Source organism: Labrus mixtus, chromosome 12 (assembly GCF_963584025.1).
Source record: "Labrus mixtus chromosome 12, fLabMix1.1, whole genome shotgun sequence".
Lineage (NCBI taxonomy): Eukaryota > Metazoa > Chordata > Actinopteri > Labriformes > Labridae > Labrus > Labrus mixtus.
In genome coordinates this window covers 24,459,286-24,603,464 of record NC_083623.1, presented here as the reverse complement: position 1 = coordinate 24,603,464, position 144,179 = coordinate 24,459,286, and the positions used below count along the sequence as shown (strand labels likewise).

Genomic DNA, 144,179 nt, shown 5'->3' with positions numbered 1-144,179 from the left:
GTTTTCCAACTTTATTCTGCCCAGTTGTACGCCTTATAGGACTCTTCAGACGCAATTTATAATCACCCAGGTTATTCTCCAAAACCCTATCACAGCACTATAAGTTCATTAGCAGCAGAGCAGAACTGGACTTCAGTGAGGGGAATTCTCCACCGGTCCAAACCCCACCTTAGCATGCCCTGATTTGGTTTTTTGCAAGCCAGACAGGGACTCTGGGACTGGGGATTCATAGCTGTGGGACCTTAAAGGCAGAACTACAGTATCCTAACTCAGCTAACCCCGCTGTTTCTCCAATTTGTCCACATGACCTCCAGATTCAATATCCTTATTTGCCTATTTAGTTCCAGACATGCACCCCACACCAAAGACGTTACAGCAAAGCAGTGATTTATTTAGCCAATTAAACTTGGAGATAATTAGGTGGAGACAATGAGGGAGCCGGGCGGGGAATTTGTCCAGTATGCAGAGGTTAATGATAATCCTCTTTGAGATAAGTGCCATGTGACCAATGGGAGTTCAGACTGGAGAGCCTGATCCAGCAGACATCACTGAGGCCTCTCAAGAGCATAAATTAGGAGCAGGCGAGCCCCCCTCTGATTGACTGTAAATCCCCAGTGTCACGCTCACTACTGTAATGTCTTCTCCTCACTAAAAGACACTCCTCCACTTAATTGATCAGGTTTATTTCATCCAGTCAAGATGATATTTATCTCCTAACACAAAACGATGAATAATGGAAGATGAAAACAACAATTACTTCTCTGTGTTAATTGAGTCAAGTGAAGCATTAGTGTTGTACAGTCAGCGAACAAACATCACTGGCTGGCTTTTGCTGATTTAAGCAATATTCAAACTATAATAGCAGTGCTGATAATGAAATCATCATCGCCTAATCAGACAGATGAAGTGCTATTTTCCCTGATTTACTAATTTGGTTGACATTTTAAATTGTAACACTTAAAGAGAGACGCATGAGCTGCTCTCCCTTTAATTTTGGGTTATCAAAAATCTGTTAAATGATTGCTAAAATGTAAATAAGCATCAGGGATAATCATTTTCAGAGTTTAGGTCAATGTTTAAAGTACTTCAAAATGTTCAAAATTAAAAGCTAGTTATTGTGTTTAAAGGGAAGGTTAGTTTTTCTCTTCTTTTTTTTCAGTTAGGTTGTATGAAGTATTATTGTCAATAACAATTCAGGGGATTTTTTGAAAACTCATCATAAGCCTTATTCACAATAAGTGTCTGAGCTGATTGACAGGTGGGAGCGGTGTAACGGTTTGTCAAGAGGCTTAAAACCCGCCTCAACTCCAGCTCTCAGCCTGTCTCCAGGTCCCCTGAGAAGTCCCCTGCAGTAACAGATGGGTTACTTCACTCAGACATTTGAATGTATTTATTTTAATAGGGACAATGCAATTTAACATAATTTCAATACAAAGCATGAAACTGATGTGCTGCATAAAGAGTATATAGCTATTGCTAATTTCCAACATCGTTCATTAATAAATACAGCCTATGGTTGTTCTATGTTTAGAGACAGAGGAAGAAGTTGTTCCAAAAATTATCACCTGAAGAAGACCTCTGGTTGAAACATTGTGATGAATTAAAACTTTTTGTGGCATTTGAGCCAGTGTGCGGGCCTCCCTTCTTCCTCAGTCTGCTGATTTTGCACTGCCCTGCACCTACGTGATGTGCGTATGACTACCTCCTTTTTGCTAAGAGACAGACATTAAGTGTGTGAGACGTACAGCAGAAGTCGTCCTCCTGCTCTTGAAGTCTATTAGGTGTATAGTTAATGACAAGACAACCAAGGGTTAAACTTGAAATCAACATCACAGTAAACGGTTAATCTGGGAAAAGGACAGTAAACGGATTAAATGGCCTCATCAAGCTATAACCAGCTAAACTGAACTGTGCATGCAAATGCAGACAGAAATGAAATGTGGATTTTTAAAGTGTGTTTTGGGATCATGTTAATTTCAGAGTTCTGTTTTGGAAACCTTACAGGGATGGAAAAATAATCATTTGCTCATATCTCTGCAAACATGTCAATACTTGTTTGGATATGGAGCGTGCCTCATCACAGCTGTTAGCGAGCGCATTAGCATTGCATCAACACAATCAGTGAGTCACAGCTACAGCCAAATGAAGGGAACACACACCTTGCTTTTTCTGTTACACACACTGTGCTCACAGTCATTCCCATGACTTTCCAGCCACAGACGGGTTTGACTCAAAGCAGACATGTGAGTAATGAAAGGAGACACATGTAGAGCAGGAGAATTAGCTACTGTGCAGTTACAATTGCAGGTCTAGACTGGAGTAAAAAGAGTTGGATTTCACACCTTGGGAAAGCTGAAATCACGTGTTTGGTGTTACTCAGATGAAGGGTGTAAACAGGGCGCAGCAGTCTTCTCATGATGACAGGTTGTATGATGCACTACACACACACACTCAACATGCAGAAAGCTCCTCAAACAGAGACTATGCATAAGTGGGGGAGGGGATGAGAGCCACAGGTGGACAGAGCAGCAAACTGGGCTGTTAGTGTATCCATTTCTACCTGCTAGGAGAACTGGGGAGGGGAGTCCTGTGAGTATTCAGCCCTCCCTCCCCCACCTCCTCCACCTGCTGTGTTGCAGGCCTGTAGCGATGTTCAATACGCAGCTCTCGTCCTTCAGGCAGCCAGCGAGCTTCCATAGGTGAACCTGCAGCAGCTCAAACAAACAAAGGAAGTGCTGTGGGAGGAGGGAGGCTTATTCTCAGACACATACAGCTGAGCTCAGTACTGTACCACATCCTGAACGCCTTGCAGCAACACCAGCACAGACTGAGAGCTTCAACGAGCAGAACAAGAGTCAGATTCCATTTTTTTTTATCAAAGTGGAGCGTGATGATAAGTAATGCATTTGTAGGTGAATGAAGAGCAGGGGAATCCTGAGTGAATCGTGCGATTTTTCACATCCTGGTGCACTTTTGAGCAAAATGATCCAAAAGTGGTTAGAGTAATGATTTGTTCTGCTGGCGGCAGTAATGGAAATGCAGGTTTTGCTAATGATTTATGCATTTTATTTTAATCTATGACTAAAAAGGTAGGGGTTGTTATGAATATGGTACAGAATAATGACTATATTACCGCAGGGAGTTTAGTCAGTGTTCGTACATGTACTTAAGTAAAGTATTGGACATTAATTCATATATCATCAATGTCATTTTCAGCCAATCTGCAGGTTTGCCTGAGTTGGATGGTGATGACTTAGAAGAAAGATTAATGAAGTCAGATTGGGTTGGAAGTCGGGGATTCAACCACAAATGAGCTGAAAGAAGAAGAAGAAGAACAGCGTGCATCCCCATTCTGTTTAGCTCAAGACTTTACCCACAAAGTCTGCCCTGGAACCTGGGTGTCATGATTGATGACCAGCTAACCTTTAAGGTTCACTTGGCCTTGATTGCCCAGTTGTGTCGGTTTGCCTTGTACAACATAAAGAAGACCAGACCCTCCATGTCAAAACATGCAACATAGCTCCTGGAACAGGCTCTTGTAATAGCAAAAGAAAGTCAATTTATTGTGTTAGCCTGACTAAAACTGGACTTTTTAAATGCATGTAAACATGTTAATCTGACTGAATTGGTACCAAATAGAACTTCTCAAAGGACTGACTGAATGCGGTTGGAGATCGGCATGTATACACCACAAGTGGACCCAAACTTGACCAAGCGTTCTTTACATACTCCACAGTCCCTGAGCCTGGTTTTGCCCCAGACGTCAAACAGCGTAAATACGATATGTCATCTGCCTTCAGGTATCACCATAAGCTAGAGTGTGCATCGCATATGAGCCAGAAGTAAAGTGTAGAGGATGTAGGTAATGTAAAGAGCTGTAAAGGTGTCCATGTTTCACTGATTGATACACAACCATTGCTAACAAGGTCAACCTGACCAAGGTCCAATAGTAATTAGCTGAAAGGGAGCATATCACATCTACCAAAGGGGAGTCTGACAAACGTGCGTCAATACATCGATTCTCCCACTGTGCATGTATACTGGGACAAGGACAGTATTCCAGTTAAATGGCCTAATTGGGCTGTAACTGTAGCTTGACTTCACTGTCCATGCAAACTAATGAGTGATACTGCAAATCCTTATTGGCTTTTTCTGCAGATGATCAAGAACCCAGCAGCGGACTGGTTTTCAACCCATACCCAAAACAGCACTCGTATCTTCTCTGTTCATTTCCACTGGCTACCAGTTGCTGCTCATTTCACATTCAAAACACTGTTGCAAGGAAACTTGAAAAAACTGCCTATACCTGAACTCCTTTCACTTCACAGCAGGGCCCTACGTTTCCTGCTAGTCTCATCCTCTGTTGTCCCTGGTGTTCCCGGTGGTGGAATGAATCATCAAAACAACATTTAATCAGCGGAGTCCACCTTAAAGGAAATGCTAAGGACCCAGCTCTCTTATGAACACCTTTGCACTTATTGATATTGATGATGTGATGAAGATGATGGTTTTGAGGGTGTAGACATCAGCAGAAAGGGTTGAAAAATGAAACCAGGTTGAAACGTTTATCTCGCCTAGTTTCATCTTTAGTCTGTTTTCAAAACTACCCCTCAGCAAGAGACTGAAATACCAATAGGTAATGATCTATTGATTATAATGACATGTTCTTATGGCACATCTTATTCATTTTTGGGGGTTAACACCTTTTTTTAAATCCATATAGGAGGCTCAAAGTACAAGTAAGTAGCTGGTGTTGCCTGGGGGTATCCAGTGATGGACCACCAAGGGTCCGACTTTGACACCAGACACCGCTTTGTCCCTCTAACACAGTGTTTGTGTCTTTTTGCTATGACTGCACCCTCTTTTATTTAGCTTAACCAAATACTTTTCAGCAATCACTCTATAAAAAGAAAAGCCTTAACCAAAGCGGCAGCACATCTAGAAATGACAAATGGAAGTATTGATGGCCATTTCATAAATTGAAGGAACTTATAAATAACCTGCATCAATCGTATTAACTGGGATATTCTGCACGTGCATTGGCCTCATCAATGAATTTAGTAAAATGTCAGATTATGGCGGTGAAATAGTTTTGAAATCAAGAACTAAGAATGCACTTCTTTGGCTTGAAGCTTGGACAAGCCATCTGTGTCATTTTGAGTCTGTGGGTTTATTCCACGGAGGTTAAACATTCAGAGTTCATTCTCCAGGGAGCATTAATGTGCCCAGTAATGTCATTTCGATCAACCTATTAGTCTTTGAAACTTAAGCCTGATAGTAACGCTGTGGAGAAGGTCACGGGGGGTCGCCGCTGTCTCTGAGAATTGTCCTCTGGGGACCATTAAAACCCAGATCATCTTTCAGGACAATCTGACCCGGAGATTTTGAAATTTCTTGCTCATGAACAAAGCGTCAGATGGACAGACTTTCTCTCCTCTGAGGGAGGCGTCACATCTCAACAACCTGCTCGGACTATAGGGGCTTTCAAGGATAATTTAACGGCATTTTGGCATTAATTGACAATACCCTGTTGGTGGATTTATATAGGAAAATGGGAAGTAAAGCACCAAAGTCTAAAGCTGAATTTTGGTCTTGGCAAGTTTACCAGTCTGAAACTTTACCATGCATGGAGTCTGGCTCTTGCTGCTTTTGAGTCTTTGTTTGCAAATAGGTGCTTATTTTCTTGGTTGAACACTAGCTCAGCACAAGAGTGGATTTTTGGTATTTGCCAAGACAACATGACCTGGATTGAAACCCAAAGGGAGAGTAGGAAAGCTCCAGCGTCTATATCAGCGCATGTGCTCTAATTCTTTGCCATGACAAACTGCAGGTAAAAATAAAGTTGACAGGAATCTGATGGGGTGTCTGAGCTGCTTAGTACTGGCAGATATCACAAAGACAGATGATTGTATGTGACAGATGTCAGCGTGGGATGTGTGGTATTCTAACACACTGATTATGAGTTTCAGTCAGACACAAGTGGGGACAGAGGGATGATGGAAACTCATCTGAGTGTGTAGATTTCTGCGGTTTGGACACACAAAAAACGGAGACACACCCACTCCCACAGCTCACACTTTCACGGTGACAGGGCATGAAAGGAAAGAATGCTGAGGGAGACATTTATCAGGATCAGGAAGACGAGGAACGATAACAACAATCAGGACAGGGTGAAAAGAAGAATAAGGTAACAACAGGTTTGGTTTCAGGGAAATTGTTCTGATGAAAGAAGACAATAACATCAGGAATGAAATAAGAGAACAGGTTAAAGTGAATTTATTCTTTCTTAAGGCAACAGAAACACGCTTCGAGCACGATTCAAACAAAGGTCAGGGAATTTCTTTCAAAAACGTAATTTGTGTTTATTTTCGGGCTTTTTATGCCTTTATTGAAGAGATAGGACAGTGGACAGAGTCAGAAATCAGAGAGAGATGGGAATGCATGCAGGAAATCACCTACAGGTCGGATTCAAACCCAGGCGGCCAGCTTGGAAGACTACAGCTCCTGTACGTTGGCTGGCGCACCAACCCCATAGACTCCGGTGCCCAAAGAGTCGCCGACTGAAAGGTTATAAGACTTTGTTGTGATCACATAAAAAAGTAAGTGGAAATTCACAGATCTACATCAGCAGACTTGAGTTCATATCGTGTTGTGATGCTGAGTTGTAAATAAAGACTCTGCATGTAATTCTCCTGTCGATGCATCGGCATTGATTGACCCAAACTCTAGGACAATTTAATCATTCCTTTCTTTTTTCAGAGAAAAATCTGGGTCCTTATTGACCAAGCTGTTTTTTTTTTAACATGAAATAACATTAGTATACAGATTCACTTTTATAACTTTTATAATTTATTAATTTGAAACCTTTCCAATTTGATGCTTGAAACTCAACAAAAGTGTTTATTTAAGGTCGATTTACAACACCAGAATCTTTTTTTAGTATTTTTGTAAATAGTTCTGTTAGCGCTAGCCTCCTGGCTAACATTAGCTCCCTAAGCCTCTGGAGCTGACTGAAATAAGTTTGTTAACAAGTTCTTATTGGGGTCAAATGCCTGAGCCAGCTCCCTCCTTTTCTTCTTCTTTGTTTTCTGGCATAGGCTACAGTGACATAATAACTGGCATAACAGTCAAGTTCACTGTGGGCCTGTTTACGTCGGTAACATTGCAAGATAAAAGGCTCATATCATTTTAAGAAGAAGGGGGTTACATTTTGAAACAGGCTACAATTTACTGAAGTGACAGTAATTTAAATGTGTCTTTGTTGCTTTAACAGGTTATGGTGAGCATTTAGGTGTAAAATAAAATTTAGTTAGTCAGACCGTTTTGTTAACCTCCATGGACCCTCCCCATGTGCCTGGGCCCCCGAAAGCTTTTCCCCCCTTATGGGCGGCCTTGACCTACAGTAACTGGCACATATTTTATTGCCTACATTTGCAGGAGATACTCATTAAAAACCAAAAGTAAGAACAGTTAAAAAAAAAAAAAAATTCCTGTTTCATCTAAATTTATTTAATGAAAGCCTTAACACGAAGCAATCTGAGTTTGATACTACAAAGTAAAACATTCCCTCCAGCCGTGGTCAGCGCTGACCCTTGTGCTGCAGCAATAACAAACCTCAGCAGTGTTTCCACTCGTACCTCAATTAGTCCGACTGTATGTGAGGGCAACACATTTCCTCCGCCATAAAGTGTATATAGGATGAAATCAGCCCCTCTGCTGTAAACATGAGGCACAGTGGGCAGCTCTGTTTGACCGCTGAGAGCCATGTTGGAAAGATGTGACCTGCATACAGATATTTTGAAAACATGTCTCCACCACGGAGGGAGGGAGGAGGAGGAGCGCAGCGATCAGCATGCCTGTGCACGACTCAGATTCAAGCTCACTCCACTGCTGCCTTAAGTCATCAGATACAGAAAAAAAACATAAAAACAAGCTGTAATTTTAGGCGGATCACCAGGCCCTGACAAAAAACCAAAGAGGCAATCAACACATTTAAAAAAACACTTTTACTACACTGTAACACATTCTGGATAAAAGTTGGGGGGCCGAGAGACTAATGGGATTATCATGAATATCATGTGGTGATGTGGCAGCTCCACTGATGACTAGCCCAAGGGTGTGGAAAAACAATTATTGTGCACAACCACCAAGGGGAAAAAAAGAGCGAGCCGTTTGTTAAAAAAGCAATGCATCCCCCCCCCCCCCCCCTCATCTTCATAAAACTGCATGCAGAGAGAGATGCTTCAGAGTCCATGTGTTTGAATAGCTGTCGCAGGATGTCACTCATGTTTTGGCAGCTTTGACAGGTCTGGCGTTCCCCCCCCCTTCCCCCTCCAGCCATGAAGACGTCGGGCAGCTATGCACGCTGGTGGCTTTACTGTAAAATTGATGAGCTGTTAAAGTGACTTATTATGATTTCAGGTGCCTTCTCTATTATGTCTAGGGAACTGGATTTCAATTTAACGGCAAATATAACTTTACAACAGCTCCGGCCCATAAAGTGTGTTTTTCACACTTCCTTTGTTATATGGCGTCTATTATTAAGCAAAGCTCTTGAAATGAGAAACAAGTGCTTCTCTCGCTCTCTGTAATCCCTCCGATGCTTGCGATACGTCCAGAAATAAAGCGCCCGTGTCTCCTCTTTCCCCCCTTTTGTGTGTCAAGAGTGGCAGTTTCCATTTCACATGTTGAATCCGACATGTGAGACGATGCGAGCCACAATTGTTTCCAGATTCAATTATCTGATAACATTGTATGAAGTACGGCTTCTCCAATTATTGTAAACTCATGTGTGCTGCCCCTCGTCTTGTCAATCGCAGCTTCGGGTCAAGCCTTCTTTGCCTTTTCCTGAGCATCTTCGGATCATAAACTGATCGCTATCGTTATCTCACCCCCGCGCCTGTCGTCTACAGACTCATATTTATCCTTTTAGTCACAAATCAAACTGTCACTTTTTTATTGCTTCTTTTCTTCTGATTCCTCATCCTCTGCTCCCCCTCGGGTCATTCTTTGAAATAAGACAAACAGTATGAAAGTGTGATCTCAGAGGAACACGCGGAGGTTATTGTCGTGTAATTTAGACGGAGGCAAACTCTGACCCGCTTGAGACGCGGGAAATTAGTTCATTGTTTGTTCTCTCTGGAAGCTACAGATCTGCTGTTATGGTGTTTGCATGTCCTGCAAGTTTTAAAAAAGGGCTTGTTAGGGGTAAAACCGGGGCCAGTTTAGGCCACCAGCTTTCTAACCTTTTAGTCAAGGTCATCAACAAACAGTGGAGATTTTAGAATCTGTTGGGGCCCTAAGCGAAATTCACTGTTGGCCAAACCAGCATTCATCGTCATTAGGTTAAAAATGGAGCTTAGCGTATGTTCAAGCAGGAAGGCTGGTTATATTCTCTCACACATTTATTCAATTTCTTCTTTAAATTTAGCCACTCCCTCTCTACCACTCCCTCCGTCCCCCCTGCTCTGGTGGTCAGCTGATTTGGGGTTTTATACTCATTAGGTACAACCAGATTCTGCCACAGCCTCTCTCAACCAATCATCCTGCTGCTGTCAGATTTTAAAACCTTCCACAGTCAGTCTGTCATTTCAGTGCAATCGCTGCGACCCTCCTCCGCCCCAGTCACCTCCAGTCCAGCTCAGCAGAGTTCTGCCTCAGAGACCCAATCCTCATCACATCCTGCATCCTTCAATCACCACCACCACCACCAGGGTCTAGACTCCATCAGGGGGTGTCCTATCCTGCTGTCGGCCTCACTATCCCTCTGAGTGCATCAAGTCCCCAAAGACTTTGCACATTTATTTCTTAAATTGTTCAATAAATAATTGTTCTTTCTTAATGAAGTCTCTCCTGTTTGAAATAATCTGACACCAACGGTAACATTAAATGACTAATGTAAGTTTCCACAGCAATATTGGAGCGCTAAGCAAGCAACAACATTGAGTACGGTCAGATTTGCCCCCCTTAGGTGTCCTACTGTCATTGTAAAATTTGAGCATTCTGAGCCATTGCTATCGTTTAAAGATGGTCCGTCCTCTGCAAGGGGAAGGCGCACCACTGAAAACAAACCACTCTTTCACAAAGTCCACTGTCACATTGTTGTGATTTCATGGAGCGCACACATCGTCCAAGGCGACAAACATCCATCAAAGCTTCCAATCAAAGCTTTTTTCAACCACGACTACAAATCCAGTCCCACAGTTTGTGAATTACATGCAATATTCTAATAAATCTGTTACATTATTCACATGACAGCATGCATGACATATAGACAAAATCCCTTCCAGGGCAGAATAACAGCAGCTAGAGCTCCTTTCACATACAGTATGCACAGCACTCCTGAAAATTCCCTGACATTGTCCGGTTGTGAATGTGTGAATGCAAGTGATTGAATCAGATATTTTACTGCCAGCTGGGTTGAGCTGATTTATGAAACCAGCAGGTAATGGCACATTCTTGGTCTTGATAAGTATAAATTAAGTATGTATCGATCTGAAAGGCAGAGTGGATGGGCCCTCTCAGGATATGATTTGAATCCACGTATGCACCTTCCAATGAGTTCTGTTAGCGCTAGCCTCCTGGCTAACATTAACTCCCTAAGCCTCTGGAGCTGACTGAAATAAGTTTGTTAACAAGTTCTTATTGGGATCAAATGCCCGAGCCAGCTCCCTCCTTTTCTTCTTCTTTGTTTTCTGGCATAGGCTACAGTGACATAATAACTGGCATAACAGTCAAGTTCACTGTGGGCCTGTTTACGTCGGTAACATTGCAAGATAAAAGGCTCATATCATTTTAAGAAGAGGGGATTACATTTTGAAACAGGCTACAATTTACTGAAGTGACAGTAATTTAAATGTATCTTTGTTGCTTTAAGAGGTCATGGTGATTATTTAGGTGTAAAATTAAATTTGGTGACTGTTACTCAAACTTAGGATGGACCCTTTTGTTAATCTCCATGGGCCCTCCCCATGTGCCTGGGCCCCCGAAAGCTTTCCCCCCTTTTCCCCCCTTATGGGCGACCTTGACCAACAGTAACTGGCACATATTTTATTGCCTACATTTGTGAGTGAATGGGCGGGGCAATGATGTCACATTTAAGGTGGTTTCCATGCTCTGGACTCTACTGACCACTTTGGGGACGTTTTTTAAGATTTTTTTTTTCAAGAATTTAGAAATCAATCTTTTTTTTGTATGGCGCCAAATCACAACAAATGTTATCTCAAGCCACTTTACAAAAAAGCAGGTAAAAGTCCTTACTCATTGTTATGTTATCTACAAAGAACAAACATGAATCTATCATGAGCGCTGAGAAACAGGAAAGAAGGATCTGGATCAGGAGGATACCAAGTTTGGTGCACAAAAATTATGGTGAATCTTTGTGTAGGAATCTCTAGTCCAACAAAGATGTGATATTGGTTGATTAAAGAAAAAAATAAAGTTGTTTTCATCACATACTGTATCTGTGCCAGAAAAGACCAACTAACTGTTAACAACTAATATGCATCGCTATCGACGGGAAGCACTTAATGCGATGATTTAAGAGTTGAATTAGCATGTTTGACCATAAAGTCACTTTTGCCAAAGCAGAAGGACTGGCTGTAATTTTCCAATAAATCTGCAGATAGTGAAATGGTCACTGAACTAAAACATACATCATGGTCTCAGAAACAAGTCCATGGGATTGTGGTGGACAGATGACGAGTCCATAATACAAAGCAGTCCTCTCACTGAGGGGTCTTGGGAGAAATAAAAAGTCCACAATGAGTTATTATTTTAATGTACACCACAATGTGTGTGTCTAAACAGAACCAAAAAGACATATGTTTCACATGAACATGTTAGAAAGAAGGCTGACTTCAAACACACTGAGGGTATACCTTAAAACAGATGCAAAACAAATGCTTTCATGCGTGTCTGTTTAGCCGTGTTCACGCTTGCACAAAACTCCCCACAAGACTTTTCGGCAATCGTGCTTAAGCACGGTACGGGACAACTTTGCCAAGTTTGAGTGCTCCCTTAGTCCTCCTGGAATTCTCTAGAAATGTTCAGATGTACATATGTAAAAACAGCTTAAGGGTACACCTTCAAAACAATCACTTTCTTATATGTTTAGTCCTGTTCACACTTGCTAAACATCTTTAAAAACTCCTGAAAAACTGAAGTTTTCAGGGTGAACTGCATGAGTGAATGCAAACAGCAAAATTTTTCACTTAGACTTCATCCAGAGTTTCTCCTGCCAGCCCCCTATTAATCTGTCCACGGAAAAGAAACCCCCTACCCCCCTCCCGTCTGAAAAGGATAAACTCCTGCTGTAAGGTGCATGTGTGAACGACAAGCTACAGAGGATTTCAGCAGTAGTCATCCTGAGATTCTCTAGACCTTTTCTGGAGTGCAAATGTGAAAACGGCTTATGACATAAAGTTGGTTTATGACGACAGTGTGTTGGATATTTTAGGACTACCTAGATAATTTTACATAACTGTTGTTAAGATAATTTGAGTATAGGCCTACATGTTTTTTTTTTGGTCTCCGTCATGAGATAAAGTTTGTGATGTGGTAATCAAAGTTTAAATCAAGCAGCGACATATCTATTCTGGATTAAACAGTGTGATGTGATCTTGAAAGAATGGCTTTCATGAAGCCCATTTCTCACTTTGGAAGTCTCAGTAGGATATATTTCATACGTTGCACTGCGGCCTCAAACTGTCGTTTCCTTTTCCACGTCTCATAACAGCCTTTAATAAAGCCATTACTGCCTCCTCTCAGAGATGCTCATTGGCGTAGTGGAGGGATTTATACACGAAACACGGAGGGTTACGGGCTTCACACTATTTCACACTGGATATGTTTGGTGACAGCGAGCTGTAATGGATTGAAAGGTGTGAATCCGTGTGGATTTACTGTAAGGAAGTAATAAAACATGCAGGCTCGCTCTTTCAGAGGGGGGTGGAAGGGAGTGTGACCCAGCTGCCGACCCCCCGGAGGAGGAACAGGCTTTCATAGCTTAGCAGGAACGCAGACAGATTTCTCATCATCACATATGTGCCGTTTCAATCCCCACCTTCTATCCAACACAAAGGTTTGACACTTTAACTTTATTATTAATCAAAAAGTTATAGAAGTTTTCTTTCTCAACGGGCGTGAACTTTTTTGTCGTTCACAGTTAATATATAATTAAGACTTTGTTGTTAATCTTTAATATCATTTTATTGATGGTTTAATCCAGCCTCCCCTTCTCTGTCCTATATTGCTTTTTCAATTATCTCTATCTCTGTTTAATCTTTCTGTAATCCTTCATTTGTGATTTAATGCTTATTCAACTTTTCTCTCCTTGGCTTCTTCTCTTCACTCTTTTTATTTCCAGTTTGAACTTGTGTTACTTTTTATATATATATTTTGGGTGCCATTTTTGCCCTTATTGATAGAACGGATGATGAGAGACAGGAAACGAGAGATTGGGGGACGACATGCAGCAAAGGGCTGAGACCCGTACCCTAACCCAAGAACGCTGCCAATGAGGACCACCGCCTCCGTACATGGTGGGCGCGACACAACCACCAGGCCATACGGCGCCCAGATACTCACTTTTTGTTTTTAAAACTGCTGTCCTGGTTTGTGTCTGTTACCCACACATGTGTTCATTTCTTCACACTTCACTCGACAGTCTGTGTTTATTATGCAGATGAAGTAAACATGTAAGGCTGCTTCTACCAATGAGCATCGAGCATATGTGACTTTAAAGTTGTGAAAAAACGAGGAAATGGGGAAAACAAATATAACACGAAAGTAGCTTAAAAACAGTTTAAAACATTTTAATAAGAAAAAGTCACAATCTGAATTTTTACCCTCTCAGGCATTTCAACGCCTGGTTTCCTTCAGTAAAAAAGCAGTTATAATCTCACCACAGTAATGCACAAACATGTCATATACACAGTTTTTCAGGACAACCTGAGGAGTCAGATTCTCCATCCTCCAAGGATGCCGGAGGAAGTCCCAAACAGTTATTGTTTGCTGCTATGTAAAGTGTCTATCAGTAGCTGATTCCATTCAAACACAACTTGGTGTTAAGTGTCCTGCCCAAGGAAACATTGGACATGTGGCCGCAGGAGCTGGGGATCAAACCCCCAACCTTCTGGTTGAGAGAGGACCACCTCAACCACTGAGCCACAGCCACCCTCTGAGTAATGAGGAAATACATGAAGTATTTTGAAATGCATCTGAAAAACCATGCTTTGCTAAGTTTTACTGGTACATGAGCAGTCAACACTAAGGGGAGTGAAACATTAAAATAATATCGATGAGATATATTATACTGCAGCTGGTTGAAAATCACTGGAGGTATGATAGTTTAGATTTTAGATATACTGAAACAGCATCATGCAAACAATGACCTCTTGTAAGGTGTTTTCATGTCAGCAAAGGACACGGTTTAATTTCTATTCCAACATCTTTACTCCTGTTTTTCCATATTTGAACAGCATCTTGAACTTTTTGGTCTTTTTTGAAAGCAAACAGATTTTCAGACTGTGTGAACATCCCCCCTCTTCTTCTCCCCGTCTTTCTCTACATTACAGAACAACAAACAAAGTCTTGCCTCTGTGGTTGTGACAGCAGCGTGAAACCCAAAGTCACACAAGTTAACAAGCGGCATATTTCCACATGCTAATTCAAGTCGCTCTGGGAAGTGGGCACGCTACAGTGACCTCTCTTTGAGTCGAAGAATGCCGCCGGCATATTAATGTCAATGTAAACATAGACAAGGGCCAAATTACTACTGCATCCCGCACATTTTAAAGCAAATGATATACTGTTAGTACTTGATATTTGTTTTTTAGAGGAGCGTAGTCCTAATCTCAAAGGTCAGCGTGGTCAATCCACACTATAATTGAGCAAGACGCTTAAGGGCACATCTCACATATCTGACAGAAGAGAACTGATGTAGAACTGGAACTGAATCTCAAAGTGATCACCACCATCAAAACAGGTCTCAGTAGAATTATTCAATCAAGAAACATGAAGAATGATTATAGACGTATTGATATGAATTGAATTGTGATGTTTAACGGAGACGCTGCAAGAAAAAAAAAAGAGAGCACACAACAACTCTACAACACATGCAGCATTTATAAAATGCACTGAATGCAAAAACCCCAAATGCAACCAAAAGCAACAAAAAGTAGATTCAAGTGCCTGAAACACATTGGCAGGCTTGTTGTTGCCACGGTTATCAAATTTAACCATCTGTTTATGGCCATTAGATTATTGGCAGTAAGTATAATATCTAAAGGCTAATGGCAAGTTGAGAGCAGATACCTGCAAAAAAAAGATAAAAAATGGGATCCAACTTTTAAAATGTTTTTTTTAATGCCATGTCTCTTATGTGTGTACCTTTTTTTCTGAGTTAAGGGCTTATCTCTACCCAAACCATGTATCTTAAAGATAGTCATTAGAGTCATTAGTTTTTCTTCAGAATAAAGACTTATACAAAAGTAATGCCGCTCGATCATCACTTCTGGGCCTCTATACATGTGTGGTGCTGTCTGCAGAGACCCTGTCCTCTGCCTGGATTTTGATCGTTTGGTTGACTTGGGATGTTTCCAATGACAGCATTAAGGTGATTTTTGGAGTGGATACAATTCAGCGATTGGACGCCATCCAAATCGGCATCTAAAGCAAACTTTGAGGTAGCGGCAAAGAAGAGAAAATATAATCATAGTGAGGCGAAACGCAAATCGGTTAGCTTGGGCTAGTCGCTTAATTATCTGCTTTTCCATCACAGCACATGTAGTATTCTCAGGTGTCTTGCAGTGTAGCTACAAGCAGTAAACGTACACGTGAAGTCCTCAAGTCAAGCACAGGCCCAATAGTTGATTTTTACATATACCAAACAATCATGCCTAATGTGAAAACAAGAAGTAGTTAGCCGTTAAGCTAGCGTTAAATCAAACCAGCACTCCTCATGGTTTATCTCCTTATTAGTATACCAGCGCTTTCTTTAAATGCAGGATTATGAGCCAAGGAAAGAGAAAAGCTGTTAAAAAGTCTCACTGCCTGCCTGGTCCGTGTTAATATGTACCCCAGCATGCTTTGTGCAGCGAAGCGTCTGCTAGCAATACATTTGATCAGATGTGCATGCGTGCAGTGGGTGATGGTGGCGGCTGCACTTCTGGGTTGGTCGCACCAGTATGTATGACTGAATTTTAAAAAAAATTGAGGCTACTTGGTGTGTCATTAATAAACCAATGGATGAGAGATTGGGCTCAGGATCAGACTTAAGTACTGCAGGCCTGAAATCTTCTCTCACACTCATTGGACTGCTACATAAAGAATTAAGCGCTGAATAATGTCTTCTTCTGTCGAGTCAAAGAAAACGTGTAGAATCCTCATCAGGCCGCCGGCTCTCCAGCAGCACGGCCTTTGGGAGAAACCCGCTATCATTATAACATCAATCGCCGCCCGCCTCCCTTAAACTTCGTCCTCATCAGCGCTGGCTTCAGCTGCCGTACATCAGCACTGACTGAGGTGGAATATGTGAGCAGGTAGTCATCCTTTAACACCGGCTACAGCCTCCGTGTATGTATTAATGAGACGCCACTGGCGAGCTCCAAACTTTTGGGCTCCTCTGTCATTAAAACATCCCATGTGCACTTTTGACTCCACATTCAGTTCTTTCTGCCCTTTAGGGAAACGAAAGAGATTATGTAAGATTTATAGAGATCCGCCTACTTCTAGCTCCGGCCCCTCCGCTCCGTTTTATCTTTTGATTGGGATAATCATTGGTCAGAGGACGGAGAGCAGAGGAATGCTGAGTGGAGCGGGCTTTGAAGCAGAAGATGGACAGATTCTCATGACTACTGCCACTTTCTTAATAGTACCTCTTCAATATTCATTTCTACCTATCACTAAACATGACATTAAGTGGTTGACATGTATTATGTTAAAGTTGTGTCAGCTTGGAATTATCTAAGAAGCGTGAAGGTGCAGGGCAAGTAAAGACAAAAGAGCAATGAAAATTACCAGGCCACTCTGTACTTGCTGCAAAAAATGGTTGGCGGTTCGATCCCCAGCTCCTGCAGCCACATGTCGATGTGTACTTGGGCGAAACACCAAACCCCAAGTTACATATCATTTTGCAAATACAGCTGTGTTGATTGTAGTCTGTATTTCATTTAAAGGTCACATATTCTCCTTCTCAAAAAGTTTAAATAAGTCTCAGAGCTCCTCAAAACATGTCTGTGAAGTTTTAGAAATCCACTCTGATCCTGTATTTGATCATGTCTATAAACCCCTCTATTTCAGCCCTGCTCAGAACAGGCTGTTTCTGTGTCTGTACCTTTAAATGTAAATGAGATTGTAAACACAACATTCAAATAGGGATCCTCCTCCTGGGCAGCCAGAAGAGCAGTGTACGTTTACTGCTTGTACCTACACTGCAAGCTAACGCACGCTAGCACAAGCTAACCACCTGTTTGTCCAACAGAAAGCAGACTAACGCTGCGTCGAAAGCCAACACAAAGTTCACCCTAGTTTTGGAACTGCTTTATTTGCATGCAATTTTGTGTCATTATGATTACATTTTCTCTTATTTGCCATTATGTCCACATCCGTTATACTGCCGCTTTGAATCACGTCCAATCGTTGAATTGTATCCACTCCTGAAGTCATCTGCACACTGTCATTGGCTGGAGGAAACACCCCCTCAGAAACTTCCCGGGTCAACCTAAATATCCAGATCCAGACAGAGGACAGGGTCTCTGCAGACACAGTCACCACACAAACGTATGGAGGCCCGTAAGTGAAGACTGACTAGAATTACTTTTATAATACTCTGTAATGTATTCTTTTAACTGACTCTACCTTTAACTCTGGCTTGGGTCGAGCTATGACACCATTTATAGTAAAAGGTTATATTGTGCTTTCATATGCCTTTGAGTGAAACATGTAAATGTCTCAGATTCAAAGGACATGAACTTTACTCCATGTTTCTGGAGTTTGCAGACACATTCATACATTCATACATTTACATTCATACTTTCCCCCCACTGGCAGAATGCAGCAGCAAACTGACGCTGGAGTCAAATTAAATTTCCCCCAATACCTGCGACAGCTTCAACTGCATGTTAAAACGGACGGCCCTTTGTGTGGACAGATGATTAAAGAGCAATTGTTTAAACACAAAATGATGACGTCTCCTCTCAGGGGTCTCAAGTGCCAGACGGGTAGCGAGGCTGGCGGCTGTATCTGGGCGGAGGACAGCCGTTGGACAGTCTGCCTGGGGGAGACGCAGGCCAAAACATCAGCAAACTGGAGGCTGTCAGCGTCATAGCACAGACAGCTGTAGAAACAGTGAAATCAAACACCTTTCTGCAGAGCATCATCATTCAGATTCAAAGGGGGCCACCTTCTTCTCTTTCAAGCCGCGAAGACGCTTACTGACTCCTTCACCCTGAACGGCGTGCTCCCGCGGAGGAGGTTCATTTATAGGAGAGAGTTGAGTAACAGGACACTTCTGCTACATTTGGGTCTGGGTGATAAACAGTGTACCTTACAGTCTGATGTGTTGGGTACCTGAGCAGGGCGAGACGAGCCCAGTGGAGCCCGGTTAATCCTGTTTCACTCCATGAAGAGAGATTTATAGCTGAAGGAGCAGCTGAACAATCTTGTCACTAAAGTGTGGACCCAGTTGTGCTTTGGCATCTTCAGGGGAGCTGACAAATATATAAATCATTACATTTAGAAAACCATAGATTCCTGAGAACTAAAAGGTTTCTGTGGTAACTCAGAAAAAATAACCAAATGAACCTTTAAACCCGGTACTTAGATAACAGCTTCTTAAAGCTGAAACCATCATTGAAAATATCTGTGTGGGTATTTTCATAAATTAACAAAGTTTTTTGTTACGTAAATGATATGAACTAAATGTTAACATCCTTAACAAGTTACCATTTGGTTAGGTCAAAGATACAATATGTAGATTCCGCCACCAGGGGGCTCTGACCTGAGGAAGAGAAGTTGTTTAACCACGATGTATCCAAGTATAATTTACATGAAGTTTTTATCAGCAGCACATACAGCAGTTCAGAAGTTTATCCCCAACTGACACATACTCCTATACATACAAAGATTGTTTGTTTGTTTTTAAAGGTTTTTATGCGGTCTTTTTTAAGCCTTTATTTTAGACACCATGGATAGAGTTGGAAATCAGGATCCACAGGTTGCATTCAAACCAGGCTTGGAGGACTGTACATAGGGGCGTGCGCACTAACTACTAGGCTACTGTCGCCCCCCCAAAGACTGTTTTATTGATCGATAATGCACGTCACTTTAAAGGACTTAATGTTGACTGTTGGTTTAACATTTAACTTGAACTTCCGTCCTCAGGAAGAACTCCTTGCTGGTTTTAATCCATCCATCCTTCACCCCCAACCAACACCCCAGACCTTTAGACTCTTTAGACTACGTGACTTTTGCTGTTCCTTCTGTAAAAACGACAGACTAAAGGTCAGAGCCTTACCAAATACATGAATATACGTCCTCATATGTCCTACGTTTGCTGTGAACAATCTTGCCATGTATCTGAAGACATTTCAACTTAAACATCAGGAGTTGTTGACTTCCTCCGCTTCTCACGTTTCACTTAAAAGTTTATTTATCGCCTGTTGGATTCCTCGTCGAGCCAAAGGGGAAGCCATTTCAATCAGGCCGACGTAAACAAACAACACAATGACGTCGGACGAGCGAGTCCCGTTGCCATGCATGGATGATCGGGAGTGGAACTGACCACATGTTTCCTTTCAAGTGAGGACATCTGGCTATCTTCATCCGTCAACATTGATTTTCAACAACCCCCGCTGGTTGGCACAGAACGGAGCAGCGACGGAGGAAAATGAAAGGCGCGATCAGAGCGACACACTGCAGCACTGCGACATTTCACTAACTCAAAGCGATTTCTTTGTGTGTGTTGGTTTAAAGCGAATGAAGAGCCGTGATCCTGGACTAATTTGAAATTGGACTATAAAAGCGAGAGTCTTATTTGAGCAAGGCCTATTAATTAGTGCTTTAATTACTTTTCATTAGCATGGAAATATCAAACTGGAATTAAAGGGATTGTCTTTACATATTTCAGTCTTTCATGTGGATTCATCAGCTCGGCACAGCTGTGTTTTATGAGCAGAGTGTTGAGTCATATGAGGCTCCTTTAGTTTGTCTCATTTTCTATTCAAGCTGCACTTCTTCCTGTCATTTTTTTATTTTATTTTTTTTTTTACTTTTGTACAGCAGCATAAAAAAACAACCCAGTGAGTTATAATTTCTTGTTCACTAACTTTGCAATATCACCCTTCCTGTGACCCATTAAATAAGACACAACAAACCAATCCTCTGCTGTACCTACACCACTAAAAAAAAAAAAACTAGAGCAACATGGCAGACAGAAGAAGTATGCTCATAAATACAACAGCATAACTTCTCTCTTTGAATCTCCTAATTGGATCACAAAGAAATGTGGATTTGTGCTGCACTTCCTTGTCTCCTGATGAACCAATTTTCATAATTGCGACCCAAGGCACATGTGAGTTTAAACACAGGGGAAATTTTGTGTGGAATGATTACTCCTTCTCCGGTGCTTTTGCATTTTAAAAACTCGACTGCGAGTCGCAGACAGACTCCGGCAGGAATGTGATTATATCAACAAAACGGTGTCAGGTGCAAATGGCTTTGAGCTGCCCCACAACAATACCAGTCGAGTTTTCAACACTTGAGATTTCCTCTGGGACGGCCATTCCATATTACCAATCTATAAAAAGAAGCAAATTGCCTGCTTGCACAACCAAACCGCCATTTGACGGGGCCTCTGGGCTGCTTCTCGTGGTCGCTTTTAAAGCTCTGGGTGGTGTTCCCCTCCAGGGGCCTGACAGGCAGACGGCAGACTGCCCCCACCCTGCCGACTGGCTGCCAGGATCAGTCTGCACACGGCTCCACAGGCTTGAGGACGGCCTGCCCGCTACTTACTGTCACAGCCTGAGAGGTGCAGGGGAACAAGATACAAGTGTGTACATAAGTATTTCCAACTTCTTTACACATCTCAGCAGTCTGTGGGACTGTGTCTAAGAAGTGTAATTGGAGCCTGCAGGGAGGAAACTCTGGAGAGAAGTTAAGTGCCGCCCTGCTGATGAGGACACTCCATGAATGTTTAACAGATCTCTGGGAACGAGTACACATTGTAAATATTGGTCATTTTGATGTTTTTGGCAATTCTTCAGGGAGTCTTTTGAAAGACATTTTTGAACCTGCGCTTTATTTATTTGAACATATTTGGATGTGTAAATCAGTAGCTGGTTCTGTTTTCTTTTAAATGCTTAACGGGGGCGGCACATCCGGGGCACTGACTTGTGCAGTGGTGGCTTGAAGTCTGTGTGCAAGAACAAACAAATGAAAAGGATCTATGCAAATCATTTCCTGACTTTAAAAAGTGAGACAATGAGAAGCAACATATACGTCTTCTTAGCTTAAAGGCTTTATATGCGATTTTTTTTATGTGTTAGCATGCTAATGCTAGCGATCTTATGCTATTATGCTCGTATCTTCACACTGCATGTAAATTTACCCGAAATTAGCGTGATCTAGAAACACAGTTAAGCAGTGAGTACAGTATGTTATTCTTCTTTTCTCTAGTCACTCAATTAAACAACTTATATACGTGAGGGGAGGAGTCAGACGGCCGTCCCGGAGATGTAAACAAACTGAAGATAGGACTCTGAAAACATGACAGACAGTGGGACTCGGGTGTTACACCCATTGTAGACAGTCATGACTCACAGAGTTATTTTCAGAGGATATACTTAATTTATATTACATTTAAGTGTGAAAAATCGCATATTAAGCCTTTAAATCTGAAATAAGTTTTTTTTTTGGCCTTTTTGTCTTAGATAGAACATCTGAAGAGAGACTGGAAATGTTGGGAAGAGAGAGGTGGGGGACGACATGCAGCAAAGGGCCGAGGCCAGACCTGAACTCAGAACCACTACGACAAGTAACCCAGAACTTCCACCAGATACATGTGCATTACGTGTCAGCTCCGCTTCGGTACGGCCCCGTGCTCCGTCGTCCGTCAACACCCAGGGGCAGCGTTTTGGAGCAGCACCGCCGGACAGCTGAGTCCAGAGACTGAGGAGTTCCCGCTCTATGATGTATGTGGTATGAAACCATATAAAACCCTTATAAACACAACAACAAACATTATTCTGAACCGTATCCTCTATAGATTGCATGAGGCACCCATGTTGTGCCAAGAAACGCGTCTAACTCGTAACTCGTAATTCAGAGATAATAGTCTCATTCATTCAGATAAAAAGCAGATTTTACTTTCTCATGTGATTGAATTACACCTCCATGGAATTATTTTTCATGTTTTTAATACAGATTTCATTAATTTGTTTTCTTCTGTAAATATAACCAGAATTCTAACAATCCTGACTTTTTTCTAAGAGACGCTTTTCCTGTTCTGTGATGTAGACGGAAAAATTTCAGAATTTGACTTTACACTCTGAAATTCGACCTCTTTAAATATTTAAGTTAGGATTTAGTATTCTGGCTTTACTTAGGTCATCCTGATCTAATTTGTAGATTTTATTTTGAAGTCGGTGTTAAAAATCTCCAGCCTGAAGCTTCCCTGAGACTGCAGTAGGTGGAGTCGATCAGAGTAGGGAGGAGTTTGCAGGTCTTATAAGAGCCTCCCCTCGACACTCCTTACCAGTAAGTAAGTAAGAAAAAGCTAAAGACCCAGCTCTTTGAACATCTACGACCTTAATGATAGCGATGAAGATGATGATGGTTTTGTTTGATAATGACTATGGTGATATTTAGGATGGTTCTGATGCTGATTAGAACTCTTTAAGATCAGCTGTGGATGTTGTGCTTTGCCTCTGGTCACTTCCTGTCAGCACCTGTGTGTCTGATCAGATTTAAAGCTGAGTGTTTGCTCTTACTGACATTGTTTCCACCTCTCTAGATCCTTGCTTGTGTTGTTCTTACTCTCTGATGTGCGTCGCTTTGGATAAAAGCACCAGTAAGATTGTAGTTGTATTGTCTAACAAACACAGAACAAACAAAGAAGAAAATAAAGTGAACATTTATATTTATTCATATTTATTTGAAAATGTTCACTGTAGCTCTAGGGTTCAGACTGGATTGTCAGTAATATACTTGAAATGTCCAACCCGATAAAGGACATCCATTTGGATTGGTCCTTTGTGGTCATAATTGAAGTCAAGCCCACTGTCAGTGATATCAACACGACTGGGGGGTCCTACACCAAACATTGGTTCCATTAGCAGCGTGTCACTTCACAGTTCGCAGTAACAGCTGCGTCGTCTAGCAGCCACTCCCTCGTCATTGTTGCCTGATATGACAGAGATCCTATTGAAGCTAAATGTGCTTGAAAAGGCTCCTCGGGCAGAGAGCTGGTACACACTGACACACAATCTTTCTCAGGCCTCGACTGTCTGTGACCTTTAGGACACGCCGCACACTTACACTTTCCCCCGTTAGCAGATCAATTTGGCAACAACAAGGCAAGATGATAGCAGCTTCATTACTGTCAGTGCTGAACATAATACCTCTAATGCTTAGTGTCACTTCCATATGAGGATAACAGGAAAGCTCTAATTAGGGGACGCCATGGCAACAGTGAGCATGTTTAGGTTAGGTACACTGAGGGGGGAAAAACAGACAGCCTACAATTTACAGAGACATCTCACATTAGTCGAGCAGTTAGAGCTTTTGTCGAGACCTGAGACATGTTGGTAAAGTGACAACATGACAAACAAGGAGGATATACGAGGATTTAGACGTCTGCTGGGCTTCTATTGGTCCCAAACTTTAAGAAAATATACTCCAAAGAAGTTAGGAGCCTGTGGACTTGCTTCAAAAGGCCACATTTGCCCCCTAATGGTTATGTTACAGCCATAACAGTCGGTTTCACTAAGAAATTAGATAATGTTTGAACTGTTAGTCATTTAGACCAGTGGTTCTCAACTGGTGGGTCAGGACCCAAAAGTGGGTCACGGATCCGTTTTCAGTGGGTCGCGCATGTGTGTCTGAAAAAAAAAGATGGTATCAAAAAGTCTGTGAGGCGCTTTGTGCAGCTTGTTTGTTTTGTTGATCTGTGACACATTTTGTACCGTTTTGAGGTTCAAACTAATTTCATTTAATCAATCTGATTGGTTGAAAAAATCTCAGAAATTCTGGTTTTCGATTTTTCATGAAGGAGTTGGTGGTGGGCCCTGAGTGACCTGGAGAGAACGACTGGTTTAGAGCCTAAAATCTGTCAAATGAGGCTTATAGTTTTAGAAACACCAGGAACAAGGATAGTGTCCCGCTGTGAGGGAAATGTGAACAACTAACTCTGTTACATTTTTCTAGACATTTTCAGGGGTGCATATGATGAGATAACGGCTTAAGATAGGTTTTAGTGAGTCGCCGGTAGCTTAGGGGTTAGTGCGTCTCACCATGTACGTATAGGCTTTGGTCCTCTGAGCGGGCTGCCAAGGTTCGACTCCGACCTGTGGCTCTTTTCCCTCATGTCATTCCTCTCTCTCTGTCTCTCTCCCTCTCGCTCTCTCTCTGATTTCTGACTCTATCTACTGTCCTGTCTCTCCAATAAAAGCATAAAAAGCCCATAAATCGTTAGCAGTTTTAGACTTTTAAGTTAGTTAGTTTACTTAATTTTGTTATTTTAGTAATTTTATTACAATTGATTTTAATCAATTGAATGTATCTTTGCATATATTTTTATTTATACATTTATAAGTTAAGATATAAAAATAATGTTAAATGTAATTTAGGTTTTATTACTGCTGATTTTGTTTTGCGATCAACGGGTTGTTAACATTTATGCCAATAAATCATCTCAAACTTAAACAAAAATAAACCTTTAACAACAAAAAAATATTTTTTGTGTGACTTTTTTCACCACTGTCTAAGTCAGGCTTTCCCTACCTTGGGGTCCCGACCCCAAATATTGTACAATGGAATTCAAATGGAGTCCCCTGAAATATATTCAGGAATGAATGATAAAAATAAAATATATTGAATCATTCTGCATTAAATAAGCTACAAACAAACTTGCAGTATCTCGGCCTGTCTGTCGTCCATGCTTCATGTGTCCAGCATTAAACTTCCAGTCTATAAATATACTCTCACCTGACTGTACACATCAGACACTGAGACAAAATAATCCTCCCTATGTGCACAAATCTCATCCCGGCCTCTCTGCCTCTGTCCACAATTATACCTGCAGTATCCTGTGTTCTAAAATAAATGATTACTTGCATTCGGTAGAAGGAAACTATCACATGGTTGATAAAATAATCGTTTTAATAAAAAGCTGGATGTGTTTTTGGATGTTTGGGCTCCCCGGAGTTGGGGTCACAAGCCAGTAGATTACGTTGAATATTCTGCGTTAGTTGTGCTTCATCTTGATCATCTTGGTCTTTCCCTTTTGATAAACACATTTCAAAGAGGACGACGTCTCTGTGTGTTTGGACCCAGCTGACGGGGACAAACACATACACATGAATATTCAGTTGTTGTTGATTGAAAACCAATTTAACCAACCTGTGTGTGTGTGTGTGTGTGTGTGTGTGTGTGTGTGTGTGTGTGTGTGTGTGTGTGTGTGTGTGTGTTTGTGCTCCTGTCCCTCACACTGACAGACCGGTGTCAGGCAGACACTTTACGATAAAGGTAACATTAATCCAGATTAATTCAACAGTCATCAGTTATACACTACCATGCAGGACTCGACTGTGTACCAAGGGCAAAACGGATTAGCTGTCATTTGCATAATAAACAGGCCGAACAAACAAACAGAGAGAGAGAAAAAAGCAGAGGTAAATAAACCTTGAAGTGAGTCCTTGTCTGCTTCTGTCCGTTCCTATGTACTCCGTTTATTAATCAATATTTGTCGGCCATAATTACAGCTGTTTTGCTTGTTGGGAAGTAATGGAGATTAATTAGTGACCTGCAACAAAAGCTGCATGTATGACGGGATAACGAGCGCCGCTTTGTGCTTTCATTTTTAAGTGATACGCCAAGTCATCCAAGAAAGTGGGGGAATTAACTTTATGCTTTTTAATTGTGTTGTTGTTTTACCTCATGTTTATCTTTGTTTGTTTCTTTTTTAAAGACCCCCTGATGGTTCCGTCTTTACATTAAGAGTCTCCGGAGCAGCCGAGCAGTAATGCGTCAGGTCTGTCGTGTCCAAGCCCGCCCTCAGTGGGACTTTCCCTCACTTAAGGTGACCTTCCCCAGATTAAAAAAAACAACGTTTAACGTCTCGCCATCCGATACTATATTTGGCTCCGACATTTAAAGACGCTTTCACAAATTAGATTCCAGGAGACGGATGGGAAACACTCTTTGTCTGAAACGCTTTTACTGCTTCATCTGACTTTGTCTTTGTGTTTTTTTTTTATTGCCTGAGATATTCAGCTTCTTTCTGTAATTCCATCTGCTCTGTGTTTGAACGACACCAATCCTCCCTTAATATTTAGATCCGCGTCAACATTTCAGTTCATATCATGTGTCTTAAGGCTGCAGGGTCCGTACAGCGGCTTCATGGTGGTCTATTGTCACTTGTGTATTTTGTGAAACAACTGCAGTCTGGATCATTTACAGTATTCCTAACTTTGGTCATGATGAATATGTGCTTCTGCTTTAAAGGTTGTTTTTTTTATACACCACACAACATCGGAGATAAATGTGTGTATCATCTTTAGTCACATTTAACCTTAAAAACAAAAGTATATTGTGTCTTACTGTGTCACATTGTATCATGTCATGTTGTACTCTATTCAAGCATCAACCTCCGGTCTTGAAAAATGAATCTAATGTGGAAGTGCAAAGTCCTGCAGTTCAGCAAGTGTCCACTTGAGGCTGGCTTCAGGAACCCTGGAGGTCACATACACACCCATTCAAAGAAAGCTGTTAACATGAAGAAATTAACATGTTTACAGCCTGGTACTAAAAACAAAACGGGTCTGATTTAGTTATTGTCCTCATGGGCACATACTGTACGGGGGGTGATTATTATTTTTTTTAAACAGCTCCATTTAGATTTCATGAACGATACGTGTTATCCATAGTTAGATGTGTGTCTGACCTGATTGACAGGTGGATAACGGTTCATCAAGAGTCTTAAATCCCGCCTCAGCTCCAGCTCTCAGCCTGTAGTTAGGTTGACTGAAAGTTAGGCTGAGACAGGATTTCCATCATGGCGGCTGCTGCTGATGAGCCTCCAGAGACCCCTGCAGTAACAGATGGGTGACATCACTCAGGCTTCTTCCATTAATATTTACAGTTTATGACCCTATTGTATTAGATTGTATTGTGTCATTATGTTACACTACCGTATTGTAATGTGTCATGTCATACCTTATTGTATCGCATTGCATCAAATTGTATCATATTGTACATTAGTGTACCATATTATATCATATCAATTCATATCATACCGCATCGTATCAGATTCAATCATTTGTGTCATATTGTCATGTCATTGTGTTATGTCTTGAATTCTATTGTGACGCTGATGACCCAGGAAGTAATTCACTTTGCATCAAGAGTTTGGGAGTTTTTTTATGAGTCAGTAAAAATAAATAAATAGACAAAGGGGGGTAAAAAATAAAACAACAGAAAATGTCACTAATCCTTACAAGAGACAGAAATGTCTGGACCCTGACACCTCCGGGAGCCTGCGGGCAGATAAGATTATGCCGTCTCATCCCGTCCAGAACAAAAACACTTTTAGAGGCCCCGCAGGACTCCAAACATCACGACACAACAAGAGTTTGTTCACGTCTGCCGCCAGCCTCATCAATAAGCCCCCCCCCCCCCCCCCCCCCCCCCCCCCCCGTGACACGACGACGATCCAGTTACTTAATGTCACTTTAACTCACACTGGATCGTTGTGTGGACTTTGTATAAAGTAGCTACTGCACGCTCTGAGGACAAAATCTTCTCTGAACACACCGTGCTGTCCTTTAATAAAAATACACAAAACAGATGTTTGTGACGGGTACATGGAAGAGGAAAATATCTTTTAGTCCTTCACGTGTTTGTTTTGTAACACTGATTGGTGGATATTAACACTGTAAATACACTGAGATTGTTATTTATTTTAGGTGGAAAACAAACTGGGGGTACAATTGTATATAAGTTGTGAATAAATGTGAACTTTAGTTTGAATAATATCTAACTAATCAAAGAAAAGTGAGAAAGGGGGAGTAGGGATATACAGGTTTCACTTCTACCTATTCCTTTTTGGTCACTGTTACTTTTGTTTTTATTCTCTTTTTTAAATTTTTTGTTTTGAAAAAAGTCTTTCATTCATTCATTCATTGCCATATTTAGCTAATTACTATAATAAAAAGCAATTTGAAATAGTTTATAGACTGAGAAGAGGATCAGGGACACCATTGACACATTTGATAAATATATATATATATTTGAGTTGTCACTTTTTACAACGCCGACATCTCAATATATTATGAGTTTATGTTTTCTTCTAATGCACGACTGAATTTGTAAAATGCATTTCTTCTTGCTCAATAAATCCAAATTACTGAGTTAGGAGACTTTATTTTTCTTAATTTGGCCCCTTTCCTCCTCTAGAAATTATATATTGTATATTTTTTTTATTTTAAATGATAGGAAACAGAAGGATAAATCATTTGTATGTGCTCTCTAGTTTTATTCTTTGTCTCACTTGTTCTACTCCAAAGAAAAAAACACCTTGTATTTAAAAATACTCTGCCAAAAAAACAAGGTTTTGTTTTAAATTATGGATTCTTGTGTTAAAAAAAGATAAATGAGAATGTGGGTGTAAGAGCAAAAACAAAAATGTATATTTTTTCATTTAAAAAAGTTTAAATCTGACACAAAAGGAACAAATAGAAACACATTGAAATGATTTTCAGACGAGCTTTTCTTCATCACCCAGAATCCTCTCGGTCTCGAAGTCACACATTCTGCAGTGTGTGTGTGTGTTTGTAGAGCATCCCTCACCCATTTCTCCTGAAGATGACCAAAAATATCTTTAAAACCAAGTTGTGACAACATTTCCTCCGCCGTGCATTCCCCTCAAAACCCTCGCCCTCCTCCGCGCGCCTATTGGCCCCGTTTGTTCTCGACCCGTCCCCCTCCGCGTCACGATTGGACGATCCCTCCGCCCGTCTGCTTGATTGACATCCCCGCAGCCACAGTCTCCTCCCAGCGGCAGCAGACGCTATTTGAGTGGTGGACCAGCGGATTGTTGTACATAGAGCCGGTTTAGTGTCGTCAATGGGAAGCACGCGAGACGGTGGCAAAGCGAGTTACGGTCTACAGTGAAATCCGCGGCTGCTACCATGCTCTCCAGGTCTCTCTCGTGTCTGTGGATTACATTTTGCCTTCATTTATGCTGTTTTGTAGACAGCGGGGAAGCACAGAATGCGAAGGAAGGTAAGTTCTTAAAGTTTGGACTGCTCCATCCCGTCGCATTTGGAAGATATCCTCCAGAATTCATGGAGAGGTGTCCAAACCCTGCGCAAAGCTTTTACGATTTTCCTGTTAAATACAATTTACCGAAGAGGTGGATTTTTTTTTTGGTGTATCCACACCGCGGTCACTCGAGGCTGGTGTGCCGGGGATGACAGCGCTGCTCCCGGGCTGTGTGCGAGCGACCTCTCGGCGTTTTTACGCACGGCAGTTAAAGGCGACAGAACGCGGATTAGACGCAGGAGCTGTTTTTTTTTTTATATTGAACTCCACTGCCAATGCGCTATCTGCGTAACTAACCTGCTCGGTAAAGAATAACAATGTGTCACGATGAAAACTAGGTAATGTCAGCGGATCGATCGTCCCAGCAGGCGGGCTCGCCTCGCTGGAAAGTGAGGGAGCCGTGTATGTGGACGCAGTCTCGGAGGTTATTTCCTCCTGTAAGTGGCCTCAGCGGCTCTTAACAGTCCTGTGTGCTCCTGTTTCTTTGATGGAAAATCCGACAGACTGATGCGGATACGTAAACTGCATCAGACGCTCAAGTTGGCAACATCTAGTCTATAAAACAGCCAAATTAAAGGAGAATTAAAAAAAAAAATCCCTAATGGCTGAAAAATGTCACTTTTAATTGAGCAGATTCTGGATTAATTAAATAAATTATGCGATGCGTAAAACAGACAAATGTGTGGATTTAAACTACAGTGTAATAACGGAGCGCGCTGTCCGGGTGTCACAGCTTCTATGAAATGTAAATCCTCGGTGATGATATGCGGGGTTTCGCAGACCTCCATATCTCTAGGACATAACCTAGAGCATATTTTATATTTCACGGTGGCGCGTCCTGGCTGCTGCCCCCCCCCCCCCCCCTTTCTCCTCTCATGCCGATTGAGCTGTCTGCTGATATTAAATAGGCCTACACAATTGAAACAACTTCATTTTTATGAAAGCCGCCGCGGTGCCGCTTTGCGCTCTCTTCCCCGCACACCTCCAGAACATAAAAACAGGTAGCTTTTGACAAAATCCTCCTCCTCAGATTAAATCTGCAAACAAGCCGCTTGTTGGGCCGTTCTGAGCTGAAAATATGTCTTAGTTTTAGCGCATGTTGGGTACAGTATTACGTGCGTCGGGATGGAAGCAGCCGCTGCGTTGACCTTAACGCAGGAAATTCCATTTCAAAGACGAGTTCTGATAAACTAAGGTGTAAAATAAAGCCACATTTCATCGTTCAAATGTCTAATTGAATGAATCTAATGCGTAATGATCCCTTGATTCCCTCTTTGTGCGCACTGTCAGTGTCTTCATTGCTCTCCCTGAAAGTTCCCCGCAGGCACCAGGACCTGTCTGCTGCAGTGTGTATAGTCTTATTGAATGTTTTTTTTTTCCTGCTTTAGCTGCTGCTGCTAGAAATTAGGTCACGGGTGTATGCGCTATAGATATCAATGTGTGGCCTATCAAAAATACCCTGCCGCGTGCACCCGGTGAGATTTAACCACCTGCCTCTCGGTTTCCTGTCACTAGTGATTCTGCTGGACTCCAAGGCACAGCAGACAGAACTGGAGTGGATCTCCTATCCTCCCAATGGGGTAAGTCTGCACAATCTCTGCATCGCCCTGAACACTGATGTACCCCACATTAATATAAATATATATCTTGCAGCCTATCTCTGCTCTGTGACAGGAATAACTTCATTTAAAGGAGGAGGGAATAAAACATACACACAAGGACACCAGCAGCTTATAAATCCCTGCTCATGATCAGAATAAAGATTGTTGGAGGTTGTTTTTTTTCTGCTGCTTAACTCCCCGAGCTTTTGACATTCAGAGCACAAAGGCCTTAAGCAAACCTCTTCCAACTTGCTGCTCTGATTAAAAAAAAAAAAAGAAGCAGGCAAACTTTTTAAATAAATAATGTGAGCGGGAGCAGATAAACTGAGCACGATCCATCTTTAAAGATTTGTGATATAAAAATGCCTCCCGCTAATCTTCCTCCATATTTCATACACCTCTGTCATTTTCACTGCAGAGTAATCACCTCCGCTTTTATTACCAATCATTACCTTTCTGTTGGATGGGCTCTGAGGGTGTAAATCCAAACATGGTGCCGCTCTCCTAATGGATGCACTCTGTACAAATGTCTTCCCCTTCCTTTCAGTGGGAAGAGATCAGCGGCTTGGACGAGAACTACACACCCATTCGCACATACCAGGTTTGCCAAGTCATGGAGCCCAATCAGAACAACTGGCTTCGGACTAACTGGATAGAGAAGGGCAATGCCCAGAGAATTTTTGTGGAGCTGAAGTTCACTCTGAGGGATTGTAACAGCCTACCCGGAGTGGTGGGCACGTGCAAGGAGACGTTCAACCTGTACTACCAGGAGACGGACTCAGAGATGGGCAGGAGCTTACGGGAGAACCAGTATGTTAAGATTGACACGATAGCGGCGGACGAGAGCTTCACTCAGGGCGACCTGGGCGAGAGGAAGATGAAGCTGAATACTGAAGTGCGCATAATTGGCCCCCTGTCCAGGCGGGGCTTCTACCTGGCCTTCCAGGATGTCGGGGCGTGCATCGCCCTGGTCTCTGTCAAAGTGTATTACAAAAAGTGCTGGTCCATCATCGAGAACCTGGCCACGTTCCCGGACACCGTGACGGGGTCGGAGTTCTCCTCGCTGGTGGAGGTCGAGGGCACGTGCGTGAGCGACGCCGAGGAGGAGGCCGACAACTCCCCCAAGATGCACTGCAGCGCCGAAGGGGAGTGGCTGGTGCCTATTGGGAAATGTATATGCAGAGCTGGATTCCATCAGAAGGGAGATGCGTGTGAACGTGAGTACCGTTTAAAAAAAAATAATAATAATTTCTGTTACGATCAGAGCGCTGCACAGTTTTAGAAGTCATTCCCATAGTGTCAGAAATCAGTTGGGTGCATCCTCTAATAAACATGACAAAAGGTGTGCCAGGGAAAGGACTATTTGTGATTTGATTATGCAAAGCGGGTGAAGGATAATTTAGGCGTATCTGGCTGGAGTTCTGTTGGCAAATGGGCTTAAAAGCGGCCGATCTGACGGCAGCAAAGAAGGATAAAGTATTGAGGCCAAACATCCCCAGAGTAATAATTGGATTCAGCGTTAATTGATTACAAGGCTCTTAATTTATAGCCTTGATTGTGTTGACACTGGGATTAAATAATAACTGGAGTTTAGCTCCTCAGCTTGATTTCACTTCTCGTTCAGGCTGAGCCAACACAATCAGCAGAAGAAGACTCGGGTTTTAGAGGAAGTCCAGACCGTCTTTCAGTATCACTCTCTCTCTTTCTCTCTTTCCCCCCTGGCCGAGTGACCCTGACGGGGAGGGGAAACAAATAGCTGCCGCGCTGTGGCATTTAGGCCTCAGGATATTTATGAAGGAGCCCTAACAGGAAGGGCAAACACACCCTCGCTGTGGCTGTTTCTTTTCTTTTCTCTTTTTTTCTTCTGCAGCGTTGTGGTGCCGGATCGTGCCGCTACACTTAACAATAACCTGCTTTCTGTCACTGCGACGATCAGAGGATTACTTTCAGTGGCTGCCTGACTTGAAAGATAAAAATCAGTATGGATTAAAAGGGTTTGACTCAGGTCAGGGAACTTAAGTGGCCTGCCCCGTCAGCCAAACCTTCTTTTTTTTTTTTTTGGGTAACCTCATAGTAAGCAGCTTATGAGGAGCAGCAGCCAGTAATAACTAAAAGGAATGTATCTAAGGACAAATGAGCGTCCTCCATCAGAGACCCCCACAGAGGGGAGGTGTGTTAATGAAACATATTAAGGCCGTTGTAATTTAGAGCAGCTCAGTTGTGCTACATCTCTAATGTTAGCGGGCGATCGCTGATTCAACCCCATCGAGCTCCTTTTTATATTGTCCTTGTCATTTTAATATGCAGAGATGTAAGATCCAGTTGTGCCCCGTGGTGAAAAGGAAACTCTCCGTTTATTTCCACTGGGAGAGCGGAGCATGCACGACAAGCGGCAGCCTCCTTTTCTTATTATGTGTCACACTGTTGCATCCTTCTATTAATTACTGTGTTCAGGTGTCGTCTTAAAAAAAAAGCAGATCCAGGCAGCAGCAGCGACGCGACCCTCAGGTTGTTTAAAGCCCGAACAAGAAGCCTCCTTTAATGTGTGTGTGGATCAAACTCCAGCCCTGACACGGCACCTTTATGAGCTTTATCTCCACCGAGGCATGAGAAGCCTTTGTATTAAGGGGTAGTTAATCTAAATAAAATGAGAATCACGGTGCACCATCAGCACTTCTTCCAGCAAGCTCCTCTGACATTAAATTGTCCATTCAGTAGTTTCCCCCCTCAGCACAATCTAAAAGCTATTCAAAGTATTTCTATCAGCCGAACAGCAGAGCAATGAGTCCAAGCGGCTGTGACCGGTATAAATGTGAAGCTCTGGCATTTGGACCCTCAGAGGATCCTGTGTTGGTGTAAAAGAACGTCTTTATATAATGGGGTCTGGTGGCGATGCTGCAACTCAAGAAGAACGGCTTCTTTATCCTTCAAACAAAACTGCTCAAAATGTTCTCGTCCCAAATGGTCAAACGGACGTTTTCCTTCAGACTCTCTTTTTTTTTCTTTTCATACAAGTGGCCAACTTTCAATGGTGTTATCTGACAGAAAATTAAACTTCCCTAATCCCTTAATAAAGACGTTACCTTCGACAGCAGTCTGTCGGTTCATTTTGGTCAGTAATTAACTGAAGCTAAAATTAACCGGTGTTATGGTTTGAAGAGTGACCGCGTTAACTGGTGACTTTTCAGCCGAATGCATATGTGGTTGTCGTAGTTACAACACATATGATCTGTATTTTTGACATTACAATAAAAAACCTAAACAAAGTGTCATGTGTTAAAACATTTTCCATCTTCAACATCTGTTGTAACTACAATAACCACAGACTAAAGGACACCAGTTAACATGGTCACCGTTTAAACTATAACACCGGTATTATAGACAAATCAACACAAACATCAGCTTTCTGTCTCTTCAATAGATTTGACTTCTTAAGAGGCCATGATGACGTAGAAAACTCTGAATTACACACGTCTGTATTAAAAAAAAGAAAAGACAAACAATAGAAACTTTTTGGTTTTGTTATACCACCCAACAGTGCTACTAGTATTTCACAATAAAAGCACCATTGGGGCGCAGATGACCTTGTGGTTAGGTCGCTCCCCGTTTAGGAGGCTGTAATCCTCCAAGCGGGCGGCCCTGGTTCATGTCCGGCCTGTGGTTTGAGGACTAACGCCTCCTAAATGTCCTACTCTATCCACTGTCCTGTCCAATAAATAATAATGATAGTTATTCCATGAGCTCTTTGAAGCACAGGAGGCGCTGTGCTCTTGTTGTCCACAGTCCATCTAACCGTGTATGAGCGGGGTTCGGATGCTAACTGAAACCACTTCACTGACAGTTAAAGGTTTTTTAACTGTATTTGAATGACGCTAAAATAAATTTAGATAAACGACATTGATAATAAACGTCTAGAGACTTTTGTCCAGCTCTTTTATTTTTTTTGGTTTGGTCATTAAAAACTACTTGGTGGAGTTTCAATGAGTCGTGTCATGGTGTGTTTTGAAACTATAACTCAACTGCTTGTGACTTTGTGTCACACGGTAATCTAACCCACATCTCTAATCGTGTGACACCCCCCCCCCCCCCCCCCCCCCCACCTCCCCCCAATCTACCAGCCCCACCCAGAGCAGCACTGAGCCTGTGATATTGCAGCAGACTTGTACTTACTTTGAAGCTAAAGAGGCGGAGAAATGATGTCATGGTTTTATAAATGGTACTGTGTAGAACTATTGTAGCTCATAGAAGAACATCCAAAAGTGGAGGAGGGACTGAAAGAGCGCCGTTTCAAAGAGCGGAGGAATTACAGAGACGTTTACACATAATAGTTCACTCTCTTCACTCTTTTAGGGGGGCGATTTGATGATTCAGAGCTGGCGTCATGATGATTGGTTGCAGGCTTGTAGACACTTCCTATTTAGATGTCCCGGTCATTTTTACAATCTTTTTGCTTGATGAAGGTCTAGTACCGAAACGTTGCACATAGATGTTTATTTGAAGTTCGACAGTGTGTTGGAGTTTACCTTTAGGTGTTTGATGGACACGTTGCTCTCCTACGCACCTGTCTGATGAAGTGGATGTGTGAAGGCTTTTTTTTCTATTTTGAATCACAAGGACGGGGGAAAGTTTCAAAAGTCCTGCAAACATATGGGCGGTGTAACGAGTGAATGACTTATGATATGAAGCGTTATGTAAGTGGGGTCATTTATTACTGTTTAGGAAAATTATCGTTTTAGGAAAACTTTCACATTAAAACGAAACAGAGTAAAAAAAGTGGACTTCCTGTATCCAATCAAAACGGCGATAGCTACATTTGTAGGAATGACAAACAATGTTTTTGATTTTGATTCTCAAGTCCTGGAAAAAATCAGATTCCTTTGTTTGAAAAGATTTTTTAAACTTTGAAAAAAAACCATTATGTGGCTGTTGGAAGCTGTTTCCATGTGGATTTGATCCCCCCGTGTGTTTAAATAGAAAAACAGTTCACCGGCTGGACTCGTCGTCCGACATTCTGACATGGGAAAGTTGTGGAGGCAGAAGGGTTACAGACTGTTGAGTGATCAGACAGGCGCTTCTGTTGACGCATACTGCTCCTTAACACAAGTCTTTACTGGCCTATTTTAGTAAGTGCAGCCGTGCTACGGTTACAACATGGCCGCCGAGTAAAACCCCCAGCCGGAGGGCGGGCTGCAGGTGGAGCGGGCGAGCGTGAGCGGAGCTGTCAGTCATGTCATTTGAGGAGCCCCCTCTGTGGATGCGAAGGCCTCCTCCCCAAATGTGTTGTGATCCACTCATTCATCACCGTCAGCAAAGAGGGACCCCTTGTCTCTCACCCCTACACCCCCCCTCCTCTCCTCCCCTCCTCCCCTCCTCCCCCGTGTCTCTCTTTAACTCTTTGTGTGGCAATCTGTGGCAGTAAATGTCACTCTTCTTCTCCGCCCGCTGCGTTCACTGCTCTCAGTGTAATGGGTGTTGAAAAAGGCCAGTTGAAGTGTCCCCGCAGCCTGCGCGGGGCCTTCATTTTAGCGAGCGGTGCGTGTTGTTGAAAATAGCGCCCATTCATCCGCTGGTCTTGTTCGGCGCTGGCTGCCGGTTGCAGCGGAGCCGCAGAGTCGTTTGGACAGAGAGAGGGCCCTTGTGGGAGGACACTGCCGTCTTTGTTTGGCTCAATCCAGGGAATGCATGTTGTCCCATTTTGACACATCACATCATTGTGGTACTAAGTAACCAAGCCTGAGAAATGATTAACTGTTGACCCTCGCCCAGAGACGGGGACGAGAGGCCCCTATCTGCTGGATAAAAACACGTCCGTATCTGGCTGCTATCGGTGCATGCTAACAAGAGAATTAATGAGAGGATACAGCATCCTGTAGACGCCTGCTCCATCCATCTCCACTGTCAGGGAGTTGGACAGAAGTTAGTTGGAGACTGATTGATGATTGAGCCCCCCGGGGGGAAACATTCAGGGATCAAGCACGACAGCTAACATGTATGGAAGCCACCAGGCGGCCCGGGCAGCCCGGCCTGCAGGAAAAGCTGCACTTAGCATTTCAAATGGAGCCAGGAAGCCAGCAGTCAGGAGGTCCTCATTCGTCGTGATGCTCCCCCTGATTGATAAGGTGTGAGTCTAATGCACCAAATGGCCGTCTGTACCGCCGCCGCAGTGCTTAATTATGCAAATGACAGGTGTGTGCTGAATCCACAGGAGACCCAAATGGACCTAAATCACTCACGATTGAAATAAATTGGTGATGGATGGGAGCTCGTCCTGTCAGCACCTCTGTCGGCTTCCTGTGAATGGTCGCATTCTTCCACAGCTCGGGGCTTTTCCTGTTTGTTGTGGAGGCCCTGGCAGGTAGCCGCAGACACACAGATGTTGTTCTTTCTGCTCGGGATGGTTCTACCAATACTTTAAAACGTTGTCCTTAAATGTATCACATGGGGAGGATTCATATATCACAGATAAAAAAAAGTCAAATGTCTTCTGGTTCAGGGTTGTGTGATGGAAAGAGTTGTTGCTTTCTGCCTCATACAGACGTACGATTTGTGAATTTGGGTTTTAAACTTTTTATTCAGGCAACAAGAAAAGGCATTACAAGATGTTGGAGTAGATCAGCTCTTACTCATTGACATTTTGCAAACTTAAAATCCGGGTCATCATGAACAGCTACCCACTGAGAATATTATCCAAACTATTGGGATTTTTTTTTTATGTTAAAAATGAGAAATTGTGAGCGGACTGTCCCTTTAAATATCTCTGAAAATAGCTCCTCTGCTCTTTATTTGCTGTAAGTAGGTGGATAAAACAAAGAAACAATGTTTTCATAGTACGTTTTTTTTGCAGACAAGAGAACAATAGTTGTTCAAATAACTCAACAAAAAAAAAAAAAAAGCCAAGAGAGAGGGTGTTAGATTTCAGGGGAAGCTGTCGTCAAGAACAAAAGATATCGCTGTACGTTTCTGCAGCGCTCCCCTCTAATTCCCTCTCATTTGTAGAGACTGAACCGCTGTCACATCCTCAGTGGATAAAACAAAAAAAGAAGGTAGAATGTTGAACATTTGGCAAGCTGTAATAAAGTCTATTTATTTTTCCCTCCACATGCAGTGCCCCCTCTTAAATATACACATCTAAATGAGACGATAAAGTAAGAGCGAGTGGGAGGAGGAGGAAGTAGTTTCCTGGGATACACTGGCTCGAGCTGGTGCAGCAGCAGCTCTTTTCTGTGGGATCCGGCTGCCCTGTCAACACGTCACATTAAATACAAATGCCTCTTTTTACAGACAAAAACATTCACCGTGGGGGTGGGGGGGCTCATTCACAAGGGTAAATATTTGTCTCGACGTTACATTCATATGAACTGCTGCACCAGCTCTTACACTGAAACTGAAATGACAACTAAAACAAAGGTTATTGTCTGCTCCAGATTCAGAGGTAACACAGTGAGGGAAAGACGGCTGCAAAAGGCGTCTCAAAGTGCTTCACACAACACATCAAAAGAGGACATTTTAAAAATAATTGACACAATTATTAAAGGCCCCGTGTTCTCCTCATGTTCACCTTTCACGCCGTCAGTCTGTGAAACCTTTAGAGCAGCTTTGCCTGATTAGCAGCTCAATAAACTCATTATTTATCTGATACTGGTGTCAGTAAAAACCCTCATTTCAGCCTCTGCCTGAAACAGTTAGTTTTAGCTGCTGTCTCTTTAAGGCCCCGCCTCCCCACATAGTCACTTTCTTCTGATTGGCCAGCTCTCTGGAAAAAAAAGTCCATATTTATCTTCTTCTACATCTGTTAAAACTCTTATTTTAGCCTCTGTTTACAAACTATTCATTTCATTCATTCATTAAAATGAGCTCAAAAAAGAGGCCCTATAAAAAAAAAGGCAGTTTTAGATCAACAGAGGGAAAGTTACAGTGGAATAAGGCACTTAAAGAAAGGCTTTTTAGGCCTTTATTTTAGAGATAGGAGAGTGGATAGAGTCAGAAATTTGAACCCGTCCGCCCTCTTTGAGGACTATAGCCTCTGTACATGGGGGGCGTACTAACTGCTAGACTTGCGGCACCCCAGAAAAATATCAAATGAAACACTAAATATAATGTCAAACACAAACTCTGCACCGTGCACTGAGCTTAAAGCGGGACACAAGGCTGCGAGTGTCCAGTCTCTAGTAATGGGTTTGTCTCTCACCTCTGCTGATAAGCTTCACGCATACATGAATATCAAGCAGCTGATGGGAAGGCTCCGTCCACTCCACTGTTGAAGGCTCGCACACACTGTCGGGACCATTAAACACAAAATTCATTGGAGATATTTTACAATTACGAGTAACCGTATTTGACCCTTAACACTCGACCCCCCGGTCTTGTTTTGGATCCATTTATTCATATCGGCTTCACATCCAGGCATCCCATTTGTTTCATTTCCAGACTAACTCAGACGACTCGCTCTCTTCTCAGTTTAAAATGTATAAGTTAAGTTTTATTTCACACCTTTAAAACAGTGATGTAACTTTACTTAAACCTCACAAAGTCATGCTTATGATTAAAGTCCTGGACATATATTTTAATTCAGATCCTTTGAATTTATACTCTGACACGTTAGAACAGTTCTAAATAAGCGTTCCTTACCTTCTAATGTCATGATGGTGATAACGTGCTGTGTGACTTGCCCATGTCCACCTACCTCGATTGAACATGTATTACAAACCTTTTTAAAGCGGCATATAAGGGCACAGGATTGCTTATAATGAATTATAGACATGACCAAGTTTTTCCCTCGTTCCTTGTGTGACCTTAAAGCCGACTTATTGACCACTGATTTTGATATTTCTCGGCGGGGTACGTTGATTGCATTTCAGGAATATTAACTTTTTCGTTTGAGCGTTTAGCTTGAGGTAAGACTCTGAGGAGAAAGCTTTCAATTTAAGATAAAAGGAACTGCCATTTCAAGTCAAGCAAGAAAAAAACCACACGGAGTGATGACTTATCAGTATCCAGGTCTTGGAATTTGACCTGCCAGTCCAATTTTGAGACCCTACGTTGCATCCTGTGAATAGACAGAATCAGAGTAAACGGCCTCATTCTCACGCACACACAAAGACATGCTGAGGGAGAGGGTCCCTTAAAAAAGGGAGACCTCCACGACTCTGCGTCAGATAGCGTTATTTCCAAGGTGATACCGGGGTCTGCTTTTGGCCGTGCAGGAGGTCAGTGAATATTAACTTCATTTACACATGGCTGCAGATGAGCGCAGCGCCACAATGGAGGCCGGCCTGTTGTGTTTAGTAACATGAGCGACCCGGCTGACAGGACACTGTCAAGACAGAAGATGGATGATCGCAGCAGTTGACCCCTGATCGCCAGCAGAGTCACCTCTCCGGCCCCCTCTCGCTGCATGACAAAAGAGCCCTCCCCGCGGTGCGGCGGCCCTCATCTCCACTTGCACTAACAGGTTCAGACATCTCCATCGATCCCCCACTTCCATGCCGTTTGTAACTTGAAGCTTTCGCCCTTTTTAGCTATCCAAACTGTGGCGCAGATGTCTTTTTTGTAATTGCTTGCCTGCTGACTGCGTGAGAGGGATGTGATCAGACAGGCGAACTCCATGTCAGAAGACAATGTCTTTGGCGTTCTGTGTTGTGTCCCCGTGGCAGGAGGGTGAAAGTGATATGTGAGCGAGCCCGGGGTCTCGGGCCCTGTTGTCAGTGAAGCTGCTCCTCTGGGAGGCTTCAGACCACTGGCTCTGCTCCTCAATCTTTCTCTAAGAGGAGAATCAATAACTGATTACATAACTTCACACTTTTTTTCCCCAACAGAGCAGAGGAAGCAAAAGTCAAAGTATTCTTTGGATGGTGTTGTAGGAGGAAGTTCAGCTTTAGATTTTTTAAAGTTGTTAAAACGAAGACAGCTTTGTGAAACACAGGGCATATAGGCTGGGGTTTGCAGCAGTGTAGTTTAGTAGCAGCAATAATTAAAGCTGTCTAACAAATTATTTTAAAGGCTGTTTTTTGAGTAACTGGTAGAAAGCGTGAATAAAACAATTTCATGTTAAAGTCAGTGGGGTTTTTTTTTCGATTCTCTTTGGTGAACTGGACATTAGGAGGGGCTGAGAGCTGAGCTGTGAGCTCACTTTTTAGGCTTCAAGTTCTGCCGTGTTCATGAATCTCTAGGTTTCTATCATGAGCTGAGTGATCCTCAGCAGTCGTCCCCTCTTTAAAACAAACAGTGTAAATGATGAAACACTTTATTTTTCACAAAACTGAATAAAGTAGTTTCACACAGTCTGTTTCTCAGATCGGCTTAAGGGTCTGGGTGCTGAGCTGCAGCGAACAGTGTTATCTCACTTAAGGCTTGGAGTTCTTCAGTATTCATGGTTTCTGTGGGTTTGCATCAAGAGATGAACTATCCTTAGTAGTCTCCTCGTCTTTAACACAAACAGAGCCAATGATCAAACTGGTTAAAAAATGCATGTTTTTTCAAATGGGCTTCAGGGGCTGAGAGCTGAGCTGCAGTTAACTTTAGCTCTGCTTGTTTCTCTCATAGCCTTCACATGACGGGTGAATAAATGTGTTAACAAAATCACAAACTTGATTGCATGAACAACATATATCTAAAAGTAGATGATTATATGAAGTAAAACGTTCAAGTAGTTGAAATGTTAGCCTAGCTTGAGTTCTAAACACTGCAGGCTGTTTTGGTGTTGTCTCTCGTTTGTTTCTGTTGTGTGATATACATTTTAGATTTATCAAATCAAGAGAGAAACATCAGTTTCGAGGTGATTTCATCACACAGCACTAGGATGTATCCGAGCTTTGTACAACCAGAGCGAGTGAACAAACACCTTAGTGAGTCTAGTAATGCTAATTCTAATGATCAAAATGTGAAAGTGATTTTTTTCTACACTTCTCGCATTTTGTTTTGTCCATAGAAAGTCAGAAAATAGCACAAAATGCCTAGTCACTGCACAGTCACTCATGGCCATCTGAAAGCTGGTCTGTTTGTGTGTCAGGGGAGGCTGGTGCGCAGCGGCTGGTTCGACATTGTTCCTTTTCTCTCTGTTCTGCCAGGGGACTGTTTGGGGTGGGGGGGTTGGACTGAGACCGACGGGGGCTGGGCTGGGTCAGGAAGGTTGGCAGGCATTGGCACAATTCAGAGATAATGCTGTGTTGCTGACTGGGGACATTTTCAGTGCTGATTTTGCTCGGGCTGCAGGGGGCTTTGGGTCGCTCAGACCTTTGGACCCTGTGCTTTCATCCCCAGAATGCAGAGTCCTCCCCTCGTCTGCAGCCTCTTTCAGCGACAGCCCCCCCCCCATTTAGAGCTGACCACTTCAACCATTAAAGGTAGCCGCCTGGCCGGCCTCAAGGGCCTTCTCTCCTGTTTCCATGTGAGTTAAATGAACTAAACAAAAGGCGATTAGGTAGGGACATTTTCCATGTCACTGAGAATCCATTTCAAAAAGCTCACTCCCCATGATAGCTTAAGGAAGCAGGGACCTCTGAGGAGGACTGTGTGCACGCTCCACATCCAGCTCCGGCTCAGGCAGAGTGAGAGGCTGTAAATTCACTTGTGTAATGGATTTAATCTTAAAATGTCCTTCATTTTAACCCTCCAGTTAATCAGCGAGAGAGCTGAAAGAGAAACAGGTGTTCTGAGATTTGTTTCTCTTTGAGCAGTGACTCTACTGACGCTGTCGTCTTCAAGAAGATCATATAACTTCTTCTGCTACTTCTCTGTGCTTCTTTGAATAATAATACATATTGATGAAACAAACATGGATACAGGATGACTTATAACACAACATATATTTCACAGTATGTGATGCTAATCTTAAAGAGGAATTTGGTAACTGTTTTTAAACTTTAAACAGTATCCATAGACAAAAACAGTTATTTTATTTGATATGTCAAATACAATACTGGATGCTAAAACTAAACGTGGGCAAGGTTTCAGATCATGACGTATGATGGAGTAATGCCAGGATAAGTCTGCAGAGGGTGCTAAACGGCTTGTTCCGCTGAATTTAACCGTTTCAGGCAGAAGCTGAAATTAGGGTTTTTACTGTCACCAGTATCAGATAAATAAGGAGTTTATTGAGCTGCAAAGCTGTGCTACAAGTTTCACAGGCTTGACAACATGAAAGGTGGACATGAGGAGAATATGGGACAGCCTTTTCTTTAAAAGCATCTCTCTCTTCCTTTAATGTTGTCAGGCATTAAGAATAACAACCGGAGTGTCAGTGGCAAAACCAAGGACATTAAGTGGACATACTTCAATTGCATTGTCCATTAAAGATTAAGACTTTAGTCTGCAGGCTGGACCATAAACTGGTACCTATAAGTCATTTAGACTCTTAAATATGAGGGTAAAAAAAATACTGGAATGCACCTTTAACTTGTGCCTGATAAGTATTCATTAGTTTGCTGTTTTTTTGCCACTTTAGGGTTTCACTTCTTGGCCTGGCTGCAGCCTTACTTTCAGCTCTGCAGTGAGGATGTTAGCTTAAAATATTTAATATAACTTAATCAGTGTCTGGCTTTGATCTTTGCTGTGAACAAACCGAGCAGGCACTTCCTTTGGGTTTTCACTCTGCTCAGAGGGCAAAGCTGCGTGCCCTCCAACACAGTGTAAGGGAATGCTAATCTTCTCTTTGTTTCTCGTGGAAAAGCTACTTATCTCCCGCTAAGCACAGGTACCTCGGATGAATGGCTCGGTTGTCTGCATGTGTGGAGTTCAGCAGCAGCCAGACTGAGCCCTTCGGAGTAAGTGAGGGGTGAAGGGAGGATCCAGCACAGTTTGACATCGGCGTCTTTAACTGTGTTAAACTTTTGTATCAGTAGCTTATTTTAAACTGACTTCTCGCAGCGATGTCCTAGAGTCCCTCTGTCTTTCAAAGCCCGCGGGAGGTGTCGGGACCTTCCAAATGAACTCGTTTGAAAGGGAATTTGACATTGAAACTCTACCTCCGTCCCATGAAGAGATTTTCTGCAGCTCTTTTCCTTTCCTTTGTGTGATGTGCCACAGTTTCCCAGAGCTGGTTTAGGCGCCTCGCCTCTCATAGGTGGTAGATTAACATGTCTGCAGGCTAGGGAAAAAAAAAACCAACAGCTGAGCATCTCTTCCTTTATTGAAGGCAAAAAAAAAAGATTCAGAGTGCTTTTCAGGGAGAAAAATCGAAAAAACACCTGCTGCCTACTTTGTTGCTCCTGTGATCAGATAAAAAAAACATGTTTAGAACCAAACAGAAGACGGAGCCGCGAGAAGTCTTTGCGTAATATAATAATAGACCAAATGTTGGCATTCTCTGCAGTGAGCTTCATAAATAACTCATATCTGTTCTCTTGATTTCTGTAAAAGTTCAGCAAGCTGCAGAAGTCCACACATCACCTGTGAGATCAATTGAGCCGTCCTCTAGCTCTTCAAGTAGAAGAAATACGCACGGCTCCGATTTTTTTTCTTCTTCCCCAGCCCGTGTTGCTCTTGAAATAACTCACAAGATGTACTGCCTCATATATTGCAGAGGAAAACACCACAGGCTTTAGTCCATAAAAGAGATGCAGCCCACAGTTCAGTATGCATAAAAAGGCGGTAAACAGAGTCTGATGAATGTCCACACCGAGGCCGACTATTTATTGAGCCAAAGAACATAAGTCACATCTAATCAGAGCAGCACACACAGAGGCTGCGGGCTATGTTAATGCATAAGAAATAAGCTCCGTGTGAGCTATTGACATCCTTCTCTACAGTCGTAACGCACGGTCATGGTCCTAATCGTATGCCCTGAAAGTAAAAACTGAAACACATAAAGCAGGAGTTTTTTTTAAAAATAGCATTTCATGGTTGTCTGAGCATCCAGCTCGACACGGGGCATTTCTGAACCAGCTGACAGAGAATGTTTATGGCAGTATTTACAGGGAATTGCAGCATGAGAGAAACAATCAGATGCATTTGAGGGAGACATTTCCATTGTTTTTTAAAAGGTAGAAGTGGTTTGGCATGTTTTCATATGTGTCCATACAGCGGTGCAAGGTATCCAAGAATCTGTACGTGCTAAAGGGGAGCAGCTGAGGCTCAGTTAGTAGAGTCGGTCGTCTCTCAAACAGAAGGTCGGCCGTTCTATACCCAGCTCCTGCAGCCACATGTTTGACGTATCCTTGGGCAAGACACTTGACCCCTATTTGTTCCAGCTGCTTTGTTGGCAGTGTATAAATGTGTATGAATGGATGAGTTAATACTGATGGTCTCTTTACTCAGCAGTCTCTACCATCAGTGTGTGAATGTGTAGGTGTGACCTGCGGTGTAAAAGCGCTTTGAGTAGTCAGAAGGCTAGAAAACTGCTACACAAGCTCAAGTCCATTTACCATTTAAAAAATGTTTGGTCACATTATAAAATCTTTAAACAGGTAGATCTTAATTAGAAATCAGCTCTATGACTCCTTGTGTCCAGACAGTGTTTCCCATTTGAGCGTGGGCAGACTCACCTGCCAAGGAGAGACAAAAAAAAAAAAAAAGAGCTACTGTGCATCATCATCTCCACCCACTCTTGTCTGGGCATTGTGTCTCATATTCCAATGCTTCCAACAACAAAAAAGTCCACACCTGGTCACAGGTTAAATATGTGAAAACCGCATGATAGTCATTTATTAAGAAATGCAGAAGATATCAGGGCTATCACACACTGGATGTTGTTAGGGGGCCTCACCAAATTCTTAAACCGGTGCATTTGTTTTGGAGTAGAGGAAACCTCTGAGGATGATTTGGCTCTGATAACACCTTCTAACTAAAAGAAGCAAACCTGAAGCCAAACAGAAATCGAACTAGTTTGTAAAGGTTTATTTGGGTCCTTTTTTAATCTTTATTAGAGAGATACTGTAGGACAGTGGACAAAGCCAGAAATCAGGGAGAGAGAGAGTGGGGAAAGACATGCAGGAGCCACAGGTCAGATTGAAACTGGCCCACCCGCCTGGAGGACCTTTGGTGGGCGCCAAAGCACCAAACCAAACTAAATTCCTCCATAATGTTGCTTTGATTACTCAATAAAGAATGGGTTTATAACAAACTGTGGAGCCTTCTTCTTGGCTGTTTTTGTCTTTATTGGATAGGACAGATGAAGAGAGACATGAAACGTTAGGGGGAAAGAGTGGAGTGGGTGATGACACGCAGCAGAGGGTTAAGGTTGGATTCCAACCTACGGCCACTGCGACGAAGACTATTGCCTCTGCACATCTTGTCATAACCACTACTCTATCTGGAGCCCCAAGGCTGATGAAGACAGTTGACTTCATGCAGCCATAAAACATTTAGAAACACTTATTGATTACAGGTCCTGATACTTGTTTGTCACATAACCCTGTAAATGTTCTTTAAGACATCACTCTTGAGCGTTTGAGGTGCATTTTCCCAAAGAAGCACAAACCAGTGGACACACAGTTAACCCAGGGCTTCCTGGGGGGCCCCTATACTCTGCATGGTTGGTAATCCAGCCTCCCATTGGAGGAGTTTGGCCTCTTTTTGTGACATGGCAAAAAAACATTTGTAGGAAAAACATCAGAGATAAAATATTCTGAAGTCAAGGTTCACCAAACATCTTTTGTCTGTAGCTTTGGACCACTTGCCACATGGGCCTCTTCAGGAAATTAACCAGAAGGAAAAACATGTTTGTGTAGCAAAGCGAGGCTCTCTGTAATCTCTCTGTAATCTGAATATAGAAAATAGATAAAGGATGATTTCAATGGATATCCACGGCCGATCAGAGGATTGCATTGTAGACCGGCTCAGCATTGGATGTGAGATGCGTGCAGACAAAGGGAAAGACACACTTGTATAAACCACAGGGACCGGCTCCCCATTGTACCAGGCCTGTGTTTAGAGCTGATGTTTATAAAGACATTTTCATATCGGAGAGGCCGGACCGTGGCTGGCGTTTTACAGAAAGCTCTGGTGTTTTTTTGAAATAAGAAAATAAACTGTTTCCTTTATCGGGCTTGACCCGTTCCACCTGGCATTCATCAGCGGCAGGGCCTGCATGTTGGTCCTGTCGGCTGCTCTCCTCCCTCTGCCTCTTTATCACTCTAATGGGGTGCTATCTCCAGGCTGCTCTCTCCGGGTCTCCAACAGCCCCGCTCGGCTCCGCTCAGCACGCATTCTTTCCACATCCATCTCGACACATGGGCGGATTTAACACATAATCAGGCTGGACGGGAGGGCAGTCAGAGAAGAGGGGGGAGGGGGGAGGGGGGCGGATGGGGAACCGGCCCTGACAGGACTCATCATGCTACGACCGTGGAGACAGAAAGGCCCACACTAGTCATTCTCACTGCGGCTCTGCTGGTCTGCAGAAAAACATTAAATCTCCCACATTCCCATACTGCGGCTCACTCTGAGCCCGATCCAAAGCAATATTGAGACAGATGGGGAGAATCTCTATATCCCAGCTGCCCTGCCTGGACCAGCTACGCCCCCCCCCCCCCCCCCCCCCCCCCCCCCCTGCTCAGGAGTTATAAGGATTGTAACACAGATTAAATTTGTGGATTGTAAACAAGAACGGACACCAAACTAACTCTTACAGTGATTTTTAATATTTCACAAAGCTACTTCTGGCCATGTCTCTGAGGGTCATACACCTCAAAGTAGACGACCACATGGACTGTATACTTATACCCACTGGCTTTAACACACATGCAGACTAGGCAATTCCTGATACCAACGTGCAGGAATAGTAAATACCTAGATTATAACTAATAAGATCCTGCTAACATTAGCTTCTCATTAATGCGGTATTCTTATCCTCTAAAAAGTCACACTACCACCAAAGCCAGGTCTTTAGTGATTTGTTGGATCCCAAAATGAATCAAGCAATTGAAACAACATTTAAAAGTCATGGTGCCGGTGGTCTAGTGGTTTGTTTTGTCTTGAGCCAAACGCAACGGAATTTCATTCTGCTGTGTACCTGTCTGACTGACAATGAGGGAACCTTGAATCTTGTTTTGCACATCCCATGTACAGAGGCTGTAGTCCACAAGGCGGGCAGCCTGATTTCCTACTCTTTCCACTGTCCTGTCTCTCTAATAATTTTAAAGATAATCCTAAAAAATAAAATCAAGAGGCATCTTGTTACCCCATCTTGCAGCTATAGCTGTGATTTCTCTCTTTTTGTCCAGCTCTCAGTCCGTTATTGTGTTACTTTCAGACTTTTCATGAGGTGATTTTTATTCCTGTTAATTTGACCTGCGAGGGCAAAAAGTGGTTTCTGCACATTGCGTTGACATTAGAACCATTTAAAGCAAAGCACCAACAAAGTAGACCTGATTAAGATGGTCAAAGGTTAAACTAGCAGTTATGTATTTCGAGGACATAATTGAACCCATGGATGATATGCTTTACACGTACATGCCCTGTGACACATTTGTTTGGCAAATCTGAACACTTTTAACCCTGTTATTCAGTTGTACTCTTTGCTCCATGTTCTTAGTTTTTGTGGCTTGGTACAGATTTTAATTCTTGAGGCCGTGGATGTATTTTGGCACTTTCCTAAGCAGCCGCAGCAACTGCACAGAGACCCAGGGAAGTACACAGAAAACTTAAAGGGCAAACTTGGAATCCGATCTGTCAGCAAAGGCACAAGATTAACTGAGAGAAGAAAAAAAAAGAAAAAAAAAAAAAACAAGTGCCACGGCATCACCCCCAGACAGGGGAAATAATTATTTTCTATTTTGGCCGGGGAAGGGATATGTCAGGCTGTCGCGTAAGGAGTCATCGCCTCTCTCTCCCCCACCCTCCCCTCTCTGTCGCTCACCCCGAGTGTCATGACATTGCCAAAGCGTGTGAGAAACTGGATGTAATTCAAGAATGTTAAGAAGCTCAGCTCGGAGGAAAAAGAAATAAACGGAGATCTTACAAAAATAGAGAAATCCGCTTCCCCCTCTTTTTTTTTTTGTATATGTGTGTGTCTGCATAAGATAAGGACGCTTTGTTTGATTCTGTGGGACAGTGTGAGAGTTTGATTATCTCAATCCCAGCACTCTGAGGACTGCTCCTTTCTCAGGCTCCTCGTCCTCTTTCTGTATAAAACTGCTGACTGCAGCTCCCCCCCTGCCTCCCCCCCCCCCGACGTCACTGAATGAAAGAGCTTGACCACTGGAAGGGGAAATTACAGATGCTGGCTCTGTGCGCTGCCGAGGAGCGGGCTGGAATTTAAGACTTCTCTCTCTCTCTGCTTAACCTCAAACCCGCTTCTCTGAGGACTGACTAATTTCTCAGTGTTGTAAATAAGCCCGCTGTTGTTGTTGTGCGTCGCAGAGCTTTTTTTAACGGGTCCGCATCCACAAACGGAAGCCATTAGTCCGTGTTTTTTCTGTGCCAAAAGGAGGCTTACAAACACTGTCCTTTTACTCAAGGACACTTTTCATCCATTACAAAAGTAATTACACGTCGAGCTGTTAGTTCTCTCGTGGAAGCAGACGGAGAAGAGTCTCGACTTCTGTACTATGTTTTAACCATTTGAAAATGTGTTTTTCTACAACGCTCTGGTTTGGTTTATCTTCAATAAAAACCATCAGAGAAACTGCTTTCATCACTTAGCAGCTGAAAGCTAACACTTCTGTTAGCCTCTTCAAATTGCACCATTTTGATATGTTTATGGTCTGGTAATTTAAAATGTGTGGAAATGCACACTCGACAGGAGGCTGTAACAGTCTGGCTGCTGCAATATTTACACGATCCTCTTTGACTTGATTGAAGAAGAAAAACACCAAAAACTGCTGGAGCTACAAATCGTGTGTGGCCTTTAGGGTTGTTCAGATTTAAGGGAAGACACTCTTAAAGCAGTTTTCACGTTTACTCTCCCGAGACATAACACAGCAGTTAAATGACGTGCACAGAGATCGTAGCCGTCGCACGCAGACGGCCTATAGCCGTGCACCCATCACATTCATATTTTTGGATCAACATATTTTCCAAAATGTGTCTTTCATTATGTTATATCTTCAGTTCTGGTCAGATTTTAAGACCATGAAGAACTCAAAGAGACTCCAAAAAACAACAACGGTGGCAGACTCATTGAGTATAGAGTTCAAAGTGTCAACATGTTGGTGTGTCAGTAGTGTGTGGGTCATTTTCTCACTTAAAGGAAGCTACTTATTAAACAGACTTGTGTAATTGCTTTGTAGATATTGCCACTCAGAAGGAAAGTGTAGCTGCAGGGACACTCGACAGAGAAGCTCTCACTCACTATCATCTCGTCTGGTCGTCTGCGACTAAGAGAGCGTCTCTCCAGCAGCTGGTGCCAGGAACGGAAACTCACCAGCGTCGAGTCAGTGTGCACTGAGCGCTGCTGCTGCTGGGACAGGAATGCCGAGCCGGGACGCCTGTGTTTGTACTTGTCACTCAATGAGCTGCCAGTGGTGGTGGGGTAGAGCTGCAGAAACACTTAGTTGCTTGTGTCATGCAGGCATTCGTTTTTTTTTTTTTGAGGCCTCATTTGCCGCCTTGTTGCTTCTGTAAACATTTCCGGGTGCCAAACACAGCGGACACACTGACAAACACGAAGGCCGTGTCTGGAAGAACAACACAAAGAAATACCATGAAAGAGGTCTGAGACTGTGTGACTGAGAGCGGTGAATGCTGCAACTTAACAACCCTGAAGAAAGCATGAACTTTACTGTGTCCATTGGACGTCCTTGTGTTTGACTCACTTCAAACAGTAAAGAAATAAACTGGTCGGACTAGATCACATGCATACGTTACCCACAAGGCCACTTTCCTTCAAGAGAAAGGCTCAGTCTGTTACAATACAGACAGTCGGTAAACAGTGCAGATAAACTGATAACAGATGAGGTGCAGCTTTGTACACATGACTAATAGAGTTTTAAAAAAAACAGCAAATGAGGGCAGCAAGGAAATCAGACAGGTTGTAAACATGAAGGTTACTTAAAGGTAGAGTCAATAAAATGTTCTTCACAACATTCAAACTGGACTCACGTGGACGCCCACTGCAGGTTGTACGTTTACTGCAAGCTACCTGAGAACATTTGTTGTAATAGAAAAGCCATTAATTCATCAAGCTAACACAAGCTAACCACTAACCGCTAACATTGCTTCACTATGAATATATATTTTCCTCCTTAACTCATGCTATCATTGGCTGGAGGAAACACATCTACTCCCCGCCCAGTAATGTCCCCAGTCGATTAAAATATAAAAATCTATCAAAACACAGAAGACAGTCACTACCACACATCAATGGAGGCCCACAAGTGATGATTGAGCAGCATTACGCCTAGAAACTAAAACCTACTCATAAACTATCTACTTATTTCAACCCAGGCAGATTTACGACGGTGTGGTTTGGGGGGAAAAGAGAATGAAATTGAAACAGTGTAGAGTCAAAGTCATGAACTGCGTTTTGTTTGTTTCAAAAAAAGGCAAAACCAAACCTGTAAAAGCTACGAGAATAAAAGTGAAGCTGCAATAAATTGCAGTTTTCCAGTAGACTTGTGTTTATTTTCCGCCGCAGGCTCTCGCTCTCGTCCTAATCTGGACCTCTGGATCCTCTTTGTCTGCTGGAGTGGTGGTCTCGATGGGAGATAGCCTCGGTCCCCTGCCTGGCTCTCTCTCTCCCCCCTCCGCACACCGGCCACCCAGCAGACGAGCTCTCACAAACCCCGAAGGCAAACAAGACACACGATGGCTTATCAGAATGTTTAAACAGCGTGGCGTGGTGGGAGAAAGCGCGGTCTTAGACGGGATCTAGCCAATCTTTAACCTGCTGGAGAAAGCCCTTCAGTGTCATTATCAACATCTGCAGAGGGGGGGGGGGGGGGGGGGGGGGGGGGGGGACTGTTTACACTTTGTATCAGATACTGCAACTAGAGATGGTGTCCTCGTCTGCCTCTCAAGTGTTATCGCTCATCAGAGCTCTATATAAAGTAAAAAAGCAGAGAATGATGAGTGAGCACTTGTACTTGTGTGTGTGTGTGTGTGTGTGTGTGTGTGTGTGTGTGTGTTTCGCCTGGTCAGCATTCAAGACCCACCGCTAGCAGCCTCCTCGTTGGCTCTGTTTTCAATTACCGGCCTGAAAAGGTAAAGAAAGATTAGAGATAAAATCATGTCTTTTTTTTTCCTCTTTGAGAAAAAAAAAAAAAGAAGCGCTCTTGTTTCAGGAGGCCGAGCGATAAATGGAGACTGACAGGACTTTCATGTCGCTGAAATGGGGATACCCCGAGCCCCGGCCTCTTCTCTTCAGGTCCGCGCTCTGGAAGTGTTAAAATAAGAAAACTCAGATGCCTCTATATCCTTCTTATCCCCGACCTGTCGCAGGAGGAGGTGGTGGCCAATTTATTCCCCCCGCCCACCCCCCCCTGCAAAACGGATACAAAGAAGAAGCAGAGCTGAGATGTGAACTGGCAGGTGCCCAGTCGGAGAATCATTGCTCAATTTCCACCCAGTGGCTCATGAAAGATGCATCCTGGGTGTAATATCATTGTTTGTATGCAGAGATATTCACAGACGTATCGATTTCTCTCAGATTGTTAAGGACGTCGTGTGGCTCAGATTGCGTTTTTTTTCAACAGGCTTAGACTTGTTTTGCACAAAGATGGTCACCGAGGATTCATCGTCTTTGAAACCACAATGAACAGAGCCAGTATTTTTTACTCTTTACTGGTATTTAAACATTTAATGGGAATTCTAATGCCCTCATTTTTGCACATTTTGGGGTCTGACTGAATAATTGGCCCACACTCTGGTTGACTGTTGTGTTGTCTTGACTACAACACTACTACACTGTGCTGAACATGTGTTGTTAAATGAGCAAGACAAACAGAACTCGGGAGGCCGCCATTGTTGTTGTCGTCAGCCACCTACTCGCGCATGGCTATCCACTGAACCTGTTAATGTGCATGTGCTAAAAGTCTCAGAGAAACTTGCAAACTGCATATTTCCAGTCAAAGGACACCGGGACATTTTCAGACGTTTGCACTCTGGAACTTTTGTTTCATGCATCTTCAAACCAGCTGATGTCATTTAAATGAAGAGCCAAAACACAACAACAGGTTGCTCGTTTTTTAGCTCAACTTGTTCTCTTGTAAACATCCAAAAATAAGTAATACAAGGATGTTTGAAAAGTGCCCAAATTCCCCTTTGTGTGCGACAGCCTGTGATTCACAGTCAGTTTGTGGATGAGTCATCAGATTTTGTTTTTCCATTTAGCCCTCGTCATTATTTGCTAATGGCTCTTTTTGAGTCCTGCGGATCTGTTGGGACGTTTGTGTTTGAATCATCGGAGTGTCGGCGTGTAATTCTTTTGATGACTTTCCCGGCGCACAGGCAAGTGCCGACTCCGTCCAGATTACACACATCAGTCTGAGGTTTGTTTACCGTCCCGGTCAAAGGTACGATGTTGAAATGATCCGCGTCCTCTACTCTCTTATCTCTCTGCTCTGCTGAAGAATGTTTCCTCTCAGAGATAGGACCTGTTATAAACAAGCCGGACCTCTTTGCTGACCCGGGCGATCCATCCAAACAGAAATAGCCTTGTTATTTTCCTTTCAAACTGAGAGGCTGTGGTTTTTATCCCTGATGTTTCGACATGATGCTGTTTCTGGGATCGGGCGTGCGTGATGAAGCCTGAGGCGGCAGCTTCATTCAGACACCGGCTGCTTGAATTAGTGAACACAGTGATTTGTTCTGTCATGTCTCACTCATGATGGGAACTCAGGTGTGAAGTGAGGACTCTTTCAGGCGTGTGTTTGCACAGGACTAATATCACCTGGAGACATTCAGTGATTTGTAATGACTGCTGAGATCATCAGTGAATGTCTGCCTGTGTCAACCCTTAGCTGGGTTCACTAAATAAGAAAACGCTGTGAGAATGTCAGACTTCCTGGTTAAGAGAGGCTTTATTTTGATTGATTTTTGTATGCCAGCATGGCCGTGTTTACACCTGAGAGGGGCCCTGTGTTGAAACTGAACTGTGTCCCCTATGATAAAAGTCTCCAATGCTTCAACACATTTCAATCCTAAATCACTGTTAGGAACCAAATTGTTTGTGCAGTTGTCTGCAAAAATAAACAGGTGTTGGTGGAAAACCAATTGGGTGAGGGGGATCTTTTGAGTCCTCTCTTTAACTATCCAATTTCCCCTGAAAACTGAACTCTGTAGGTCAGCTGCAACAAGGTGGTGTTTGCATATTTTTTTTAAAAGGATCTTTGCAAAATAAAAAGGGAGAGCCTTCAACTGTTTGCAAAAGAGAAAGACGTCTTGACTTCTGTGTCGTGCATCCTGAAGTAGTGTCTTCATTGACGATGGTGAAAATGTGCGGGACATGGGGCGGCTGTGATCTGGTGATCAGAAGGTTGTTGTTTGCATTCTGCTTTTTATACTGAGCTTTTTTTTTTTTTTTTTTAAAGTAATAGCTGGGGCTAACCTCAAGGTTGTTCAGATTTTAAGGATGTGTCACTTTGAGATAACTTACATCACTAAGTCAAAATAATACCAACGTATCCAGACCTGACACACCATTTGTTCTGCAGAGTTCTCAGTGAAAATGTAAAAACACAACTCTCTCTTCTAATGGTTCCCAATCAGGGGATTACAAAATAAACCAGGAAATCCTGAAAAAACAAAGATCTGCTCCAACAGCTATGATAATTCTGCTTGCATGTTTCTCATGATACATGTTCCTCTAACTGTTATTCAGAGTTTAAGTGTAAGAGTTTTTTTCTGTCTTTGTTCTGGTTTTGTGTCTTGACATGATTCCATCTCTCTCTCTTTGCAGCGTGCGGTCGGGGTTTCTACAAGTCTTCCTCCCAGGACCTTCAGTGCTCTCGTTGTCCGGCGCACAGCTTCAACGACCGCGAGGGCTCGTGGCGCTGCGACTGCGAGGACGGCTACTACCGAGCACTCTCTGACCCTCCGTCTGTGGCCTGCACGAGTAAGTGTGCCCCCGACCGTTGCTAAGTAAACACAGAACAGATTGCTTTCCAGGATCTGAATTTAAACACATGCGAGGGGGGAAAAAAGTCCCCAGTTGTGACCTGTTGAGCCGTTCAGCAGTGGGCTCAGGAAAGCCCCAGATGTGTTCCCAGTGCTGCTCCCAGTGTGTCATTATAATTATGTTTGCAGGCCTTTGCATGTCTGTTTTCTGTCTTAGCTGCTCGCTAATGATGAGAGGAGCAATTTGCCATTTCCCGTCTGAAAGATTGCAATTACAGTCAGCGGCAGGCGGCAGTCCAGGCGAGCACCCTGCGTCCTCATTTGTCCTGGTCAGTGTAACAGTTATGTGACAGCCTCTGATGGCTTATTTACACAGGCTGAGGGATTCGGAGTGAAGGGTGGGGCTCTTTGGCTTCCAAATCCCTTTTCAAACATGTTTATTTCAAGGTGCCGCTGAATGTTTTACCCGCAGCTACTGTGCACAGCGGGAGGAGGAGGAAGGAGGAGGAGGGGGGGTTCCTGTTAGCTCTGTGCTTTATCTCTGGAGGTAAACAGCGCCCCTAAATATAATCTTTGCACCTTTATCTGTGTGCCTCCATTCTACTGATAATGTATCACAAAACTCCTGGACAGGCCTTCAGGCTCTACAACTCTGACGTATCTCCACATGCATTCATTCATTTGTTCTAGATGTTCAGGCTAACCTGTTATTACATGTGCAACCTCTAAAACACTAACAACTCAACACTCTTTAGCACACAGACTTGTTGTAGCAGTGTTGAAACTTATCCTGGTTTTGGCCGATACTTAAGTCAGAGCTGGGTGAACCGACAAGGACCATCCACCTTAACTTTGTAGAACATGAATCAGTTTAAGAATGTTCAATTCCAGAGCAAACTTTCATTTTATAAAAAGGACCAAAAGATCTTTTACAGCAGGACCTCTAAATGATGAAGGTAAAAGGTAAAAAGTCCCTATTAAACGAGACAAGTTACAAGTTATGATGTGCATGCACGACGCCAACGCCTTACCTACACTCAGTAGGGATCCTGTATTTTCAGGCAAAGGCTTTTTGTCTCTTGCGTAAGCACGTAGCCACCCTGAATGTTTTTCAGCTGAATCATCTTCTATCAGTAAAACACATGTTATGAGGACCTCTGAACCTGACACATCTCTGCAGTACAGATTCAAACCCCACTCTGGTCTAAGTTGCCTGTATGCTAAGTCAACAAACTAATAATAATGCCACCGATTTGACCTAAACACACGAGAATCTCCCCAAGTGTCAAACCCAAGCCAGAAAAAAATCAGGTTAAATCAAACAGTCTGGGAATATTTTCTACTTTTAGTTGGGTACATTTTTAGCTTCTGTCTGGATTTTGAGGTACCGCAGAAAACACTTTAATTTTTTTATTTTCTCAACAACAGTTGTTACTTTGGGCTCTTCAAAGATACCAGACTCCGTTGAGAAAAGCAGGAATGTAAACCTCATAGAGTGTTTGAGAAGGACTCCGCTATGGCAGCTATGCACCTCTGACATCGCTTCTTTACAGACCTTTCCATCATGAAGAGGAGCGGGGGAATTATTCTCAGGTTTATTTTGTAGCTTTTTCTGATTACAGGAAAAATCAGCCTTCCTGCTGCACATCCTGTGCTTTTCCCTCAACACCCAAAGTAGGCCACGTCTGAATCTGTAACATGTGTGTATGTGTCTGTAAAGTGTGTGTGTGTGTGTGCATGTAACAGAGAGTGACACGAGCTGGAGAGATATCTGCATTGATTTGTCTTTGCATTAAATCAGAGCTTCAAAGAGAGGATTATATGGATTGGAGTTTGGATTTCTTCTCGTAAATATCATTTTAAAAAAGACGGGAGTTTTTAAAAGAACTTGCTGAGCAGCCTCTCTGTCTCTACCTGCCCTGATATCCCTGCACTGATGTGTTTATTTCATATTCCCAGCGGTGATTTCTTCCCTAATAAATAATTTGTCGCAGCCCTCAAAAGTTTTCCACCTTATCTCAGATTCTCCAGCTCCACTTCTGTGTTTCTAGGTCTCTTATATAAGTGAAAATATATCATCAGACTTCATTTTTAATTAAAACAGCTGGTGAGATAGAGGGATCCAAAAACATTTTAAACTTGTAAAAGAAAAGTTATCACTCTCATTATTTATGAGCTGTGATTTCCCAGAAGCATTATCCATCCTTAAATATCAGTCGCTCTTTTTCAGCTTAGCTGTTAAATATAATTTGGGTTAGTTAGCGGACTCTTTAATTAAATGTTTTCTTTACAACCGGTGCTGAAATGGTCGCAGGCTGTGTCCAAAATCACACACTGCTTACTTTAGAGTGCACTACATAGTCCACTACAGAGAGCTCCCTATGTAGGGAAGAAGGAATGAGTACACTATATAGTCTACTACAGATATTCCCTAAACAGGGAGTAGGGAGTAGGGAATGAGTGCCCTATATAGCCTACTACAGATACTCCCTATTTAAGGAGGAGAGAATGAGTGCACTTTTTAGTCAACTACAGAGAGCTCCCTATGAAGGGAGTAGGGAATGAGAGCATTACATAGTCCACTACAGAAAGCTCCCTAGGGAGTAGGGAATGAGTGCACTATATAATCCACAACAGAGACTATATTATCTGTAGTGGACTACATAGTGCACTCATTCCCTACACCCTATTCAAGAGGGGTAGTAGTAGACCAACAACTCCCATGTGTTACAAGGTTAAATCACCATTTTTGTCTATAGAGTCTGGCGACTTTATAGTGAGTGATGTCATCATTACCATTTAACAAAATAGCTCTATCTCTGTAGAGATCCTTTCTGTGCTGTTGTCAGACCTTTAGAATAACAACTCGAGTCTGTGCTTTCGTTTTGTTCTCAATGATTACATCTTCCCTCTAAACCTTTACTGTAGAAACCCCCCAAACTTTCTGTATTAGTATTTGAGAAGCTTAAATACATATAGAAAATAGGACCCTAGTTTGAAGGAATTCTCTGTTAACTCATCCTCATGTGACAAAAACAAGGACAGTACTCAGGCTATAAGCAGATTTGAGGCCGTCCAACCACCACAAAGCACCAAGCTCTCTTGTCTGTGCAGCACAGAGGCAGCCATAGACATCCTGTCCTAGAAGACAGGTCCATTACTCACTTCTCCAACCATCCTAATCTGAAGTTAACGCTTTCCTCTGACATCTCGCGCTGATCAAGGGCAGGAGAAAGTTCCCACTTCTTTGTCCTCTGGCCGTTCCCTTCGGGGTAATCACCTTGGCCGAGTAGCACAGTAATTACTGAAGTTGCCTAATGCACACTTTCCATTATTCATTTTCATTAACTCGGGGTCTACACTTGATGACCCCATACCATTATATGTAAATATGTATTTTTAACTCGTATGAAAAGCTTCGTCCTCCTCCTCATTCACCCGACACAATTTCTGCACGGCGCTCTGTACGTGCATTTCCCCATTCATCGGCGGATTAAGTCGCTGTGACCAATAGTCACTGTGATTTCCTTTTTTTCAGGCCTTATCCGGACCAGGAGTGAATAGTAATTGAAAAATGAATTCGCACTGCCTGAACAAATAGCTTGATTGACAGATTTTTTTAAATAGGGGGCTTGTAAAGCGACCATATCGTAGGCCTTAACAAAACAGTGAGATGGATCTCTGGCACACAGAGATTAAGAATGTGTCTATGAGGATTTGAGGGGAAATGAGATGAAGATGTAATGTGGGGGCCAAATCCACGCTGAATAAAGATGAGGGAAGGAGTTCCAAAAAAACCAACAACACATAGCTTAAAATACAATGTAAGTGTTGAGAGGGGGTGGAAGAGGATGGAAGAAAATGCTTTTGTTTCTCGAATGTTTGTCCATTCATATGCAAAGTTGTGAACAAAATGAGATATATATGGACTGCTATGGCGAGGAATTTGTCTCCCGGAGACGAGGCTGCACGGAGAGGAGCTGCTGACAAGTTAGGGAGCGGGCATCAATCACGCAACAGCTGTGAGCGGTGCGGGTGCAGGCGAAGGGACTGAAAAGGGCAGTTGTGTTCAGTCGTCTCCTCCTCCCAGCCCCCGTCGCACCCCTCCCCCTCCCTTTAAAAAATGTGCCATCTCAACAAGTTGACATCCATCAGAGGCTTCTGTCCTGCCTTGAGTTGCTAGGGGACTGTGTGAGAGGCCTGCAGACTGCAGAGGGCGAGTGTTGCTACCAGATCGATATCTGAACATATTGCACTATATCTTCTTTTTCTACTGTCACAAGAAGCTCGGGACTACATTCACTTCATCTGGACTACAAGTTTGAAGCAGCAGAGTCCTGTTTACAGAAGCATTCAGTTTTAGTTTTAAAGTCTTGCAGTATTTCAAACCTGTCTAAATCTGTGACTACACACCTTTCTTACCTCAAACTTGTTGAAGCAAGTTTCTGTTGTGCTCTCTGATAAGGGAGTGTTTTAATGCTTGTATTCAGATTCATTAGGTTCTTTCTGTAAGTGTGTTTTAAAGGGTTAGGTGAAATCCAAGACAATTTCTCATCAACAAGCAATAACAGACAAGTCCCTCAGACCTGGTTTGAATCCCCGTCTGACAGGAGCCTCTCTGTGTTCTCCTTGTGAATGGGTTTGTTCTCTCCGGGTACTCCAGTTTCCTCCCACAGTCCAAAGACATGCTCGTTAGGTAAATTGGTGACTCTACATTGGTCGTAGGTGTGAATGTGAGTGTGGCTGGTTGTCTCTACATGTCAGCCCTGTGATTGGCTGGTGAACAGTCCAGGGTGTACCTTGCCTCTTGCCCAACGACAGCTTGGATCGGCTCCAGCCCGCCGCGTCCCCAAATTGGGAAAAGCGGTATAGATAATAGATGGTTGGATAACAGGTAATGTAAGATGTGCCATGGGGCTGTGCAGTATGTCACCACTGCAGGAAGGTGTTTTTATGTTTATGTAGTGCTCTCTATTTACCTTTTATTAAAATTCTCTTGTTACTGCTGGACAGCGTCCAACACAAATTTCCTGTTGGGGACAAGAGTGTATCTTACCTCATATCATCTTAAAAAAAACAACTGGTCACAGTAACGATAGACCAGTAAATCCTGTATACTGTGAGGTCAAATCAGTATTATTTTCTATGGAGTATGGCAGCATTGAAGAGAAGGATGTAATGTCTGTTTCTGTTTCTTGTGTAAAAAAAACAAAACAGCATCTTACTCTTCAAAGAACATGTCTGTCTCAGTAGGGACCCTTTCTGTGATGTTGTCAGACACTGAGAACAACAAACTCAGCCTGGGAGGGGTCAAAACAGGAAGTGTTGGTACTTTGATTCACTTATTTTGGGGGTATTTCCCCCAAAAAGACTGTGCTGCAGCAATTACTGTACATCCTGATTTAAATATAACATTTCCCTTTGATGTGTCTGTGGCCTTCTGTGTGGTTACTCAGATTTAAAAGTCAAGCAATGCAATCTTAATCACTTATTCTTTACTTTGACCCATACTGTGTTGGCATCACTTGAAATAAACACACGATACTTGAGCCCTAATCAAGGAATAAGCGCTCAGTGAAGTCACCCTCTGATGTAACCTACCATATGGGCCATATTTGATACTGACACCAACACAGCATCACCACACCTCAACAGACCCAGGCTCCGTTTAGGCCAGCTCCAGGTAGTGACAACGCTGCTAAATACCCGTCCTGTCTTTTGCAAACTTTGTACTTTAAAGTGTAAATTGGAAAATTGTAAATTAGGCTGAAAAGAAATGACGCAGCTCTGTCTCTGTCCTGGTCATGCACATGGAAATTCAATGAAATTGCTGCATGTTACCTGCATCCACTTTGTAAATACTAGCGCCGTTCAAATATGAATTGCAACCAGTTGGCTCACAGATAGATTCAGGAAACCCAGGACTGCAAAGATAAAAAAAAAAACAGCCTGATTACAGAAATCTCTTCCCCGAGCTCCTCTTCTTCTGCATGGCTTCCCTCACAGGTTTTTTTTTTTTTTTTTTGCTGCAGCCACATCATTAGAAGCTGGGTCACGGGGTCACAACACACATTTGTAGAGTGAGGATTACCTCATGGGTGATTTGAATACCACTCACCCCTGCCGCCCCTCTCCCCCACAGCTCCCCCAATTAGAGCCCAGTCAGCTAATAGGCTGCGGAGGGTTAAAGCAGCCCCAAGCACCTCTCAAGGCCGATAAGCGCCGGATTCTTCCTTCCTAAGCTCGGATTTACTCAGGTCTCACAGCCATGCACGGAGTGGAGACGAGCTTTAGAACATGACCTAAAAAATTATCAGCTGCCGGGCTATTTTCTGTTAGATCAATTATTAGCTGGAGTGAATACTTCTGTGCATTGAGCGCTGTTTTTCACCACTTTCTTCTTCTTTATTTACATCACAAAATCACAGTTTCTGCTCTGAAATCTGCTTCATGTTAGGATGCAAATCATGCATGCACATTTTCCATATCAATGCACAACAACCAGATACACATGCTAAGCCATGTTTTTTTCACAGTAGCAGCATCGGAGGGAAGCTAGCAAGTTGATTGAGACATTTCAGGCTGTGGGGGCTCTGGCAGGCTAATCCGTGAAATGAAACTTGACTGGGAGGAGGGGTGAGAGGAGAGAACAGGAAGAGATAAGACAGAGTGGGGTAGTGAGAGACAGGGAAAAAAAAAAGAGTCAAAAAAAGAAAGAGGAGAGGCAGAGCGACAAGGCCTTGAGCTATAAGGATGAGCAGACAGACAGACAGCAGAGGGCTCAGGATGTGGTGCGGCTCTGTGCTGCAGGTGACGTCGGGGCAGACGAGTTTCATATTCCCGAGTCCAGACCGACTCATATTCAGACACAAAGTGACGCCGAGGCAGGAGGAGAAGAAAAGGAAGAGCGGTTCAGAATGCCTCAAACAAACTGGGTCATATTACGTGTACCTGGTGCTGTGTCTAATATGAAAAGTGTGTGTGTGTGTGTGTACCTGTTAGAAGTGGCCACACTTGAAAGCTTGGCAAAAGTCGCCGGAACGTTTTTTCCCTCAAGCTTTCCACAAACTCCGTCTTTTTTGTGTCCTTTTCGTTTTGATGTGTCATATTGTTCACTTTAGAAAAGTCTCTCCTCAAAAGCATTCATGGTGAAACTCTCTCTCTCTCTCTCTCTCTCTCTCTTTCTCTCTTTCACATAAACAAAATGACACTCCAGATAACCCTCTAGTTTTTATACACGGGGCTCAATGGTCAAGCTAGCTTTAATGACTTTATGACGCTGATTTAAAATTCCATAAAAAATCTGCCTAGTTGGCGATGATTAAAAGATCGGGCTAGACTTTTGCGATAAAGTTTTGTGCAACATTTCTCACCATATGAATTGCGCGTGCGATGATAGTGAACATGTGGCTAACGCTGAGGATAAGGCCACAAAATGATTTGGTTATATTGAAGAGATCGTGGTTTAGGTTTAAAACAACAATATGTAAATGAATAATTAAATGTTTGGTTGTAATTTGGCGCCCACTAAAGGCCTCTGTGTGCAACTGAACTTTTGTTACCCCTCCCCCTCTTAGACATCGTATTACGTGTTTACCGCAAAGACTCGAAAGCTAAAGAAACAACGGTGAGGCTACAGTAATATTCTGCGCAAATATGACTCTACTAGCGACTTCAGCCCATTGTTTTCAAGCTGTTAGTGTGTGTGTGTGTATTCAACTGTTACCATGACGACTACAGGCTATGGCTACATTGGAAAGGCTAATTTATTACATGCTAGTTGAGATAGGTTTGCTAACTTGAAGATCGACCAGGAAAGAGAAAACTTTTTGGCTTAAGACAGATTTATGTACTTATTTATTTATTTGTTTGAAACCTGAGACATATCTTGGGTTTGAATACTTTCTGCAGCCGGTAAAGCTGCTAAACATGATACAACGATACAGGCTAACGTTATGCCACAATCGATGTACACTCTGCTTCTTGCTCCGTCACCGTCTCTTTTTTCTCTTAGCTTCATCCATCACCATCCCCTTCTTCTTAGCCGTTGTATCAAACAGTACAGAGACGGACTAACTGGCTTCTGTTTAGCTGTAGGTTGGTGTGTGAACAAGCGCCATAAACCCCTTCTTGTGAGCAATCCGCAGCCCACTGCCAAAGTTACATACTGCGGTAAACAAGCAACCAGGCGCTCTGTGGACATGGCATGGAGCAAACTGTCCTTGTTGAAAGTTATTGAACTGTTGGACTGAAAGTGAAGCTTCTATTTCAAAATGGAAAAGTTAAGTATTGTTACTTTAAATAAGTACTTATGAACACAGTGTTGTAACTAAGTTTTAAGAGAATAAACTGACATTTTTGACAAAGTGGACTTTTATTCAGAAGTGACAAAGGTTATATTTTGGATCATTTGGCCCTGAAGAAATGACAAAACTGAAAGGTATATAGGTAAGAAAGGGTCTTTTCATGTGATTGTCTGCATGGCAGTTTACATGTGAAGCATTACAAATGATACAAAGAGCTTGTCAGAGAAGGTATAAACCCTCTATTCTACAGCTCTCTTTTCACATTGGATTGTCTGTGAGGAAAAAGTTAGAAAACTCGTCAGACTGGGCTCCAGTCCTGCAGCAGGAAAGTGAGTTTCAGAGATTTCCGACGTTATACGATCCGACATGCACTTCGTGTGAAGCATGCCGAGGTCTCTGGAGGAAGAAGGGCAGCGATTGCAGGGTTAGCATGCAACAGAAAGCAAGACCGAAGACAAAGGTCACACTGATCCCGAGTCAGTCTAATCTCATTTCCCCTTTTGTTTGAGAAATCACCGCTTTGATGCAGCGCCACCTGAGACCAAACTGAGAGTGGCACGATCTAAATGAGATGTTATCAGTATCGCTAACTGTGGCCATGAACATGTTGGGGGAAAGATTAAAAAAAAAGACCTGAGGTTGAGGCAGGAAGGTGTGTGCGTGGACGTCCTAGTGCACACCTTCTCCTTGTCCTGGAGGAAGATTGAGAGCGAGGGTCGAGTGTCAGTGCTGAGGCGGCACAGTCGAGTGGCGCTATCAGCAGTCACTCGTCTCCACTTCACCTGCCACAGGTGGCTCTTTCATCTTCCCGTCCACAGTCTGTCTCTTATCTCCCTCGATAATCATGAATATGGATGTTTCAGCCTGACGAGCCCTCACTTGTAAAGGGAGGAACAGGCAAAAAAAAAATAAAACAATTTAAGTGCTGTGTTAATGAGCCTGGATATTGTCAGAGCTGTTTTGCCACTTTGCATATGCATGACCTGTTTTTGTTGTGACAGATTTAATGATGTGAAAGGTTCCCTCCCTAAGATTACCTCCAGAAATATTTCCTATATGGAAACAGAAGAGTTTAAAACAGAACAAAGTGGAGATGTTCGGTGGTCCCATAATCTTTACTGCGATGCGGGGAGTTTATTTATTCCAACATCTGGACCGTAAAAACCAACAGTCTGGAATTTGAAAGATGAAAGCAGCAATTTGTTATTCGTTGTTTTATGAGATGAGATAATCTCTCTGCCATTATAAGAACATTTTACTGGCACGTTATTTGTGGTGCTGTGCGCCTCTGATGCCGTGGAGCTCCATGTTATTGTCTGTCATTTGAAATTGTATGTGGCAGTTACAGATCAGTGATAATCCAGTTTTAAATCTAGTCCATAAATTCTGAGTGAGTCACTCTGAGTCCTTTTATTTTCTTTTTTTGGGAAGACGATAACTTTAAGTGTCCGGCTGTCTGTATGATATACCTCCCAGAGGAAGCCCAGTGAAGCCGCTGTCTCCAGCTGGGATGCTTGTGTATATCTCCAGAGATCAGGACAACTTGCAGAATGTCGCTCTCTCTCCGCCGTCTGTAGCTTTTTTCTTGATTGCCTGCTAAGCATTTTGTCCGACCGTGTAACCACGTCTCAATCATTTCCATAACAGCTGCAGATTTTATGCTGTTAACAATCGCTATGTAAACAAAGCCCTCGGTCCATCTGGATGAATCATCAGCTATTTCTGCATACATGAGTGCACTGTAAAAAAAAAAAAAAAAAAGCATCAGGTTGTTTTCAGATTTAAAACATGAGGCTGCCTTAAAGGGGGGAATTCCAGTTTTTGTGAACCTTGGCTCTACTCTCAAATATTTAGGCTTCAAATTGAATAATGCGTACAATAAATTATAGAACTGCCTCTGTATATTTCTTCAGCCTGCAGGATCACAATCTTTCCATAATGGGCTGTAGTAGCAGTAAATTGTATTCATGTCAACAACAAGCTGTCGTGTTCAACAGTGACAGGCTCAAACTGTTGTTCTGCATTTCTCACACAGACTCATGTACAGACTTTTATAGTCTGAAGTATCAAGATCTCAAGTCATCAGATTCACTGACAGAAACACTAGCTGCGAAAGTTTTTAACCCATTCTTAAAAGTACAGAGTGTTGTGTCATTTTATATCCTGTAACAACATCCAGATAAACTATAGGCCCAATGAGACGTGATGAATGCAACTTTGCAACTTCAGTCCTCACAGGGTTCAGCAAGAGACAATTCTAACGCCTCAATGTGAAAACAACAGTTTTAATATCACATTTTGCAATTAAAGTAGATTATTATGTGGCGCTGGTAGTCTAGTGGTTAGTATGTGTGCTCCATGTACAGAGGCTGAAGTCCTTGAGGCAGCCCCCGGTTGAAATCCGACCTGGGGCTTCTGTCCTGCATGTCATTCCTTTCTCTTTCTCTCTCTCTCTCTCTCTCTCTCTCTCTCTCTCTCTCTCTCTCTCTCTCTGTTTTCTGACCAAAAAAAGAGTAGATCATTTGTTGTTCATTTTGTTATCTCATCCTTTAAGGTCACATTTTCTGTTGTTTGTTCTAAAAATAATGGATGTGAACATATTGCAGTCAGATTTATATATATAATATCTTAATTTCATTCTGAGGTCTCACTGCTTACAATGGTGACGGATAGATTAAGGGGGGGGGGGGGGGGGGGGGAATAAAGGGACGTTGGTTTGGTTGGCTGTGCTGTTGTGTTAAAAAGTAAGACATAAAAACAGTGCTGCATGAACTCTGACTGTGAAATGATTTTCCCTTTGAAACTCTGGGCTGCACTCTTTGATTTCACAGCCCTCTAACACTGACCTTGGTGCCTGCCAGAGCTCACTTCCTCTCAGTGTACCTGTGCTCCTTTTTTTTTTTTTTTTCTGGATCTGAGTCTTATTATAATTGAGTGTGAGACTTTGGCTCCAGGGCTGGAGCTGGCATGTCCAATACTGTTTTTTTTTTCTCTCTCTCTCTCTCCCTCTCTGAGAACAGTGAAAGCACAGATCCAGTCAATGCACATTCTTGGCTGTCACTTTCCTTAGCACCCAGTTATTTAACTCCCGCTTCCTCTGTGTCCACCTCTGTGACAGGACCTCCCTCAGCGCCACAGAACCTGGTCTACAACATCAACCAGACCACCGTCAGCCTGGAGTGGGGCCCGCCGGCCGACACCGGCGGCCGCAACGACGTCACATACAGGGTTATCTGCCGGCGCTGCAGCTGGGAGCCCGAGGAGTGTGTTCCGTGTGGGCCTAACGTGGGATTCTCCCCAGCTCAGTCGGGATTAGTGGACACTTATCTGAGCATCGTGGACCTGCTCGCCCACGCTAACTACACTTTCGAGGTGGAGGCCGTCAACGGGGTGTCGGACCTGAGCCGCACGCAGAGGCTGTTTGCGGCAGTTAGCATCGCCACCGGACAAGCAGGTAAGAACAGGACGCAGGGTATTTATAATGTTGGTTTCCTTTGGGGTAAAGACCCTCATTCAAAAAGCTTTGTGTTGGAAACAAAGCTTTTCATTCTTGTTAGCGTTTTTGAAAGCTACCACTGTGGGAGTCTTTGTTTAAGCGTCTTGATTTTAAAAAAAATGCCCCTACGTTGATCTGAGGGTCCTGACCTCGGTCTTATGCTTAGCACACAGTCATGGGTTTTGCATTGATCCTCAAACAGAAAGTGAACAACCACGGTGTTGATCTTTTAAGCTTGTGTTCGCAAAAATGTTTGGCTCCCACCAAATCTGTGCGCAGCTCACACTTCTAACTCCCGCTGAGAGCTTAACAACACGACGATTGACAGTTAAATTTTTTTGAAAGGTCTCAGTAATGATTCCTCATTAGCATTAATGACCACAATCTGATAAGATCCATAATATATCCAGATTAATTTTATGTGTACAGCACTGCAGTCGGCAAACATTATTATCCTAGCAATGGTGCCAGACTCCCAGCGGTACCTGAAGAGCAACAACTGTGTGTGCCGCTCGCTCGCTCTCGGGGGAATCTAAAGTAATTAAAAGAGCCGTGACAAACTCTAAAGCCGTTTTTATTCATTATTTCTATGGATCCACCCAACAAGATTCCCTCTTTCATGCTTGAGCATCCATGAAACACAGTTGGCTCAAGCGACTGTTCTGACTGTGGTGATTAAAAGCGGGAAAGTGCAAAGAGAGCGCCGTAGCTTTAGCAGGATATACAACCCTTATTTTAAACGTTAAACCTGCCGTTTGTCTCATCAAAACGTGCGTCTCTGGAGGGCTGAAGTTTGCCACCAAAAAACCAGTCTATAACACAGTCATTATCTGTGTTTGTATCTGCGAGGGAGTTGAATGGATGTGTGTGGGATGTAGTGTTTCGAGGGGGGATGATGTATTTCCTGCCGCTCCGTTCGTGACAGAGACACGCGCTGGAATGTGCCGAGGGGTTGCCATGGCCAAGGACGCAGGGATGCTGGGAAGAGGACGACCTGCGGGAAAAAAGCCAGAAAAGAACAATTAACACATGCTCTTTGAGACTCATTCATAATTACACGTGGCGTGCTGACAACAGACGATTACTCAGTTAACCCTGGGTGGACTTTTCAGCCATTAGCTATCATGAAAGAGGGGCGTGCTCGGCCAAGATGGTGTCACGTTTATTATTTTGAGCGAGTGGCCACCATTAAAAAGCGCTATAACACTGTAATCAGTGTAATTGGCCAGAGAAGGTCAGGTTTGTAATCATTTTGTTTGGTGCGGTTTGATATCCAATAGTTGCAAAAAATTAGCTCCGTTTCATTTTGAAAACGACAAAGACGCCTTGATCTCCCAGAGTCCTTCATGGTGGTGGGGCTGGACTTATCTCTGAAGCGCAATTTAGACCATGATGCAATACCAAAACCCCACTTTGAAACCCAGACTAATCAAATTCCTTCAGGGTTAGCAGCTCCTCAGTGCAGGGTGACCCACTCCATCTGTTCATGCGCCGCGGCTGGGACATGATAATACCTCCAAATGAAGGCTGGAATTACAGAAGACGGCAGTGAAAAGAATAAATCAAATGTGCAGGAGAATAGACGCACAGGTTTATTATAGTCGTTGTTTCACGCATGGCATATGTGAGTTATATAAGAGTCTTCATAAGAGAGCCATTGTTTGGATAAAGGTGATCCATTCCTCCATTAATCTGCCTAGTGGACCAGGGTGATGCATGGAAGATTTCTGTCAAAGAAAACCTCATTTATAATTTCCTCTACAGACATGACTCAAATACATTCAGAAAAATACTTCATTCTAAATCAAAGTTAACCAATAAACTTGGGGAGGTTTAAAGATATGTCTTTTTTGATTGGAGGTTGAGCACAAAATCCCAAAGTATTGTTGATATGTCTTTGATAACGGCAGGGCTGTGTCTTAGTAGAAGATAAATCCCTAGCAGCAACTTCAGGTGTTGAGAAATGAAGCAGATGAGGAAGTGTAAAATCCTGCAGTTCATCGAGTGTCCACTAGAGGCTGGCTGCAGAAGCACAGGAAGTCACATACACACCCATTCAAAAAAATAAGTTTTTCTATGGCAGAAATTAACATGTTTAAAGCCTGGTTCAAAAAACAAAATAGGTCTGATTAGCTCATCTCTCAGTCTGCACAGGGGTTGAATGTTATGAAAACTAATTTGTTTTGATTGTATGAAGTATGAGACTTACTCAGAAGAAGGCAGGTATGACCTGATTGACAGTCGGACATGATGTAACGGTTTGTCAAGAGGCTTAAAACCCGCTCCAGCTCTCAGCATGTCGTTAGGTTGACTGAAAGTTAGTCTGAGACAGCATTTCCACCGCCATCGATGGGACTCCAAAGCCCCAAGATGACGTCACTCAGGCTTCGTCCAGTAATGTTTACAGTGTATGGGAAATCCTCGGTGGATAAAGTGTGAGAAGAGCCTTTTCCGAGGTTTTGTGTTTGCTACAATCCATACAAAGATAAATAACCTTTGTCTTTATCTCTATAAAGAGATATCTGTGATGGTATGTTGATTTAATGTGATCTGATCTGGTGACAGATTTTCAGAGGAAGGGCATTTTGACAGTTTACAAGACGACAGAGAGTCAAACGTGAAGTGTAAATGAACACCATAACGCAACAAACGTTTTTCCATTTCCAATCCATGTATAAAGAGGGCATTAGCTAATCCATCTAGCAACCCTGATGTTGGTTCTGTAAAGTTTGTAAGGTTGAACTTTTCTGTTGAAAAGCAGAGCTGCTGACCAAAATGGTCGAGCTACATGTGAAACCGCTCCGGGCTTCTTCTGCGGTTTGAGTCAATACTCGGCATTAGGGTTGATTGGACGGCCATGTGACGGGGCCTCTCTCTCTCGTTCCCCATGTGGAGCAGACATTAGCTGCACGCTGCTAGGGCTCATTGTCCTGCTCACTGGACCCTCGCTGTGTCCAGAGCTCCTCCGGGCAGTTAGGGGAATGCTTGAGCGCTTTGTAATTGCACCATCGGAGCTTCCTAAAAACAATCGGTCCGTTCCTGAGCAAGCATGCAGGACCGCTCATTAGAGGACGACTGCATTATTAAAGCTTTTATGGCTCATCATTCAGAATTGATTAACCTTTTTACGTGGCGAGGTGCTGGAGCCTGTAGCACTGAAAGACATTTTAGAAAAAAGAGGCTCTCTCTCCTCCATCCCTCCTCCATCCACCACCTCCTGCATGATAATCAGCGTGAATGTGGTGCTCGTCGCAGGGGGACTGGGGGGGGAATGAACATGTAGCGTGTGAATACAGATGGTGATCCATCTGATGAGGAATTCACACCTCCCCTAATTACACCAAAGGAAATGTGTGGAGCGAGGCTGGAGCTGCACGAGGTGCTGAGTGCTTATTGTTCCCCAGAAACTTAATTACCTCTCAGCTCTGTCTTAAATGAGTTCAAGTAGAGGCGGCTAGTTCATGAGCTTGATTTCTACGTCTTTGTTCGTTCGTCGCAACATCTGAATAAAAATCCATCATGTTCCATCATCTTCTGCCGTGTTCAACCCGTCGCCACACGCTGGAAGTTAAGAGTGTGTTTCAATCAGCACTCCATTGTGAGTCAATAGTAGCACAGAGACGCCCTCGGAGGCTCTCTGTGCCTTCGCTTTTCCTCAAGCACACTTGTAAACAAGGCCTTTTGTTTCTTCCAGCACACTTGTGAGTGGCCTGCTGCTCATAGAATAACCATTAATATTTATTCAAGCCGCTGTTCACATCTCTGAGCCAGGAGAAAAAAAACACACTGTGGAGAAGGGCACCGAAATAGGATTTGAAATTAGTTATGGGAAAGGCAACGGGACCTGTGTGTGTGTGTGTGTGTGTGTGTGTGTGTGTGTGTGTGTGTGTGTGTGTGTGTGTGTGTGTGTGTGTGTGTGTGTGTGTGTGTGTGTGTGTGTGTGTGTGTGTGTGTGTGTGTGTGTGTGTGTGTGTGTGTGGAGTTTGTGCCCAAGTACACATTTTGCTCCAAACATTAAAATAGTGTTTAGGTGCGATCAGTATATAAGAAGTATAATGAATGATAGGAAGAGCCGGTGGAAATCGATTTGAATGTTGACTGCCTGTGTTAGCCAGCAGTAGCACACAGCATGTTACACTCAGAGAGCAACTTTAACAACACTCTGAAGTACTCAAAGGCTCTGTGGGTGAGTCAGAGCAGAAAACAGGGAAACATGGCGGGGGGGGGGGGGCTTACTCAGCTAGATGCATTATTTAGGCTGTGATGAGAGTCTGACTAGAGTTGCCTCAGAATGCCTACAAGGTCATCGTCTTTATTCAACAACATCCGATGAGATGGAGACATCTTCATTCAAAGCCATGTACAGATGTGAAATATTTGACTTTATGTTTCTTTTGTGAAATATCTTTCTCACGCTCCAATTGTCAAATACAGCAGCTTGGCCCAGTCATAGAAATAAGACAAAAGTCAACTTAAGACACACCTGTTTAGGCAGACATTTGGCTAATGTCTGTGAAAAGTGCTATATAAATAAAATGTACTTACTTTCTTAGTATCATCCTGGTACGTCTCTTGCTGTCTTGAAGCAGTCCTCTTGCTCTTTGTGTTCATGTTTAAAGTCAGCTCAGGTGTGTAGCATAAGTACACGAGCCACAAATCAACTAAAACTTTATTCTAGGTTGAGTCCCGGGTCCACCTTGTGTTTTACGGGCAGAAAAGCGCTGACTATGGAGCGCTTGCATGAGATTGTGCTCAGAGAATAACAGCGCTGCACGCCCCTCCTGTCGCTATGACAACAGTCTGTTGCCAAATGTCAAATAATGGAATTTTAAACATAAATGTATGTATAATGTATAAATTTACTATTGAATTTCAGCGAATAGATGTCACAATTTTAAAGAATGAATAGTTTTGCAGCACTATAGTGGAAAGTTTTCTGATCTCTCACAGGCTTAGTGGTAGAGGTGGTCATCCTTGGGCAAAACACTTAACCCCAAGTTGCTCCTGCTGCTTCGTCTGCGGCTTATGAGCGCGTGTGAATGGATGAGTTAAAACTGATCTTTACTCAGCAGCCTCTACCATCAGGGTGTGAATGTGTAGGTGTGACCTGCGGTGTAAAAGAGCTTTGAGGAGTCAGAAGACTAGAAAAGAAAAAGAAAAGCTCAAGTCCATCCACCATTTACATCAGTTTGGATTTGAAGGTATTAAACATTGAAACAATAACTCCCTTTATAAACTCAGCAGATGCAGAACTCAGCCTCGGTAAATGACGCCCATTGTTCCTCGTGTTTCTTGTGAACGTGACTCTCTGTGTGTAAAAGTTTAATGTCTAAAAGGAGCTTTAGACCAGTTTTGTCTTTGAATGTTAAAAAAAAAACCTCATGGCCTTACGTTGAGAAACTAAAAAATGATCAAATAGAGTCACAATATTAAGCTTTGACTCGGGCTTGTGTGTAAGATTAAATCCTCTCATTACACCAGGGAATTAAGAAAAACAAACAGTTATCTTTGGTGTTTATTTTTAGCCATTCTTCGTCTTCATTTGTTGTGCGACGCCATGTGAATGTTGGATGATGTTAAAGTCCCCCTCAGCCTACTTAAACATTCAAAGAGAACAACGGGCTATTCCCTTTAGTACAATCTCTCAATACAAGAGAGGGGGGGAGAGAAAAAAAAAGAAAAAGAAAAGGCACTGAGGCGCACAAGAATGTGAGTTAAGTATTTTACTTTGATCTGAAAGCCTCTGTGCCTTTGCGTTGCGTGAGAAGCAAATATTTCAGTTTTGTTTGGCTGCTTCAGTCGGAGAGTCTCGCTCCTCTCGGCGTCTTGGAGGACGGCACAGGATCTGTTGCATGATAGGATGGTTATTTACCTCCAGGATCATTTCTTTCTTTTTTTTTTTTTTTAGATGTTTACGTGTGAAAATTGATAGCCCAGCAGCTCCTCCGTCGTAATCCATACCAGCACTTTATTGACACTTTATCATCACTAAATGGTTATTGTTGAGTGCATTTGTGAAAGTAACACTTGGGGAACAATGAGGCCATTGATTTATCCCTTTCTGTGTTCTAATCTGCCATGGTGGCCTTAAACAGAAGGATTGATTGATTCTGAGCGCTCCCCAATGACCAGTGCCAGCCAGTGTAATTTTCTAGTTAAGCGGATCCTCCTTTGTAGCATTTGTCCCCGGTTTTACGTTACCTGGGAGCCCTTTCTTTTCACCACCCCCCTCCTCCCCCTCCTCCCCTCGCCCGCTCCACATGCTCTCAGTAATTTGATGAGAGCTGGGCAAAGTAGTAAGATTCAACAGCTGCAATAAAAAACTGTGGTGGTCTCAGTGCAGCAGCTCGGAGCACTTAACCTGTAGCTTTTCTGTAAATGCCTCCTGATTTGTCTGTCACCCAATCCGTCAGCAATGAATAATTTTCATGGAAGGTGCACTTTAATTACTTTCCCATTTAAATGGCATTATCGTGGCCTATCTAGGTAATTAATCTCACCAAGTATCCTGTTTCAGCCTTTTATTGCTGGCAGACGAGCTCCCTAAATCCCCCCCCCCCCCCCCCCCCTCGAATCCGCCGTGCTTGAGCGAGCCCTCCCTCATAGAAGCTGGCGTCGCCTCTTTCCCCTTCACTCGGTTCCCCTATCGCAGCCGTTGGACGGCTCTTTTCTCTCGGTGCAGGGAGCCTGTCGAGGCAACGAGCTGTTTCAGTACGTTGGAAAGGACACAGAGAGACACGGCCGTGCAGGGCTGCAGGACAGAATATCCCCCAACCAGCCCGGTTTAGAAGAGCTGCTAACATGCAGATATGTTTCTGTTGATGTTCAGCGTCTACACTTTCATCTTATCTACAGATTGAATGAATAGACTTAAATCAACAATGATGGATCCCTGCTGATAGCTACTGTACTGCAGTGTAGCATGACCAGATATTTAACTTTCTCTGTGTCAGAGCTCTGCTGTCAAAACGTACAACCTTTACAACTGTGACAAAAATAAACCCTCAGTGCCTGGATGTAGTGCACAGTCAAGATATGTTTTATTGATCCCACGAGGGGAAATTCAATTTTACTCTGTGTTGTTGAACATGCTACACACACATAGTTCCTTACTCAAGGGCACCTCGGCAGTGCGGAGGAAGTGAACCGACACCTCTCCAGCTACCAGACCAACTTCCAGACTTGGTCCTCACCGGGACTTGAACCTGTCACGGCCGGCTTAAAACCAGTGATAAATAAGTGGAGTAGACAAGGAGTTACTCTCCCAAGAAAATCACATTTATTTACACCGGGCCCAGGTGTTCTCCATCCAGGACGACACACCTACACCCACACCCACACCCACTGGCACCTGAAACACAAAACAGCCAACCAGCAAAGCAAGAAACCAGCAGGGCAACCAACCGGCGACCCTCCGGTTCCCAACCCAAGTCCGTACAGACTGAGAAACTGCTCACTAAACTAAACATAAGAATCAATTAACCACAATCACTGATAAAATTAATAAAATTGTGTTTCAATTAAGAAAATGAATCACAATTTTGCTACAAATGCACTCCAAATATCGATCCAAAACTCTCCTAAACGAGAAACATGGACAACATATTCACTTCTAACTCATTTGAACGAGTCCCGATTCTCTCTCTCTCTCTCTCTCTCTCTCTCTCTCTGTGTGTGCACGTTTGAGGACATCTGCTGCCTGTCCTGCTCTCTCAGTCTGTTCCCTTTTTGAAGACTATATCTTGCCCTTAGGATAATTCTCTGGATCACAGAGATGTGGATCTGCAGAAGCTCTGTGCCACAAACTGGAACACGCAGCTACAGATTCTGGAGAATAAGACAAAAAAGGGGCAGTCAGCATGTGGCTGTGGACCAAATAAAAACCAAGAAAACAATGTCCTTAAAGTAAGGATCACACTCATGCACACAGAAATATGCTTCTGAAAAGTGGGTTTAATGGATGGGAAACTTCAATACACTGTAAAAAAAAAAAAAACTCAATTAAAGGAAGTGTATGTCTCTTTTCTATTTAAATCTGTCATCACACTTATTTCAAGCCACATTCCCCACAAAAGTGCAGATCAACAATTATTTCAAGATATCAAACACACAAAAAGGCCTGAATTCCTTCTAATAAGAAATAATCTCTGCCAACGGGGCAAGCATATTTTACTTAATTGTCTTGACATGGGATGTACTAATTAATTCAGATAGAATATCTAATTAAGATAGTAGTTCTGAATGTGGCTTGAAATCAGTCTAATGAGATATTTTTTACAAGACATGAGATTAAAACACAAGCCTAGGTTTTAGTTTTTACAGTGTAAGATGTAAAGACAACATAAACAGCAAAAACAGTGATGGTTCAAAATGTGTACGATCATTCAGTCAGTGTTTCACAACATAGTGGAACTTCATTCATCATCTGGCTTCTTTATGCTGATTCAGTTAGCTGCATTGAAGCTAACAAGCTAACAGCTATCATTTTCTTAACGGACACAAAATAAACTTCTCATAACAAACTACCTCACAGTCGTACATTTCCCACAGGTGGAAAGTTTAACTGGCGTTAACTGTAGATGTTTGCTAGGAGGCCGAAGCCCCGCCTTCTCCTCTTCATCTGTTTATAGATTGAAGTTAGGTCGAGCTTGCATTTCCAATATGGCTACCACCATCTTTGGGTTTCATCACGCCTCTTCAGAAACCAAAGGGTGATGTCAGTGAGACTGTGTCCATATTTTTTATGACTCAGACAACGGGTGGTTAAATCTTCTGAATTGACATGTCTGAGTACCGTTCTTTAAATCGTTGGATTGGTCGACTGTGTGGGAGCAGCGTGAACTAGCAGTTTTACTCCAATAAGTAATCAGATAAATTCACATTAGATAACATCCAGTATTTCTTTATTCATTTCCTGTTTTCTTAAACCTCTTCCTGTGCTTTCATTTTTCCTCTGTAGTTTATGTTTGTTTATTTCCAAGGTTGAGGCTGTCTCCAGCTCGGCTTGTTTGTGTTTGGATGCAGAGTTATTAATTTGGAACCTTTGCAGAGAGAGAGAGAGAGAGAGAGAGAGAGAGAGAGAGAGAGAGAGAGAGAGAGAGAGAGAGAGAGAGATGATTTCATTCTGAAAGTCTGTGTGAGAAGTTGCAACATTGTGATGTTTGAGGCGCAGCTTTGGGGGAAATGTGTGGAAGTTAAAAAAGAGAGCGCTGATTCACATTCAGCTTCATCCTATAGGCTGTGTTCCCCGGCAGCAGACACAGACATGCCTTTAATTATTCAGACCTCTGCGCTCCAGCAGAGAGAGATTGAGGCAACATTTTTCTTTTCTCTTTTTTTCTGGCAGTCAATCTGCTGTTTACCTTCCACATAGAGACTCGGCCGGACCCTCACCTTCCTGGAATCTTTTTCTCTCTCATTTATCAGCCCACACTTTTGACAACTCTTTTTTTTATTTTTTTTGCAGAGGTTGGAAACTGAACAACTTTCCTCCGAGCATTGTTGCCCTTATCAGTGTTTATGGGATATTAAATGTATTTGTGTATTTGGAGATATTCTGCAAACAAATGAGGATATCTCTGCAGGCATGAAGCAGGAAGTTCAGACGCTAAAATGTTTGCCCAGACTCTGCAGCATGTTTACACGTTGGCGACAGGATGGCTGAGTGGTTTTGATTGACGGATGACTAGTTCACCTCACAGAGCTGGCTGTTGAAGTGACTATAAGCGAGACAAATAGCTGTAAATCTGCAGCTCGGCTCTCTGGATGAAATGATCAGCTAAATGCCTTCAATGTGAAAAAGTGTCAGTAAGGCTCAGATTATCAGGATCCTTCTTTCATCCAACCTTCGTAATAAGGAAACAAAAGTACATTAATACATTCATTCCTGAAAGTGATTATACTGTAAGAGCTTTCTGTATCCATGTATATTAAAGTGTTACAGTGGGTCTTTACAGAATGCGAGCTAGCTTGTTTCCTAGGTATCCTATCAGCCCTGAAGCGACGGAGCATGATGAGACGTGACGTTTTCGCCCCAACGCCCCGTTTCTATTTTCATTCCTGTCACACATGACATGGACGAGGACGGAGGAAGGAGGGGGCTCTACGAGGCGCTGCTCCCCCCTTTTCCCACTCAACAGAGCTTGTTAGCTTGTTGTACAAGGTGGAGATAGTGGAGCTTTAATAATATCCACAATTCTTCTCACCTTCATTGGGTTTGGGGGTAAAATCAAACGGCAACCTCCAGTCTTGAAAAATGAAGCCAATGCGGAAGTACAAAATCCTGCAGTTCTTCAAGTGTCCACTAGAGGCTGGCTGCAGGAACACCGGAAGTCTCATACACACTAAAGCCAAAATAGCAATTTTTATAGCAGACGTTAAAATGTTTAAAACCTGGTTCAAAAAAATGAAATACCTCTGAATAGTTATTGTCATCACTGACACACACTGTACGGGGGATGGATTTTTTTTTAACGGCTTCGTTTTGTTTTTGAAAACACTATGTGTTCTCCATAGTTAGGTGTGTAGCTGACATGATTGACAGGTGGGCGCGGTGTAACGGTTTGTCAGGAGGCTTAAAACCCGCCTCAGCTCCAGCTCTCAGCCTGTCGTTAGGTTAACTGAAAGTTAGACTGAGACAGCATTTCCAACATGGCGGCTGCTGCTGATGAGCCTCCAGAGCCCCCTGCAGTAACAGGTGGCTGACATCACTCAGGCTTCATCCATTAATATTTACAGTCTTTGGATAAAATAGATATCAATAAGCTAACTGCTAATAATAATACTTATTGGGGGTGTTTTGGCCAAATGTTCTCTTTAGTATTTATGAAAGATCTTGCACTTGTTAGCTACATGTTTCTGTGATATTTCCCTGAACATTGTAAGAGAACATGAGCAGATTAAAGTATGAGTGGCTGACTCCTCCGCCCGCTGCCACCACAGGGTGACAGATCACGAGCAGAGACCATTCAGTCAGTGAAATTACAGACCTGAGGGGTAGTTGATGAGAAATGTCACTGTCGACCGAAATGGAACTCTAATATATTCCATCATCAGGTTTGTTGGACACTTATTAATGTCTCCCGGTGAGTGTGGCTAATTAAGGTAGTCAGTCTGCGGCGGCGGGTGAAGCGTGGGACAAATAACGGTGTGACCTGAGAATTAAAGAGCAGCCATGAGATACACAGACATTTAGCAGTGAAATGAAGCCCCCTCGAAGCACACAGCGTTCTCAAGTTGAACAACAAAGACTCTGATGTAGCAGAGAGATACTCCGGATCGTTCATTATCGCTTTAAAGATGAGTGTGGGACACGTTTCATACCTCTAAACCATCATCGATTGTGAGAAAAGATGATACTGTTTGTAATAAAGGAGTTTAAAAGACAGTTGGTTAAACTGTGATTATTTAATCCATCGCTGCTAGGCATGAGAACATTTGATCGTGGGACAAATCGAGCGTTAGAAATCTGTTAATCCTAAAGGAAAACATATTTTTTTAATGATAAGAAATAAAGTTTTTTGAGGAGGTGTTCGCACATCCAACTATTTCATTAGGAAGGTGCGTAAGGGTGACAAACTATTACTTGAAAATAAGAAAAAATCCTGCACACTACTCTTGCTAAGTATCACCAATGTATTAGAAAAATCTAAACGTTCGGGTCCCTCTGAACCGAGGTTCAGTTTTGCTTATGTTTGGTATGCAGCTCTTCTCTGTCCTGTAAAATGATGTATTGAATATTTAAGATCATTTGCCGCCGACCGTTTTCACCGTTTTGCGTCTTTTTATTTCTCTAATCTGAAAAGCAATCAACAGGTGAATGTAAAAAAAAAAGAAGCTTTTTAGCCGCGGTGCTGCAGCCAACAATGAAGCAGAGAACCTCATCGGTCGACATGCCTGCACTCTGACTGAAAAGTGAACTCGGTGCTCCATATTTAAAGTTGCCCTGTGTGTTGTCGAGCGCTGGCCGGTTGGTCGGTGGAGTGCAGCTGGCTCGGGCTGTGGAATGCAGCAGCTCTGCGTTTACTGCCCACGGGTTACTGTAAGGCCTCAGTAAACACCAAAATACTTTCTTTCCTTCTCTCTGCTTTATCTGCTCACTCCCCTGCACTCTCATATACATTCAATCAAACACACACACACACACACACACACACACACACTCACATACCACACATACACCCTGCCAGCATGCACCTGTGACTCCCAGAGCCTCTCTTTATAAGGAACACATGCTCGGGAATGTCACGGCCCTGGCTGCAAATGGCTCCGGCACTTTGCAATAGAGCCATTCGAGTGTTTCATTTCCTGCTGAAGGAGTTAAAAGGACTTCCAAGGGTAATAAAAAAGCCAAGCGGGGCTGGATGCCTTAGGTGCCCAATAGCAAAGAATTCCCCCTACTGGACAAAACACACACACTGACACACACACTGACACACACACACACACACACACACACACACACACACACACACACACACACACACACACACACACACACACACACAGCAGCAATCCCCAGTCGATAGCTAAACTCTGATGGTTATTTCCTGTAGGCGATGGTGTTTTGTCTGCTGGTGCACGGGGATTGTTTTGGAGCCCACAGAGTGTTAGCATGTTAGCTGGAGAGAAAACCATTTCATCTTACACACACGGGAAAACTCTGATTCTGTCTGATTCGGCATCTTTGCTGTAAAAAACCGCCACACTTTTCATCATTTGTTGTCAAGTTGAAGAAGACACTTCATTTTGAAGCTTTGCTAACAACATTGTAGCATTCTGGTGTAGCTTTGAGTTGTTAGCCTCTCTTAACTTGTTGTTTTGGTTTATTAGACGACAAGCTCTCCTATAAATAATGATTCCTCTCCTTAAGAAGGATTTTAATTTTTTCATTATAACAAATATTAAACCCTGTTATACCTGAGAGCACAAAAAAGCAAAGTTAGCGACAAGCGAAAGGGAAAAACAGAAAACACTTAACAGCTAAAAAAAAAAACTGGTATTTTGAATAGGACATGGTTTGAAACCACGACAACAGAAGTGATTATTCTCGCTACATTTGTCATGTAGCCACATCACTTAAAAACTATGCTAACGTCTTAGCCAGAGTGATTTCAGGAGGTGATAATATGTTAAATGTTTTGTAGCTTGTCCCACTGCCCCAGCATGTCTATAAAACACTTAATCAAGCTTATTGGACACGTACAGAGGTGTAGTGATGATTAATAACAGCCAGATTGAGATCATAGACTGAAGGTCAAAATGAAGCTGTGAGTCAATAAACTAGTTGGTGCTACATTTTCAACTGCAACACATTTGAATATGTAGCACCATGGTTCTCGGTCGTAGAGCCTGCAGAGGTTTGTGTTGCGTAACCGAGTCGTGCACTGCCGTTTGAGGGTGTGTGTGTGTGGGGGGGGGGGATTTTTTGGGGTCTGTGAGCATTACTCACTTGTGCTTTTGTGAGATGAAAGAATCGGGGAAGATTGACAGCTCGGCTTTCATTGTCTCATCAGCATACTGTCTCCTGCAGTGAGGAAAACTAATTATGTCTTCAACCCCCCGCCTCACCCCCCCCCTTTTTATTCAGATCATCACACTTGGAAATCATAATGAGTTTGTGGCAGACCACTTTGGCTTTGGAGAAAGGAAAGGGGGAGAGAAATTCAGAAAGTCCATTTGCTTCCTCTCAAAAAGGCCGCTGGCAATTACACACGACCTTTTGACCCCGGAAAGCTGTCGCCCTCGGATTCTTTCAGGGGCCTGGCCTAGACTCGGTTCAGTCCTGCACACCTGCTAGCCTCCTCAGCTGTAGTGCTTCTGCTTTAAACCTTTTTGTTATCAAAGCAAGAGGGAGTGTGTGACAGCCATCTGGTAGGGCTGCTTTTAATTATTTGGTATAAAACTGCAGCACAAAGATTACAGCGGCCGAGGATCTGAGAGGGACGGTCGGGTGTTTCGGCTGCGGAGCAGATGGGCTCCACATCTGGGCTGGATGAAGTTAGCGAGGGCGAGAGGGATGCTGTGACAAGGTAACAACGGCCAAGCGCTTCTGCAGAGTCTCACAGTCCCTTTCAATCAGCTGATTTCCTTCGCCGAGCCGTCCTCTCCGCTCGCTCGGTCCGCAGCCTCAGACATCTGGAACAAAGAGTTAGTAGAGAATGTGCAGCCGGTCTGACTGAGAGAACATGACTACCCGTTTAACCTTATTTTAACTTCCTGGTCTCAGAGAGTTTTGACAAAAAGGAAGAGTACAACACATTGAAGTTTGAAAAAATGGAAAAAGGCTTTAAAGAAGCATGTTAACAGGAAGTGGAAGTGGAGAGGGAGCCTCTTATTCTTTGGACAACAGATCACATTAATTTACTTTGAGGAGGAAACATATTTTGGACATTTTAAAAAATTAAGTGCCTTCAGTTTGTGATAAAATTGTCAAAATGTATAATACTTTTTGATACCACGGGGGTTAAAACTGCAGGTGTCATTATTTTTTTTAGGAAAAATAACCTTCAGAAGTATCAGAAACTGTGACTCCAAAATGTGCACGATGTTCACCATTACACCACTAATTAATTCCCTTTTTTTCAGTATTTCCACACTGTGTGTTGTTGTGCTCTTTGGAACTAAGCCGTCAGTGTCTACCGCATGTCGTGAGCTATTCTTCTGTGAGCCCTGTGCTGTAATGTATTCTCTGAAGAAAGATTACATCTAAATGAAAGTTGGAAGAGCTTGCATCCTTAGAGACCGAGCTAATTAAATTTGTAAATTCCTCCCAAATCATCTCCCTATCACGCGGGTGACTCGCCGTCGACTGCTGCCAAAAAGTATGTCACAATGTGTTAAGACCAAGTACACTTTGGCTCTCAATGAGATCTGAAATGAGAGGCCTGCAGAGACCTATGTGTGTTTTGTAAAAAAAAACGCTCCACCAGCGCGCAGCAAGAGAGATAATCACTTATTAATATCATGGCGTTATTTGATTTTGTCTACCATGCAAAATTAAATTTCATCTCTCTTGCACGACTCTGCGACTAAATGCATCGACTGGCTGTATTTCAGTTGCTAATCTGACATCTTGCAGATAACATCCTCGGCTTTTTCTGGCTGAAATTAAATCGCAGTTGATAACAGCAGATGAATTCAGTCTGTAAGTGTGCAGCATGTGACAGCCGAGTGCATGAAGTCACTCACTGAGAGTACATGCATGGCGTTCTGCAGGAAGCGGGAGACTTCTCCCCCCCACACTGCCAACACCATTTTTTTTGTTATTTTCTCACCTCGAGCTGACTGAAGGCATCACGCTTTACATTGTGTGAACATGTCTTTTGCATTTGCATGAAAATAAATCACCGCTCTCCAATTAACTGCTGACAAAGTGGATAGCAGATACGCTAAGTAAACACACCGGACGTCTGACACAAAGAGGCAAAAGCCAAACTGTCTGTCATTGTTCCCCAGGGTAATTGGGATGGGGTTTTGGGAGAAGCAGAGCACCCTGAAAAGCAAACTCTCACCCCGGCCCTCCCCACTTAGTCTTAAGCCTCGTCTCCCTCGCTGCCTATCAGACAGAAATCACCAATTACAGTAATGGCAAATCCTGCGGCCAATACACAACGGCTGACAATGATGTGGCACCTCGCCTGCCTTAATCAGGATGTCGGGCTTCATCTCTCAATTCTCGGGCCCCGCTGTCACTCGCTTTGGTACGCAACTTTAAGCTGCTTTGGCCCAATTTCACATGCTGCTGTTCTCCTGTTTGCACACAGACGGTTTAGAAAGGAGATTGTCTGCGTTAACAGTTTGACATAAAAAAAAAAAAAAAATCCTCAAGTTTTTACTTTGGTCAAATGACAGCAAAGCTTACAGCGTAACAAACATCCACTAGAAGTTGTTTTTACCTCTGACAACTTTTCAGTTGTGTTAAAAAATATTCTGTGTGATCCAAACTGACCTTTAAATACACCATCGTCAAGCAATGAAACACCAAATCTGGCAGATCAAGGCAGCGTTGGACCGGTAACTCTCAGGATTCTGCGCGGTAAAATCACTCTTTTTCTCAATGGAGTCTGTTGCAGCGGTAGAACAGCTGGTTCCTGTCAAGACAACCTCTCTACCTCTGTAAGGATTTATTCTGTAATGATGGCCGACTCTTAAACTAAGCAGAACCTGTCAGTGGGACGACTACAACTTCTAGTAGATGAAGTTTGATTTCCTGCATTTGCAGCCACAATGACAGCCTTAAGACGTGTCTGTGTCTGCCGACTGAAATACTCTACTGGAGTTAACACAAAACACGATGTAGCTATGAGTTGTTTAGACCCTAGTATATTTCAGTCAGAAGAGTCAGGTACCAAAAAGCAAATCCCTCATGAACTCCCAATATGAATTCAGCTCTGTCATGGGGCGTCTTTATGCCGATTGAACCTTGCTTCATCACATCAGCGGGGAACATCGCAGATACATGACTTCTCCTACAAGGCCAGGCCCAGGCTGGTAAACCAACAAACTAACACACTGTATGAGTGTGTGTGTGTTTGTGCTCCACACTGCTGGTGGTCCTCCACTAGTAGGGGATCTGCATCACAAACAGTCAGACCCCCCCCTCCTTCCTCCTCTCCCCCGGCCCCCCTGCTGCTGCTTTCTGAGACTGAATCCACACAGCTCGGCATGGGCTGCAGCGTGGAGTGGAGCGGGCGTCTATATAGATATGAATGGTCCCAGCGACTATTCTGCAGTCTTAATAGTGAAGGATTAAGGCAATTCAGACAGATTTACAAAGGACAGACTGGGGCAGCTTTTTTTTTTAATTGTCCCTGTGTGACTAATGGCAGTTGCATTTCAGGAGCAAACACAATGTCCCGACCACTGATTATTTCCATGTGGAGGCTGAGAATTTATTCGACCAGAGTGAAGTATTCAGTGCAGAGCAAGGAGAGATTAACAAATAGCTTCTTTTCATATTGGAGAACCCACTCTGACAGCTTCTCTCTGTGCCGTACCTGCTGCCTGCAGAAAAATAGAAATATGATTCGCAGCCAAAGAAAAAGACTCTAAGTTCATATTTTTCTTTTTTTTGTCTGGCCAATCTCCAAACTTTAATCATTCCCTCGGACTTCGAGGAGCTGCAGAGCTTTTCCGCAGACTTCTCTCTTTACCGGCAGGAGAGAGTGATTCATCTGCTCGGCCTCGCAGTTTTATGTGACTGTTCCTTGCTTCTGTCGTTTTAAGCAGCTCTCCATAAGCTCGCCACAAAGGCGTGAAACAGCCAAAATGAGAAAACATTATACAGCTAATAGAGCTGTTAGAAAAAAAAAAACTACCTTTCTGGATTGCTTAATGCCACGAGGTGCCACCTTGAGCGCGCCCGGGTGTATTATGTTGCTCGGCTCGTGGTAGTCCTTCTCAATATCCCCGTTGTTTTCTCCCCGGCTTCCACTGATGATCTCTGACATCTCATTAGAATGTCTCTTATTCGTATTACACCGCACCAAGGCAAAGTGATCACGCTGGATATTGTGGAGTAAATTTCTGTAACCAGCCCAAAAGAAGAAAAGAGTCATTATCAAGTCCAATATCCAGTTGGCAGCAACACAGAGACACTTTGCTGGATGGAGAAAGTACAAGCTATGAGATTGTTTCCCGAGATACATTTTCAAGGCTAATTATCTCGCAATAATGACATCATTATAATGATAGTGAGCCAGCACTCAGGCTGGTAAGAACGAAGCTTTATTCCCACACACTGTGCACAGAATAAGTCAAACATCCAAAAACGCTGCAGGTGTTTTTTTAAATAAACTTTTCTGTGAAGATTTTAAAACACAAGATTAAAAAGATCAGGGCCCGACGAAGGACTATTGTTCGTTCGATTGTTGTCTGTTATTCCTCCACAAACTCTCACTTGGCTGTTTTATTTATTTATTTACAGGAACACATCAAACTACTTCATACCCCACTATTTTCCACATTTTTTAACTTGTTTTATGAAAGCTTCTGTAAGGGCCTGCTGTTAACAGGACATGCACTATTCCTTCCTTTGGGCTGCACTCCCACTGTAGGCAATCTGTACTGTGCCTTAACACGCTTCACCCCTAAAGTCCAGTTCGTTTGACTAGTGTGACCGCTCCGATCTGTGCTCACGCTACACTTCCTTGGCCCTGGCACGCTTGGAAGAGGTGTGCTTTGGCATGGTCCAGTTCATGAACGAGCAACAGGACGCGGGTACACAACGTAGACAGCCTTCATTATGGAGAAATCCCAGAGTGTTCTGTCTGTGTCTGACTAACATGACTCCAAATAAGACACACAGTCAGTAAAGTAGCTGTCATGTTCTCTGTGTTGTTCTCTGATGTGCCGACTCGGCCCTTCTTTTTTTTTAGAGTCCTCCTGTCTTGTTAACAAAGCACGCTTCATGATCACATAAAGCCATTCATGTGTTGTACTACAACGTTGTTTACAAGAGGTAACCGTGCTCAGGCCTGGTTATTCCTGGAGCAGTGTGAGTGCAGGCCAGTGGGGGAATGGGGGGGGGCAGTCATGCTTAAGCTCCGTACTGGGCAACTTTGCCTAGTGTGAGTGCATCAATTCTTTTCACATCCTGTATGCGTATTCAACTGGTTAAAGGGTTCTAAATGGTAAATGGTATATTTATTTTCTAGTCTTCTGACTACTCAAAGCTCTTTCATACCGCAGGTCACACCAACACATTCATACCCTGATGGAGAGGCTGTCCTTTTGTACTTCTGTATTGTCCTTCTGTGATGTCCAGTGTGTATATATCCTATAATGAAATGTTTTACTCCTATATTTTGGATAGTTCGTTTTATTTATTTATTTTTAAACCTATGCCATGAGTTCTTCCCAGACTGCTGACAGCTCTCTGAGAGCTGGTGTGAACTTGTTGCTGTCAGCTCTGAGTTTTCTGCTCAGGTGGAGAAAAAAACAGTCAGGAAAAAGTGAAAGTCACGACCTGCACTGAAATAGTTTTTTATGGCTGAGGAGGGAAACTAGACTTCTTCTTCTGTCTCTGTTACTTCAGCTACTTAAATATGCATTTTACTTTTAGAGGAAGAAAAATAAACTGTAGATCATTTTCGTCCTTTCTCTCTGCCAGGGTTAAAAGGTCAAACTAATTCCTAAACTCTGGCTTCATGTGATTGTGGTTCTTTAGAAAACAAAAGGTGGAGAGGATTTGTGTCCGGCTTTCTGTGGGAGCCGTCTTGTTTTTCTAGCAGGTGTTCTCCATGCACTGAATATGACTCTGTGCCCGCTGATATGGGCCAGTCACCTTACCCTGCTGCCTGTTGGAGGTGGGGGTGGGAGGGGCATAGGTGAGACAAAGGACAGTGGACAGAGCTTTTGTAGGGCACAGTGAGCAGAGCCGATCTGTGCCGAGTTCAGCCGGAGGAACCTGAGAGCCGGCTTTGTCTCCATAAGCCGCCGATCACTCAGCGCAGGTCGGGTTTTGAAAACGTTGTGGAGGCTCCGAGGGCGGGCAGAGCCGCCTGAGTCTGGGAATAATCAGCTCCTGTTAGACTCTGCTGCTTTTTAGCACCGCAAACAGCTCCTACACGACACCCGGCCATAAATCATACTTATGAATTTGATCTGAACAGATTGTTACAAGCACTGAGTTGTGGCAAACCGACTCAAAGCAAAGCATGAGATATTTCTCCTTAATCACACACGTCCATAAGAGCCACACTGCAAGAAGTCAACGTCTCAGAAACAAAAGGAGGGAAGTGATAGAATGAGGGGAAACGTCTGATTCACAGATTCAGAGTTGGTAAGGCTTACATGTAGTTAGATATTAAACTGTGGTGAGCAGCACAGTGTGTTTGGATCTTTATATTCTGAGTAGTTTTAAAGATTAAAAGAGATTTCTCAAATTTAAGGAAGCCCGAAGAGGACATGTGTTCATTGAATTTATTTTTTCCCTTTTCCCAAAGTAACAATATTTGAGTCCATTTGTTTATGGTGAGAAGGTAGACTTAGAGGTCGGTGATTCAGAACTTCTTTCTCAAGAACTGAAGCGCCTCATGCAGCATCCTTCAAGTCCAATGTTAAACCTCAAATACAAGAGATCAAAGTTGGCTTCATTAAACTTTCTGGACACACTTTGAGTTTTGGGAGAAATAGGTCACATATTATCCTCCTTTTAAAATTTAAATAAGTCTCAGAGCTCCTCGAAACATGTGTGTGAAGTTTCTTGTTCTAAATCCACTCTGATCCTGTATTTGATCATGTCTATAAACCCCTCTATTTCAGCTCTGCTCAGAACAGGCTGTTTCTGTGTCTGTACCTTTAAATATGTAAATGAGCTGTGTCTGACCACGCCCCCTCTCTGGAAGGACTTGGGTGCCTCGGTCTTTCTCGCTCCATGTCTCATTGTTTACGGTGGGAAGGCAGACTCAGAGGGCAGAACAAACACCTAGCTGTGGGAGTGTCACCTACCTGGGGGAGGGGCTACTGCCCTTTGTGATGTCATGAAGGGAAAATCTCCAAACGGCCTGTTTCAGCACACATTTTCTGAAAAGTGGAGCAGGTAAAAGATGGAGAGGATTGACTTTTCTCATAATTGGGGGTTTGTAGACAGACTAGGGACACACATTAGTTTGAGAAAAACATGGTGAAGTGTATTTTTTCATAACATGTGACCTTTAACATCATTCAAATACAACAACAGTGAAAGTGGAATGAACAGCAAAACATATTTCAAACTATTATTTCAGCTTATAAATGCACACATTATCCAAATTCTAAAACATAGCCTTACATTTAGACAACATTTTATACATACAAAGGTACGAGTAGAACAGAGGAAACCTCATCTGTTGTTGGTTAGGGTTATAAGAGATAAGCACGTATTGCCTTGATTTAAGATATTTCATCCTCGGCTCACATTTTGCAGTGTTTGCGTCTGTGCTTTAGCAGTCATTAATCATAATCAGTCAGCTGCTTCCATAAATGAACAGAACACAAAAAAGAAAAGATTTGGCTCAGGAGGTCAATCCTTTAAAGGATCAACACTTCGAGCAATTATTCTTTTGGGAAAAATATTCTGTGTGTGTGTTTGTGTGTGAAGCGACACACCCAGTGGTGAGTGTTGGTGCACTCGCTGCCGTCTGGTTCCCATCACGTCCTGTCATTTGCTTTTTGTCCTGCACATAAAGAAGACATCAAGTGAGCTCATAGCAGACAGATGAGTGATAGAAGAGCTCAGCGTTGATGACAGACACAGAAAAGAGCCAATCCCCAAAACTACAGTCAGCCACTAAATGGGCTTTTGTGCAATCTGTCTTTTTTTCTCCCCCTCTCTCTCTCTCTTGCCGTCTGGCTGGAGGCCTGTCTGGAGTGTCTGGCCTGGGGGGTTACTCATCACGAGCGGGGCCTGCCAGCATCAGGTCGTCCCCTTGATTACAGGGCTGCTGCTGAGTCGGCCGGGCCTTCCAGTCTTGCGTGCCTTATCACCAGGTGCATTTTCTCCGGCTATGCACCGCTCCATTTCCTGCAGATGCTCTCTGTTGACTCAGACTGAGTGTGCAGTCAGATGAGGTCTATACCTTTTGTTTAAGGTCATAATAACCATCTTGTTTGGGCTTCTCTCTGGCTAAGATTAGGTCTGCACTAGTCTAGTGGTTAGTGCATGCAGAGGCTGTAGTCCTCTAAGCGGGCGGCACGGGTTCAAATCCGACCTGTGGCTCCATTCCCCACTCTCTCTCTGCCCGTATATCCACTCTTCTATCTCTAAAATAAAGGCATAAAAAGTATACAAATAAACCTTAAAAAAAAGGAATTGACAATCCTTGGCCATCTCCACCTTCATTTTCTTTAGCCAGAAATGTTTGTTATTAAAATAGAGGGTGGTGCAGGGAAGGAGGGGCTGTGTGGGTGAGAAAACGCCACATTATTTAACTTTATTTGAATACAATCACACGCTGAAAAAGATGCTTTTGTAACTGTTTTTAATTGTATATGATTCTGCTGCTAATGCACATCACTTTGTGGCTCGGGTTATCTACCTGTGCAGACGGCTAAGTACGTAGCCTGAGGTGCACCTCCTGAAAAAATGTAACTCCAACTCAAAAACGATGCAATCTGCAAGCCCTGTGATTTGTCCACTGGGTAGCATCATGTTTCCTGCATTTACAACATGTTGGTATGGCCGCCATTTTCAATGATCTGCAGAAGGAAGAAGCAATATGACTAGCATATTGCTCAGACTGCCAACTAGTGTTTGTATGAGAGTACTGCAGAGCTACAAAGACACAACAAGAACACAAGTATGAAGTGCTCACGACGGTGTAGGCCACTAGCATGTAGCTACCAGGCTTTATTTGGTAGTTGCACAATTTGCTTGGTTCTTAATCCAGCTGTTGTGAAAAACCTTCTCAAAATGTGATACCCATATCCCTGACGTTCAGCCTGAATTATTTAGTACCTTTATAAAAAATGGGGACATGTACTATAGTTTTAAAAATAGTTTGAACACAGAGCTTTAGTTTGTGCAAAGTCAAGTTTCTTTTTGGTTGTTCTTGTCGTGTTATACTCACTAATCTGATTCCATTTATATTCACTTTAGAGTACGCTGGTCCAATTGGAACCAGGTGTGTTTGCACTACTTCACATCTGTCCCACTTGCTGTGCTGTGAATTGTTTTTTTTGGTCTACTGGCAAAAATGAGAATATGAGAACTCCAGCCCTGTGCTGGAGTAACCAAACTTCTTGAGATGTGCGGCTGTCTCTCTCTGGGTGTGGGCAGAGGACTGCTGGTCTTTGTTGTCAGACTCCAGGTGCTCAGCAGTCAGGGGAGCACATCCTGCACCTCACACTGCAGTCCACAGCGGCGTTAGCGGGGGTCCTTTCTCGGGGCTTGTCGGACGTGTCTCGGGGCTCTGATCTGATTTAGCTGTGTGTTGTTTTGGAGAGCTGCAGCCTGGCCTAGATCTGCTGGCAATCAGCAGCGTGTTGGACCAGACTGCTTCTCACAAAAAAAAAAAAAAAAATTACAGAGGAGGCCGGAGGATGGAGTCGGTCCAGGAGTGTGATTAAACAGCATATGAATACTGATTAATATGCTCATCTTCCTGATGACAGAAGTATTTTTTATAATAAATAGATGTTTATGATGCCAGCTCTTGGCGATCATATGTCCACACGTTCTGCAAACGACGTCCGGGTTTAATTTAAATATTTCTCATGCCGGATGCCAAACATGAGATTTATTCACTGATAATAAGGGAGCGAGAGCAGCTGCCTCGGTGTGAAGCTGCAGATAAGTGTGAATACAGGGGTTGGAGCCTCAAAATAATAACGGTGCCTCAGGATTCCCGACCCGGCATGCAGCATCAGTCTGCAGCACAGTGCATTTTTTGTGAATTATCTCACTTATCAATCCCCCTCTAGAGCTCAGATGTCCAATCAGGGTTTCAGATTGGAGCTGGGGGCCCTCAGGCTGCGCTTTGACATTTAAAGGGAAGCCGAGAGGTGGAAGGGCGTCTGGCTGCTTAGCCGCTCCTGTAAATATCCACAGCCTGCGCGCCGTAATCTGCTCCGTGCCTTTTCTCTCTCCGCCGTCTTTGTTTTATTAAGATAAATGATAAAGCCACCGCGTATGCAAACACGTATCACTGCTTAGCCCGGTCATGGATTTGAAAAAGACGTGCCTCGCAGCTGCTAGTAGCGGGAAAAGGTCAGCGAGGCAGCGGATAAGTAAAGCCAAGCGTGTACATTATAACAAGTACCAGCGCTTTCATTTCTCATCTGGACCTGCGCCTGTTTGTTCCACAGCTTGTTCCCTCTGACAGTCTGCAAGCTAGATAGCATCATTACAACACAAGCCCGACAGACAAAAAAAAAGGGAATATGGGTAAGCGCGGCATATTTTTATGACTTCCTCAGGCTTTCTAGGCAATGAATTCTGCAGAATCTCAGGAAATTCAAGCAATTAGGAGAGAGGATATCAGGCTGTACATCACGCAGCCGAGCACTTCTGAGAGGATTTACTCTGATTAAGTGGCTTCAGATGGAATCGGTCTGCGAAAGAAACCGAGGTTTATTTACAAAAAGCTCCGAGTTTTTTCCTCCGTCTCTGACCCCGTCCGTTTGTTTCCTGCGACCTCCCTGAAAAACCACCTCACCTCCCGTTCCATCCGGCGCACACATGCTGGCCCTGCTGGGTATTGTCACTTTAATTGTGATTGCCAGAAGAAGTAAACACAAGTTCGTGTTTGGCAGCCTGGGACGTTTATCACAAACAACTGGGATCTGTTTTTTGCTTCTTCTTCTTACGTGAGCGGTTAAAGGGTTTTAAACGGAGAGGCTGCGGTGAATGTGAGGGTTTTGGCACAATCAAGCTGCAGAACACATTCAGTTTATGTTCCATGTCATCGTCCTTTGAGTCAGATTGCTGCTTCCCATCTGTCCTGCTATTCATTACGACCTTCTAAAACATGACCTGGTTTCTATGAGACGGAGGAGGAAATATCAGATCACACCTGGCGCCATTGAAACACGTCTTAGCTGATTTCCTTCACTGCGCATACATTTATTTGATCTGTGACAAAAACATGTGAAAGGAGGAGTTACATGTTTGCAGTCTGCACTGTTCTGCTAGAAAACAGTATGAGTGTCAAATGTACAAAATGTGTTTACATGTGAAAATGAGCGCTAGTCAAATACAGGAAACGAGAATGATAAATATGACAAAGTACAACTTAAAAAACAAAGAAGTCAATCTCCTACATAGAAGCTAATCGCCCTGATCACCACCCAGGCAGTCTGTCGTACTCTTCATACTACATCATCTCACTGACAGCAAGACAGAACAGTCAGCTAAAGGACACATGTAGAAATAACCAGAGCTGAGCACATGGCTGTTAATCTGTGAAATGTGAAGTATCTGTGATTCAGTTTTTATGTGTTTTTAAAAGGATTATCAAAACCTTTGAATTTCGGGTACATGTTGTTTCTGTTAACATCCATATCCTGCTCTTACAACCTGAGCGAGAGCATAGTGCCTCCTGTACTTTAGAGATCTTATTAAATAACTGGCGCTTTTATTGTGAAATGCTTCTTGATCTACGTGAAGTTAGTACTTCCCAGGCGGCGTTAAAGTGAAGACAACGGTGGTATATAAAACGTTTTCTATTAAATATAGATTTGTAATACAGAAGTGTGTGTGTGTGTGTGTGTGTGTGTGTGTGTGTGTGTGTGTGTGTGTGACCATGTTAATTGGTGACCTTTAGCTGATTGGGTCTGTGGTTATCGCAGTTACAACACATGTTGAAGATGGAAAATGTCCTTATGAATGCCACTTGGTTTAGTTTTTTATTGTAATGTCACAAATACAGATCATGTATGCGTTGAACTACAACAACCGCAGACGCATTGAGCTGAAAGTCAACAGTTAACACGGTCCCTTTTTAAACCGTTACACTGGTTAATGTACCCACCTCTGGAAATAACTAAGAGGGAAGCCATGTCAGTGACAGTTCGGAGGGTTTGGCCTCTGAGTGAGCTGCTGTATTTGAAAAGTTGGGCGCTGCCTGACACGTCGCCCAGGACTTGTGTAGAAACATGTGAATGCCAAAAGCTTAACAACCTTAAATCCTGTCGCTGTGTTCTGGATGCACTCATGCCTAAATATAACCCTGTCCATTTGTGAAAGGTGCACCCCCACTTGCATTTCACTGCCTGGCGAGAACAGGGCCATCATTTCACCATTACTGCTATGTGATTATGTAAATTTTGGTTACGGTACCATGGAGTGGAGATGACTCTATTCTTGCTCTACATGGGGGAGAATAAATATGGCGATTGCACACCCTGTTCTCGCTGACTTGAAGGATTCAGGGAGTGTGCTAAGAGCTGCTGATGATAGGCTGCCAGCCCTGCTCCCTAATTTGGACACTGACACAGGAAAGCTGAGTGCTCCTGCAGTAAGAGGGGTCCCTGCTGGCTTCACAATTATGTAACAAAGCTGACCAATGATTTCTGCATCTGTTACGCTGCTGAATGACATTTTGATATTATACGAGAGCGTGCAGCGTGCAGCAGGTTCAAATGAACTCCCCTGTCAGGAGGCATTGGAGGGGCAATCATGCACAGTGTGCCTCGTGTGTGCATGTCAGTGTAGCATGAATTGCAATTTCCCCCACTGACCTTCCACTGCGATTCTGATTCGGGAGCTTCACAGCAGCTCACAGGGCTGTACTTAAGCTGTTAGGTATGGGTGATGCACTCAGCGAATCACACACCCCCCCCCCCCCCCAAAAAAAAAAAAAAAAAAAAAACATTTACTTGCTTGAGTGCGGGGAGAACTCAAGGGGGGATTCTATTAACTGAAGACATTGACATCTAATGTCCCGCCTTTATGGCCAAACACATCTCACCATCACTGGATAGGCACTTCTCTCTCACACCTCACCGCAGGGCCGGGGGATAAAATCATCCTGATGCAGGATTGCATTTAAGCTTACGACATAAACAGTAAAAAACTTTGGACATTGTAGCTTGCTACCGATGGATTGAACAACTCACAGCAGCAGCTTTTTGCTGATGTTTTAAGTACACATCTGATTCTTGCTCACTGCTCACTGCCCACTGCAAACATGTACTTTACTGTTGTGTGTACTATATACACACAAGAGGCAGAATACCATAATATAAAAATACAATAAATCCACATTCATAGATCAACACCAATTTTGATAAGATCCCTGCAGATGAAGATATATTTTAGTTTTAAAAAATGGTTACAAAATTCCCATTTAAACCTTGTCGGCAGCTCGGCTAGCAGCCCCCTCACAGGAACTTCTGTGTCAACAAAACAATGATTTTTAACCTGAAACAGCTTTATTGAATGTTTTAAATCACAGTGGGGATTGTTTCGGAGAGAATACCTGCAAGTTGAACATATCCTGACGTAAAAACAAGTTAAGCTTTTAGAAACATGCTAGCAGGCTAATGCAGGTCCTGAGCCTCGTCTCATATCGTGTTTTTACTGAAGTGCCAAAGAGAGACACTTATTGTTTTTGTCGTGAAAACTCCTATTTTTTTTGTTTACTTAAATAAACATTAAAGGAATCCTTACCTATAAAAACAAGCTGAGTTAATGTTAGCTGCAGCTCAGCACACAGACTCCAAAGAGATAATTCAGTTTGACTGACAGTTTGAAATCTCTCACATCACATTTTTTGCTTGTGGAGTTTGCAGGATCTCTGGAATGCGTGGGTACTTCACTTCAGTCCTAGGATTATTAGGGACTCTAAAATTGCTCGTATATGTGGATGTGAGTGTGAATTTTTGTTTGTCTCAGTATGTCTGTGAAGGGCAACTAGTCCAGGAGGTACTCCTCCTCTCGCCCAATAAGAGCTATGATCGTGTCCAGTCTCCCCGCCGACCCCCAATTGTCTTTACTTACAGCCTGATTAGAGGTGTGGTAGTCAACTGATGTTAAAAGATTAGACCCTAAATTAAACTAATGGACAATTAGCTCTCCTCATCCTCCTTTATTACTACGATATGCCTCAAACCTGCAGGATGCCAAATCAAACACAGTGATACATATCAATATTGACCCATATTCCTGTTCACTGTTGACTGTTTCAGTTTAGAGAAGAAGCTCTGAGACAAAGAGAATCAGTTTGATGCCTCTCTGTCGATCCAGTGAGTGTATGATCTTGGGGTCCTTGAACTGGGAAATAATGAGGTGAGGTCTGATGGCTGTGTTGAGCTGTCAGTGAAAAGCATCAGACATGTATTAATAATCATCCCATCACCTCTGGAGCTGTCAGCCCTATAGAACATGAAAGACCTCAGCCCAGGTCTCCTTCAAATCAGAACCAGCTAATTGCTTTCAAACGGAGCCGCCTTTGACCTCCCAGCATGGTCACTAAAGGTGTCCCTGCCTCGAAACCGGCATTGTTATGCAGCGAGCACTGCGTCCTCTGCCCGGCTCTTTTAAAACTCTATTTTCAAACACTCCTGGTTCAAGGGTATTTCATGCACCGGCACCTGAAGTGCTCACAGTGAATAGGTATCATCAGGCTATCAGAATGTTCCAGAGACGATACCGTCAGTCTTTTCATGGGAGGACATGATTTCACTGGGCTGCTGGATGAAGCAATTTGTTTGTTGGTTATTTAGAACCCAAAATATTTGAAAATAGGACCCATGTTTAAAAACACGTGTACAATTAAGTTGAGCAACGGTAACAGCTAGATTTGGCCGTTTCATTGGGATACTGTCCTTTCAGTACTCAAGCACCGAGGGAGAGAATCGATTCATTGACCTAAAAATGTCAGACTCCTCTACGGTTGTTTCTGATATTCTCCTCTTTTAGCTATAGTTTATAGATTTGGACCTTCTTCCTGTTGACCTTGCAAACAAGTTAGCAAACAGAAAACTGGTGGTTGTATGTTGAACGGCCAAACATGGACAACTTTGCAGCTCGTACACGCTCTATGCTTTACTTTTGGTTCACATAAGTTATCCCTCTAGCTTATGGTTGTCTCCGGAAGGCTTTGCTACGCATTACCGCTGTTCAACTTCCGGGTCAAAACCTGACACGGGGACAGTGGAGTATGCACGGAACCCCACGTCCAGTTTGTGTCACATTAAGGCATATTCATTGAAGAGTTAATGGATCTCCAAGCGCATTATCTAGATGTGTCAGTTCGACTTTGACAAATTCAATTTAGAACCATTTCAGCAGGACTAACATGATTACATGTATTTTAAAAGTGCAATTTCAATCAGACTCACACGATAAATCGTCTTTTTGTAACTTCATGTAAATGTACTGATTTACTAAAGGTTTGCGTGTGTTAAAGAGTGTATAAACTTGATATCACCTGCAAACAAATGTGCAAACTGATCTACTAACTCACACATCATCTCCCATTAGGTACGTTCGCCTTAATGAATATGCAGTATGGGGCGTTTCTACCCTAGAGTGCTAAATACTGGGAGGAGAAAATGCCAATAAGTTAAGTTGGTACACTCATTGGGATTTACCAAGCCCGGACAAAATGGCGTTGATTGTGAGGGTGTCTGTATTTTCTACCTTTGAAAGGAACCAACCAACGGGCAATTTGATGGAGTGAACACGCAGTTTAGTACTATTTACTGTTCATGGGATCTTAGTAAATCAGTCTTTGTTCGTCAACCAGGCTGGCTATAAATGTAGTTACCAAACCTCAACCGAGAGTAACCCTACGGCAGAAAATGTCTTGGACTTGATAAACCCCCTTCAGAGCCACACAAAGCAGTATGTGTGTGTGAAATTGGTGCATTACAATGTCCATGCTTGGCAGTCTGGTCGAGTTCTGCTCCTCGTTAAATGAAAACCATTTCAGTTGAAAATAAAATTGTCAATCCGGGCTCTGAAACATTTCTTTGCATGAGTTGAGAATCGCATGGGTCACTGAATTCAAAGGCAAATGTATGGAAGCAGTCAGAACCCCTCTGACCTCCACACCCTCACTTTCCCCCGCTCTGTTTCACCGTCAAACTGCTGCCTGCTTCGATCAGCTCATCCCCATGTTAACCTCGGCTGTGGGGGCCGTTTGTCTCTTTATATTTAAAGGATGCATCTGTATTTAAGACACCGTGATCATTTCAGCAGATTTCATGCTACCACAGCTGTTTTTTTACAGCGCTGGGTTGATCGAGCATGGGTGTTTGCTTGCCTGTGTGAACCTGTCAGAATGTGTGTGTGTGCATGTGGGTGGGTTGATGTTCGCTCCCCCCAGCTGCTCTCCACCTGTCAATGAAGCTGGTTGGAGTGAAATTAGCTTGCAGCTAAACTCTGAAGGCCATTTATCCACCGATCGTACCTTGAGCAATCCTGAATTAAAAAGCAGAGTTTCTCTTTAGTGACTGTGTGAACTTGGAGCGTGCTCAGTAAGTCACAGAGTATAGAGGACGGAGGACATTAATAGACTCTGGCTCTGATGGATGTGAGGGGAACTGTCAGAGTTGGCCTGACACGTTTCTTGCTCTGGGGCTACAGAGCCGTTGTGTTGTTGTTGGCGTTGAGACTCCGTGTTGCGTTGCATTTCACAAGCTGTCCGGTGCCATGTCACCTCTGCTTAACCCCAAACACAACGCAGGGTTAGGTGTAGGGATATCATTCTCTCTGGCTTCAACTTGCATGTGTACTAGAGCTATACAAAAAAGGGGGCTTTAATGAATCTGAAGGCCTTATCCAAAAACATAATTTTATCTGCCCCCGCAGACGAAGCAGAGGGAACAATTTGGGTTAAGTGTCTTGCCCAAGGACACATCGTACATGTGGCTGCAGGAGCTGGGGATTGAACCCCCGACCTAGAGACGACCAACTCTACCAACTGAACCACAGCCGCCCAATTCCATTCTTCATGTTCAAATTCATTTGGTCTTTGAGCATTGTGCCCTATTGGCAACTTAGATTAAATCACGTTATGCCGTATTTTGTCACATTTTCTTAATGTTTACAATTTAACATTTGAAATTGACTCACACGTCCCATTGACTGATAAGGGTATAGCCTCATGTGCCCCCCCTGGGCCCCTAGTTGCCCACCCCTGAGTTAATCAGAAAAGTTTTCCTTTGCTTACTAGTGATCTACAGATACACCGATTTTTAAACCTAGGATACAGAATTGCAAATGCCTTCTTTTTCTCACCTGAGCCCTGAGGAACTCCATATCTTTAAGTCGGGTTGCGGTGCCAACATGCCTGCAATCCTAAAATGACAGGTTTGCCTGGAATGTCATCTCTTATGCTTTACAAATTGCTCTTTTGAAGAAAACATATATACTAGAGCATTGCTCACATCACCTTTGAAAATGAACAAATTTTAGGCTCATGAAGCATTTTGAAAATATCTCAACACATGACAACATAACCAAACAAATACCACTGCAGGCATTGGCAGGTTTTAGGGTGTCACATGTGTTTCTATCCAGCACATGTTGCCAGTCGTGCAGAAAATCATAGGTTCTAAACGAGAAACACTCCAGTACATTCAATTGTCGCCACAGTTTAAATTAATTTCCCCTCTTTGAAGTGTATAAGATATGTGCTTTATGTTTGTTTTTGAGCCCATATTGGGCCCTAAGGATCTTCCTTTTGTGATTGTATTCTCAAGGAGTTATCGTAATCTCCTGTTCAAATTAAAAAGCTCTTACAATCCTTAAAACACTCGTAAAATGATCTTCAACAGAGATGGTACCCGAGGCGTGAAGAAACACAAGCACATCTTGGAAAACAGCAGCAAATTAATATATGAGTTTACAGCATTGGTACGGTCCATGAGGCGAGCACGGAGGCAGAGCAAGACGCTTATGTAATGAACTACCTCCGCTCTGCTTCTCCGCCTTGGCTGAGTGAAAGAAGAGGATATTAAAACGCAGCGTCTAATGTATTCATAAGATATTCAAATGCCGAGCACGGCGCCAACTTGCTTCTGGATCAGTTAGCTTTACAGGAGAAGGTGTTCGGGGTCACTAACACATTTTCTAATATTGCAAAATGAATGCACAAATGCCTTCCCAAACAGTCTCTTTTAAGGGCGGCGTGGCAATTATACAATTTTCTGCCATGCTGAGCCCCACAGGTCTGTTAAAAGTCTAAAGCGAGGCCGACTGCTTCTGGTCTGCATGATATCAGGTCACTCGTTAATGGCTGTCAAAGAGAGAGAGAGAGAGAGAGAGAGAGAAGGAGGAGAAGGTTTTTCTTAGAATTAATGCTGCTTTTCATTCACAACCCAGAGGAATCGAGATGACACTTTGAAAAAAAAAATGAAAGAAAAAACACTTCCTGGATTATCACCTTGTAGCCCGTTGAACATACTGCACACTGATCTCATGATCTCTGTAGATCTCACAGCTTCCCCTCCCCAGATCTTTGTCACCCGTGGAGGGGGGAGATGGGGGTAAAGGGAGTATAAGATGTGGCCAGACCAGGTTGAATCATTGCGACTACAGCCGGGGGGGGGGGGGGCAAAGGGGAGTCAATGAGGCAGATCTGATGCTGGAGCCTGCGTCACACTCTGGGGGAAGAAGACGCTGTGTGGGAAAATGTACTCATCATGCTGTGCTACTTCAGAAGCATGTAAATCAACAGCATGCATCTCGAGGCATTGTTTTGTTTTTTAGATTTAAAATCATTCCAATATTAATTTAGCAGATATCTAATACATCCTAACTAAATATATGGGTGAGTAGTGAAGTCAAACTCCCTCTGGGTTTATTGTTTGTTGAGAGACGACCGACTCTACCAACTGAGTCACAGCTGCCCATGTCACATATGTGCTTTATTTTGTTATTCCAATTTGTGGTAGCTTTGTCCATCATTTTTTACCTTAATAATGTCTTTTTTTTTTTCATTTTTACAAGTGCTTTAAAAAATACAGATGAAGGTTCAGGTACCCGTTGAAAGCGCCAAAGTGATTTTGAATCATTTATTGAGTTTGTGTTTGCCATGGGTTCAGCAGATATCCTAATTATACAAGTGGTGTTTTTTAGGATAAATACGCCCTTTGCTGTGATAGTCCTTGGTCCTCGTATGATGAATATGTGTGTGCAGGGTGATGGTTACAGCACAGAGCTGGATCAGGATTGTATCATCATGCAGCAGCATCAGGGTGAATCAATGGCTTGTTTTTCTTGTATTTCTGTCTTACAAACAGCATGTGGGTCCTTTTCTTTTGTATTGATTTTGATTTTCGAAGAGAAGAGGAAAAGAAGTAGGAATCTCAAAAAGCTTGTCACGCAGAAAATAAAAAAAACCCTTCAGTGGTTTTACCTGCAGGAAATGTGTCTTTGATGCAGTGTGTTGTATAACCTTCAGACACGAGTATCTGAAACTTCACTCAATCAGATGTTTGGTTCCTGTGTCACATTTCAAACCCTTATTGATGGAGTTGAACACAAAAGTATGTTCGTCAAAATTAAAGGTCACCAGTTTCAATAAGTTTCAGATCTCCCCATAACTTGTGTGTGAAGTTTCTTGTTCTAAATCCACTCTGATCCTGTATTTGATCATGTCTATAAACCCCTCTATTTCAGCTCTGCTCAGAACAGGCTGTTTCTGTGTCTGTACCTTTAAATATGTAAATGAGCTGTGTCTGACCACGCCCCCTCTCTGGAAGGGCTTTGGTGGCTTTGGAAGGCAGACTCAGAGGGCAGAACAAACACCTAGCTGTGGGAGTGTCACCCACCTGGGGGAGGGGTTACTGCCCTTTGTGATGTCATGAAGGGAACATCTCCAAACAACCTGTTTGAGCACACATTTTCAGAAAAGTGGAGTAGGCAAAAGATGGAGAGGATGGACTTTTCATAATTTGGGGGTTTTGTAGACCGACTAGGGACATATATTAGTGTTTGAGAAACATCGTAAAGTGTGACATTGCTGGGGTGTCAGCAGCCTAGTGGTTAGTGCGCAGCCCTATATACGTAGGCTGTAGTCCTCCAAGCAGGCTACTCTGTAAAAATCTATCCTGAAGGTGTGGTTCCTCTGAACATACAGGTTAAAAATTAAGGCCTCTGCAGGGGCTGACAGCGAACGTCAGATTAAAGCAGTAAACACAGACATAAGCATCATTTAGTGCCCATAAACCCGGAGCAGATTCAGGCTGCGGAAGAGAAAGGTCCATATTTCAAGGACGCCGTCTGGATGGGGGCCGAGAAAGCAGCCAAATTGGATGAAGTTAAGCTGCACTAACTGCTTGTTGTGACTCTGGAGAGCAAACTCAATCGTCCCTTTGACCGGCCGCCTCGTGCTGAGAAGGGAAACATTGTTCCTGTGTTTTGGGTGGATTATGAGGGGACATGTCACAACAGCAGGTTTTCGACAAGGTCTTGGGTGTCTGCTGTCGTGAGCATTACTGTCAGGAATGCCGATGAGGCCTAATGAGTTTTTAATCCAGTCGGAGTCATTAGTGGCAGGTCATCTTAAAACAATCTGGGGTCAGGGCTGCATTAAGAGCTACAGAGGGCCGCTCCCACTGGGTCACTGAGCATGACACAGACACTTCAGCACCTCGGCAGATTCTGCGAGGCCGGGGGAACAGGGCTTTGTCTCTGGTTGGTTGGTTTTTTGGTGTCAAAAAATGGCGCATTTGTCTGTATAATTTGTTTCTGGAGCTTATTTCACCAACCAAAAGGCAATGCAACCCATCCCCACAGGCTTCTGTTTCATCACTTGTGAAGCACTCAAAATAAGACGATCAACTTAATCTGTATCATCACGCTGCCATTGAAAAATTCACGTCTTTTTTTTTTTTTTGGGGTGCAACTTCCTCATTCACAAGCTCTGCTGTCACTTGAAAAGCACTCCTCTGATCCATGAAAGACCCAGGAAACAGAAAATCAAAGCACGGCTCCTGACAAGTGGCTTTTACTCCGAGAGAGAGAGTTCATGATGTCCCCAGGACGCCTTTTCAAACTTGCTAAGACGTGTTAATTAATAAGTTTTGCCCCCCAGAGCAACGCGATTCATCAAGATTTCACGGTATGTTTACAAAAAGGATTTTTTTTTTTTTTTCCGAGGCTGTTTAGAGTGCAGATTTGCAGTAAGCGTATATTTTGAAAGCATCATCTCCTCGGGGAACCAAAGAGATTGCCCTTTTGTTGTCTCACCAGGGTTTAAAGAAAGTGCTGTAAATATGACGGTGATTATAATCAACATGATTATGAGAGTGATGTAAAGGTAATGGAGGCTGTGAAAGACACAGAGGGCACAGCTGTGGAAGAGGAGTACACTGTAAAAAAACATCTCTGACCTGTCAAAGCACTCTGTCTGATATACTTCAGTGTTTTTAACCAAAACGACATCAAAGCTGCTTTGATAAGGAGTTTATCTTTACATTGGACAAAGTTATTGTGTGTTTCCAAACCCCCCTCAGCTATCCATGTTGGTTTAGTCCAACGTCTCATGGACTGCATCTCCAGCAAAAGCCAAACTAAAAAACATTGAACAAAGTTAGCAACAGCTTGTTTTTAAAGTTTTTTTTAAATAACTGCAAGAATTCAACAATGAGCGATTGGGAGGGGGTGGTGAAGTTTATTCCATGCGTTCAACGCATGACTACAGACTGTCTGCACTCGACTCTTGCGTTCTCCATTCACATAATTAAACGTTCTCTGCTCTTTTCTTGATTTTCTGATTCTGTTGAATTACACAAGGCGTTGATATGAAGGCAGATTTTAGCGTCACATCGTGTCAAATAGTGAACTCTGTTGCTTCTAGTTCTTCTTACATCATGATTTGACTTAGGAGAACCCCGACCCCCCCTCCTGTCCGACAGGGATAGTCTCCGGCTGTGAGGTGCATGTGTGAACAAACCAGGTTAGGAGTATTTCAGGAGCAGTCCTCTTCATATCTTCTAGACATTTTCTCTGTATAGTGCATTATGTGAAAACAGCTTAACAGAGTGTTTAGACTTTAGCAGTACTGCAAGAGAAGCTGTCGCTGTATTATTCATTACATTTAGAAGTGCACTACAGGAGCAGCTGTAGATGACACACCAGTGATGGAAGTAGTGACAGTAACAGTAGCTGACGTCATGTTTCCATGTTCCTTAAAGCCTGCTAACAGTCGAGTTGAAACACTTCCTCCAAAGGTTCCTAGTCCTTGGAGATGTTCCTGCAGTGGAAACACTACAGCACTTGTTTTTTGTTTTTGTTTTACAGCAGCAGTATTAGTTATTACAGCAGTTGTACATGTCATAGTTAAAGCTGAAGATGGAGCTTTGTGCTGAGGCCCCACCGCAGGATAAAACTCCCTCGACATGAGGTGTTTAAGTTTCAGTAGCATCGTTTACCTCTGGCTTCTGACAACCAGAAATATCACTGTGTATGTGCACTGTTTGGCAAATTTTTTACTGCACTTAATCCAGGCGAGCCTGACACTCAGGATGAGTCACGCAAAGAGCCGGAGATAATTTGTGTGCATAAGACTGATGTCAGGAGGTTACAGGTACAGCCCGCTCTCTCTTTAAGAGGCTTTCTCAATACTTCTGTCATCAGGGAGACAGAGTGGCTGCTCGTTCTGCTGGAAATGTTGGAATTAATTGAACTGAATTGTTATTCATAATCTACATATGGCTGTTTTTCCTCCCTTGCCGGATGGCGTGACGCTATCTTCCGCTGTTTGAGCTGTAATTGAAATTTCGATCATGAGCTGTAAACATTTAGAAGCGCCCCTGTGAATATCCGTCAGCTCGACACAAGCCGCCGCGGAGGAGTCATTGAGGCTGATTAGTGGCTGGCTGTATGCATGTGCGTGCGTCAAGGGTTTTGTCCTCCACTCATCGACATTTTCTTGTCTAAACAGCTCCGTCCCAGGTCAGCGAGGTCATCAAGGAGAAGGTGCAGCAGCGCAGCATCCAGCTCTCCTGGCAGGAGCCGCACCAGCCCAACGGGGTCATCACCGAGTACGAGATCAAGTACTACGAGAAAGTGAGTTTGCAGAACGTTTCTTTGTTTGTGTCTCACTTCCCCCTCTCTTCACAGCGTAAGACTCAGGAAAGTCTTTTACCTCATGAATGTTGTTTCAACATTTCAAACACAAACTCTCATTTTTAAGATTGCACTACGGAAGAGCCAAAAAAAACTAAATAAGTCAGTGCTCTATTCTTAGTTTACTTTTTGCCCCTATAGGTTTAAAGATGGCAGCTTTTTTTTGCAGAATAATTTATAAATTCTGTTGTTGATTCATCTTTGCCAATTTAAATACTTAGAAGTTTTACCCTGAAAAACTTTTTTAATCCTCAACATTTCTTTCCACACTTATTCCATTGATAAAAAAAAATACAAAAGATTATTTAAAAAAAATCTCTCGTCTTGAGTCTTAAACACAGAAATATTTATTCTGAACTTTTGTGTTTCTCATTTACCTCTCAGAGCTTCTGTATTTTTGTGCTGCATGGGTTCAACAATAAGAAATAATACGGGGTGCAGGTGGCCTAGTGGTTAGTGTGTGCACCCCGCGTAGAGAGGCTGTGGTCCTCTTTGTGGGTAGCCCGGTTTTTGAATCCGACCTATTACATGCAATCTTTTTCATATCACCCTTTTTTTTCCGAATCAGAAAAGTCACCAGGAAAAACGTATATTATATATCCACCTGCCAAATATTCAGTTAAGTTTTTTACTTTTTTTCATAATTGCAAAAAAGATACTTTAAGAAATTAAGTTCTGTTTCTCTTTTATTGACACTGAAATGTGAAGTTTATTAAGGAAGCCTATTGCATTCACATGAGAACATAAAATCAGTTTTTTTCTTTTCAAATTTAATAAGACATAATTTATTGTTTTTATTTAAAAAAGCAAAAACTAAATGCAATACTACAAATTACTCTCACATAAAAAATATGTGTATACACCTGTTCATGAGTCACCAGCACAGGAGAGAGAACAATCTAGATCAAACTCAGATCAAATTGAGTTTCTCTTTTTCCTCTCCTCTCTCTTGTATTTCGCCGTGCACGATTTAAACAATAACCGAACACAAAAGAAGTGAGTTTGAAGGAGACTTGTTTGTGTCCTTGTCTCTTTGTGAACAACGCCCCCCACCCCCCACCCCTCATCTCTCACATCACTCTCACTTTTGCCGACTCTTCATTTTGTATTCTGTCTGCATGCTGCTGTGAGTGGAATTCACAAGATTCTGCAAGTACCTTCTTTGTCTCATAATTGCAATAATGAATGAGATGCTCATAAGATTTTAATCAGGCTGTAGTCCTTCACAGCCGCCCCCGCACACATGTTAGCATACACACGCACACGCACACGCACACGCACACACACACACACACACACACAATCAGAGCCTGCTGCACTGCCAGAATTAGCAATCTGTTACTGTTATCTCCTTCCACATAAATATCTCCCCGTGTTTCGAGTGTGAACACATCAGCTTTTTTACAGCAAGGTTTAATGGAGTGAATTTAACCCGGCAAATCAGAGAGCTGTGATGCCAGTCCCGCTGGCTGCAGCCTCTCACAAACACCGACCAATCAGTGTCCTGCGTCACGTACTGTGGCCGCTGTGCTCTGCCCAGCTGTAAAAGTGGGAAATTGGAAACAACAACTGCACCCCTAACGGACCCTGGCATTCCATTTGGGCTTCTTGCCGAGCAAAACATTTACAGATCAACAACAAAGTACACGATAAGAGCAGCCGCTGCATTTCAATAGAATCTATTATTCTGGAGATATTCAAGTTTTTACATGTTGTCTTTAATGCCGGCTGTATCATTGGTAAAACAATCTTTTCACTTAGTGTTACAGATGTTTCTCTTTAGTATTTTTAAGAAAACATGTAGGCTACATATAGAAACGTAAACATGACAAACAAAAGCAAGGACTATTGATAGCAGTAAGGTACTTTCAGCTGAACATAATTTAGCGCAGCATGTTACTGAAGAAGTTTCTTTGCCTGTGTCTCCGCCATCTTTTTAACCTCTGTTAATAAAAGTAAACACCGATCTTCCTTTCCATTTTATGCTGTAGACATGTTTGGGGTGTCAGTCATTGGCTGGTGATGCATTATTCTCCTGATGGGTCGGGATGTAGGCTACATCTGATCTACTTAAGCAAAATAAATCTTTTCTTAAACGCACAGTGTAGATTCCACCACCAGGGGGCTCTCAATCAAAACAATAACAAAAGATGACGTCGAGGCTGGCGGGGAATCATGGGAGTGATTCTCTCTGCTACTCCACCCCCCACCCATGATTAAAATTAACTCTCAGTCGACCGTAGTCAAGAAGAACGCAAGAAACCGACCTGAGGAAGAGAATATGTTTATCGACGAGCTAATGTAGTATAGTATAATTTACATGAGGTTTTTATCACAGCAACACATACAGCAACAGTACGGCAGCTTTCAGTAGCTATTTCTACTTCTTAATTCAGCGGTCTTTGACGTAACATCCGGTGTTTCCACGGCAACAATAAACATGTCGTGTCTGTCATGGCGGCCCTGTCAGGTTAGTTTGACTAATACAGGACTGTGGAAATACTCTTTATACTAAATCCATAAAGATAACAGATAAACAGTCAAATCAACAAGTCAAAGTTTAATCTTAAGAAGTAGGAAGATAAAAGAAGAAAAGAGCTTTGTTTCCCTTGACGACCAGTTTAGATGTGGACTCTGTCGTCTCCTCAGCTCAGACAGAGGAAGTCTGTACGAGCTGTGCATGACTTCAGGACTTCTGTTAACGATTGCTGAATGTGAGCGGTCTCATCTTAAATTGCCTCCCTGTTTATCTAAATGAGTGAGTCATTGTTAAATCACATTCATTCACATTCACAAAGAGCAGCTAATTACATCTTCTCAAGTGTCTCTGAACCTTTTTTATATCCAAGCTTAGACGTTAACACAAAAACACTTTGTGTCCTTTTTTTTTTTTTTGACCCAAAAACGGTGAAGGTCATTCTCTGAATTAAAAGCTGATTTTATCCTCGTTCATGCAGGATCAGAAGGACCGGATCTATTCCACGGTGAGGTCAAAGTCCACGTCAGCCACGGTGAACAACCTGAAGCCCAGCACGGCCTACGTGTTCCAGATCAGGGCCTTCACAGAGGCCGGGTACGGCACCTTCGGGCCCAGACTGGAGATAACCACCAAGGAGGAGACCACAGGTACGACTAATAAACACACAGCTGCTTTTTGTTGTGTAAAATGTGTTTGTCCCTCCTCCTCTTTGTTTGCACCTGGCTGCTGATCGTTTGAATACTCGGCTCACAGAGAGCATCAGTATGGGCTCCGCATGCACCGCTAACAAAGCGAGAGTTTGATCACAGCGGCATATCCGCATGTGGTTTTTTTGAACACAGGCTTTTTAAATTTATGCACAAACCTGTTAATGTCTCCAGCTCCTGTAGGAATGGCCCAGGGAAATTATTCGCTTTCGAGCAAAGCAAACAGAAATTACCTCGACTTTAGTGCTGACAACACGTCATGGGAAAAAAATGAATGAGCACAAGGACAAGCAACTGTAGCGTCATGAGGATGAACTCAATTTCAATCTAATCACTGACATTAGCGCTGCCTGGAGTGAGCGCTGCGGCGTGTTATTGTGAGTTTGGGTGAGGGGTTCCTCTGCGGGGGTGTTTGTAGGAAAGTTCATGTCAATTTTCAGACCTCCGTAAATGAAGTCAAAACGTCTTTTATTTGTTAAGGCTGTCAAATACAGATTCCTGTATGAAACGTTTTGGTAATAATGTGGCACGCTCAACATAATTAGCTCTTCAGAGTCAATGACATCAGAAGGTTGGGATCGTGTCCGTGCAGTGATGTCAGTCAGGACATGGTAAACCTCACTATTATGTCATTTACGCTCTTATTTTGAAACACGCTGAAATCAATATGGATTCATTTTTTGACTGAGTCTTACATGACAATTTTAGCTAGATGTTTTCAACATTTTGGTGTGTTTTGGCTGTTCATTTACAAGCTAACAGAGTTCTGGGTGCCTGAAAATGCAACGTTTTGAGTTCCACACCGAGCACCGTCTCCATCCTCGTGTTAACTGGCAACATGCAGCTCCTCTGGAAACAGAGCCATTACACACATGCGCATTACGCTTCCAGACAAAAGCCGCACGCTACAACAACAATGGCGTGTAGTTTCAGAGGTTTGTGGTTTAAAAGTTTGAGAGTCACTGCTCGACTGTGTTCATATTTTACTAGCAGCTGAAAAAATGTGCCAGCAGCAGGAGCAAATTTCCTCTTTCAGAGTTTCAAACACATTACAGGCCGTTACAGGCCATCAAACACATTCTCTAGTTGGAAAAAAAACGTTTGGCATTGATCATTTTGGGAAGGATTTTTCTTTCCTTCCTTGAAAAACCAGTTTTAAAAAAAGTGATTGAGATTTTAAAAAATACATTAGGCCCACGCCCTGAAGAGTTTGCTGCTGTAATACTCATTTTGGCCACAAGAGGCAGTAGTGATGACTTAGCTATGTTCCCAAATTGGCCTGAAAAAAAAATTGTGTCTTGTGGCGCTTTCATTTATTTTTTTTCCCTCCTAAAACCCGTCGGATTTCCCAGAAATAAAAGACAGAGGAAGTTACTTTGGAAACCAATTTGGATAAAAAAATGAAGTTGCGAGACAGGAGAAAGAACAATTAAGAGTTTCTTCAATTAATCAAATAACAGGAAATGTGTTTATTATGACATTTCTTTTCCTCTTTTCATATTTGCTGAGCTCAAAGCCAAATGCTAGTGAGAGTTGGGGACATTTCATTTTTGTTTTTGGGCCCAACGTCCAACCTGCCCACCCACCATCTCACACACTGACCCCCCCCCCCCCCCCCCCCCCTCCTACATGCAGCACTCCTGCATTAAAGGACACATTAATTACTCATACCACATGCCGAGTGTGTCCTGATACAAGGTTACAAGTTTGCATTCCAGTCAAAGCGTCCTTGACCAAAACGGTGAACCGCGAGCCTTTCCTCTGTGTCGGCCCCCATGAGGGGAAGCTGTATGATAAGTCAGAGTCGTTGTCTTTACTCCTCACATAATAATAAGACAACAGTCGAGATGTTTAGATATCAAAATGTTGCAGCATTTTCCGGCCTCCCCCTTTCCTCCTCGGGCAGACCACAAAAAAAGTAATTCTCTTCAATTTATACAGCTCAGATCCACTTGATTTAAAATGCATGAATTTCCTCCTCATACACCGCTCGCGTTGACTTTATTTTCGACGCTACGAGGAGTCATTCTCGGGAGCAATCGGCAGTTTGTCAACGCAAACACTTTGAGCACTGAGAGAGCGCTCCGGATGGGGAAACAATCCAACCTGAATGTGTCTTTGTTTGAGATGAAGGGCATCGCCGTCGCCGTCTGGGACTATTAAGCCCACTTTCTGAAACAGTAGAGCCGTGTGTATGAGGACGGCTCAAAAATAGAAGCGGGCCCTCCTTCGCTCCCTCTGAGGGAAGGAGGGGAAGGGGGAGGGGGTTATCAATCTCCACACCTCTCATTGGGCTCAATTATGTCCTGCAGATTGTTCTCTTTGATGTGCTGAGGTTCACTCTGCCTTTCTGTGTGTCTTTCTGTGTGTGTGTGTGTGTGTCCGTCTCATCAGCTGCCATCGTGTCCAGCGAGCAGAACCCGGTCATCATCATCGCAGTGGTGGCCGTGGCGGGGACCATCATCCTGGTGTTCATGGTGTTCGGCTTCATCATCGGGAGAAGGTACGCTCTCGCGGGCCCCATTGACTCTCCGCTCCTGTGAGTCTGCGCTTGTCAATTAGCCTTTCTGTCACTCACAGGCCCTCCACGTCTTGTCTGTGGAGCCGTCACACGCACACACACGTGCACCCATCATCTCGTGGCATGCTGTGCTAATGCCGTTGTGATGCATCATTATTTTTTTAGTTTTTTTTCTCTCTCTCTCTCTCCAGCCACCGACAAAAAATTTCAAGCTTTTTTTTTTGCAGAGCCATTATGAGACGAGCACCCCCAGAGCGAGACAGCTTTGGCTCTGCATTCCTGTGTGTGTGTGTGTGTGTGTGTGTGTGTGTGTGTGTGTGTGTGTGAGAGAGATCCTGAGGGCAGGATGAAGTATGACACACAAAGCAACCCTGCGCATTGTCATTATCACTGTTTCCTCACACACTTCATCTGTGTTTTCATCTGCACGGATGGCATTTCACCAGAGCTTGCTTTTTATGGTGGATTCATCAGATGTACCCCCTCCCCCCCTCCCTCCCCCCCCCCCCTTCTCTGAGTTTCATTTTAAAGAGGAATTTCTGGTATTTTAAACATAGTTCGGGGTCTAAATGAAACAAAAAAAAGATGCCAAATGTTGGAACTGCTCCGGTAGATCAGTCAGCCTGCAGCTACTAAACAGACTGTAATGTCTGCAACAAAAATCCCTGCAGGAAAGACGCCCAATCAAAAGTAAATCCACTAAAAGAAACATGTAAAATGATTTCAGATTCTTTATTATAAGCCATTATAACCCTTATAATAAAGACCTTTGGAGTATTTCCTTCCTCATTTTTACATGTTTCATGTCGGTTTCCTCTTCTTTTGTGTGTGTGAAACATTTTCCCCTTTTCCAAGAGTGCCCAACACACTTTTTTTTACACTTTCTCATCTACGTTGACCACACTGAGCAACCAGTCAACCATATGAGCCATATGGACCAAAAATACTTTTTAGCTGAATCGCGATACATGATGTATATCTCAATATTTATTCCATAAAGAAATAAGACAAACATAGTTTTGCTCTTAAGTCAAATACCAAATGTCCCACATGGTCCTTTATCAACAACCTGCTGCACAACGTCAACATGTACATGACAAAAGTGACAAAATGAACTACTATACTGTGTGAAATAAAAATATGATTAAATTAAATAAATAAAAAGAACAAACCTCTCACAGCTGTGTGATTTGTTCTGCAGGCAGATCTTGAGTTTTGATCAGATAGGGAGAGAGCGAGAGAGAGAGAGGAGAAGCAGAGTGAAGAGGGACAGACAGAAAGAGGAGAAACAGGCGCACTGACGTCTCTACAGAAGAAACATACAGTGTCATTTTAATGCAACATGAACTATGTCGATATAAACAACATCGTCTTTCCCTGGTACAAGTTAGAAAATGTATCTTTATATCTTAAAAACTTCGTATATTTCCAAGCCCTGCTGCATGCCTGTGGTTCTGGCATCAGACTGAAACAATCTGCTGGAGCATTTCTCAAAGTTTTTGCACCTTCTTTGTCATTCAGACCTCAAATATGTAAAAGGGAGGAGGATCCAGGGTGGAAAAATAAGAGTTTTCCTCAAACTCAAGGTCCACTGAGTAGCTTTTTCCTCGTTAAGGAAAGATGTAGTGACTCATGGCTTGTTGTAAAAAAAAAAAAAGGCATTGTCAAGAAACACACACACACACATGCATATCTATCATGTGTGTCGTTTTCACCTTCAGAAGTCATGATTATTTTTACTTTGCGCTCAGAGATCGACTTTGTATTGCATGTCACCTTCTTTTGAGACCTTCAACACGTTAATATTACAAACTAATATTACGAGACATGTTGAACAGTCCTGCACAGTGCATGTATTATTTGACCCTTGACATGATTTGCTACTTTCCCAGCCTTTTTCAGGCTCCTGCTGCTCAGCTGGGCTCATGACAGATTTGTCACGCGCCGTATTAGAAATCTTGTAATTTAGGGAATTTTATTTCCTGCGTGCAATCAGTTGATTCTGACGCTCTCTTCCTCTCCTTCCCCCTGTGCAGACACTGCGGGTACAGCAAAGCCGATCAGGAGGGAGACGAGGAGCTCTACTTTCAGTGTAAGTGCCCGAATCCACACACACACGCACACACACACACACACACACACACACACACACACACACTCACTCAGAGACAGAGACATCTCAATCACCGCATACCAAACAGGAAGGGGTGCCTTAAAGCCCATTAGCACCCACAGGCATGACTGTCTGATCCCAGTTCATTTGATTTGAGTCAAAGCCGGAACAATCAGGCTAACATCTGCTGCTGATTGGCTAGCTCAGACTTGTGTGATGAAGTTAGGAAGCTGCAGATGCTTGAATGTGACAGCTGTCAGGGAGAGAGCCGAGGTTGACCCCAGAGGAAGAGGAGTTGTTTTGTGGAAACCCGACTTAGAGAGCGACAAAGTGTACACACACAGTCTGCTCCGTCGCAGGAGCTGCATCTCTCAGTGAGAATTTTTTTTTTTACACCACCACCCCCCCTAATGATGCCCCTGGAGATCCAGCTGCAGACAGCTTCCCCAAAGTGAAGTCGTAATGATCCGCGCTGTAGGCAAACTGCTGATTTGGAAAACAAAAGGGTCAGGGGTGTCACGGAGTGCGGGGGCTAAAGCAGAGGCGGCGTGGCGAGCTGCAGGTCGGCTACCGCTAAGTATCTGACAAACCTGCTGAGGACGAAAAAATACTGTGAGCAAACACAAACAAGGCTAGTGGAAGGATCCATCGAGCAATATCAAATGACGAGTAAAAAAAAAAAAAAAAAGGCTGCCGGGGACGACAGAAGCCAGATAGCGCGAGAATTCGACATGCAGAGCCAATTTGTCCGCCATGTAGCAGCGAGGCAGCGGCGATAAGACATCTCCTATCAGATCTGCCGACATCTCGGATGGACGAAGCAATTATGGGAGCAAGTGGAGGGAAATGTGTGCTGCCGGCGTCCCCCTCACCGGAGCACAATGCATTTGTTGTATTTACACTGTCGGATTGGCCAGCGGGCTGCTTCCTCCATGTCTGTGGGGGGGGGATAAGTGTCTCTTCAGCTGGACGAGCTCTACACTTCTACACTCCTGCTCCACCGTTGTTGTTGTTGTTGTGTTTATCCAGCGTATCAGAGCCGCACTCATCTCATTAAATTTTAAAAAGTTGACAGGTTATATTGTTATCAGTGGAATTTAAACTGCACATAATCGCCCCCCTGAGTCGCCCGTTCCCTTAATAGAGCGTAATATTGTAATTTGCAGTTCATTTGGAGCTCAGTGCGATACAGTAACCCCCCCCCCCTTCTACCCTATCGCTGGCCCCCCTTTAACCTTGTTTTCTTTGTTTTCTTCAAACTGCTTCTGCTCTCACTTCATTGAAATTCATGAACTTTTCTCCTATCAGTGTTTTAGAAAGCACAGGGACATTGCTGTTTTTTAGGAGGGGGGGAATCCAGATGTCTTGCTTGAGGCTTCAGTCAAACAAAATAATTAATTTCCCCACGTCGACACGTTTTTCATTCAGTTCTTCTCTATGCAGGCTGGAAGGCAGGAGTTTGTTGTATTCATGCTGTAAGGTTATTGTACCACAGCTTTACATAATTTGACTAAAGCGTGTCGGACATTATCTGCACATCACAAAGTCAAGTTCCTTTTGTTTTCATATAAACCATATGCAAAGTACACAGTGAGATTTTGTTCCTCTAGGACTGTGACGCTACATAAGACAATCATCAAGAATGAGGAGGTAGTAATATGCAGTGACAGTAAGGTGGCTAGAGACAGTGACATTAGTAAATAAATCAAAGTGGACTGAAAAACAGTTCAAGCAGTAACAACTATTTAAAGTGACTAACTCATTCAAGTGTTTTTTTTCCCATAGTTCTGAATTTAAGAAGGTAGGAATGATGTTTAACATAATGTGAAAAAGTCCAGAAATAAGTGTAAAATGTTCAGATACTGCATTTCAGCTACAGTCAAATGTTTTGCTCAAATCCTTTCGGTCACTTCTTTGAAAGCTCAGAGCTCACGTCAAGTCAGTGAATCCGCTTTTTACAAATCTGATTGGTTCAGCTCAGACCCTCAGAATGAATCAATGCTGCTAATTTGACATTAAACATTTGCGTTGGTAGGGTAGGGGTTAGTGTGCACAGCCGGTGTACAGAGGCTGTAGTCCTCGAAGCGGGCAGTCAGGGTTTAAATCCGACCTGTGGCTCCTTATCTGCATGACATTCCACACACACTCTCTCTCTCTCCCTGATTTCTGACTCTATCCACTCTCTACAATAAAGGAACAAAAAGCCAAGAAATAAATCTTTAAAAGAAACATGAGTGCTCTATAAGTCACACATGAACACATTGAACTCCTAAGAACAAATTAAGGAATGACTGAAGGTCAACGAAGGTTTCAAACCACTTCTGTTCAGATGGTTTTAAAGATATGTTCAAGGTCATAAAGTTGAGTGAGTATCTCAACATTATAAGCTCTTCTACTAATGAAATAATGATTAAGACTCTAAGTGTATGAAGCAGCACACGTGTTCTCCAGTGAGTGAGTGTGAGCTGCAGGCAGGTGAAAGGTCACCGACAGCTTTATAAAATCATAATGTGCACAGGTTACTCAAACCTCTGCTTCTCATTTGAGATGAAAAAAAAGCTTTTTTTCTGACACCAGCTGCTGACTGTTCACTTATTCCCTCTGCTCTTTGTGATCGTTTGTGCCTGTCAAGCGGGCCGCCGCAGCGCAGTGTTGCATATTAAAACCGTAACAGTAATCCTCTTACCTTTCTACAGTTAAATTTCCAGGCACCAAAACCTACATCGACCCCGAAACCTACGAGGACCCCAACAGAGCCGTCCATCAGTTTGCCAAGGAGCTGGACGCCTCGTGCATTAAAATCGAGCGGGTTATCGGAGCAGGTGAGCCCCCCTCCCCCCTCCATCTCGTGTCTTCTCCAGCTATCATACATCACGCTGACAGGCAAATATTTACACCTCGTGCAGGGACACAGCTCCATGCGTTGTTTATTGATGGTGCAATTGTAAAGAGGGGGAAAAAGTTCATTGCAATTAATGTGTGGGCTCCGTCTGAAGGGGCGGCCGCTGAGATTCCTGCAGCAGAAAAATTGCTGCCACATGGGTTTTTTTAACACAGGCGGTCAATGACAGTATCTATGCATCTCTAGCATGTCTTATTATAGGTCTCGGTTACACTCCCCTGAGTATAACAAGATGTCGCACTCCAATTTGTATTCCACACCGCACAGCTGCTTCGTCTCAAAATACACTAATAAATTTGTCATTGTGAAGTGGCTTGATGTTCCCCCTCCCCCCCTTTCACTGCCACCGCCCCCCCCCCCCCCCCCCCGCCTCACTCATGAATGGTTCTTCATCCCGCTTCAGGAGAGTTCGGGGAGGTGTGCAGCGGGCGGCTCAAGCTGCCTGGAAAGCGCGACGTGTCAGTCGCCATCAAGACGTTGAAGGTGGGCTACACGGAGAAGCAGAGGCGGGACTTCCTGTGCGAGGCCAGCATCATGGGACAGTTCGACCATCCTAACGTGGTTCACCTGGAGGGAGTTGTGACGAGAGGTAATCACACTTAGATTAGATAATAAATGTAAAAAGTTTACAGTCAACATGAGTCTTGGTCTAAAGAGCTGAGGAAATGCTGTCTGAGGAAAAACAGACCTCACGAGCACTGCTGCAGCTGAAGAGTGTTTTTGTCCCTCGTCCTGTTGAAATAAACGTAAAACAAAGAGTATGAGAGATCGAGCATTCACTGTTTGTTTAGGGGAAAGCAGAGCTTCTGTCTTTGCTTTATCCTGCTGTGTGTTTGTCGATGACATCATGTCATGACACTGTGTGTGGTCCCCAAATGAATTATTACTTTTGAAAAATCCTTTCTGAACAAATTCTGATTAAAAGTATACAAGCCAGAGCAGAACCTATGGAACGTACATAACCTTCAAGCTGCTTGCAAGGAAACTTAAGACAGATGAGACAATCAAAAATACCAGTGTAGGCTCTGTATTTCTACTGTTATACACCTTTTGATCTGCTCATCAGCACGCTTATTTCTTCTTATCACTCACTAGCCAATCACAGCTTATTCCCACAACAAGGCCGTCCATTTAACCATGACTTCCTTCTCACCGCTCCCTGCTACACCAATGCTGCTCACATCGTGCTGCTGCAGGCAAAACTTTGCCTCGACCAGTCCAGCCTCCTCCTCCCTAAAAACCTAAAAGTCTTTGATCCACCTTCATACGGGGGTTAGCACTGTGTTTGCAACAGTCAGAGTATGACGTGTTTTTCTGTTGATGGTGGAGAGAGTAGTTACTCATGTATGTAAGACCGTGAGAGGACTCTCAAATTCAGTGACGAGTTGGAACAGGATATGTTGCTGCTCATGTACGATTAGTGAATATATCGCTATGGAGACCTGACATTTTTATGGTCAATGTTTAGTACTGCAGAACGAGAACAGCCATGTGGAAACCCCCACTCTGTTGTCTGTCCACTATCTGATGCTATCCAGCTAACCCAGTAGACTTCTGCTACCTAATCTCACTTCTCCACCTGCTCAGAACAGGCTGTTTCTGTGTCTGTACCTTTAAATGCAAATGAGCTGTGTTTGACCACGCCCCCTCTCTGGAAAGGGGATGTGGCTTGGGCTTTCTCGCTCCATGTCCTATTGTTTACGGTGAGAAGGCAGATTCAGAGGGCAGAACAAACACCTAGCTGTGGGAGTGTCACCCACCTGGGGGAGGGGCTACTGTCCTTTGTGATGTCATGAAGGGAAAATCTCCAAACGGCCTGTTTGAGCACACATTTTCTGAAAAGAAAAAGATGGAGAGGATGAACTTTCCTCGTAACTGGGGGTTTGTAGACGGACTAGGGACACATATTAGTGTTAGAGAAACATGATGAAGTGTTTTTTGCTTAATTTGTGACCTTTAATAAAACTGTTCCGCTCCTACAAAACTAACTTAAAAACCCTCTTGAGTATTGCCTACGATGAAAAGAATAAAAAGTCTGAGCGCAGTGAGACGGTTCAAATATCCTGCGTGATGGATTTCATCAGAGTGGGTTAAGCTTTGGGAGGTAAAAGAAGTTTAGAGTGACATTATATCTGATGAAATTAGCCAAACTCCCTGTTTAACATTCCCCCATTTAGACGCTGTAATAAAAGCAGCAGATGGTAACTTTTAATTAAAAGCCAATGAAACGCATGGCTAAAAATAACTCGGGAAGTATTGTGGTTCATTATGTAAGCAAACCAAATTAAAGGTATCAGTGAATCATCTTCTTTTATTTCATGTCCGTGTCTTTGTTGTGTGCAGGAAAGCCGGTGATGATCGTCATCGAGTACATGGAGAACGGCTCATTAGACGCTTTCCTCAGGGTGAGTATCACCTTTCGATCGCCCAGGAGGCTCAAAGCAGTATCTTTTCCAAACTTTTTCTTGTGCATTTGCTGGAAACAGTCCCAGACAGCAGGCAGTCTGCAGCAGGATCTGTGCATCGCATAAATATCATAAATCTTTGGTGCTGGAGCTGCTGCAGTGCTGTGACCTACATTCCCCTCCTGGTCAGTGAAGATGGCTGACCTGTCTGTGTTTTTTCCTTGTTGTCGCGCAGAAACACGACGGTCAGTTCACAGTCATCCAGCTGGTGGGCATGCTGCGGGGCATCGCGGCGGGGATGAGGTATCTCTCCGATATGGGATACGTCCATCGAGATCTGGCTGCGCGGAACATCCTTGTCAACAGCAATCTCGTATGTAAAGTGTCTGACTTCGGCCTGTCAAGGGTGATAGACGACGATCCTGAGGCTGTCTACACAACAACTGTGAGTCAATTAAAGCTCTCCCTCCCTCTCTCTCTCTCTCTCTCTCTCCGCCAAGAACCCCCGTCTGAATTCTCTAATCAAGTCTCAGCCGGTGTATGAAAATAGAGCAGGAGCACCGGTGCACGCCCGAGTAGTCTGCACCATTTTAACATGCAAAACAAGCATCGTCTGAGTGCAACTCCCTGACAAGACACCCGTTTATTAAAGGTGTATTAGTCGTGACCAATTCTATATTACTGTAGAAGCAGAGTAGGGTGATCTGACACGACTTCACCAACTACCTAAGTTCATGGAGAGGGTCATCCTCATCCACCCTGATGAAGGCCACAAGCATCCTACTTTAAGTGTTACTGGAGCTTTCTGACCTCTTTAAACTCTATGATAAACGGGGCGCCTGTGGGTGTAGTCCTTGAGGCGGACGGGCGGTCAGGGTTCAAATCTGACCTGTAGCTCCATTCCCCGCATCTCTCAGTGTCCCTGATTTCCAAATCCACTGTCCTGTCTCTGCAGTTAAAGGCATAAAAAGCCCCCAAAAAAGAAATCTTAAAAAAACATATAAATTATAAAAGCTTTAATAGATCCGTCTTAGCCATTAATAACTTTGAGAGTTCTGTTGAGGGTTAGTCTTCTGTTTTCATGTTACTAAGCCCTCAAAAGAAAACAAAGGTTTCCCACCACAGTTTAATTCCTTTAATAATCATGTAAATAGTTCCAACAATGTGAAGAAAGAAAAGTATCAACCATTGACTTTAGAGACACCTGATCTGTGTTTTTGCTCAACTTGTCATAAAGTCCGGGGTGCGGGCGATCCTAGCGGTTATGTCGCGCACCCCATGTACAGAGGCTGTAGTCCTCATGGCAGCGGTCATAGGTTCAAATCCAACCTCGTCCCTGCATGTCATCCCCTACTCTCTCTCCTCCAAATATTTCCTGTCTCTCTTCAGTTGTCCTATAAAGGCAAAAAAGCAACAAAAAATGAAAACTTAACATGTCATAAAGTTGTTGGTTGATGTGTGTAACACTGTTTGTAACACTTTGTGTTTTTAGGGGAAGATGAAGGATATAATGAATGTGATCTTTACTCCAGCCACTGACCTGCGTTTTACTGAACAGGGGGGCAAGATACCGGTCAGGTGGACGTCACCAGAAGCCATCCAGTACCGTAAATTCACCTCTGCAAGCGACGTGTGGAGCTACGGCATCGTCATGTGGGAGGTCATGTCCTACGGGGAGCGGCCTTACTGGGACATGTCCAATCAAGATGTGAGTGACCACCTGATGTGGAGATGTTTTTAAGTTCTGTGTTTTTAAGCTTTGTGATGCTAACAAAGCATCACAAAGCTTTTAGAAATGAACATGACTCCAACACTAAAGACGCCGTCTAAACTAGTGCATTCATTAGGAGGTTATCATGTTTCCCCTAGATTCCTCCTCTAATTATCCCTGATGAAGTCATCTCACTAACACAAGAGAAAATGACATACAAAAAAAAAGAAAAAAGAAAAAAAATCTCAGTTTGTGCTTCTTCAAAGCCTTCTTGGAGGACTCTCGTGAGAAAAGCTCGGCGAGGAGGGTAACCTTGGGCTTAATTAGTTCAAGAAGTCTCGCTGTATTCACGTACTTTGACTACATCTGAAGGAGAAACAGTCCTGAAGTGGGACACGCATTAAAAATGTCCTGAGAACATGGATTTGACGCGAGCGTTAATATGAATAACAGGAGTGGAAAACACTCGTCATGCAGGATGCTTTAGCCTCAAATGTCTTTAAAAGTTTATAATGACTTATGCTAATGGAAACTATTGTGAGTAGCAGCGTTGAACCAATTACACAGCGAGCAAGTCATGCATATTCTGCAGTTTGCATTATTACACTCGCTATGTTATACAAGTCAAGGATGTAATGAAATAGATATACGCTAGATTTAAAGGGGCTTCAGCTTTTGTTGGTGCTTCTTCACATGTGAGGAAACGTTCAGTGTGGTTTCCTTTTGGCTTCTGATGAGAAATGAGCCCTCGTTTGATTGATTGGGGCATTTTTTGAGAGGATTGTCCCTGAAGTCTGGAGAGCTGATCTGAGATGAAACGTGCAGGCTGGAGGACAGGAAGTCAAAGTGTAGAGAGACACTAAGTGCAAGCAGGGACTGTTCGACTGTGAGGAGCAGGGTTATTATGGATAACAAAAACTAAAGACATAACAAAAACTCAAATGTAAAAAAATGTTCGTCTGAAGTGAAACTAAAATCAAAGAGGTGTCACCAAAAAATGTATAACTCACTGAAACTGTAGTGTGTGTTTAAAAAAGTAACTAAAATCAAATGATGGATAAAATGTTTCTCAGTGTTTGTCTTTGACACAAGCAGACTCACCGTCTCTCCTTCAGCTCTGACACGTCAGTCTCAGTGTTGGATGAGCTTGCTGACTGCAAAAGTAAAAAATAGAACTGAATTTGTTTTGGGGTATTTTTTATTGATGTTGCACTAGATCTTTCTCTGAACAGTTTACAGAGACCAAAAAAAGACTAAATCTGGAGCGAAGGAAAATCTGTGCTTGCAAAAAAAAAGTGCACGCTTATAATTTTAGCCAAAGTAGAAAAATCTCCCAACGAGATGGGACTATTTTAGTTTGAGAAGGAGGGCTGAAGTGAAAGCTCAAAACTCTGCAGAATGAAGAATATGTTTACATCATTATGAGCAACAGCAGAGTGAATTCAAGCAGTGAGAGGGTACTGAAGAGTAAAGGGAAGTATGACAAAGTAAAGAATAAACAATCAGCAAAGTGTGCTCTTAGACTGTAGCACTTTTCTGTTATAAGGATAGAAATTAAATTGATTTTTAGCCAAAAGAAGATAAAAACAAAAACTCACTTTGAAGCTGAAAACTAGAATTTAGACTTTTAGGGCTAAAAAAAAACGCTGTAACTAAACCTGAGAGTGAATTTTAAAAGTACAGAGTGATGGATCTCATTTGATTTGTAAAACTCAGAAGAATAAACTTGACTCACTCAAGATGATATCTTTTTTTTTTTGCACCGTTCATACTTTACCGTCAAGTAAATAGTAAGAGCCGGCTCCTGACACAGCCCACACTTTTCATCTCGCCGCACTTCTTTTCACAAATGTCACAAATTGCTTTAATGATTGACTCTCCTGCAGCTCTCTGAGTGCTGCTGCCTGCTTTTCTGCCAACTCCCACTGAGCGAGTCCAACCGTGCCAGACCACTTGAAGCCGTTCCTTATTGTCGGACATTTGACACATTTTGATTGATGGTGGGAGGCGGGCGAGCTCTGGCCTCTAGGATTCCTATATGGCGCCCGCCCGATGTTTAGCATCCACAGCATCGGGGGCTAAACATGATTAAGATTCCCCAGCGCCGCCAGGCAGAGGCCTGCTGATTGAACAGTCCGATGTTAGAAATGCTAAACAAGTTTCCCCGAGTATTAAAGTTGCGTATGGGGTGTTTTGACGCTGTGCTACTTGACAGACATCAATGTCAGATATTTTTGTGCTTTGTCAAGATGTCAGCAAACATCCTCTGGGGATGGAGGAAGAACATTATCTGCATTTTTCCCAGCGGTTTCATTGTTTTGACACCTTTTCCCTCCATGACTCAGTCTTGTCTGAGCGGAGCTGACGGGAATAGCTGATGAACGCGAGCAGACGTAGACAGCTCCTTATCCACACAATGAAGGAAGAAATCAAAGTGCCCGTTGATCTCACGACTTTTAATGTTCTCAGCGATGAACTGCATGCATGATGTGGAGTGTCAAGAGATTAAGTTTAAAAGCTCAGTGGAGGCATCTTTCTATTATTCATCAGAGCGGTATAAATATAGTTCCTTCTTAAAAAAACATCAACAATGTGGGACATTCGTATCAGGAAAACAAATACCTGCCTTACACCAAATGGCCTTTCAAGCTGTTTTCATTGTCAGTGATTATTTCCTGATGTGAAATAGGTTTGCAAAACATGACTAATGTTAGCATCGCTAACAACACCAGCCTTCAGTCCTCCTTGCAGGTTAACGTCCACATACCTGTGGTTACAGTGTGTCACACATCGCTCTGGTCGATGTGCCAGTTTAACCCAAACAGATACCTCCGGTGTTGAAAAATGAAGCCAATGTGGAAGTGCAAAATCCTGCAGTGCTCCGAGTGTCAACTTGAGGCTGGCAGAAGCACAGGAAGTCACATACACACCCATTCAAAAAATCACATTTTTATAGCAGAAATGAACATGTTTAAAGCCTGGTACGAAAAATTAAATATTTCTGATTAGTCATTGTCAACATGAGCACACACTGCTTCGCCTTCCGGCAATGTTAACTAATTTGCAGCTTGGTGCTGGCGAGGCCGCGCCGATTGGTTTGTTGACATTGGTCACATCATTGAACAACATCTTGCATAAGACAAGACTAAAGACCTCTGATAAAACTACAAGCTTGATTTTATTCCAAAGGCAGGACAAGAAAAATACTGCCTTAAAACATCTCAAGCCTCTACGTAAGCCAGTGAAACCTATTTCATTGGCTCTCTTCTCCCAGCCAAGAGAGCGACCCTTGCCTGGCAGCCCTGCAGCGTTCTGTCCCCCTGAAGGCTTCCAGAGAGCTAGCCATGAGAATAAAGTGGGCACTTTGGGAGGTGGGCCTTAAAGAGACAGCAGGCGAAATTAACCGTTTCAGGCAGAGGCTAAAATGAGGGATTTTCCTGACGCCAGTATGTGATCAACAACTTTATTGAGCTGCAAATCATGCAAAGCTCAACTTTAGGTTTCACAGACTGACGAGATGAAAGGTGGACATGAGGAGAACATGGACAACATCTTTAAAATTGAGAGAATGTCAGTGTTTTGTTGAATGCTATACATTGGTATGTACTGTGTGGTTCCATTTGGACTTTAATCTTTAGCCTGTCATTAAAGATAATGAGTAAAATCATAAAAATCCATTCTACAAACTTTAAAGTCCCCAAGGAAACCGAGACGATGGTGATTAATGAGCCGGTCTTCTAAAGAGTTTGTTAAAAGCCTCCCTGCTGTGTTCAGCACTTACTGGCAGCAGGTGATGACTGTGATCAAACCAAGGCTAAATAAAAACTCAGTAACTGTGGTAATGTGCCTGAACTGAACCCTTTTTATATAAAGGGTTAGGATGGTTTCTAATTCATGATACTAATGACTCCTTCTGTTTTTTATTTGATCCAGGTCATAAAGGCGATAGAGGAGGGCTACCGTCTCCCCGCCCCGATGGACTGTCCTCCAGGCCTGCATCAGCTCATGCTCGACTGCTGGCAGAAAGACCGAGCCGAGCGGCCCAAATTCGATCAGATAGTGGGCATCCTGGATAAGATGATCCGTAACCCCAACACTCTGAAAACCCCGGTGGGAACATGTACAAGGTGAGGACATTGAAACCCCCCATTTGAGTCATTTTTTAAATTTTCAACTTTAGCCTGAGCCCATTAGTGGATGATTTAGCCTCCGTAGTTCACAGATGGGAGATAAATCCCCGGGGAGATCGATACCCCCAAAGCAGCTTCCACGGCTTTATGGTCAATGGCAGGGGCGTTTAAATCAATCACTGTAATGAGTTCCTGGTACTTTAAAGTGCAGAGGGAACTCCAGCCCTCACTCCCAACGTTTGTCACATGAATTTGTTTGCAGTCAGAACGTATTTTCCAGAGGTGAGATTTTGTCGAGTCACGAGGTCACAGCTGGTTAAAAAGCTCTTTATTATACAGAGCGTGCACGGGGGCAGATGCATCAAGATTTTAAAAGATATTGACTAAAATAGTTTTCAGAAGCAGAAAGCTGACATGCTGTTTGTGACATTCTTATTGATTGAAGTCTCCAATCAGACACTTTCCCCCCCCCCACCCTCTTGTCACAGTTTACCGCCCCGCTGGAAGCCTTTGGTCGTAGCTCTTTGTCTCTTTCTCCTGCTTGATTGTGTTTTCAGCCGAATGTTTCCCTTTCGCATAAGACATCAACATCTTTTTTTTCTGTGCTCATCCCGCAGACCAATTAGTCCGCTGTTAGATCAGAGCACACCAGACTTCACCGCTTTCCGCTCAGTGGGAGAGTGGCTGGAAGCCATCAAGATGGAGCGATACAGAGACAACTTCACAGCAGCTGGCTACAGCTCCCTGGAATCTGTGGCCAGGATGTCAATCGAGTAAGTAGATGTCGAGTGGGTTCGGCATCGGTGGAGAACATTAACACCATGCCAAATCTCAACCACACTTCACCATCGTATGTCACAACTTGAGTAAACAAATCTACTCGCTTGAATTGTGCCGCCATGTGGACTGCCTGTTTTCTGTAACTTAATATACATTTTCAAACAGCAGCCTTTCCCTTATGGCAGAGGCAATCATGATTTACTTAAAGCTGCACAGCTTCAATGACAGAGCCATTAAATATTCAGCCATCGTCACTCATTTGAGGACGTAAATGACGAGAAAAAAAGGTACAAACAAGATCAAGAAAAACTTTTGTTTCCCTAGGGATCAAATCAGAAGTGATGTCAAAGACTAAGACACTTCTTATTACAGTTTTATATTCAAAGCTACCAAACTCCATACTCCGTAACTTTCTGTGACTGGACAAGGGAGGTTCTGATCGGGCACATCTGTGAATTAGTTTGTGTTCATTCCTTTTGTTGGATTCAAGCTAACCCTTTACACTACAAAGTCAAAAGAGAAATCACAAAAAATAATCTTGAACATTGGTGGCAGCTTTTATTTTACCTGTAAAAAAAAAAGTAAGGGTCCAATTGAACGCCTGAGGCAAAGCATCTCAGTGCACAGTCTCTCCTATGCTCCACTCCTCAGGTGGTTTATATAGCAAACGCTCATGTTAGAAATCGTGTTAGGGTGTGCTCAACTGGCACGTTCATATCATGAGGACGCAGAAAACGACTGTGTTGGTCTAAAGTCTCAAGTCCGTGGTGAAGTATGTTCCTGTTGTTTAGAGGACGCATAACAAAGCTTTTGTTCCTGTCTGTTTCCAAGCTCTCCTCCCTGAGCCTGCTCCAGTGCACGTTTTGTCTCAGACAAAGCACCTAGCTTTGCGCCCAGAATGTGCACCGCGTTACTAGCACACACCCCAAATCCCTTGGCGCCACACTCTTTAGACAGCGTTCTTTACACCTTCAAAAAATGGCCCTTAATGTTCGTCAATGGAGACTTGTGGCTTTGAAGAGAAGGATGTAAGGGCTGTCTCCTGTTTTAAAAAAAAGGTTCATTTTCTAAGAGAAAAAAAAAGTCTATCTCTACACCTCTCCAAGCTAGTTTCTCTACTGTAGCATGTCCAAATGATGTCAAGCAAATAGTCATTTACAACCCTGAAATATGCTGAAAACAGAGCCAAGATTTAGTAGCAGAAAGACACTGTGCACTGATTGAAAATCTCCCTTGATAAAACCGGTTTGATTCTCAGTAATCATCCGTTTTATGATGTTTGTTGGGCTCAAGAACTTTAAAACAAGACATGTGAAATATAAGGTATTCACTGCGCCTCCACCAAATTACAATCTTAAATGTCTCGACATTTCCCGTGTCATGAACTCGTGTGAACTCGACACTGTTTGTTACATTCTTACCGGTTGAGAGAATATGAACATCAGCCCAGACTGTGGTTTGCTCGGAAGTTGTTGCTCAAGAGCTTTCCAGCGACCAAAAAATGTCAACATCCGTCTCCACATTCCTGTAAGAAAAGTAGAAGGTTTTCAATCGTTCCAAACGTACTTCCAAAGAAATTAAGCTTTACCCTGTTAAGTCCAGTGTGTCAATTACATCCAAGGGAATCATTCAGGGGTCATTTTTTAAAAGCTTTAGACATATTTTAGTTTCTAATTGACTGAATGAGACAAACTGGTTCCAGATTACTCAACTGGACCGATTCATAAGCCACCAAAAACGCAAACTTTGAGGGCCAATGTGTCAGATCAAATTAAGTCCACTAAAAGTGTTTACCATTTACAGAACAGATGTGAAATCTAAGAACAGTTTTGCACACGAGTCAAGCTTTTACACCACTCTCTTCAAACCGGCCAGAGGCCATTGACAAAAACAGCCATTTTACCTCGAAGACAAAAAAAGATGACCCTTCCTCTGCTGCTGTGATCGTTTAGGTTTCTGTCTCTTTGTTGGACTATGTTTTTGAAATGGTTTGATCCAACACATTTCATGTGCAACACACAATAAGAATCGAACAGAATATTTAATGGTCAGTAGAGAATCATTTCGTGGCCTGCAGATGAAAATGACTGTTTTTGTCCATGGAGTCTGGTGTCTTTAATTTAAAAGATATGCTACTGCTGCTTGTGGTTTCAAAATAAACATCTCAGCTCTTCAAAAGGTCGGTCTCTGTAGGGATTCTAGTGATTGATAAAAAGACTCATAAAGAAGTGGGCCGTGTTTATCTACCTTTCTTACTCACAATAATGGAAAAAAATCTGAGGCAGTAAATCTCACTTCTTGTCTCTCTCTCTGTCTCTCTCTCTGGTCCACTGCATTGATTGATGTGTGTTGTCCTGTTCTCCAGGGACGTGATGAGCTTGGGGATCACACTGGTGGGCCATCAGAAGAAGATCATGAGCAGCATACAGACTATGAGAGCCCAGATGCTGCATCTCCACGGGACGGGTGTCCAGGTGTGACGGACTGCCACGCGCCGCACATGACGGGGCTTTAAAGCAAGAAGCAGAAACTTTAAAACCTGGAGCAGTGCCTGGGACGTAAAACCTGGGTTAATCGTCGAAGTTAAAAACGGACATCTGTCGTGTCTGACTCCTCCGGCCTTGTCTGGAGTGAAATCATTCCTTTGTTCCTCAGTGAAAGATTGTGAGCCTCCTCTGCAAAAGTGCACTAAAGGAGGAGAGGAGAAGGGCAAAAAAAACGGCAACAAAAAAAAAGAAACTACCTGGACGAGAAGACTTCCTGTTTGGTTTCTTTTTTTTTCTTTTTTTTCTCATGTGCGCTTATGAACTCGACCACATATCAAGAGGCGCACAAGAGAGGAGTTTGATGCTTACCTGTCTTTAACTCAACGAATGACTTGAGTGCACACCATGGCTTTGGATTTCCTTTTACATGAACAAAAAGACGTCTAGCCGTGGTTTCACTTCTTTTTTTTTCTCCAATTTGTTAGTTTTGTGAGTTTTTATTTTATTTTTTAAATCTCTTCTCTTTGGACTTGACAACAGGGTAAACTCTTTTATCCAAACGCAGAGGAACTTTACGGTGCAGATTCAAAGGTACTTTTTTTTGTGTGTGCACATGCTGGACTGTTTGCAGTGACTTGTGTTTTCCCTACATGTGCTGTTGAAGTGACAATGGTGACCTCACGTGCTCGTTTAAAGCCGACGAAAGTGGGTTTTTCTTTTCTTTTCTTTTTTAATAATGAAATGTCTGAAGAGTGCAACACTGAGGCGACACAGGAGTTGCAAATTGTTCTTCGAATCACCAGACTTTTTCTATAAGAGTAGCAATATTCTTTGTGTTGTGTTCACTACAGGAGACGCAGAGTGGGATGTTGACGCACTGTTGACAGATTGTACTGAAAGCGAAGCTACCGCAAATTGTTTTTTGCCATCATTTTGCCTAAAATGTTGCACACGGTGTATATTTTGGTGCATTATTCAGCTGCAAATACAATTTTTTGTAAAGGGTGGATCCCGGAAGAGTTTAGACGTTATACTGCCTTAAATGTGTTAGATTAAGTATTGCCTCTATTCTAGGCACTTTTATGGCAATGCTTTCTTCTGTGGTTCATTTCAACGGGGGCGGACCAGCTCCCTGTTCTATCTTGTAGTGCGATGTCTTTTTATTCTGGAACTTGAACTGGTGTGATCCGATGCACGGATATATATACGGTTTCAAATGCCACGAGTGACACAGTCGGAGAAGGAGAGGTGGACTTATCAGAGCAATAATTACCAGGTAGAAATGGCCCCTCACCTGAGGTTTTTAAAGGTGCTAGGTTCTATCGCATGTGTGTGCTGTACTGAGAGGAAATCTTTGGAAAGAGTCAGTCACCGCTTGAAAACAGGAGAGTAAAAAGGAAATGTATCTCTTTGACCTAAAAAAAAAAGAAAAAAAGAAAAAAGGGGTTTGGGAAGTGCTCAGAAAACTGCCGTGCAAAGTCATCAAATGAAATAATGGTGTCGTGTTTTTTGCCGCTATGATATGCTAAACGTTTGATGGGAATCTAACACGGCGTGGAAGTGTTTAATAAGAGTGGCTGCAGAGATGAAAGAGGCACCGTTCCAAACACTATAAAAGGTGCCAATTAGCCATGCTGACATCATCTTCTGACATTTGTGCGCCGCCCCAAGAAAAATCAAAGAGCCCCCTTCAGGGTTCGGGGGTCTTGAAAATGCAGGACCAAACGACAGAGCCCGAGTCAGACATGCTGTTAAATCCCAGCGTCACTGGGCTTTTGCAGGCAGGCCGCGCTTGCTTGCCTTGTTTATTCATGCGACTCCGCCGCTCATCCCTCACAGGCGTAGATGTGACTGAACATGCATTAAAGTGTCTCTTAAGATTGCTCCTCTTTTTCTTCCATACGGCTTTGTATGGAGAACTGAGATGAGAGGGGCTTTGCAGAAGATGTGCTAAAAGCCAATCAACCTATTCGGTGCCATCTGTCTCTCCAACTCAAATACAAGAAGGAGAAGAAGAAAAAAGACTGAGAAAGTTTCCACGTTGAATTGAGCATAATTCACTGATAAGAGAATACCGTTATTCATCTGTCATAGAAAGACGAGTGCTGCTCACAAAAGAAAAAACATTATAATCTGTTCTGCTGCTAAGACATGGGTAATAATCTATATGTTGAAAGTCATTTCTTTCAACTTTCCTCATCTCAGATGCATAAGAAATCATAACCGCCAACGAGCAGTGACACCATTAGTAGCTCCCTGCACTCTACCTATAGTCGCTGCGTCTCTCCATTATGACCCTGTGTCCACTCTACGCCTGTGTAGACAAGATTCAATGAGGAAGATGTACAGCCTGTCTGGAGTCTATTGAGTAAAGCCTGTCCTCTCTGAAAGCGTTGCCTCAGCCCTGATGCATGAGGACAGTAGCACGGCTGCATAGACCGATATGTTCCACAGCACATATTACTGGATAAAGAGTGTAATATTTGGGACCAGTGTGGTTTCACCCAAAACCATTTCCTGACACCCTCCATTACATTGTGGTGGCACATAATGTGTTCAAATGATGTTTGGGCACTATGCTCAACACAAACACTGGGAAATCAAAGTCAATCCCAAATCCTCCCTAGATGAAGTCAGTTCAGGGTGCGGCCCCATTTGAAAAAAAAAAAAAAAAACTAGTCTTCATGCACTTAGCATAAAATTGTATCCATATCATGAAGTGTGAATATGATCTCACTGCCTTCAGTAATCATTTTCACTAATGTGGCAATCTTTTTTATAAAAAGTCACCAACCTACTTTTGTGGCCTAAACATAATCAAGTAGTTTTCCTCACACATTAAAAGTTAAGCTAGTCTTGTTGTCACAAACTTAACGACATGTACTGTACATAGATTCGCAACACAACCTTTTGATCTTAACCGAGCCAAGTATTTTAGGTGTCAGAATCCGAGGCCATTTTCCGTAAAGCACGTAATGATGTGACTACTTATTCATACCCAAACCACCATCTTCTTTTTTTTTTTATGTCACCATTTAGTTTTAGTGCCTGAATGCAAACAAATAGATTTTCATTACACGTTACATAAGCCGTTCTCACATGTGCATAGAGTGCCTGTCGGACATCAGGGGGGTGGGGTCACCTGAGACGAGACATGATGTAAAATACAATCCCGCAGAATTAACGGCGACGCAACAGAGACTGCTTTACGTCGAACAGAAGAACAGCGCGAATAGAAAACTTAATGCAGCAGTTTAATTTTGTGCGCAGAGATCGAAATGGTCGCGTGCAGACAGTCTCTGGTCGTGCTCTGATCACAGGGAATAAACGTCACCACCCCCTTTGAATTCTCCTGATTATATCCTGCTGCGCTCTCACATCAGCTCACTCGGACGTGATAGAGAAATTCAGCTGTCGGTGTTCACACATGCAGATCACACCAGAAACTTGGGAGTTGCTGTGCAAGTGTGAAAGCAGCTAGAGCACTCAAAGTAATGTACGCATGAAACTAAACTGACTTAAGGACTCATTTAAACACAAACCAAGACCTTTAGTTTCTACACTTAACTGATTCTCATGTAATGTAAACCTTTTTATAAAGATATGTGACCTCACCAGACGTTGACCACATTCTAAACACTTCCCCCATGTGCATTGGGAGTTTGCATTGACTTTGTTTCTCAGGTGTTGGGAGCTAGTTTTGACACGTTACATGCCACCCGTCCCTGAGATTACTAAAGACAAATGAACTGAAAAAAGATCATTAAGATGCATGTCTTTGTAGACGCATACAGTGCTGCAGGTTTATCCAGCTTAGTGTGGCTGTGGATCCATTTTCACTGTGGGACTCACCTTTGTGAGGAGACACCAGGAATTAGCCCTGATCGGCTTTGAGCCCCCCGTGTCACACACACCCCTCCCTTTATCCATACAGCAGAGCTCAGCAGTTGGGCCTTGGCCAGACCTTTGAATTGAATACAGGCATAAAAGTCATTCAGTCAGCACAAAACTCCCCCCCCTGTTCACAGGCAGCACTCTCCCTCACCCTCACTCCCTGCTCTGATTTTAAAACTGGGCCTCTGGAGGCCCCTCACACGCCGGGGCAGAAAGCCTCCGTCCCAATTTTATTTTCTGCGCTGGACGAACAGCGGTTTGAGCCAAATTGAGATTAAGGCCAGGATACAATCGATTTCCACGTCCAAATCACCTCTAACCTTCAGCAACAAAAAATAAAAAAGTCACTTTACCGTCTGTCTCATCCACATCTTAAACTTCAGGTTGCTCAACTCTGGAAATTAAACTTTTTGTTGTGACTATTTCAGCAAAAACACAAAAAGAAGAAAAAAATGTAAAAAAAAAAAAGACACAAAAAAACAGAAGCGTGCAGGATGTAGAGGGTCAGTTGGAATCAGGATTAGCAGATAGAGTATGAAGTTATTTTTCAAATCTTGTGGTTCAGCAGTTGGAAATTAGCGTCACCGCTTTGGGCGAGGTGGTGGATAATTCCAAAGAGTGCAGCACCGTTGATTGTGTCCGAAGGAGCCGAGATTTGAGGGAATCTTTGTATATGTTCTAATTGTAAAACTTGTACATTTTATTTATATTGTTTTTTACACATATTACTCAGTAGAGAGCTCTGAATACATTGAAAATGCACTATATTTTTCTATCTCGCAGAGGAATTATTGTCACCCACATGATTTCAGTTGTACATAATGTTTTCATTTAGGACCAAAGACAGCTGATAGGATTTCCATCTTTACTCTGACCTTGTTTTGATTTTTGCCTTTTAGTTCGTTGTACAGTGATTCAAATTGTCAATTTATTATTTATTTTTCTGTGATGAAAGTATTGAGATTCACTGGTATTTTCCCCAACAGCAGAACTGTAAGATCATTTAATTAGACGATTTCTTGTTACATAGACAATTCTTTTTGCTTTGTAACCTTTGTAATAGACTGTACATATATTTTTGGAAATATAATACAATCTCTATAGAAGTTCTGGTTGTCCGTTGCATTGTTTTTGCATTCATCATTTACAGTTGTCTGTTCATTTTTCATGTATAATCTTATAATCAAGATTTGGTTATGTAAGGCTTACTATGCGGTTCTCAGAGCTGATTTTCAGACAAAAACAAACCTTCTCTTTGGACACACCTCCTTCATCCCTCAGCTCCTCACGTCCCTTCTGTTTCACCAGCAAGTGTCAGAGACAGAGCGTGGAGAAAAGTACTGAAAAACATCTGAAAACAAAATCCTTTGATCAATCTCAAGCAAGCGGCAACCTCCGGAGTTCAAAAATGAAGCAGATGCAGAAGTGCAAAATCCTGCAGTTTGTCGAGTGACCACTAGAGGCTGCCAGCAGAAGTCACGTACACACCCATTCAAAAAAGACATAAAATAACATGTTTACAGCCTGGTTAAAAAAAACATTTTACTCACAGTGTAACATTCAGCAAAAGCTGAGTTTATCACAGGGTCACTTCTTAGAAGGCTATATTGCTGTTTGCATTATTTCCCATCATGCACCTGGTGGAAAGAGGCAGCTTTTGGCAACAGTTGCTCCTGAGTGTGCTGTATGAATTATCTACAATGATTGATGCTGTCACATTAGCTGGTTTAGCATTTCAGCTAGAAGGCTGTTAGTGAGGCACTTTCACTGTTTACATAGAGAACTGGTTAAACATCGTGTCCTAACAAGCAAGCATATCGAGTCACATTCAGGAAGGACAAGGTGCCCGTCATGTTTACTACCAAACCTGTTTGCTGCTTCCTGTTTGGTGCTTGAGAGAGTGACCCAACTGGCTGTTGACATAGTTCAATTATTTTAAGTAATACTTGCCAGCACCAAGAATCTGATTTTCTTCAAATGTGAGGACAAGATAAAGACTGACTTGTGACAGCGGAGAATGAGAGTTTTCTAAACTCCATTACTCAAACCATTGACATTCATTTTCCATACTGGAAAATTGGGGGCATCAGTGGAAATAAGCCACAATTTTATTACAGAGCTGGCTTCTGGCTCCCAGAAATACAACAAGAGAAGCCAAGGGATCCTGGATTTAAGGTTCTGTGTCCATCGATGGCGCTATTTGCACTGGGAGCGCCCCTAAGCGTTTTCAGTATTCTGAGCCCGATAACACCCTCTCTTGAATTTTTTTAAACTTTTGAAACACCTACATGCATGTCAATATCACTTCTCCCTCATCAACCAGTCAAAGTCAAAAAGGGGCGGGACTTCTGGTATCAGCTTTGACAGTAACAATGACGGAGGAGAAACTGAACTGACTCTTCTTTTTGAGGGAACCATGTCCAGGTCTAGAGCTGCTCGCTAATGCCCGGACAAGATTTCTTTACATTATTTTCATTTTTTCTTGGTGATATTTCCGTCTATAAGAGCGATTATTCAGCATACAGAGCTTTTTAAAACAGACCCAAAGGTATCTACTGAGAGAAGTGAGAGTTAACTTGTGGATCAACCACAATCTTGTCTCCTTTTTATTTGTCAGCAGAGTAGATTAACATTTGGTCACAGCTATTTTATTACCACTGAGAAGGTTTTTAATAGCAGTCAGGTGAAAACACAAAACATGTAGATAACACAGGCACATACGTAGACACAGGTACAAAAACATAAAAATACATACATCAAGTGACACCAGGATACAGAGAGTATGTGAACTGGTATTAAAACATCATCCGTCATCAGGAGGCCACTTACCCTCATTCAGTTGGATTCTTTTTGTCCTTGTTCAAACAGGCACCATTGAGGTTTGTGAGTGTGCATGTAAGACCGGTGGACACACTATCCAGCTTGTTTGAACATGCAGACATGATAAGTCAGCCAGAACCGTCCAAACAGTCCTCCAAACTCTTCCAGTCTTCTACTTTAATCTTCCAGAAACTTGGACTCTTTGATGATCCTCGGCTATATTTCCCCTGATCACATCTTTCAGCAGTTGCAGTATTTATTTTCTGTAAGTCCGGCTTTGGCCTCACATATGCTGTCTCCATGCCTGCTGCTGAGACCGTCTCTGTGAAACTCATATTTGGATTTTTTTTCTTGTGGTTTCCTTCCATTTGTTTCTTTGTGGCCTCTCCTCACTTCCCAGTAACGTAAGCTCCACAGTCTGATCCTGATGAAACGGTAAGATCTTCGAAAGAGTTTGAACATGCAGGAGGATAAAGTGCTGTGGTGCTTTGTTTAAGATGTTCACTCAGCTTTATAGTCGTTTGAATAGGTACTCTTTATCTGTCACTAGTTATGAATCTCTTTAGAGCTTCTCGTGGTGGCTCGTGGTGAATTCTCCGGAGAATATCCTGCTGCGTTCTCACATCACCTCACTCTGATGAAAGACTGCGGAAAAATATACTAGGGATCTGGCAGGAGAAACTCCAAGGAAGTCCGAACGATGTTTGACTTTATGCGTTCACACATGCAGCTCCTTCTGGAGTTTTTAGGAGTTTGTGTGAAAGCCCTATAAGAGAGACGTGGCTTCATTAGTCACACCTAAGGGGGTTTCGTTCAGCGATGACAATTCTAATAATGATACCATAAACAAAGATTAATTTCAATAAAACAAAATTAATATCTGTTAAAACATCGTATTGCTGGATTAACGACAGAACAGATTTCAAATAGCTCACAGAGGCTTCATTTATTTGGTCATTCCAAATTGTTCATTCCAATGAACAATTTGTTTTATAACTTGGCTGGAAACTTAAATTAAAGAAAAGCAAAAACAATTATTCAATTTCATAACTCAATTTCCCAAAGATTATCATATGAAAGGGGAAGGATAGTTTTGGGACACATACTGAATGGATCGTGTTGGAAAATGGTTTACTCAATTTGCTGTCAATAGTCAAGTTTCCATCATATTTTAATTAAACCAAATCTCCAGATGTCCATTTTCACAAAATTAATTCTGAATTCATGTTTGTTAATTTGCCAATAGTAGCAGTTGGTTCAGTGAGATAAAAACCTTATTATCTAAACTCTTGCAGGGGGACAAGAGGACATGACCAGGAGATACAATTAAACAAGCTCCGGTCGAACCACAAGGGATGAAAACAAAAATGGAAGGACTGTTCACAGAACATGTCAATTTGACCCCCCTCACAATCTAAAGATGTTGACATGCAAGACTCATCATCCTTAAAACATGAATACACTCAAACACCAAAAAGCTTTGCTCACTGGAGATAATTAAGATCAGGGGCGTGTCCAGAGGGGTGGCCAGAAATCTGATTGGCCAGACCCAGGTGTCACCCCAAAAATCCTAAACTTCTGAGGTAACTTCACATTGTAAATACAAACTTTGCAATGCTATTCCATTAGACAGGTGAATGGCAAAGTAATGCCATAATTTCACAAGAGGGTCTTCTTTTTCAATATTCCACTTGGCCCGGGTCTCAGTTGTGTTTATGTTCACTGCTAAGTTTGTGCTACCCGGCCTGCTCGCTCTCATTGGCTATTACGGGTCTCTGTTGGAGGCAGCCTGATCTAGAATCGGGCCTAAAAACTGGTGTATCCAGCCTTAGTCATATTTTTTCCCCATTAACAAATCATTGTTCCGTCCTTGAGCTACATGAAAGGTGGATGAAACCACTCCGTATTGAGCTTGGCTTGGTGCTAGAGAAAGACGTGGCCAAAACCTGGATGTGAAACATCATCTCTGTAAGCATTGTGCATTTGAATGAGAATACTTTCCACATGAGACGACTGACTTTGTTGTGTCGAAGGTATTTGAAGAGAAGGAACTTGTTCCAACCTTTCATCAGAGACAAAAGAGGCAGTTAAATGTTATCTCTGAGGTCTGAACACCTGCACATCTTGGCACAGTGCAGTGAGAAAGATACAATAGTTTTTTTTGCTCTTAAATATTTTAACAAATTCAAAGCAGGTACAATACAAAGAGGGCTTTGTCTGCCTTTTTTTTTTTTTTTATCTCTCCAGCTCCTCTGTTTTCACACTGTCACGGTTTGATCTGTGTCTGTGAGTGTGCTTTACTTTAAAGTGGTGGCCCTCCCTAAAAGCTTCAGGTTGAACGGGTCACAACATGTAGCTTACCGACAACAATAAGTGAAACACCACCTCAAAGTCAGTGGTAGTACATATGCCAACAACTGACAGTAACATAATACAAAGAGAAAGGGGAGTCTTTGAGAAATAGGGACACATTATCAATCATATAATGGATTGATTTATCATTTCTATCATACGCTAAATATATACTTTCCTTATGTTAGATGTTACAGTACTTGTCATGTAGCTTTTCGTAGGTTGTCATCATAATAACAAATATGGTACTGTAGTGTTATGGGCGTCATCAGGTCATCTTGTCTTGTTTTATATTTCCTGTTTTATTTTGTAATTTCATATCTTTCACCTTTGGGTTCCTGTGTCCCCCTGTGTGTCATTTTATTGTAATATTCCTTAGTTAAGTCTTTTGTGTTTCCTGTTTTAATTTCAAAGTTCTTGCCCCTTGTGTGTCACGTCTTGCTTAACTTTCTGTCTGTTATTCCTATAGACCAGTGATCCTCACTATTTTTTCTATGAGAGCCATACCGACAGGACAAAGTCACCAGGAGAGCCATTTTTACCACGGTTTATCAAAAGCCACGTCCAGTCAATAAAATCATGTCTGCTTATTCATTCGTCATCCCACAACATACATTACACAATGCAGCCAATACAATCCTAATTAAAAGCAGGCTTTTAACCTTAATACTGTGATGAGCGGAAGCAGGCAGCCATTTCCTTGACTTTGATGTTATATTTGTAATTTGTTGTTGCAATCCTTGTGAGGCATTCAAGATGTGCATTGGAGATGTAATTTCTCTGTTTCCTCTTTATAATGTTCATGGTTGAGAATGTTGACTCACATGTGTATGTGCTCAGGAAGAAGGACATCACTTTTTGTACAAGTGGCTTCAAAGTGGGAAAATCTTCCGACACCAAACTCCAGAAGTGACCAACACCTGCTCTGAGTTCAACTTTGAGAATGTCTTTTGTCTGCAACTCTACTATTTCACTTTCCAGAGCAGCACGACTAGCAGGCCACAGCTGTGTGATAGTTGGAGTGAGAGAGGACACACCTACACAGAAGGGGTTCTCAATAAAGTTGAACTTCTCCTTGTGCTCATTCACATCACTGAATCTGGATTCAAATTCACCCCTCAGCTCTTCCAAAACATCCACAAATCCTCTGTGGCTGAAGTGCTGGTGCAGAGCTGGGTCATTTGTGGTGACAGCGCTGAGTTTTGGGAAATTAATGAATTCTCTGTCTGGTATGTACAGAGTGGTTATTTTGTTCTGAAATGCGTTCAGGTGACAGGTGATGTCGGTCAGAAAGGCCAGCTGTGTTATCCAGTGTGGGTCTCCTAACTCTGAGTCCTGCTTTCCCTTGTTGTTCAGGAAAGTGCAAATCTCTGGGAGGAGGCTCAGAAACCGTTCAAGCACTCTCCCGCGGGACAACCATCTCACCTCACTGTGCATCACTAGATCACCGTACTCTGTGTCATTGTCCTCAATTAACTGTCGGAACTGTCTGTGGTTCAGCGCTCTGGAGACGATGAAATTTACCACACGCACAGCAGTTTGCATCACATTTTGGAATGTGTTATTTCTGAGTTTCGATACCTGCGACTCCTGATGTATGATACAATGGAAACTGATAAAGTTCGGCATTTCGTCTCTTTTTTTCATGAGCCCAACAAGCCCCTTCTCTTTTCCTCGCATGCTTGGGGCTCCATCCGTGCACACACTTGCTAGACTTGACCAATTTAGCTTTTTTTCATCAAAAAACGCCAAAATTGCATTCAGAATGTCCTCACCTCTCGTTTGGCCAAGGAGTGGAAGTAAGCATAACATTTCTTCCCTGAAAGAGTTTTCTTTTGGGAACCTCACTCAAATACACAGCTGAGCAACATCTGTCACATCGGTACTTTCATCCACGGCGATGCTGAAACACGGCGCTGTTGAAACATCTGCACAGAGCTGGTCATTCACGTTTTTGCCGATGTCTTCAATCCGCCTCATAATGGTGGAATCGGATAATTGTAATCCTTTGATTTGCTTTAAAATTGCGTCCTTGTTGTCAAACTCTGCAAACAATATTTCCGCTCAGGCCAAAAAACAATCTTTCACAATTTCTGAGTCTGAGCCCAAGCCAAAATCCACGCGATCTCAAAAGAAGCCTCAGATAAACGTTCATCTGTAGAAGTTGTCCTGTGTATCAGCATTTGCTGTCCAGACAGAGAAGCGGTAAGCTGCTCTATTTTTCTTTTCCTGAGTTCACTCCCAGGTGCATATGTCTCGTTGAATTTTGGATGTGTCGTTTGGAAATGGCGCTCCAAATTACTTCGCTTGAAACCAGATCGGGTTTGTTTGCATATTAAACACAAAGGGTTGGATCCATGGAGGACGAATAAAAAAATCTTCTGTCCATTTGTCTTGGACTTTCCGATGCTCATCTTGTATGGCTCGTACTTTTCTTTTTTTGACGGTAGCACCTGTTGACTGTCCGCTAGTCCCCTCTCCGGCATCTTCTTGATGAGCTTCATTTTCCTCGATAGCAACATTATCAAATTGTTGATTCTGTCCAACTGTTTTGCGACTTTTTTTTATCAAAAATCGATCGATTTTTTTGTCTGTGAACTAGCTAGCATGAATGTTGAAAAAGCTGTACGCTCTAGCCAAGTTATTGTTGTTATGACGCTGTTGTGCTGTGTTGGCAGCTTCACAAAGGATAGGAAGCTTGCAGTAGAAATGTCTTCACCAAATGTTTCTGAGTTTCTAACAAGAACAAAACAGTGCTTTTAAAACAAGTTGCTTTCTGTTGATGTCACCATTATGGTGACCAGGAGTCCCTCTTTGTTGAGACGAAGTCATTTAATAAAATCCAGTTTTCCAAAGTGCAGGACAGTCACCTGTCTTAAACCTGGCTTTTACCCAACGGCTTTGTAGAAAGCAAAGAGAAGGTGATCATCATGGCTTGACCCACCCCATCACATACAAACATAAATACATGTTATTTTACAAAAATAAATAACTTGATTTAATAAGTAAAAGAACCGGTGTCTTCTGAAAATATCTGAGTTAATTTTCACATCTGAAAACAGCCAATAAGGTAAGATTAATCAATTCACTTAAAGGTCAAATCAGTAAGCTATCTACTAGATGAAATTATAAATTGACCTTACTATATCGGAAACATGCTATGTTGAAGTGCTGGCTTCTCTGACAACAATGCAGCAGTCAGTATGTCCTCCTTCTAACTTTAGATTCTGCTCCTGAATGCTCTGGATTTGTTTGGACCAGAAGGTAGGTGGTTTGAAGACACCTCCACACGGCCGTTTTGGACGCCCCTCAGTTTGCCAGATATGAGAGCAGTTATCAGGTCAAACCAACAGGTGTTGCAGCGATGGAAGAAAACTGGTTCAGATAGAAGTGATTGTACCCGACCTTAAAACCCTCTGCATGTTTCTAATAAGTTTTTAAAAAGACTCCAAATGTACATTTTGTACATTTGTACAAGGGAATGTGATTGTGACTTCCAGTGGCTCTAAAATTCATGTTCTACGATACATTAAGATGGCAAACTCTCCCAGATACGCTGTCAGCATGATAAATATATTTACTGAGTTAGATTCCAATTGGTTATATTACATTTGTTAGCTAATCACCACCCTGTATTGGGTGACATATTGGATCTCTATACATCAGAGGACAGAATGTCTTCATCTGCATCTCTCTAATACACTGATGTAGTGCCACAGAGCATCAGAGGGGCCTGGCAGACTGCCAGAGGAAGATAAGAAGAAAGAAATCATTTGTGTTTGACGATTCTGCAATAATCCTGAACGCAGCTCCAACGTTATTACAGCGTCTGACATTTTGCATCTAATAAAGAAGTCAAACACGGATATGGAGATGAATGGTTTTAAACGGTGTAAAATTGATTCGGAGGAACGTGCAGGCCTGACTAATGGTTTTACCTGTTGGACTCCAGCAGGGAAAACAGATCATGACCCATTTAGAAAACAAAGGCTCTGCTTTTTCACAGTTCAGGTGGATCCTCGGGGAAATATAATGTGGTATTTACAGATGCAACAAAGTAGACTTTTCACGCCTAATCTGTTGCTCTTGTCTTGATGAAAAATGGAGGTGATTTTCAAGGGAAAGAGGCCCTCTTTCCGAAGAGAAGAGAAGGTGCTTCATCAAAAGTTCAGTCATTGACTTGTCTGTAGGAAGACAACATCAATCCATCCTCATTATGTCGAGGATATTGTTGTTTAACTTTGTTGTCCCAAAGAGTCATTTCTATGTGGACCAAGCTGCAAATACTGTGCCTTGATTTAAGCCTGTTTAAAATGAAGGAAGCCCTTCCTGTTTGCTGGAGAATGACTACACACCACAATGTTCTTATTCAATGTTGATATTTTACCTACACAATGTAATGCACTCTATTTGGTATCTAAACTACATAAAGGTAAGACAATGTTAACCCATGCAGCAGTTTAAAAATATTAAGAGCAACTGCTGTAGCCATCTAGCATGAAGAGATCTGGTGACAGAGTAAATGGTAAATGGATTTGAGCTTGTAGAGTTCCTTTTCTAGTCTTCTGACTTGTCAAAGCGCTTTTACACTGCAGGTCACACCTACACATTCACACACTGATGGTACAGAGACCATCAGAAGTAACTAATCCCATTCATACACATTCAAATGCCGCAGACGAAGCAGCAGGAGCAACACATGGTTAAAGCCTAAATTCCACCAGATGTGTGTTTGGTCCGTCTCAGCTCCGGTAGTCCAGTGCCGTACGCAGCAGATACGCAAGGCTTCTATTTTTGCCGGATGCCCGAAGCACAGCGCATCAATTAACCACAGAAAAGGAGGAGGTCAGACACCAAAACATTAAAACATCCGGTTTATTTTCCATTTATTTCCATTATTTCTCCATTTTGACAGAACAATGACTTTATGTGTGTTGTATTTTAAAGGGTTTTATACAGTTTTATACCACATACATCGTATTATCTCGCGCTCTCACGAGTGAATCTGTAAAGTTACCGTGGGAATTTCTTTGTCTCTGCAGCTGAACTGTCACTGAGTCCAATAAGGAGGAACAAAGGAGACATTGATTTCTATCACTGTGACCACTGGGAGGCGCTGGTGCTGGGATGGTGTACCTACGGAGCGTTTAAAGGGACAAAACAGAAATGTAAGAAATGCATATGCATTAATTCAGGTTTTTCAACCATAGACAGTGGTTAGATGACTTCCAAAAGACCTTTAATTATGCAAGTAAGTGCCATCATATCACCTCTCCCTCACCAACAGTCAGATACCTTCCTTCAGAAGTGTTCAAATTCACTGTGAGCAGTATTGAAGATGAAGAGATTCAACAAACAGCAGAACGTTGCCTTGATTTTCTCTTTCATGTTGTGTGCAATCCCGAGCAAAAGAGCCACTCAGGCTCCACGTGTCAGAAGTCAACAAAATGATCTGAAAATCAAACATCGTCTCTCGGCTTAATCTTCTCTCTGGTTTCATCATTAGGAGGGTAAACATCAGATTTTCTGCACAATGTACTCCGATTCCTCTGAAGACGCTTTTGATTGATAAATATGTAAAAATTATTATGGAAGAGGTAATTAAAAAACCTGAGTGACATGTACAAGGGCATCTGGGTTATCCTCAGGAGGAGCTGGAAAATGTCACTGGAGAGAGGTAGGTCTGTGTTGATTTACTTTGTAAGCTACCACTGCGAACCGACCTTGGATAAGCGGAAGAAAAATACCTGGATGGACTCCTCAATGAAAGACAATTATTGAGCAGCAGTGGTGGACAGAGTGGCTCGCAGGCTGTGCTGTACTTCACAACTATCGGTGTTTCCATTGGCTGAGGGCTCAACTACCCTACCGCTAGCTAGCAAGATCACAAACTCCACATGATGAAAATACTAAAAGAGATACAAAGCTGCACAATGTGGACTTTGCTGAACACAATACAATCTATCACCCAGGAAGACAGTTTAAACCTTTTCTCCCCTTTCTGGGAGACCCCTCAAAACAGGCTGCGTCATATAAACCGGTCGGACTTACCTTCAAGATTTAAGTGTAATCATGAATAATTTTCTCCAGAAACCATAAATGGAGAACATGTCCATTGAAATGAATAAATCAATAATTTCTGGACATCGTAAGGATTTTTTAACTTGAAACAGACAAAATAAAGTGCTAAGGGTACCTCAAAACAGCTACTTAATGGCACCTTTGAAGAGACCCTAAAGGCGCCCTCAAAAAGTCTGTAAAGGTTATCTCGTAAAAGTAAGAGAGTGTTACCCTGAAACAGATCATAGACGTTTAGAACAGACACTTAACAGGTACTTCAGGTAGCTTCTGCTGCTAAAAGGTACCCTGTAAAGACCCAAGGTGACCTTTTTACAAAGACAAGGGGGGAGGGGGGTTCCTTTAAAAACATGCTAGACAGATGTTGAAAAGTTCCTTAAAACAAATGCTAAAGGACGTTTTTTATAATCACATCATTTAAGCAACAGCTCAGCTCTTGGTAAAGAAATAACAAAGAAACAGGAAGTTTGTCTATGTATAAAAAAAAACTCACTAACAGTAATCATTCTGACATCTGTTAATGAGAACATACTCTTATCAAGTGGAGAACATGCCTAATGTACATGATGTTTTTCATAAAGAAGATTACAATCTAAAATCTCAGTAAATGAAAGGATAATGTGTCTTTAATGCATATCTGACCACCTAAGTCTAAAGACGTCTACAGTCACAGTTCTGCTCTTCTTCATGAAACCAAATGTCCTCTTGATGAAGTGTTGCAGCCACGGTCAGATTCATCACATGTCTGTATTCAGAGTGTCTCCGGACGCTCAGGGCTGATTAAGAGTGGCCCGGCCGTCCTGGATTCATGGGGTCCTTTTTATGGCGGGGCCCGTGGCACCTTCCCGCATTAAGAATTTAAGGGGGCAGTAAAATATGGCTCCTCCCGCTATGGCCTGCAATCCCCAAGGTGGATGATCAGTTTCACAGGCTGGCAAATGCCTCTGTGGGGAAGGTTGATGGATTTGGCAGATACAATGGTTTCTTCAAAGACACGGTGGAGCAGAGTGAGTGATGGTGCTGCTGCCATTAGCCTGCTGCTCCCCGAGAGCTCCGCTCTGTTCCCAGCTCAGGGGAGGCTTCTCACAAAATACACCACAATAACTGATGCTCTAGAAAGAAATGTTAACACAGTATTAAAGGTCCAATATGTGAGATATTCACTGAATTGAATCATAAAATGACCTTACTACACCATTAGACATTAAGGAAACATGCTATGTTGAAGTGCTGGCTTCTCTGACAACAATACAGCAGCCAGTATGTCCTCCTAACTTTAGATTCTGGTCCTGAATGCTCTGGATTTGTTTGGACAGGAGAAGGTAGACAGTTTTAAGACACACCCGCAAGGCCGTTTTGGACACCCCTTGGTTTGCGAGGCAAACGACAAACCAATAGGTGTTGCAGTGATGGAAGCGGGCAAGTGGTTCAGATAGAAGTGATTGTACCCGACCTAAAAAGCCTCTGCATGTTTCTAATAAGCTCCACGAGCAGAAACGTGCTCAAACTAGGATCAATATTGGAGATGTTTTTGAAAAATGGAGAGAGGTTAGAACGCAGAAAGGTTTACGGACCGATGCAGAGCTGGCTAAACACTGAAGCTTCAGTGTCCACCACATGGCAACCTGTGTGAGCATCGACTCTAGAGAGGAGAGAACGGGGGCAGACAGCTCTCTCCAATGGTTTGAACTTGGACTGCAGTACCCATTTTAAACACTAGGTGTCAACTATGATAGAAAGAAGTGTTTATTAAACTTGTCAAATGGGAATTTCATGCATAGTCCATCGTTGGTTATTGAGGCCCTGTATACATGAGAATGATTTTAGCCGGAAACTGTGACTTTTTGTTTGCTTTAGAGCTACAGTTGGACAATCAGCTTTCTCCATCAAAGGCTGTTTACTCTGAAACATATTAGCACCTGTAATACAATTCATTCCAGATTAAACGTTTTTTACAACAAATCCTGGCTGAAAGCAAACCAGAGCTGTACTCATTGTTAATTGTTGTATCCAAAATTTCTCATCTAGAATTTTTCTGTTGTTGTGTTTTAATGTATCCTCTTACAGTTTAGGTAATTGAATGTTATACATTTTATACTCTGTTTACCCAAATGCCCAACAAAGGACAAGGCACAGTTGGCAATTAGCTATAACCATAAACTCTCTGTGCAGCACATCAGTTTCATGCTGTGTATTGAAACTATGTTAAAGGGAAATTATTATGAAAAATCCTCTTCTACATTGTTTTTGAACATATATTTGGGTAACCTGAGTGTCTACCGACCCACAAAATGTGAAATAAATCCATCCAGTCCTTTGTTTGTAGTCTGCATAAGTCTTACAACACAGATTTAAAATGTGCTCTCCTTGTAATGTCACAGTGGGATTCTGGTAAAAAAAAATCCCCTCCCCTCCTGGTATCTCCACCATGGACTCCACCCCCAGCCTAGAACAAAACTTTTGCGCAGGTCCGCCATTTTTATTCTCGTTAGCGAAGGAGTGATGTCTACCATAAAAACTCAGGGGGGGTTTCATTGCATTTAAAGAGACACGCACACCAAAACGGAGCGTTCTGAGAGAGCTGGTTTATACAGGGTCACAAACCTCCTCTGGTGCTTGATTCATGTTATATTTTGACCAAAGCACAGCACAGATGTTTCATTTAGACCACAGGGGGACTGTTTGAAAAGGGGGAGAAGGGGAATAATATGTCCTCTTTAAAGTGCATCGTCCCTGTTAAATAAATAATTTCAATTCAAGTCAACAGCAATGTGCGAGAAGGTGGACTACAACAACAATGGCGGACTTCCGAGTACTGGTTGTGAATCCCAGTTGGCATTTTCTTAATTTACTTGCTCTGTAGTAGCAACCCCACCCCATCATCCGTCCACACAAACATTCATGTTTTAGCCATCTCTATGTTTGAAGGTTCACAAAGACTTCACCTTTTTAGTAGAAAAAAGCTGCAGTTAAAATAATAGAAACAGGAGATATCATGTGGTTTGGCTAAATTATAAAGAAGAAAGAAACGCCCAGATCCTTAAAACCCAAAGGGCCACACAAACACAAGCTCCAGGCCCATTGTCTGAAAGCTAGTTTGATAAACTGCAGCATTGAAGCAGAACATCAACAAACATGATGAGGCCATAAAGATGGAGTCTCTTTGATCACCAAGGACTTGATACTGGAAGAAGTCTTTAGAGACCACATTCGTCAAGAGGCTCCCTGTGTTGAAATCTTATTTAAAGATCATTATTAGTTCACTTTTGCTCATGTGTTTTAAATCCAGCTAAAGCACACAAAACACTGTGACCATGGCATCCCAACAAACACATTGTACAGAGAGTTGGAGAAATGGGGGCGCTGATAAGAGCTAGACAGATCATTTAGCCCAGGGGCTCCCGAGGAGGTTCATGTCCATGCA

The 144,179-nt window shown here is 42.8% G+C and overlaps 1 protein-coding gene across 5 annotated transcripts; it reads left to right on the top strand.

Annotated features, from left to right (window-relative positions):
- Positions 1-29,324: 29,324 nt before the first annotated feature.
- Positions 29,325-130,611, top strand: epha7 (eph receptor A7). Of its 5 annotated transcripts, none has more exons than XM_061051285.1 (17): positions 29,325-29,499; positions 31,054-31,118; positions 31,687-32,356; positions 54,913-55,068; positions 66,495-66,830; positions 103,193-103,317; positions 106,335-106,503; positions 108,958-109,066; positions 111,121-111,176; positions 113,906-114,019; positions 114,503-114,688; positions 116,443-116,504; positions 116,740-116,949; positions 118,063-118,212; positions 122,149-122,342; positions 122,963-123,118; positions 125,491-130,611. In XM_061051285.1, exons 1-17 carry the CDS (start codon positions 29,406-29,408, stop codon positions 125,603-125,605), a joined length of 2,967 nt encoding a protein of 988 aa, XP_060907268.1. In that variant the 5' UTR covers positions 29,325-29,405; the 3' UTR covers positions 125,606-130,611. The 5 variants fall into 5 exon arrangements, with proteins under 5 accessions (XP_060907268.1, XP_060907266.1, XP_060907267.1 ...); XM_061051283.1 differs by having other exon boundaries at positions 117,997-118,212; XM_061051284.1 differs by having other exon boundaries at positions 113,894-114,019.
- The last annotated feature ends 13,568 nt before the right edge of the window (positions 130,612-144,179 follow it).

Excerpts from the sequence above, each read along its gene's own strand:
- epha7 (XM_061051282.1), top strand. The coding sequence starts at position 29,406 with ATGCTCTCCAGGTCTCTCTCGTGTCTGTGGATTACATTTTGCCTTCAT. Across the intron at positions 111,177-113,893 it reads CGAGGAGCTCTACTTTCAGT|TTAAATTTCCAGGCACCAAA; the intron begins GTAAGTGCCCGA and ends ACCTTTCTACAG. Across the intron at positions 118,213-122,148 it reads GGGACATGTCCAATCAAGAT|GTCATAAAGGCGATAGAGGA; the intron begins GTGAGTGACCAC and ends TATTTGATCCAG.